At 36.1% G+C, this 121,896-nt stretch overlaps 1 protein-coding gene and 1 pseudogene across 3 annotated transcripts; one reads left to right on the forward strand and one right to left on the reverse strand.

Annotated features, from left to right (window-relative positions):
- Nucleotides 1-48,018: 48,018 nt before the first annotated feature.
- Nucleotides 48,019-121,242, reverse strand: LOC105489092 (zinc finger DHHC-type palmitoyltransferase 21). 3 transcript variants are annotated; one of them, XR_011612590.1, is made up of 12 exons: nucleotides 121,085-121,242; nucleotides 118,244-118,292; nucleotides 112,178-112,307; nucleotides 105,662-105,860; nucleotides 104,350-104,448; nucleotides 98,149-98,260; nucleotides 94,726-94,864; nucleotides 75,257-75,373; nucleotides 59,623-59,709; nucleotides 57,926-58,076; nucleotides 55,001-55,044; nucleotides 54,419-54,461 (listed from the first exon to the last, which is right to left on the reverse strand). XR_011612590.1 is itself a non-coding variant. In XM_011753762.3 (10 exons), the coding sequence occupies exons 4-10, from the start codon at nucleotides 105,813-105,815 to the stop codon at nucleotides 54,329-54,331; spliced, it is 798 nt and encodes a 265-aa protein (XP_011752064.1). In that variant the 5' UTR covers nucleotides 105,816-105,860; nucleotides 112,178-112,307; nucleotides 118,244-118,292; nucleotides 121,085-121,232; the 3' UTR covers nucleotides 48,019-54,328. The 3 variants fall into 3 exon arrangements, 2 of the variants coding, with proteins under 2 accessions (XP_011752064.1, XP_011752065.1); XM_011753762.3 differs by lacking the exons at nucleotides 57,926-58,076; nucleotides 59,623-59,709 and having other exon boundaries at nucleotides 48,019-54,461; nucleotides 121,085-121,232; XM_011753763.3 differs by lacking the exons at nucleotides 54,419-54,461; nucleotides 55,001-55,044; nucleotides 57,926-58,076 and having other exon boundaries at nucleotides 59,537-59,709.
- On the forward strand, nucleotides 106,408-107,045 carry LOC105489091 (large ribosomal subunit protein uL22 pseudogene; annotated as a pseudogene).
- Nucleotides 121,243-121,896: the final 654 nt, after the last annotated feature.

Consider the following 121,896-nt stretch of genomic DNA (forward strand, 5'->3'; position numbering starts at 1 on the left):
AGCTAGTCGATGTCTCGCCTGTGTTTTCACATAATTGTGCTCATAGGACTAGCTCATTGAAATGTGCGTAAGTCAATACATCGATGAGAAAACATTCATGCTATAGCCTTTAACTATACTTGATCTGTATTTTATTTTGTTTAATTGTCTGTCTTTCTTACTAGGCTTTAAGCTCTTTGCAGTCAGCACTAAATCTTAATTTGGTGCTAGACATTCAGAAGATGTTTCCTACATATGCGCGAGATGGGGTAGTGGGGAGTGGAAAGAAAATTACAGCCAATTCAAAAGGCAAAATTTTCTCCCTTTATTTAGTGTCTTTCTATTCTATTTATTTTAAATTTCTCTGTTTATAATCAGCCTGTTCCTAAAAAGTGTTTAAGTCACCTTACAGAAGCATATCCAAATTGAAAAGAAATAAGTGAAGAAATTAGGGTAGATGGAAGCCTGTTTTTTAAAAAAATCACACCAGCACATTATTCAAAATGAGAAAGAGAGAGAGGGAAGGAAGGAGGGCGGAAAGAGGGAGGAAGGCTTTGACGTTTTTAATATAGAAATTTTTCATTTTAAAAATAGAATTGAATCTGTAGATTTTTCACTTGTGATTCCTTCTGCCCATCCATTTGTTGCTTTGGATCTCTGGAGAGTGAGATACAAGCATCATTTGCTTTGTTTATAGTGGAGCTAATGCCAATCATATTCAGTTTATCATTTAAATAAACAGCATTCTAAAACTAGAGAAACCAGTTCATCCAAAAACCAGAAGTTTAACTTCAGCCAATTCTAAAGCTCCAAGTTAGAAATTATTATTTTATTTTATTTTATTTTATTTTATTTTATTTTATTTTGAGACAGAGTTTCGCTCTTGTTGCCCAGGCTGGAGTGCAGTGGCGCGATTTCAGCTCACTGCAACCTCTGCCTTCCTGGTTCAAGCGATTCTCCTGCCTCAGCTTCCCGAGTAGCTCAGATTACAAGTGCCCACCACCACGCCTGGCTAATTTTTGTATTTTTAGTAGAGACAGGCTTTCGCCCTGTTGCCCAGGCTGGTCTTGAACTCCTGACCTCAGGTGATCCACCCACCTTGGCCTTCCAAAGTGTTGGAATTATAGGCATAAGCCACTGTGCCCGGCCTAGAAATTATTTTAAATGAAGTGATGAAAAAATTTCATAATGTGTGTTAGTGATGCTGGGGTCAACCATAAAAATACATGTAATAAAGTTGCTAATTGTTCAGTTTATTTAACTTTTTAAAATCCCATTTCCTTTCCAGGTTTTAGGTTCAGAAATTTTAAATGCAAGACTGACCTGTGACTCTTTTAATCATGAATTTGAATTTAATGGAGTCAAACTCATCATATGTATTTACATATAAATACCTAAATGCTTTACAAGCTTGGGAATCAAACGCCAAAATATTAGCATAAGAATTTGATGTTGGCTGTGGGTTTGTCATACATAAATAGCTCTAATTATTTTGAGATACGTTCCATCAATATCTAGTTTATTGAGAGGTTTCAGCACGAAGGTATGTTGAATTTTATCAAAGGCCTTTTCTGCATCTATTGAGATAATCATGTGGTTTTTCTCATTGGTTTTGTTTATGTGATGGATTACGTTTATTGATTTGCATATGTTGAACCAGCCTTGCATCCCAGGGATGAAGCCCACTTGATCGTGGTGGACAAAACTTCTTGATGTGCTGCTGGATTGAGTTTGCCAGTATTTTATTGAGGATTTTCGCGTCGATGTTCATCAGGGATACTGGCCTGATATTTTCTTTTTCTGTTGTGTCTCTGCCAGGTTTTGGTGTCAGGATAATGCTGGCCTCATAAAATGAGTTAGGGAAGAGTCCCTCTTTCTCTATTGTTTGGAATAGTTTCAGAAGGAATGGTACCAGCTCTTTTCTGTACCTCTGGTAAAATCCGGCTTTGAATCCATCTGGTCCTGGGGTTTTTTTGGTTGGTAGGTTACTAATTACTGCCTCAATTTCAGAACTTGGCATTGGTCTATTCAGGGATTCGACTTCTTCCTGCTTTAGTCTTGGGAGGGTGTATGTGTCCAGGAATTTATCCATTTCTTCTAGATTTTCTAGTTTATTTGCTTAGAGGTGTTTATAGTATTCTCTGATGGTAGTTTGTATTTCTGTGGGATCAGTGGTGATATCCCCTTTTTCATTTTTATTGTGTCTATTTGATTCTTCTCTTCTCTTCTTTGTCTGGTTAGTGGTCTATCAATTTTGTTAATCTTTTCAGAAAACCAGCTCCTAGATTCACTGATTTTTTTTAAGGGATTTTTGTGTCTCTATCTCCATCAGTTCTGCTCTGATCTTAGTTATTTCTTGTCGTCTGCTAGCTTCTGAATTTGTTTGCTGTTGCTTCTCTAGATCTTTTAATTGTGATATTAGGGTGTCGATCTTAAATCTTTCCTGCTTTCTTCTGTGGGCATTTAGTGCTGTAAATTACCCTCTAAACACTGCTTTCGCTGTGTCACAGAGATTCTGGTACTTTGTGTCTTTGTTCTCACTAGTTTCAAAGAACTTATTTCTGCCTTAATTTCATTATTTACCCAGTAGTCATTCAGGAGCAGGTTGTTCAGTTTCCACATAGAGAATAAAATACCTAGGAATACAACTTACAAGGGATGTGAAGGACCTCTTCAAGGAGAACTACAAACTACTGCTCAAGGAAATAAGAGAGGACACAAACAAATGGAAAAAAATTTTATACTTATGCATAGGAAGAATCAATATTGTGAAAATTGCCAAACTGCCCAAAGTAATTTATAGATTCAATGCCATCCCCATCAAGCTACCACTGACTTTCTTCACTGAATTAGAAAAAACTACTTTAAATTTCATATGGAACAAAAAAAGAGCCCATATAGCCAAGACAATTCTAAGCAAAAAGAACAAAGCTGGAGGCATCATGCTACCTCACTTCAAACCATACTACAAGGCTACAGTAACCAAAACATCATGGTACTGGTATCAAAACAGAGATATAGACCAATGGAACAGAACAGAGCCCTCAGAATAACGCCACACATCCACAACCATCTGATCTTTGAAAAACCTGACAAAAACAAGTAATGGAGAAAGGATTCCCTATTTAATAAATGGTGCTGGGAAAACTGGATAGCCATATGCAGAAAACTGAAACTGGACCCCTTCCTTATACCTTATACAAAAATTAACTCAAGATGGATTAAAGACTTAAACGTAAGACCTAAAACCATAAAAACCCTAGAAGAAAACCTAGGTAATACCATTCAGGACATAGGCATGGGCAAAGACTTCATGACTAAAACACCAAAAGCAATCGCAACAAAAGCCCAAATTGACAAATGGGATCTAATTAAACTAAAGAGCTTCTGCACAGCAAAAGAAACTACCATCAGAGTGAACAGGCAACCTACAGAATGGGAAAAAATTTTTGCAATCTATCCATCTGACAAAGGGCTAATATCCAGAATCTACAAGGAACTTAAACAAATTTACAAGAGAAAAACAAACAACCCCATCAAAAAGTAGATGAAAGATATGAACAGACACTTCTCAAAAGAAGACATTTATGCAGGCAACAAACATATGAAAAAAAGTTTATCATCGCTGGTCATTAGAGAAATGCAAATCAAAACCACAATGAGATACAATCTCATGCCAGTTAGAATGGCAATCGTTAAAAAGCCAGAAAACAACAGATGCTGGAGAGGATGTGGAGAAACAGGAACACTTTTACACTGCTGGTGGGAGCGTAAATTAGTTCAACCATTGTGGAAGACAGTGTGGCGATTCCTCAAGGATCTAGAATCAGAAATATCATTTGACCCAGCAATCCCATTACTAGGTAAATGCCCAAAGATTATAAATCATTCTACTATAAAGACAGAGGCACACATATGTTTACTGAAGCACTGTTCACAATAGCAAAGGTTTGGAACCAACCCAAATGCCCATCAATGATAGACTGGATAAAGAAAATGTGGCACATATACATCATGGAATACTATGCAGCCATAAAAAGGATGAATTCATGTCCTTTGCAGGGACATGGATGAAGCTGGAAACCATCATTCTCAGCAAACTAACACAGGAACAGAAAACCTGTTCTCACTCATAAGTGGGAGTTGAACAGTGAGAACACATGGACACAGGGTGGGGAACATCACACACCAGGGCCTGTCAGGGGGTGGGGGGATAGGGGAGGGATAGCATTAGGAGAAATACCTAATGTAGATGATGGGTTGATGGGTGCAGCAAACCACCATCCCGTATATACCTATGTAACAAACCTGCACATTCTGCATATGTATCCCACAACTTAAAGTATAATAATAAAAAAAAAAAAAAGAAAAGAAAGAAAGAAAAAAAAAGATTTTGAAGTGTTCTCAGACAGGAACTGAGAAGAATAAAAATCGAGCAATTCCCCTGGATCACATCTTCCCCGTCTTCCTTTTGCATCCTAGTCCCACAATATTCATGAATATAGTTTTGAAATACAATGAGAACATATAGGATGAAGGAGAAATCACATCTGAGAGAAGGAGAAAAGACTGAAGGAAATACATGGGAGGAAGTACTCCAGCCTCGTTCATATGACCAGCATCCAGTACCATGCATGGCCCACAGCAGACACTCAATGTTTGCTGAATATAAGAAGTTGAACAGCCCTGCTGGGAATGTACAATCAACATTTGATTCAGCGACACCTTATTTTCTTATCTCCTAAGCTTGTATTACCAATCTTATCCTCCTCTGGTTGACAATCTTTCTTTAAAATATGCTTACACATTAAATATGATTATTGGCAAATTTTGCTATTCTGGGAGCCATTCTGACAATAAAAGTTTATATGTTGATTTCACAGCTTTATCCTCTGAATTAATTTTATTTTCCTAATTTCTGATTTTGGGTGTGCACCTCACTTTTGCTCTCCTGTAGTGCCCATGTGAGGAAATGGTATCTGTTTCCTCATATTGCTGTGAGGAATATATCGTATACTATAAACAAAGTACGTGACGTGTAGTAGGCTTTAAATAAATATTTGTCTAAAAGGATGGTAAATCTTAGGCATGTGTGCTGGAAATTTCTCCTCATGTCTGAAATAGGAGATCAATTGCTAAATGATCATAATACTCTTCCTTATTGAGATGAAACACACCCAGATTTCTATTCAGTACGACCACCGCCAATTTAGAAATTCAAACCTTATTTGCCATCCTCATTCCAAACTATGCAACCCATGGCACGATTCTGGGCTATTGCTGAAGTGAGTGGTCATCCCAGTTCCAACCCTGTTTTTAGTGAACATAGGATAATAAATCTAGTAACCAAGCATTAGAGACACAGGGTTTCACGCTGCCGTCCTGGCTGGAGTGCAGAGGCGTAATCATGGCTCACGGCAGCCTCAACCTTCCTAGCTCAACCAGTTTTCCTACCTCAGCCTCCTGAGTAGCTGGGACTACAGGTGCACACCACCACACCCAGCTAATTTTTGGTATTTTCTGTAGAGAAGGGGTTTTGTCATGTTGCCTGGCTGGTCTTGAACTCCTGGACTTAAGTAATCCACCTGCCTTGGCCTCCCAAAGTGCTGGAATTACAGACATGAGCTACCGCTCCTGGCTGTCATCTTACATTGTACTTATATTTATACCCTTTATATACCATGATATAAATTCTTTTCAGATTTCTGGAAGATGAAAGAACTGACACATTGTTGAAGACAGATAAGTAGGCCTTTTCAAGGGTGACACAGCCTCTTTGTTTTAAGGGACTAGAAGAAATGTAATCAGGATACAGTTGGATTCAAGTCCAACAAACCAGTGTGCTTCCCTCAAGAGTGAATCGGTAAATATCAGTCTCCCAGTCAGCCTTCTTGACAAAGTAGAAAATCTTTGTGTCAGTCTCTAGGATGAGGCATGGAGAGTGAATATGTGCTTTAGATAGAAATTGAAATGAAAAAGAATGCAAAGTTGTATTAGACTATGAATACAATTATGTAATGAATGCGCATAGCAAAAAAAGACTGGATGGAAAGACATTAAAATAAAGATTGTGGTCTCTCTTAGGATGAAGTTATAGATACTCTTTTTCTTTTTTGATTTTCTATAATTTTTTTAACAATAACATTAAAAATAATGAGGTAACTGTTTCACAGTCTATACTTTTCTAAATAAAGAGAACACAAGAATAGAGCAAACAGGGCTCTCTCAATTTGTAAGGGACTGAAGTAGAGAGAACAGGCAAGTAAACAATGAGCATTTTCTTCATTTCCTGATTCTTGACTATGTACAGAAAGAGACAAACTCATCTGAAGGCAGCCACATGTCAAAATCATGAAACAATGAGACTTCCATATTCCCCAGGAAGGGAAGGTCTTGCTACCTCCAAAAGAGTTAAAACTAAGCACTGGTTCTCTAACTGTACTATTTTAGCTTCCCTGTCTCTCTGTCTCTCTGTCTCTGTGTGTGTGTGTGTGTGTGTGTGTGTGTGAGCGCACGTGTGTGTGCGCATGTGTATGTGTGTATTTTGAACACAGAGATAAGTATGAATGATCTGGAATCAGAGTCTATTCTTTGCATAATCTGGTTTTATCCAGAGGTACATGATAAAGCTATCACACCTACGAAGAACTGAAAGTTTGTGTATCCTCTTCAAATACTCCAATATTGACTGTTTTGAAAAGACTCATTTTAATCTGGCCAACACTGTAACACGTTACAGAGATCTCAGCTTGCAAGAAAAGTCATAATAATAAGGAAAAGCAAAAGAATGTTGTCCTTTCATTGTAATCTGTTGGAAGAGATGTATACTTTGAAATGAAACATTTAATAAGAGAACTCTGAACACTGTGTCACTATGAGGAAGCCGTCTTGTTTATCTACAAGAGTCCTGTGTAGTCAGGTGCATTACTAGCTATTTCCAGAAACTTGGTGTCTGAATTGGAAATAACGTAAGAATTTTTTTCTCTCAGAAGTTATAGTTTTCTCTCCTCTAATCACTAGTGAAATGTTGTATCAAAGCCAAAATTGTGATCTTAAGTTGCAAGTTCATTTCCATCCTGTGACATTGTGACATTGTATTTGTCTTCTCCTTCTCCTTCTCATTCTCCTTCTTTTTTTTTTTTTTTTTTTTTTTTTTTTTTTTTTTTTTTTTTTTGAGACGGAGTCTCGCTCTGTCGCCCAGGCTAGAGTGCAGTGGCCGGATCTCGGCTCACTGCAAGCTCCGCCTCCCGGGTTCACGCCATTCTCCTGCCTTAGCCTCCCGAGTAGCTGGGACTACAGGCGCCCGCCACCTCGTCCGGCTAGTTTTTTCTTTTTGAGAGGAAGACTTGCTCTGTCACCCAGGCTGGAGAGCAGTGGCTGGATCTCACCTCACTGCAAGCTCCGCCTCCCGGATTCACACAATTCTCCTGCCTCAGCCTCCCTAGTAGCTGGGACTACAGGCGCCCGCCACCACACCTGGCTAATTTTTTTTTTGTGTGTGTGTATTTTTAGTAGAGATGGGGTTTCACCATGTTAGCCAGGATAGTCTCGATCTCCTGACCTCATGATCCACCCACCTAGGCCTCCCAAAGTGCTGGAATTAGAGGCGTGAGCCACCACACCCGGCCTGACATTGTATTTTTCACTCATCTTCTTTAGAAGAACGGCCTTAGAAATCTCCCTCATGTTGATTTTAAAAACTTTCTATTTTCTCCAAATCTTCTGAAAATACAGATTTGCATATTAACACAGCATATATCCCCTTTGACTTGCATGCAGCATGCCATTTGACACTGCAAAATGGGATTGAATTGATCTTGTCTCTTGATGAGAGTTTTACTGACAGATTTGCTGTGAGAGTTCGCTGCCCATTCATTCTGACTGGTCCAGCTCACTGGCTTCTTAATCCTTTGCTTTCTTGATTTCCCTAATGTCAACCCCTTCCTGCTCACAATCACTCCGAAATCAAACTTGCTCTTAAATTTTTTGTTCTGATTTCATCTTCCTTGACTATCTGTCACATTTCTTAATGTTAGTCATTCCTTTTTTTACTTCCTTACCTCCTTTAAGAGCCCCTTATCACCTGCCTGCACTCTAAATATAGAAATGCTCAAAAGTTGTGCCTTGTCTTTTTTCTTTACATGCCTGCTTCCTTGATAGCCTAAGCCACTGTCACCTTCCTCTCACTTCCTCCACTAACTGTATATTTGGTTGCATTGTTTTTTACTCGTGTTGACGTACTTCAATTTTAATAAGTGGCTTCACCTCAAAGTGCCTTATTCCAAAATGAGATCATTATATCCTCACCTAAATTAACCCATAATCCTAAATTTCCTATTTTCATTTGTGACAACATAATTTTTTTAGGGATCTAGGCTCAAACGTAAATGATATTTGATATCTTGTTCTTTCTTGTTCCAAACACCTAGACAGTTGTGAGGTATTGCTAATTCTATATTGCAGTATTATCTGAATTTTCCCGTTCTACATTTTCTATACTGGTTTATATTTTCCTTCTATCCAAAGGATCATTACAATGAGCTCCTCTTAGTCTCAGTGTTGCCTGCCACAAGAACCTTCCTTAAATTGTGGCTTCATGCCGGTGCCTGCTCACATCATTCCTGGGTTTGGGGATTGGCCTGCCCCACTTGCTGCACCTGCACCGGCACACACCACTGCAGGATCCTGAGTAGAGGCCTGTGCTGCCCACTACTGCCAATGTGTGTGCATGTCATCCAGGAGCCTGGGGATCAACCTGTGCCCTGCCCACCTGTGGGCAACATTTGGGGGCTGAGGACATGCTTGCCCGACCCATGGCAACCGCTGCCAGCGGCTGCATGCGTCATCTGGGTTCAGAGAGCAAGCTTGCCCTGCCCACTACCACTGACACCTATGCCTGAGGGCACTGCCCAGGGGCCTGGGGATTGATCTTCCCTGCCCACTACAGCTGATGCCTGCACAAACCATCAGGGGGGTCTGAAGACACCCTCCCAACACATATGTACTGCCACCAGCACATACGTGTGTTGTCTGGGGACCTGGAAATGGACCTGCTCCATCCACCAGTGCCAGCACCCAGGTGCACCATCCAGGGGCCTGAGAATAGGTTCACTCCACCCACTATGACCAGCGCCCAAGTGCACTATCCAGTTTCCTAGAGATTGATCCACCCCCCCTGCCCCACTGGTGCTCATGCATACAATCTGGGGGCTTGAAGACAAGCCTACTCTGCCCACCATCACCAAAAAGGGCACCCAAGGATTAGCCCACCTGGCACCTTTGTCCCTAGCACAGCCTCACCACAGCATCCATAAATAATTGCAGTTGAGACCACTGAGGAACTCATAGGACCACTGATGCTGATTACAGCCAGAGAAATCATACAGAGACTGCAGTGCCCACTCAGAGTCAAAGCCAAAGCACCCAACCAAACCAACACTATATATACATATACATAGTGTTGACTTTTTTCACATATATATATGAAAAAATATTTCCCTACAAAAGACAGTCCATAAAATGGAAAGCAGCTACTGCCACACCAGATGCACAGATTTTATGTAATGACACACACACAAAAATAAAACCATGTAAAAAGCAAGGAAACATAAAACCTCCAAAAGAACTCACTAAGTCTCCATTAACAGATCTGAAAGAAAAGGAAATTTGTGAAACGCCTATAAAATAATTCAAAATAATGATATTAAGGAAGATTGGTGAGACACCAGAGAACACAAGTAAACAATACCAAAAAATCAGAAAAACAATTCATGATCTGAATGAGAAATTACACAAAGAGGCAGATATCATAGAGAAGAACCACACAGAAATCCTGGAACTGAACAATTGAATTAATAAAATAAAAAATATAATTGAGTGCTTCAGCAATAGACTAGATCAAGCAGAAGAAAGACTATCTGAACTTGAAGACAGGTCTTTTGAAGAACATAGTCAGACAGAAAAAAAAATGAGGAAAGCCAACATTGACATATGGGACCCTACAAGGCAAAGAAATACTTGAATCCTGAGAGTTCTAGAAGGAGAAGAGGTGGCCAAAGGCAAAGAAAACATATTTATTAAAATAATAGCTAAAAATTTCTCCAATCTTTCGAGAGATATATTCAGATACAGAAAGCTAAAGAATCCCTAAATAAGTTCAATCCAAAAAGGCCTTCTCCAAAGCACATTATAGTCAAATTGTCAAAAATCAGACAAAGAGAAGATTCTAAAAACAGGAAGAGATAAGCATCAAGTCACATATAAGGAAGTCCTCATCATACTAACAGTAGATTTCTCAGCAGAAACTTTACAGGCCAGAAGAAAATGAGATGATGTTTTCACAGTGTTGAAAGAAAAAAACTGTCAGCCATAAAGTTTCTCAGACAAGCAAACTGAGAATTGCCCTACAATAAATGCTTAAGGGAGTCCTATATCTGGAAGTGAAAGATGATCTCTACCATCACAAAAACATATGAACATATAAAACTCACTGGTAGGGCAGACACACAAATGAGAAATAGAAGGGAGTCAAACTTCACCACTACAGAAAACCACCAAACTGCAATGATAAACATATGAGAGGAAGAAAGGAACAAAGGATATACAAAACACCCAGAAAACAATCAATAAAATGACAGGAATATGTTCTCACCTATGAATAATAGCCTTGAATGAAAACAGATTAAATTCCCTACTTGGAAGATACTGACTGGATAAATGGATTAAAAACATCCCAATTATATGCTGCCTATACGAACACTCACTTCACTTGTAAAGATACATATAGACTGTGAGTGAAAGGACTGATAAAGATATTCCATGCAAATGGAATCCACGAGCCAGCAAAAGTAGCTATACTTATATCAGATAAAACAGGCTTTAAGTCAATACCCATAAAAAGTGAAAAAGAAGTTTATTATATCATGATAATGGTGTCAACTTAATAAAACAATTTTAAATATATATGTACACAAGCCAGAGCACCCAGATATATAAAGCAAGTATTATTAAACCTAAAGGTAGCAATAGATGCTAATATAATAATAGTTGGGAAATTCAACACGTCACTGTCAGCATTGGACTGATAATCTAGATAGAAAATCAACAAAGAAACACTGGATTTAAACTGTGCTTTAGACCAAATGAACCTAACAGATTTTTACAGAACATTTCATCCAATAGTGGTAGGAAACACACTCTTCTCAAAAACACATGGAACATTCTCTAGGTCATGCTTGGGCACAAAACGAGCCTCAAAAAAAATGTTAAAAATCAAACTCATACCAACTGTTTGTTTGTTTGTTTGTTTGTTTGTTTGTTTGAGAAAGAGTCTTGTTCTGTTGCCCAGGCTTGAGCATAGTAGCAAGATCTTGGCTCACAGCAACCTCTGCCTCCCGGGCTCAGATGATTCTCCTGCCTCAGCCTCCTGAGTAGCTGGGATTACAGGCATGCACCACCATGCCCAGCTAATTTTCGTATTTTTAGTAGAGACGGTGTATCACCATGCTGCCCAGGTTGGTCTTGAACTCCTGATCTCAGGTAATCCGCCTGCCTTGGCCTCCCAAAGTGCATACATCAATGAATATGATATAGCACATCAACAGAGTGAATGTCCAAAACCACATGATCGTATCAATAGATACATAAAGTATTTGATAAAATTTAACATAACCTCATAATAAACATTTTTAAAAATTAGGCATAGAAGGAACATACCTCAACGTAATAAAGGACATAGATGGCAAACCAACAGCTAACATCATACTGAATGGGCAGAAACTGACAGCCTTTCCTCCAAGAACTGGAAAAAGACAAGTATGTTTACTTTCACCACTTTTTTTTTTTTTTTTTTTTTTTGAGACAGAGTCTAGCTCTGCCGCCCAGGCTGAAGTGCAGTGGTGTGATCTCAGCTCACTGCAACCTCCAGCTCCTGGGTTCAAGTGATTCTCCTGTCTCAGCCTCCCAAGTAGCTGGGATCACAGGTGCTTGCCACTATGCCCAACTAATTTTTGTGCTTTTAGTAGAGACAGGGTTTCACTGTGTTGGCAAGGCTGGTTTCAAACTCCTGACCTCACGATCCACCCTCCTTAGCCTCCCAAAGTACTGGAATTACAAGCGTGAGACACCACGCCCAGCCTCCCCAGTCTTATTCAATATAGTACTGGAAGTCCTAGCCAGGGCAATCAGGCAAGAGAAAGAAGTAAAAGGCATCCAAACTGGAAAAGAAGTAAACTGCCCCTCTTTGCAGACAACATGATCTTATATAGAGAAAAACATAAAGACTTTACCAAAAAACTCTTAGAACTTATAAATGAATTCAGGAAAGTTACAGAATACAAAATCAGCACATAAAAATCAGTAGCATTTATATAAACCAAACACAAACTGGCTGAAAATGACATGAAGCTATCCCATCTACAATAGTTACTCCCCACCCCCAAAATACCTAGGAATGAATTCAATCAGGGAGGTGAAAAACTTCTACGATGGAAAGTACAAAGCACCGATACAAGAAATTGAAGAGGACAAAAACAATGGAAAGACATCTCATGCTCATGGATTGGAAGAATTGATATTGTTAAAATGACCACATTACCCAAAGCAATGTACAGATTCAGTGCAATCCCTAACAAAATAACAACGACATTCTTCAGAGAAATAGAAAAACACTCCTAAAATTGGCATAGAACCACAAAGACCCCAAATAACCAAAGCAATCCTGAGCAAAAAGAACAAAGCTGGAGGCATCAACTATCTGACTTCAAAATATACTACAAAGGTATAGTAACCAAAACAGCATGGTTTTAGTATAAAAATGAACACAGGCCAATGAAAGAGAATAGAGAATGCAGAAATAAATCCATGCATTTACACTCAACTGATTTTTGACCAAGGCACCAAGAACATACATTGGGGAAATTACAGCTTCTTCAATAAATGGTTCTGGGAACTGCATACTTATATGCAGAAGAATAAAACTAGATCCTCAGCTCTCACCATACATAAAACTCATTAAACTGAACTAAATTAATTAAAGACTTAAATGTAAGACCTAAAACTATAAAACTACTAGAAGAACACATTTGGGAAATGCTTCAGGACACTGGCCTAGGCAAATATTTTATAGCCACTCCTTAAAACCATAGAGAACAAAAACAAAAATATACAAATGGGACTAGGTTGAACTAAACCGCTTCTGCACAGCAAAGGAAACAATCACAGATTGAAGAGTGAAGTTGTCGAATGGGAGAAAATATTTACAAACTATTCATCTGACAAGGAACTAGTACCCAGAATATACAAAGAACTCAAACAACTAAACAGCAAATAACCAAATAATCACATTAAGAAGTGGTCAAAGGATTTGAATAAATATTTCTCAAAAGAAAACATACAAATGGCCAACAGGTATATGAAAAAATGCTCAACATCCTAATCATTAAGGAAATAAAAATCAAAACTGCAGTGAGACATCATCTCACCTCAGAATGGCTGCCATCAAAGAGACAAAAACTAACGAAGACTGATGAGGATGTGGAGAAAAGGGAACTCTTATACACTGTTAGTGGAAATGTAAATTAGTATAGCCGTTATGAAAAACTGTATAGAGGTGTCTCACAAAACTGATCCAGCAATGCCACTCCTATGCAGTTTTTCAAGGAAAATAAGTATATCAAAGAAATACCTGCACTTTCATGTTCACTAGAGCATTATTCACAACATCCATTATATAGAATCAACCTAAGTGTCCATGAATGAATGAATGGATAAAGAAAATATGGTATGTATATACACACAATGGAATACTGGTCAGTCATAAAAAAATTGAAATCCTGTCATTACAGCAAGATGAATGGATCTGGAGATCATTATGTTAAGTAAAATAAGCCAGGCACAGGAAGACAAATATTGTATGTTCTCACTCATATGTGGGAGCTAAAAAAGTTGATCTCATGGAGGTAGAGAGTAGAGTGATGGATACTAGAGGCTGAGAAGAATGAGCAAAGAGGGATGAAGAGAGGTTAAAGGATATAAACATACAGTTAGACGGAAGAAACCAGTTCTAGTGTTAGATAGCACAGGAGGCTGACTATAGATAATAATAATTTATTGCATATTTCAAAATAGCTAGAAGAGTTGAAATGTTCCCATCACAAAAATATGATATACGTTTGAGGTGGTGAATATGCTAATTATCCCGATTTAATAATTACATATTGCAAGCATGTATTAAAACATCACTTGTACCCTGTGAATATGAACAATGATTATGTATCAATTTTTAAAATTGTTGAAAGTGTGGCCTTGACTGTGACACATTCCTTGCTCAAAAACATTCAATGGCTCCCCATTCTCCAACAATGCAGGAGCTAATACTTCAGACTTGCACACATAGCTTTCTAGACTCATGTCCCAACACCCTAGGTACACTGCATATTGAAGTAAAGTAACACTAGCATTTTTTTGTTTCTATATTATCCATGTCTTCTCATTTTGCTAATCCTCTTCCATTCATCTGAAATATCCTTCCTGGTTATATCTATTTCTGGAAATCTTATTCATCCTATTAGGTCCAGTTCACTTTCTTCATAAGCCTTTCTTGACCCCACTGGACCACACACCTACCATTTTTCCTATTTTGTTTTCCTATTCTGCCTTTTAGTATTGCATTTGTGTGCTTTATTGATCAGAAGTGTATCATCAGAAGATGAGAGCTTGATTCCCAGTCTAACTGTCATACTTAGGGCTAGCCCATAACCCCTTTGAGCCTTGGTTTCTTCATTAATTAGATGCATATAATATTTTAGTATAACAGTGATTAAGATTTGGGGATCTGGAGGCAGATAGACTTGGATGTGAGTTTTAACCTTTGCACTGCAATAATGCTTGTAGTGGCCTTGTCTATAAAATGGAGATGTGAAAAGGATCTAGCAGCTACGCTAAGGGTTAAATGAGACAATGTGGAAAACTCTTAGCATAGTGCCTGGCACATGGTAAATGGTTACTAAATATTGCCATCACTAGGACTGTCATTAATTCCTTCATAAGATTGTTATGATAAACATGTGAAGTAGGACAAAAGCACTCCGATAGCATCAAGGTCCCTACAAACACAGGTTATGATCAACTGTGTAAACATCGGCTGGAATACAGGATAGGGCAGCAATTATGGGATCTACATTCAAATCAGAATGCAGAATGTAGACGTGCATGCTGCTATAAACCACAATAGACTATGTAATATATAAAACACCATCATTAGGTCAGACTCTGTTCCATCTTTATCTTTGAATCTTCTGAGATGGTATGACACAGTGGAAAGAGGAGAGCCTGGGGTTTTATAAGTGCCAGAGCAACAAACTCTGAGTCTCAGGGTTTTTATCTGTAAAATACAGCTAACCACATCCATTGCAGATATTAAACAGGGTGATTATGAAATTCTTATTATAGTATTTGGCATAAAACAGCTGCTCCATAAAGGTTAGATTTATTTCCCTTATTTCCTCCTTTCTCCAAAAGTGCCTCATGTCTAGTATATATTTAACAAATTTTTGTTGAAGCTAATTAAACTTAAAAAATGCTAAGAGTACTTGCCTAGAATAAGTGCCATCAGACTGACTCCTGGAGAAACCAAAGTAGTCCCTGAAGATTTTTTTATTTTTAAATAAATTGTATTGATTTGAAAATAAAAACGTTTTACAAAATCTGGGTTGTATAAGAAAGCTTGTGTCTTGAAGGAGAGACATAAATCAAAGCAAGAATTAAAAGGAAACAATATACTGGCATTCCAGGGTAGCTCCAAAGGCTCTTGCTATGAAATGGCCAGATGTAGAGCAAGGGAATTTTCTGTTTTTCTATGTGAATCCAACAAAACAAACCTCAAAGCAAATGTTCTTTCCTCTATAGGCAAATCATAACAATGTATTCACAGAGATTGCTGTATCCTAAGTGTTTCACATGTGATAATTCATCTAATCCCCAAACTGCCCCGTGAGGTAGATACTACCATCCTCATATAAGAGATTATGAAAATAAGGCACAGAGAGTTTAAGTATATTGTCCAGGGTCACACAGCTAATAAGTGGCAGAGCCAGGGTTGGAATCTTAGTTCTAGAGAACTAAGTTGCCTGTATTCAAACAAAGCCTCACAGTAACTGTTACATACAAAGGATATATTTAGTGATATATTTTAGAAAGCACTAACGTAGTGATTACACTAACCATAGCTGAATATCTCAATTGTCTGTGGATTGATATACGGATGCAAATTCCCATTTGCCATCAAGCCCTACTGAATGAAATTCTCCCGGTGAGGTTTGGCTGTGGGTACTTTGAGAAGTTTCAGTGGAAATGATGTAAGGGTGGAGGAGAATGGCCCTAAAGCTTGGCATGCTGAGGCTTGAGTAAGAAGAGTCTGTGGCCACAATACATCTCCGAAGGTGGTTCTGAGAGTCCCATTTCCTGTTGCGGGTTTCCCCTAGAAACATGAAGGCATCTGAAATCTCGACCAACTTACCACATGCCCGCATCCTCTCAAGGTGCAATAGTCAGGCACTCTGCAGCACGTTTAAGGGACTGAAGTCACAGTGCACAGAGAGAAAGGCCACCTTGGGCACTCTTATCATGCCCACATAAATCTTCTACTAGTGATTGTACCAGTCAAAAAGGCCATGCCAGGTCCCTGCGAAATTCACAGAATTCAGAAGCTGACTACAGATACTGTAAGACGTACTTCTACAGAGGGCTGCCACCAAACAATCCCCCACCTTGACTGTCTTTTCAGCTAGATGGCTGTGAGTGCTTTTCTGCTGGTTTGGGTGCTTTTTTCTCCTTAGGGGGTGGGGAGCAAAATTGGAAAGGGTACTCATTTCTATACTGCTGCTTGCTGCTACAAAGAGGCAAAGTTGAGGGTAACTGCCAACAGCTTCCCCTTTCTCTTCTTTTTGTTCACTCCATCTGTCTGGACCAATGCACAAGGAAAAAAGGCAGCCAGAATGGCACTCCAAAGTTACACTCTGATTTAAAGCTGATAAAGGATGTGTTTTCCACAGCTTAAGAGAAAAATATATTATAAAGTGCCTAAGCAATTAAACAAATGGTATTTGTAAACATCTGTCGTCCAGTACTGTTGCCTGTGTTCAAACAAAGCCTCACAGTGTCTTTGGCAAACCAGAGTGAGAAAAGCTGGGTGCCATTTGCTGAATGAACTCTTCCAGATTACAATTCTGTGGCCTGGGGGAATTAATTCAAATCCACCTTGGGAAATTAATTCCCAGAGAGGCAGTTAGTACCTAAGAGAACAACGAAAGAAACGAGGACCTAGAATAAAGTTGGCAGTAATTCAATGAGCATTTTATTAACCTCTACTAAACCATATTTAATTATTTATGGCCAAATCACAGAATCCTGAAGTTAGAGACTCCAAGGAGAAAATGAGACTTCTGGCTGAGAATGACTTCTGTCTCACAGTGCTAGTGCATCTTCTCCAGTTCCTCCAATTGATACCTGTGAAGATGCACCTAAAGATGGAAACTCAGTAGTATCAATGTCCAAAATGCATAATCTGGAGGGAAAAACACCACTAGTACCTAAAAATGCAGACTCCAGGTTTGAATTCTGACTCTCCTACAGAATAGCTGAGTGACCTTAATTTTCTTACCTGTAAAATAGAGATAATAAGGGATGATATTTCATAGTCCTGAGGATTTGAGGAGGTAATGCCTGTAAGGATCTCAGTACCATGCATGGCATTTAATAAGTAGTCAGTAAATGTCAGCTACTAGTAGTATAGTTTCATGGTTGTTATTGTTGTTATTATAAAACAGAATTTTCCCCATTGTCCTGGAATTGCAGCAAATGCATAAACTGATGGCACAAAATGTTCTAGGTTTACGGCAAGGTGCTGGTCTCCGTCTTCCCCAACTCCAACCCCAGCCAACCTATTAAAATAAAGGAAGAACTGGCAAAGATGTGTTGCCTGTGAGTGAATATTCATAAGAGGCGGCTATAACCACCCTTTTCCCATGGGGGAGGATACCTGATACTTCTTCTCCCCAAAGCTAAGGGAGAAAGACACTAAAAGAAATTCTAGCTAAGTTCTGTACGTTCCCCAAACCCGCACTTTTCATTAACCGAGATATTAATGATCATCTTTCCCCTGAAAGCTGGTAAGGCACCAGGCCTGTTGAGTATTTGTTGTATTGTTTGGTCTTGGAGAAATGAGTGACAACGAGATGGTGGAGTTGAGAGACCTGGCTGAGAAGCTGCTTACATTTCCACTGTTTTCATAGAAAGAATAAAATTCCACGAGTTGGGTGGATACCACCTAGGGGTGGCTGAACATTTTTCATTTCACCTATACCTCAATAAAGAGCCCCACCTACCATGCAAAAGCATCCCAGCTACAAGATGTTGCTGGGTAGACTGTCTTTCACTGGAGTCAAAGGAGACGAAAGAGGTCAAGCGGAAGCCTGATCCTTCAAATTAAGGGATCTGCAGAGGGGAGTATCTTTTGTCTCTCCCAGGGTTCTCCAGAGAGACTGTTAAAGAGCCAGTAAGAGAAAACTAACCACACAGAAGATGTCAACAGTCAGCTGGTGCCAGCAAGAGAAGCAGGAACAACCAACAGGGAAGAACCTGGCTGTTGTCCTTTGGCCTCTTCCTTTTTCCTATTTGAACCTCTGCATGAGAAAGCAGCTCTGGAGTCTCAACTCCAGCCTGACTTAGGTGTAGGGGTGAAATAGACCTTTGAATTGTACAAAAGATTAAAATTAGTCTGGGCATGGTGGCTCACATCTGTAATCTCAGTACTTTGGGAGGCCAAGGTGGGTGGATCACCTGAGGTCAGGAGTTCAAGACCAGCCTGGCCAACACGGTGAAACTCCATCTCTATTAATACAAAAATTAGCTGGGCGCAGTGGCAGGTGCCTGTAATCCCAGCTACTTGGGAGGCTGAGGCAGGAGAATCACTTGAACCTGGGAGGCGGATGTTGCAGTGAGCTGAGATTGTGTCACTGCACTCCAGCCTGGGTGACAAGAGCGAAACTCTGCCTCAAGAAACAAAACAAAGTAAAACAAAACAAAAAACAAATTAGAATAAAACACGAGTAAGGCTTAACTGTCAGAATAAATGTTTTGATAAACAAAAGTGACTGAAAAACATTACAGATCTGAGCAAAATGTCATTAAGGGAGTCATCATCCGGTAGCACAAATGGAAGTTAACAGGGCACAATTATTTACAAAAAAAGCTTTATATCTTGGCTCCAATGGGTTGAGATTCCTCAATAAAGTATAGATGATGATGGTGGTGGTAATGATGATGATAATTAGTTATAAGGCTGACGGAACAAGATCTTTTAAAAAGTATCTACAGAGGCTTCAATTCACAATTGACTCTGGCTTTATTTCATGCAACAGAAGAGGCCTGAGAAAAAGCATAAAGGATTCCGTATGTTTCCACAATGAGCCCACTGACTCAGATGATCAAGCCGATATCAATGAGGAAAATGGGGTAGTATCCCTCGTGACCCATGAGAAACTGCTCTATCAAATGAATTTATCCTACAGTAGTCCTCCTCATCATCATCTTGCAACTAAGCAGGTAATACAATGAAAATACAAAAAAAAATTCTGGCTCATAAATCAGAGAAGCAGCTGTGATGCTATATGACATCTGCAGCACACATTCATAAAGCACTGGGGTAGGGGTCAATGAATAAGCCTCAACAGAAATGCTCTCTAGTCACTGTACTTCTCCATGCTCTCTCTTGGCTCAAACTGCCAGAGATACACATAGTGAAGAAAAGGAGAGGCAACTGCAACTGCACTACTGTTTGAAAAGTAATGGAGGCTCCTGTAACAATGAAATAATTGGACAAAATGTACGAAACAACCATTCTCACACATTGGCTGGCAGGTGGTATAGTACTACTATGATCACTGAAAAAAGGAAAATAAATGAGGTGACTCCTGAAATTCCCTTGGATTTCTGTTTGCAGTCACTTTGTAGACCATTGTATAAGAGGTGAATCCAAGCAGAGTAGTAGTTTCACTGAACTGAAGAGATGGAGGCTGGAGTTTTCAGGGCACATAACCACGAAGGAAGGTATCCTGCAGAGCAAAACTTTCAGAAATCTTCGTGAGATCTCTGAGACTGTTGTTGGATACAGAGCCACACTTGAGTAGGATGAGACTGCAAGGCTGAACAAAAAAAATTACTGGGAAATTGGGAGCTGAACAATTTTCAGAGCTCACACAGGGTTGGAGACATTCAAATTGAACACATGCCTTAGTTCTAGGATAAAACTAAAACTAAATTTTATTATACTTGAAGTAGCATAGCCTTTTCAACAAAAGTTAAAAACAAGTCTCGGAATGATCAAGCTGACTTGCAAGTAATTCAACTATCAAAACAAAGTCCAATACTTTTAAAGGAAAGCACAAAAGGAGTCACTCCAAAATGCTAAATTAAAACAATCCAGCATCCAACCAAACCTTACTAAATATGGGGAGAAGCAAGGATATGTGACCATGATGAAGAAGAAAGTTAGTCAATAAAAACAGATGCAAAAATGACAGATGATGGAATTAACAGACAAGGAGCTTAAAACACAGCTGTTATAACCATGTTTAAGTATTTAAAGAAAAACATGTATATAATTAAAAGAGAAATGAATGATATAAAGAAAAACTAAATATGACTTCTGGAGATGAAAAGTACAATATCTAAAATGAAAATTTCATGGTTTGCAGCAGGGTTAGCAGCAGATTAGACACCGCAGAGGAAAAGATAGTGAACACGAAACATAGAAACAGAAACTATTCAAACAAAAGGACAGGCAGAAAAAAAGCCCTGAAAAATATGAACTGAGTCTTAGTAACCTAAGGGACAATACTAAGTGATATTACATGTGTCTAGAAGTAAGGAATTGGACAAAATATTTGAAGTTATCATGATCAAAGTTTTCCAAATCTGATGAAAATAATAGACTTACAAATTTAAACTCAAGTAGATAATCACAATGAAAACCACACCAAGACACATCATATTTAAACTACTAAAGACCAGAGATAATGGGACTATTTTTAAAATGGAGAAAAATGACATATTGAATAAAAGAAAAAAAATTTCACAGACTTCTCACCAGAAAATATAAATACCAGAAAATAATAGAATGGAAGGGGCTGAATGTGGGGAGGGGACAAACTCCACCAACCTCAAATTCTATATTCAACAAAAATATGCTTCAGAAATGAGGGTGAAAGAAAAATTTTTCAGACAAACAGATGCTGAGCAAATTTATCATCAGCAAGCCTGAATCACAAGAAATGTAAAAGGAAATTCTCAGACAGAAGGATAAAGATGCTACATGAAAACTAGGATCTACAAAAGGAACGAAGAGCACCAGAAATGATAAACATATGGGGAAATTTGAAAGATATTTTTCCTACTTTTAAATTTTTTAAAAAGATAACTGACTGGCAAAAGAAAAGTAATAATAATGTTTCAGGAAGTTTAGAACACATATCTCGGAAAAATACATGACAACAATATGCAACAGGACAAAGGGGGAAGTAGAAGCAAAATGTTGTGTGTTTTTACATTCTACTTGAAGTAGCATAGTAGTATCTAAAGGTAGTCTGTGATATGGCATATTGTAATTCTAAGAGAAACCATTAAAAATTAAAAGAGGTATAGCTAGTAAACCCATAGTGGGAATAAAATGGGATAAAGGAAAACAGAGTTACTCCAAAAAAGGCAGGAAAAGGGAACAAAGAACAGATAGAATGCTATAATTTGAATATTTCTGTCCCTTCCAAAATTCATGTTGATATATAATCCCTAACATAATGGTATTAAGAGGTGTGACCTTTAGGAGATCATTAGGTCATGAGGGACCTGCCCTCATGAATGGATTAGTACCTTATTAGAGGATTGAGGGAGTAAATGTGGTCCCTTTTAGCACTTTTGTCCCTTTTGCCATGTGGGGGCACAGTGTTTGCCCCTTCTGCCATTGAGAATGCAACAAGAAGGTCATCAAACACTGAATCTGCCGGAGCCTTGATCTTGGACTTTCCAGCCTTCTGAACTATAAATACATTTCTGTTCTTTATATATTCTCCAGTCTGAGGTATTTTGTGATAGCAGCAGACATGAGACAAAGAGTAAACAAATAGCAAGATGACAGATTTAAACACAACTATAATGAAGTTATATGAAATGTAAATGGCTTAAGTCAGCAGTTCTAAAACTGTGGTCCATAATCCCTTCATACAAATTGACATATAACATCAATCTTTACTAGCAATCATTGTATTGTCCATCATGAAAACTGCAAGAAAAAAATCCAATTTCACTTACAAAAATACTTCATGAAACAGTAAAAGTTATTGATATTAAATTATAACCTTTCAGTATATCTCTTATAGTTATAAAATATTCTTCTATCTCTAGTAATATTTCTTAGCTTAAAATCTATTTTGCCTGATATCAAGGTAGCTATTCTAGCTCTTATGATTACTGCTTGCATGATTATCTGTTATTTAATTTTCTTATTTTCAACCTATTTATGTCTGAATCTAAATTTTATCTTACAGACGGATAGTTGGATCTTGCTTTTTATACAGTCTGAAAATGTTTGCCTTTTTATTGAGGTTTTTACTCCATTTACATTAAAGTATCATCGGTACAATTGATGTCTGCATGCCATTTTACAATTACTCTTCTGTGTCTTATATTTTTTCTCTGTTCCTTTCTTCCTGCCTTTTTTATTAAACATCTATTTTTAATATACCATTTTAATTCCTCTATTGACTTTAAGCATATTTTATTGGCTTATTTTCTTAGTAGTTAGTATGACAATTAGAATGTCCATTGTAACTCATTACAATCTATTCTGGATTTACACTTATTTAATTCAGTAAAATACAGTAACTTTGTTTCAATATAATTCCATTTCCTTCCTTCCTCTTTCTCTTTATATATATATATATATATATATATATATATATATATATATATATATATATATATTTACTGCTTCATGAAGGATTTTCTTAAGTGATATTGACTTGTACATGTATTTTCTGTTATAAACCCAACAGTACAGTATACACTCAGGACCATATAGCAATTATAAATCTATACACACCTAACAATAACACTCTAAAATACATAAAGCAAAACCTGAAAGAATTAAAAGAAGAAATATCAATTCAACAATATTTAAAGATTTCAATATCCTATTCTCAATAACTGACAGAAAATCTAAACAGAAAAGCAGTAAGGATATAAGACTTCAACAAACACATTAACCAACCGCCTTAACTGACATTTCGGACTACTGTAACCTACTACTATCAGAATACATGTTCTTCTCAAGCACATATGAAAAATTGTTCAAGATATATCATATGCTAATCCATAAAATAAATCCTAATAAATTAAAATAACTGAACTCATACAAAGTGTGTTTTCCAGTCACAACGGAATTAAATTAGAAATCAATAGCAGAAACAAATTTGAGAAATCTCCACATTTGGAAATTAGACAACATAGTTCTAAACAATCCATGATCAAACAACAGATCAAATGGGAAATAAAGATAGTTTTAATTGAATTAAGAAGAACACAGCATATCAAAATTTATGTGATACAGCTAAAGTAGTGCAGGGAGGGCAATTTATAGCTTTTAAAATCTATATTACAAAAAATAAACGTTTCAACCCAGTAACTTACACTTCCATCTCAAAAAGTAAACCCAAAGCAAGTAGAAAAAAAGAAATAGGGAGGAAATTAGAAATTATAGTACAAAGGAAATGGAAAATGATGCGGTGGCTCAAGCCTGTAATCCCAGCACTTTGGGAGGCCGAGGCGGGTGGATCACGAGGTCAGGAGATCGAGACCATCCTGGCTAACATGGTGAAACCCCTCTCTACTAAAAATACAAAAAACTAGCCGGGCGCGGTGGCGGGCGCCTGTAGTCCCAGCTACTCGGAGGCTGAGGCAGGAGAATGGCGTAAACCCGGGAGGCGGAGCTTGCAGTGAGCCGAGATCCGGCCACTGCACTCCAGCCTGGGTGACATAGCGAGACTCCGTCTCAAAAAAAAAAAAAAAGAAAAAGAAAACAAGACAAAAGTATGTATTTTAAACAGATTAACAAAATTGACAAATCTTTAAAGTACACTAACGAAACAAAACAAAAGAAGAAGATAAGTTACCAAAAGTAGGAATGAAAGAGAGGATATCACTACTGACACTATAAAAATTGAAAGGATTTTAAGGGACTACTATGAACAACTTTACATCAACATATTAGATAACGTGGATAAAACAGACAAATTCCTAGGAAAAAAAAAACATCAATTTCCAAAACAGGCCTAACAAGAAATACAACATCTGAATAGATCTTCCCTACCCTGTGCTGGCCAGATGTCACACGCTACGCAGTGGTGGTGAGTGGGACAATGACAGTGGACTGGGCTGGGCAGGCAACCTCATGACACATGACACAATGTTTGCTCAAGGACTGAAGAGGAAATGCGTTGACTACAAGGAAGACAAGGAACAAGCCCTGATCAGCTTTAAGACTGTCCCTTCCTATAATCTGCAATGACAGTCACTTCTGGACATGTCCCTAGTTAAGCTACAGCTCTGCCACGTGCTGGTCCAGCCCAACCTCTGCCACTGGGTCCTCATAACCAACACTGTCCTGCAGATTCAAGAGAGACGACCCAGGATGGAAAATGGTGGATGGTGGTGCCCCAGGATGAGGGGCAGGTGCTTCTAGACTACCTGGTCTCTGCAGAGATCCTGAGTCACTAAGTGGGAAGAGGTCCCTGAGCCACTAACTGGGAGCAGGAAGGGATGTACCCTGTTCCTGGCTTCGGAGACAGCTCAGGAAACAAGGCCTAGTTTCTGAACTCTCCCTGGTCACCTCAGCACAGTAATCAAGGAACCCACAGAGCAGCATCTAAGAAATGGACAGCCCCTCAAGCAAATAGAGGAAGCTTTCAAAAGTTGCTAGATAAGATATTTGAATATCTGGAGAATTAAAACCCCAGTTCCATGGAAAAGCTTTTTTCAGATGTAGATAGTTCCTACTATGACCTGGATATGGTGCAATGGGTATGGTGAGCAGCATCGATTAGGATCAAAGAATCATAAAATTCATATGAAAATATAAAGGACCTAGAATAAGTAGAATAATTTTGAAAGAAAAGAACAAAGGTGGACGATTTATACTACCTGAACTCAAAACTTAATATAAAGCTACAGAGTGGAATTGCTATAAGGATAAGAACAACGGAACATAATTCAAATGCTAGAAATAAGCATTAAATTTATGATTAATTGATTATCAATAAATTTGCCAAAACAATTCAATGGGAAAATACAGTCTTTTCAGTCAATGGTACTGACACAACCGGATTATCTATATGTAACAAAACAAAGAAAACTTAGACCCTCACTTCACAGTATACATAAAAATTAACTCAAAATGGATCACAGCCGGGCGCGGTGGCTCATGCCTGTAATCCCAGCACTTTGGGAGGCCGAGGCGGGCGGATCACAAGGTCAGGAGATCGAGACCACGGTGAAACCCCGTTTCTACTAAAAATACAAAAAATTAGCCGGGCGTGGTGGCGGGCACCTGTAGTCCCAGCTACTCAGGAGGCTGAGGCAGGAGAATGGCGTGAACCTGGGAGGCGGAGCTTGCAGTGAGCCGAGATTGCGCCACTGCACTCCAGCCTGGGCGACAGAGCGAGACTCTGTCTCAAAAAAAAAAAAAAAAAAAAAAAATGGATCACAGCAGATAGAAATGTAAAATCTAAAACTATGAAACTTCTAGATAAAAACCTGCATGACCTTGGGTTAAGCAAAGAGCTCTGAGATAATATCAAAAGCATGATCACTTTTAAAAATGATAAATTGGAATTCATCAAAATCAAAAATTTTGTGCTTCAAAGGATATCATTAAGAAAAAGAAAAGACAAGCCACAAACTAAAAAAAAATATTTGCAAATCATATATCTGATAAAGCCCTTGTATCCAGAACATATAATTCTTATAACAATAAGTAAACAACTTAATAAGTGGGCAAATATTTTGAATAGACAGTTTATCAGAGAAGATATCCAAATGGTCAATAAACATACACATAAAAATATGTTCAACATCACTAGCCATTTGAGAATGTCAAATTAAAACCGCAATGAAATGCCACTACATATTAACTAGGATGGCTATAATAAAGATAATAAGTTATTAGTGCAGATGTGGCAAACTGAAACCCTCATACATTTCTAGTAGGCAGGCAAAATGTGACACACACTTTTAAAACTAATTAATAGTTTATTAAAAAGTTAAATATAAATTTACCATTCAATGCAGCTTTCCACTCTTACGTGTCTACCCCAGATAAATAAAACATATGTCCACACACTTTTATGTAAATTCAAAGCAGTATTACTCATAATAGCCAAAAACTGAAAGTAATCCACATGTTCATCAACTGACGAATAGATAAGCAAAATGTGGCATATTCCTAAGATGGAGTTCTGTTCAACAATAAAAAGGCATACATTACTGACACATGGTACAATATAGATGAACCTCAAAAACATTACATTAAGTGAAAAGAGACATAAAAGACTATACAATGTATGATTCTATTTATAGTAACTGCCTAGAAAAATCAAATCTATAAAAGCATATTAGTGGTTGCCAGGGTACAAGGGGTCCTGGCAAGGTGATGGAAATTTTCTAAAACTGAATTTTGGTGAAGGTTGTACAACTATATATTTACTAAGAAATATTCAATTGTGCACAATATAATAGGTGAATTTTAAGGCATGTAAGTAACAAACAAGAAGAAAATACAAACACATCTGACAAAGGAATGGTATCCAGAATATATAACAAACTGTTTTGACTCAGTAAGAAGACAACCCAATTAAAAATGGTCAAAAGATATGAAAGGACATCTCCATTGGCTGCAAATGTCATGAGGGAAAAAAAAGAAAAGACATCTCCAAAAAACGAAAATACAAGATTAGTCAATACACACATAAAAGATGTTCAACATCATTAGCCATCAGGCAAATGTTAATTAAAATCACAACCAGATAGACTAGAGCAGCTAAAACTTAAAAAAACCCATAATACCAAGTAGTGGAAAAGACATGAAGCAACTGGAACACTCATACATCGCTGGTGGGAGTGTAAAATGCATGATCATGGAAAATTTGGCAGTTTCTTATTAAATCAAATATAAACCTACCATTCAACCCAACAATTCTACTCTAAGGCATTTATCCAAGGGAAATGAAACATGTCTTTACGAAGACTTGTATGTGAACGTTCACACAGTTTTATCTAGAGTACAAAAAAATGGAAAGCAACCCAAATGTTTATAGTAAATGAATAGATAACAAATTGAAGATTGTTAATACAATGGAATTTGGCTCAGAAACAAAAAGGAACAGCAGAATGAGTATGACCCCCCAGTGTCTCTTCACCTCATCCTTCCATAGCGGTGTTAGCCACAGCATCACTCTTCAGTGGCAACATGAGGCTGCACCCCAGGCAAGCTGCTAGGTTGTTGGTATGAAAAGGTGGGGCTGAGTGCCCTGAAGGAGTGTGTGTAAGATGGGGACAGCTACCTGGGAACGGGTGGTGTCCCTAGATAACCTTCCACATACCTACATGCTGCTTGCGTGTGTTGTTGGCCACCTCTCCAAGAGCAGAGCAGTGAGAGTAACCACTGGTCCTGTGGGAAGAGCAGTGGGGAATGAGACCTGGTACCATATCCTGGTCCTCCCTGCAGAGAAAAGAAGAAATCTAGCAAGAGCTTGACTAACAAATGCCTGGACTCAGATAGGAAGACTTCCTTTGTCTATTGCTTCATTCCTGGAAATTGCACTGGAACTGTCTGATTAAGAAAAAGCAAAGAATTCTGAAAGAAATAAAAATAACAGAGAAGAAATATCCCAGAATTCCTAATAGAATAAATTACTGGCTGGTGGCTAGAGGTACCTGGCACTTACCTCCTCCAGAAAGGACCAAAACAGTGAGTAGATCACACATTGAATACAGTGTCTTAGAGAGAACACTGGAATTCAGCAGGACAGTGTCAGAGAATGTCTGAGGCACGGAGGGAGAGAGAATTGAAGCAGTCAGCCTGGTTGGGATAGGCTCGTAGCCAGGAGAAACTTTCCAGTGCAGGGAAAAGGTAAGTGAGAGATCCCTCAGTTCACTTTTCCACTGCAAACTGCTGCAATGTTAGCCTGGGGAGAGCCCCTCAGCCCTCGCAGACCCTGAGACTAGTATAGGGAAATGCCTGAAGTCCATGCAACAGCATTGTTCCAGAGAGGGAGCTTGTTTGGATGGGTCCCACACACCCCCTGAGACCCAAGCAACTATAGCATGGTGCCATTTGAGAGCTCAGCTCCCACCAGACTACATTCTTCCCTGGGACCCAACACCCTCTGTATCTCCACATCCCTGGAGCCCTGCTGCCATTCCGCCACATCCACCAAGAGGGCTGCAGCAGAACAATGCTGGCTGGACTCAGCAGTGTGGCTGGGCACCCAGCACTCTAGCCCAACCAGTGTCTTACATCTCAGGGAATGGACAGTGCAGTGCACCAGGGAGGCTGTTCTGGGACAAAGGGAGCTGAAGCACACACTCCTCAGAGTCTGAGAGTGGCCTGCCTTGGGCCACTGCCACCAACAGCAACCCAGCCCCTTCCCTAGCAGCAGAGTCACCACACACCTGCATGTGCTTTCAGGAGACCTAGGGACCAGCTTACCCCAGTGCCACACAGGGGCCTGAGCCCAGGTCTGCCCCAGCCCCCACTGCTGGCACCTGCACATACCATCTGGGGGTCTGAGGTCAGGTCTGTCCCACCCACTGCCACTGCTGCCTCCATCCAAGTGCACTATCCAGGAGCCTGAGAATTGATCTGCCCTACCTGCCAGCACTGGCAGCCACACACAGCAACACGGGCCCTGACAACGGGCCTGCTCTGCCCACCACCACCAGCACCTGTGCCTACCTTCTGGGGGCCTAAAGACAGACCCACCCTGCCTACCAACACCCAGACATGTCATCTGGGTACCTGAGAATTAACTCACTCTACCCACTACCATCAACATGCCCTCCCCCTCCACACAACTTAGGGGGCAGAGAACTTGCCTGCCCAGCTCACTGCCACCACAACTGGTACCCACACATGCTGCTTGGGGGACTGAGGGTTGGCCCACCACCACTACTGGCATCATCAAAGCCATACATACTGACCAAAGGCCCAAGGGCCCACCAATCTCTCCGACCCACTGCCTCCAAAACCAGCCCTGAGCAAGCTGCCTGGAGGCTCAAGGATTAGTCCACCTAGACCTACTACTACTACAGTGCCCATGTATGCTGCCCAAATAGCCAAGGGCCAACATACCTAGCCAACTGCCTCTACCACTGGTGACTGAGTACTAGGCCACCTAGTGTGCTCATCTCCAGCAAAGCCTCACCACACCCTTCACTAACAACTACAGCCTAAGCCACTGTGAACTCACAGTAGTCTGATGCTGATTACACCCATAGAAATAATACAACGACTACACCACTGTGCCCACTCAGAATCAAAACCAAATCACCCTACCCAACCAACACTATAGATACATCTATAGGAAAAAGTCTTTCCCTATGAAAGCCAATCCATAAAAAACGAAGCAGCAACTGTTATATGAGATGTGTGGATATCAATGTAAGGACACAAGAAACATGAAAAAGCAAGGAAATGTGACACTTCCAAAAGAACACAATTATTCTCCATCAAAAGATTCCAACAAGAAAAAAAATCTATGAAATTCCTGGAAAAAAATGCAGAATAATGATATTAAAGAAGCTCAGTGAAATATAAGAGAACACAAACAATACAAAAATTAGAAAAGCAATTCATGACCTGAATAAGAAATGTATTTTTTATTTTATTGTTTATTTAATTAATGTATTTATTTATTTTTAAGACAGGGTCTCACTCTGTCACCCCAGCTGGAGTGCAGTGTGGCACAATCATACCTCACACTGCAGGTTCAATCTCTCCCAGCACAGGTGATCCTCCCACCCCAGTCTCCCACATAGCTGGGACCACAAGCATGTGCCATCCCATGCCTGGCTAAGTTTTTGTTGTTTTTGTAGAGACAGGGTTTCACCATGTCACCCAGGCTGGTCTTGAACTCCTGAGCTCAAGCGATCCTCCCACCTTGGCCTCCCAAAGTGCTAGGATTACAGATGTGAGTCACCTCACCCATCCCCGAGTGTGAAATTTAACAAAGAGATAAACATAAAAAAAGAATCTCATTCTCTCTTGTTGCCACTATGTAAGGAGTGCCTTTATGGGGCTGGCAAGATGGCGGAATAGGAACAGCTCTGGTCTGCAGCTCCCAGTGAGATCAATGCAGAAGGCGGGTGATTTCTGCATTTCCAACAGAGGCACCCAGCTCATCTCATTGGGACTGGTTAGACAGTTGGTGCAGCCCACAGAGGGTGAACCAAAGCAGGGTGGGGCATCACCTCACCCAGGAAGCACAAGGGGTTGGGGAAATCCCTTCCCTAGCCAAGGGAAGCCATGAGGGACCATGCCACAAAGGACAGTGCTATCCAGCCCAGATACTATGCTTTTTTCATGTTCTTCACAACTCACAGACCAGGAGATCCCCTCGGGTGCCTACACCACTAGGGCCCTGGATTTCAAGCACAAAACTGGGTGGCTATTTGGGCAGACTGCAGACCGAGCCAGCTGCAGGAGGTTTTTTGGTTTTTTGTTTTTGTTTTTTTCATACCCCAGTGGCACCTGGAATGCCAACAAGACAGAACTGTTCACTCTCCTGGAAAGGGGGCTGAAGCCAGGAAGCCAAGTGGTCTAGCTCAACGGATCCCACCCACACAGAGCCGAGCAAGCTAAGATCCACTGGTTTGAAATTCTTGCCGCCAGCACAGCAGTCCAAAGTCAACCTGCGATGCTCAAGTTTGGTTGGGGGGGAGGGGCATCCTCCATTACCGAGGCTTGAGTAGGCTGTTTGCCCCTCACAGTGCAAACAAAGCCACTGGCAAATGTGAACTGGGCAGAGACCACTGCAGTGCTGCAAAAGCACTGTAGCCAGACTGCCTCTCTAGATTCCTCCTCTCTGGGCGGGGTATCTCTGAAAGAAAGGCCCCAGTCAAGGGCTTATAGATAAAACTCTCATCTCCCTGGGACAGAGCACCTGGGGGAAGGGGCAGCTGTGGGTGCAGCTTTAGCTGACTTAAATGTTCCTGCCTGCTGGCTCTGAAGAGAGCAGTAGATCTCTGAGCACAGCGCTCGAGCTCTGCTAAGGGACAGACTGCCTCAAGTGGCTCCCTGACGCCTGTGTCTCCTGACCAGGAGACACCTCCCAGCAGGGGTTGACAGACACCTTATACAGAAGAGCTCCAGCTGGCATCTGGTGGTTGCCCCTCTGAAATGAAGCTTCCAGAGGAAGGAAGAGGCAGCAATCTTTGCTGTTCTACAGCCTCCACTGGTGATACCCAGGCAAATAGGGTCTGGAGTGGAACTCCAGCAAACTCCAGCAGACCTGCAACAGGGGCCTGACTGTTAGAAGGAAAACTAACTAACAGAAAGGAATAGCATCAACATCAACAAAAAGGACATCAACACAAAAACCCCATCCAAAGGTCACCAACATCAAAGACCAAAGGTAGACAAGTCCATGAAGATGAGGAAAAATCAGCACAAAAAGGCTGAAAATTCCAAAAACAAGAATGCCTCTTCTCCAAAGGATCACAACTCCTTGCCAGCAAGGGAATAAAACTGGACGGAGAATGAGTTTGACAAATTGACAGAAGTAGGCTTCAGAAGGTGAGTAATAATAAACTCCTCCAAGCTAAAGGAGCATGTTCTAACCCAATGCAAGGAAGCTAAGAACCTCAAAAAAAGGTTAGATGAATTGCTAACTAGAATAACCAGTTTAGAGAAGAACATAAATGACCTGATGAAGCTGAAAAAAAACAGCACAAGAACTTTGTGAAGCATACACAAGTATCAATAGCTGAATTGATCAAGCAGAAGAAAAGATACCAGAGATTGAAGATCAACTTAATGAAATAAAATGTGAAGACAAGACTAGAGAAAAAAGAATGAAAAGGAATGAACAAAGCCTCCAAGAAATATGGGTACTATGTGAAAAGACCAAACCTACATTTTTGATTGGGGTGCCTGAAAGTGGTGGGGAGAATGGAACCATGTTGGAAAACACTCTTCAGAATATTATCCAGGTGAACTTCCCCAACCTTAGCAAGATAGGCCAACACTCAAATTCAGAAAGTACAGAGAATACCACAAAGATATTCCTTGAGAAGAGCAACCTCAAGACACACAATCATCAGATTCTCCAAGGTTGAAATGAATGAAAAAATGTTAAGGGCAGCCATAGAGAAAGGTCAGGTTACCCACAAAGGGAAACCCATCAGAGTAACAGCGGATCTCTCTACAGAAACCCTACAAGCCAGAAGATAGTGGGGGCCAATATTCAACATTCTTAAAGAAAAGAATTTTCAACTCAGAATTTCATATCCAGCCAAATAAAGCTTCATAAGCAAAGGAGAAATAAAATCCTTTACAGACAAGCAAATGCTGAGGGATTTTGTAACCACCAGGCCTGCCTTACAAGAGCTCCTGAAGAGAGCACTAAATATGGAAAGAAAAAACCAGTACCAGCCACTGCAAAAACATACCAAATTGTAAAGACTATCGACTCTATGAAGAAACTGCATCAATTAACGGGCAGAATAACCAGCTAGCATCATAATGACAGGATCAACTTTACACATAACAATATTAACCTTAAATGTAAATGGGCTAAATGCCCCAATTAAAAGACACAAACTGGCAAATTGGATAAGAGTCAAGGCCCATAGGTGTGCTGTATTCAGGAGACCCATCTCACACGCAAAGACAAACATAGGCTAAAAATAAAGGGATGGAGGAATATTTACCAAGCAAATGAAAAGCAAAAAAAAAAAAAAAAAAAAAAAAAAAAAGCAGGGATTGCAACCCTAGTCTCTGATAAAACAGACTTTAAACCAACAAAGATCAAAGAGAAAAAAAGGGCATTACATAATGGTAAAGGGATTAATGCAACAACAAGAGCTAACTATCCTTAATATATATGCACCCAAAACAGGAGCATACAGATTCATAAAGGAAGTTCTTAGAGACCCACAAAGAGACTTACACTCCCACACAATAATTGTGGGAGACTTTTAACATCCCACTGTCAATATTAGACAGAATGAGACAGATAATTCACAAGGATATTCAGGACTTGAACTCAGCTCTGGACCAAGCAGAACTAGTAGACATCTACAGAACTCTCCACTCCAAATAAACAGAATATACATTCTTCTCAGCACCACATCACACTTATTCTAAAATTGACCACATAATTGGAAATAAAACACTCCTCAGCAAATGCAAAAGAATGGAAATCATAACAAACCATCTCTCAGACCAGAGTGCAATCAAATTAGAACTCAGGATTAAGAAACTCCCTCAAAACTATACAACTACATGGAAACTGAAAACCAGCGCCTGAATGACCACTGGGTAAATAATGAAATTAATGCAGAAATAAATAAATTATTTGAAACCAATGAGAACAAAGACACAACATACCAGAATCTCTAGGACACAGCTAACGCAGTATTTACAGGGAAGTTTATAGCACTAAATGGCCACAAAAGGAAGCAGGAAAGATAAAAAAATCAACACTCTAACATCACAATTCAAAGAACTAGAGAAGCAAGAGCAAACAAATACAAAAGCTAGCAGAAGACAAGAAATAGGTAAGATCAGAGCAGAACTGAAGGATATAGGCATGAAAAACTCTTCAAAAAATACATGAATCCAGGAGCTGGTTTTTTGAAAAAATTAACAAAATAGACTGCTAGCCAGAATGACACAGAATAAAAGAGAGCAGAATCAAATAGATGCAATAAAAAATGACTAAAGGGATATCACCACTGTTGCCACAGAAATACAAACTACCATCAGAGAATACTATAAACACCTCTACACAAATAAACAAGAAAATCTAGAAGAAATGGATATTCCTGGACACATACACCCTCCCAAGACTAAACCAGGAAGAAGTTGAATCCCTGAATAGACTAATAACAAGTTCTGCAATTGACGCAGTAATTAATAGCCTACCAACCCCAAAATTCCCAGGACCAGACGGATTCACAGCCGAATTCTACCAGAGATAAAAAAAGGAGTTGGTATCATTCTTTCTGAAACTATTCCAAACAATAGAAAAAGAGGGACTCCTCCCTAACTCATTTTATGAGGCCAGTATCATCCTGATACCAAAACCTGGCTCAGATACAACAAAAAAAGAAAATTTCAGGACAATATCCTAGATGAACATCGATATGAAAATTCTCATAAAATACTGGCAAACTGAATCCAGCAGCACATCAAAAAGTTTGTCCACCATGATCAAGTCGGCTTCATATCTGAGATGCAAGGCTGTTTCAACATATGCAAAACAATAAACGTAATCCATCATATAAATAGAACAAATGACAAAAAACACATATCTCAATAGATGCAGAAAAGGCCTTAGATAAAATTCAACACCCCTTCATGCTAAAAACTCTCAATAAACTAGGTATTGATGGAACGTATCTCGAAATAATAAGAGCTATTTATGACAAAACCACAGCCAATATCATGCTGAATGGGCAAAAGCTGGAAGCATTCCCTTCAAAAACTGGCACAAGACAAGGATGCCCTCTCTTACCACTCCTATTCAACATAGTATTGGAAGTTCTAGCCAGGGCAATCAGGCAAGAGAAAGAAACAAAGGTATTCAAATAGGAAGAGAGGAAGTCACATTGTTTCTGTTTGCAGATGACATGACTGTATATTTAGAAAACCCCATCGAGTCAGCCCAACATCTCCTTAAGCTGATAAGCAACTTCAGCAAAATCTCAGGATACAAAATCAATGGGCAAAAATCAAAAGTATTCCTATACACCAATAACAGACAAACAGAGAGCCAAATCATGAGTGAACTCCTGTTCACAATTGCTACAAAAAGAATTTAATACCTAGGAATACAACTTACAAGGAATGTGAAGGAACTCTTCAAGGAGAACTACAAACCTCTGCTCAAGGAAATAAGAGGACACAAACGAAAAAACAATCCATGCTCATGGATAGGAAGAATCAATATGGAGAAAATGGCCATATTGCCCAAAGTAATTTATAGATTCAACGCTATCCCCATCAAGTTACCATTGGCTTCACAGAACTAGAAAATACTACTTTAAATTTCATATGGAACAACAACAACAACAAAAAGCTGGTACAGCCAAGAGAATCCTAAGCAAAAAAACAAAAAACAAACAAAAAAACAAAGCTGGAGGGATCACGCTACCTGACTTCAAACTATACTACAAGGATACAGTAACCAAAACAGCACAGTACTTATACCAAAACAGAGATATAGACCAATGGAACAGAACAGAGCCCTCAGAATAACGCCACACATCCACAACCATCTGATCTTTGAAAAACCTGACAAAAACAAGTAACGGGGAAAGATACCCTATTTAATAAATGGTGTTGGGAAAACTGCATGGCCATATGCAGAAAACTGAAACTGGACCCCTTCCTTACACCTTATACAAAAAATTAACTCAAGATGGATTAAAGACTTAAATGTAAGACCCAAAACCATAAAAACCCTAGAAGAACACGTAGGCGATACCATTCAGGACATAGGCATGGGCAAAGACTTCATGACTAAAACACCAAAAGCAATGGCAACAAAAGCCAAAATTGACAAATGGGATCTAATTAAACTAAAGAGCTTCTGCACAGAAAAAGAAACTACCATCAGAGTTAAAAGGCAACCTACAGAATGGGAGAAAATTTTTGCAATCTACTCATATGACAAAGGGCTAATATCCAGAATCTACAAGGAACTTAAACAAATTTACAAGAAAAAAACAACCCCATCAAAAAGTGCTCGAAGGATATTAACAGACACTTCTCAAAAGAAGACATTTATGCAGCCAACAGACACATGAAAAAAAGCTCATCATCACTGGTCATTAGAGAAATGCAAATCAAAACCACAATGAGATACCATCTCATGCCAGTTAGAATGGCAGTCATTAAAAAGTAAGGAAACAAGAGATGCTGAAGAGGATGTGGAGAAACAGGAACACCTTTACACTGTTGGTGGGAGTGTAAATTAGTTCAACAATTGTGGAAGACAGTGTGGCAATTCCTCAAGGATCTAGAACCAGAATTACCATTTAACCCAGCAATCCCCTTAATGGGTATATACCCAAAGGATTATAAATCATTCTACTATAAAGACACATGTGCATGTATGTTTACTGCAGTACTGTTCATAATAGCAAAAAACTATGATTTTTGCCCATCAGTTGCCCATCAATGATAGACTGGATAAAGAAAATGTGGCACATATACATCATGGAATACTATGCAGCCATTAAAACGGATGAGTTCATGTCCTTTGCAGGGACATGGATGAAGCTGGAAACCATCATTCTCAGTAAACTAACACAGGAACAGAAAACCAAATACTGCATGTTCTCACTCATAAGTGGGAGTTGAACAATGAGAACATACGGACACAGGGAGGGGAACATCACACACCAGAGCCTGTCAGAAGGTTGGGGATCTAGGGGAGGGATAGCATTAGGAGAAATACCTAACGTAGATGATGGGTTGATGGATGCAGCAAACCACCATGGTAAGTGTATACTTATGTAACAAACCTGCACATTCTGTGCATGTATCCCAGAACTTAAAGTATAATAATAAAAACATAAAATAACTTAACAGAAATCTCAGAACTGAAGAATTCAATGAATGAAATAAAAAATTCAATAGAGAGCTTCAACAATAGACTAGATCAAGCAGAAGAAAGAATTTCTCAACTTGAAGGCAGGTCATTTGAAAAAATTCAGTCAAATTTAAAAAATGAAGAAAGCCTATGATGACATATGGGACCTCATAAAGTGACAAAGTATTCCAATCTTGGGAGTTCCATGAGAGGAGATGGCCAAAAGCACAGTAAACCTATTTAATGAAATAATAGCTAAAAACTTCCCAAGTCTTGCCAGAGATACAGGCATCCAGATAGACGAAGTGCAGTGATGCCCAAGTATATTAAACCTGAACAGGTCTTTTCCAATGCACACACAATATAGTCAAACTGTCAAAAGCCAAAGACAAAGGAAATAAATCTAAAAGCAACAAGAGAAGAGCATCAGGTCACATATAAGGAAATCCCCATCAGACTAACAGATTTGTCAGTAGAAAACTTATACGTCAGAGAAAATGGGATGACATTTTTAAAGTGCTGAAACGAAAAGAAACATACTCACAACATGAATGAATCTCAAAAATATTATGCTGAGCAAAAGCCAGTGAAAAACAAAGGACAAAAGCTGGGCACAGTGAATTGCACCTATAATCCCAGCCACTCGGGAGTCTGAGGCAGAAGGATTGCTTGAGCCCAGGTGTTCGAGTTTGCAGTGAAGTTATGATCATGCTACTGCATTCCAGCAGCCTGGACAACAGAAAGAGAGAGATACTTTGTCTCCAAGAAAAAAAAAAAAAAAAAGAGAATTTCATTCATGTGAAATTCTGTAAAAAGCAAATCTAACTTACAGTCACAGAAAACAGATCCGTGTTTCCTGGAGGCGTGGGAGTTAAGGAGGGGGAGCTGTAAAGTGGCCTGAGAAAACTTTTGGGGTGATTGAATATTCCATATTTTGAATATGTTGATAGCTACATGAATATACATATTTCTAAAAACTCACTGAAATGTACTTAAAATGAATACATTTTGTTGTGTTTAAACTATCCCTCAATAAAGTGATTTTAAAATAGAAGACAGAAAATAATCCATTAAACTCCAAATTATATTTTTAAAAGTATGACGATAGAAAATAAAAACATAGGCTGGGCACGGTGGCTCACGCCTGTAATCCTAGCACTTTGGGAGGCTGAGGCAGGTGGATCATGATGTCAGGAGATCGAGACCACCCTGACTAACATGGTGAAACCCCGTCTCTACTAAAAAATAAAAAAAAATTTAAAAATTTAAAAATTAGCCGGGCATGATGGTGGGTGTCTGTAGTCCCAGCTACTCAAGAGGCTGAGGCAGGAGAATGGCGTGAACCCAGGAGGCAGAGCTTGCAGTGAGCTGAGTTCATGCCACTGCACTCCAGCCTGAGCGACAGAGCAAGACTCCGTCTCAAAAAAAAAAAAAAAAAAAGAAAGAAAAGAAAGAAAAGAAAAACATAAATTCTTATTTCAAATAGGAGGAGTTACTAACAGATACCATTTCTTACATGAACATTACAATTAGAAATACATAGGTAAATGCTTCTGAAATTTTTAACATAACCACTAGAAGAATTAAATGCAAGCTATACTTCAAGGACACAAATGATACGGCAAATCAGATGTGAAAAAATGTGCTAAACAAAAAATGGTTGTGGTATTTTTCCCCAGTGTGGTTTTTACTTCTATGAAGACCCAGTAACAGTTAAGCACATCTGTAACATGAAAGATTTGGATTCAACCACTTTTACTTAAATTCAACCAAAGCTCATTAATTTACCCTCATGTGATTATATAAATTATTGAGCTAATCTTGATTTGCTAGATAAATAAAATATGAAAATAAGATCTCAACAGGCAATACTTATTAATTTTTATAAGGACTTTACAAATTTATATTCCATCTGTGAAAGATTTAAAAAAAGGGAATCACTGCTCTTTATTAAGAAACAAATACAATCAAGTGGACCCTGAACTTTAGAGGGGTCGAACTCTATTCTTTAATGTGGTTTATCTCTGGCTACCTCATAAGAGCATATTTTTTATTCATATTTACAGTCTTAGATGTTGACTCATCCCTTCATTTACCTTTTTAAGAAAATATATCCTTCATGAATTATTGAGTTATTAGTCATGTTTTTATTCACTTTTTCTCTTGATATTTACAAAGACTTTTCCCAGAAAATTACATTAGATTCCTGGCAAATTATTGGACTGACAAACGATGCAGGAAGATGCAAAAATGTGTATCAATAACAAATTGGAAAAATTCATTATATATAATGATATCAAGGGTTAGTGAGGATGTGGGGGAAGATGAAACGATATGTATGTTGGTGGGAGTGTAAATTGGTTTGACTACTTTAAAGAGCAATTTGGGAAAGCTTTTACAGTTGAAGATGCACATACCTTACCATTCCACTATTTCACTTCTCTTTGAACAAGTTAATAATAAGGGAAATAATCCACTTAGTGAATAATATATAAACTACAGCTTATTCAAATAATTGTTCTGTGGGATTTATGATGAATGACACAGATCTACATGAATAAAGACGTTTTGTTTTAAAAATGTGATGCTGATTAAAATTTACATAAATGTAAAATTTTTAAATAGTATCATTTATGGGTGCTACATCCATCATAAAAGTACAAAAACGTCCATGAAAATAATTCACACTGACTTTAGGATGGTGGCTACCTCCAGGGAGGAAAACTGCAGGAGGTAGTTTTGGGGATTTAGATGTATCTGTAACATTCCATGTTTTTAGAAAACAAAGTGAGAAACCAAACAAAAAAGCAAAACATTAGCATGTAATTAATCTTGGTATTTTTAATTACACAAATTTAGTATTATACTCCTCAGCTATTATTTTTCATAATTCACATTACTTTTTATTGTGGCAAAAAGTACATGAGATCAGGCCGGGCGCGGTGGCTCAAGCCTGTAATCCCAGCACTTTGGGAGGCCGAGACGGGCGGATCACAAGGTCAGGAGATCGAGACCATCCTGGCTAACATGGTGAAACCCCGTCTCTACTAAAAATACAAAAAACTAGCCGGGCGAGGTGGCGGGCGCCTGTAGTCCCAGCTACTCCGGAGGCTGAGGCAGGAGAATGGCGTAACCCGGGAGGCGGAGCTTGCAGTGAGCTGAGACCCGGCCACTGCACTCCAGCCTGGGCGACAGAGCGAGACTCCGTCTCAAAAAAAAAAAAAAAAAAGTACATGAGATCAATCCTCTTAGTAAATTTTTAAATATATAGTACGGTACTGTTAACATTTTAAGTATAGTACAGTACTATAAGCATAATGTTATACAACAGAGCTCTAGAACTTTTTAAACTTGCATGATGGAAATTCTATACCTTTTGAACAACAGTTTCCCAATTCCCCCTCCCCACAGCAGCCACCATTCTACTGTTTCTACAAGCTTGACTACGTTAGATTCTTCATATTGGTGAAATCATGCAATATTTGTCCTTCTGTGGCTGGCTTATTTTACTTAGCAAAATGTTGTCAAAGTTCAAGTTACAGCATCTAACAGTATTTCCTTCCTTTTCTATGGCTGAATAACATTCCATTATATGTATATACCAAATTTTCTGAATACATTCAATCATCATTGGACATTTAGGTTGTTTCCATCTCTTGGCTATTATGAATAATGCATCAATGAAATGCAGAGTGCAAATATCTCTTCCAGATCCTGGTTTCATTTTCTTTTTTTGAAAAATATCCAGAAGTGGGAATCCTGGATCACATAACATTTCTAATTCTTCTAAGGAACTTCCATACCGCTTTTCAAAACAGCTGCACCATTTTACACCCCTAGTAACAGTACACAAGGGTTCCAATTTCTCCACATCCTCATCAACATTTTTTTCAAATGGCCATTCTAAGTTTTGAGATGTTACCTTGTTACAGTTTTGCATTTCTCTATTAGTGATGTTGAGCATCCCTTCACGTACCTGTTGGTCATTTGTGTGTCTTCTTTGGAGAAATATCTATTAAAGTCCTTGGCCCATTATTTAATCAGTCTTTATACGGATTTTTTCCTTGCTATTGAGTTGTAGGAGCTCCTTTTGTATTTTGATTAACCTCTTAGCAAATATGTGGTTTGAAAATAACTCCTCCCATTTTATAGGCTGCCTTTTGATTCTATCAACTCTCCTTAGCTGTGCAGAAACTTTTAAAGTTGATGCAGTCCCACTTGTCTATATTTGCTTTTGTTGCTTGTGTTTTTGGTGTTATCTCCAAGGCAGTCAACAATGTTATGAAGCTTTTCCCCCTATGTTTTCTTTTAGGAGTGTTATACTGTCAGATCTTATGTGTTGTTAATATTTTGTCCATCTGAAATAATTTAGTTTCTCACTATACACTATTACAGAAACAAAAGTTTCCAAAAATGTACAAAACATTGAAGTTCATAAAAATAAAGCTACACTGGAGTTTATGAAAATAAACTCCAAATGGATTCAAGAGCATAATATTTTAAAAAAACAAAAATATCAAAGTTTTTTGGGAAAATGAAGGAAAATACATAATCTTGATTTAGGAAAGACCTTTCTAAACAAGGTAATAAAACCCAGAAGTCATAATAAAAAGTATTAAATTTCAAGGTAGTTTAATTCTTCCATACAACGTAATGATTGGGCAACATCTCCCATCCTATATACTTTTCCTGAAAAGTGACTCTGACACTCTTCCCATAAAATGGAGTTATGTTCTCTCCCACTGACTCTGGGTAAGCTTGTGACTACAGTAGGTTTGTGACTTCTGAAGCTAGGTGATAAAAGGTGATATAATTTCTCTCTGGTTGTCTTGGGCCACTGTCTTCTAGAACCCAGACACCACGCTGTAAGGAGGCCCAGTTATATGGAGAGGTCCATGTAGGTGTTCTGGAAAATAGTCCAAGCCGAGCTCCCAGCTGACAGCCAGCATCAACCATCAGGAATGTGAGTAAACGAGGCTTCTGTGGATTGCAGTTGCCAGCCATAGAATCTTCCAAGATCTTTCAGTCTTCCAGCTAAGACCTCAGACACCATGGAAGACAGAAAAGCTGCTGTGCCCGTTCTGAATGCCTGACCCACAGAAACTGTGACCATAAAAAAATGGTTGGTTGTTTTATGTCACTAAGTTTGGGATTGTTATACAGCAAAAGTAACTGGAACAATCACCATAAACAAAAACAAGTGACTGGGCTAAATTTTAGAAATGTATTAAATAGATCAAAAAATAATACCCAGGAAATACATTAATAAAAAGTTACTAACATTCGACAAGGAAAGGTAATCTAGTCAAAAACCATAAACAAGGAATACACAAGAGAAAAAATTGGATGTTCACTTCTATTACTTTGCTACAAATTTTACAGATTAATAGTATTCGTGTGAGAATGTGTGTAAAGAATTTTGGAAGACATTTTGGTACTTCTTAACAAAATTAAAAATATATACATCCTCTGACTTGTCAATTTGACTTCTAGACTTTACCTATAGAAACACTAGCAAATGGGCACAAAGATTTCTGCACAAGACTGTCCTCCATAGCACTGCTACTAATAGAAAAAAAAAATCTTTATGATGTCCACCATAGAGGGATGGTTAAATAATAGTTTATTGATATGAACTGTAAAGAAAAGAAGAGGTTGGGCACGGTGGCTCATGCCTATCATCAAGCACTTTGTGAGGCCAAGGTGGGCAGATTGCTTGAGCTCAGGAGTTGCAGACCAGCCTGAGCAACAAGGCAAAATCCCGACTCTACAAAAAATGTAAAAATTAGCTGGGTGTGGGAGGATGGCTTGAGCCAGGAGGTGGAAGCTGCAGTGAGCTGAGATTGTGCCACTGCACTCCAGCCTGGGTGACAGAGGCAGACCCTGTCTCAAAAAAAAAGTTACTATATGTTAATAGGGATAACCATATATCATTATATGATAGGAATATCATATAACGCGTATGATCATGTGAAGAAAGGGGAGTGGAATGATGCACACCCAATTATGGCCAGTAGCTACTTTTGGGGAGGAGGGTGGGAGTGGAGATTTTGGTAACAGGAATTTTTTTCCATTTTGTTCTAGATGGTGATAAGTGCTATGGAGGGGGCGGGGGGAAAAATAGGGACAAGAGATCAGGGCTGTTGTGGGAGGGTTATGTAAATTTTAAAAACTGATCAAACTACTTTTCATGTTTACATAAAGTATGAAAACATGTATCAGAATGCTACATACCATGTTTAAAACAGTGTTCACTTCTGAGGAGGAAAAAGAAGATTCTACAAGGCTTTGAATACCAAAAAGTAAGGATCACTGAAGACCCTCTTAGAAGGTTCCTCCAAATTATTGGAGACTTCCAAATGTAAAAAAATGCACATGAAAAGTAAATGACAAAAATTAGAGCACTTCACAGCACAGTACCGTGCACTGACTGGATCAACATTTTCCACATTGTGGGTACTTTTCCATGATGAGAATATCAGAAATGCTTTTGAACACTGAAAAACTCTCTAAAAGCCAGACATCAAGTTACAAGTGCAGACCATCCAAAAAACCTTGATACTGGTTACTCCTAAACACCATTTAAAATATGAACCTGTTTAACATAATGAGGATATCTGGTCTACACCTACAAAGCTTATACAAGTTATAAAACAAATTTCATTAACTTGTTGGTCCTGACTTCAGCTAGGATTACCCATCCATAGTTTCAATATGGAACTATAAAACCTCCATCTCGAATTAGGTACTAAAACATTTAGTTATGGCCAGTAGCTACTTGTGGGGAGGACAGAACATGTCTAATTTTTTAAAGTTGTAAATTTCAATACTAAGAAAGATAAAAATCACCCAAACCATGCTACAATGAAACTTACTACTAAAGACACACTCAAATACATATCTACAGTAATATCTGAGTGCTTGGAATTGTATATTCCAAGTTCCTCATTTCCTCAATAGTCTGGCTTTTTAAAAAAATGCAAAACACATTGCTATTTTTATTGTGTTTGATCTTTAAACAGAGATGCTTTCTTGTTTGGAGAAGGGGCCTAATTTGAAAATACTAGTCATCCAGAGGACATACAAAGAATGTGCTTTGACTGATACAAATATTTTTTTTAAGTTAGCTTAGATGTATTTTTTTTTTTTCAAGCTAACATATCCTCTATCCTTCCTCAGTACTGTTTGCTCAGCTGGATGTCCACAGGGTCCAATTTTCCTTCCAATTGCCCTTGCACGCTAATATAATTGCTGCTCATATGGGTAATTGGTCAGCCTAGAGCAGCATTTGTATGCATTTGTTCATCTACAGTATCTGGCAACTTCTCAAATGATTTTGCATTCTTATAATAGTATCACATATTTTTAGTTTTTGCCTCTTTATAACAAGGCTAAGTAGATGTGAATCTGTAAAGGATACATATTTTAAGTGTTCAAAAGGTGGAATATACAGATACAAATTCAAATTATTTTTATGCAGTGGACGTTTCTTCTCACTTATCAGAGTAAATCAATCTAGTCTCAAAAGTATGTTGCTCTGCTCTGCCTTCCCCAATTGCATTCCTCCCCAAACAGAGCCAAATTAACTAGATTAAACCACACTTTAGCTTAAAAAAAGTGACAAGCCAGTTTCACTTAACACTGATGAAACAGTAAAAACCATTAATTTTACTAAAGCTTGTTCTTGAGCACACTTTAAATATTCTGTCTGACAAAATGGAAGTACACATAAAGCACTTCAGGTGAATTCCAGAGTTTAATAGTATATTACTAAAGAAAAGCACTTATGTGACTGTTTTGAGTTGCAAGCTGAACCAGTCACTTTTTTTCATGGAACACCATTTTATACTTGAAGGAATGACTGACAAACCGCAGTTTTTCAGAGTTGGGTATTTGGCAAGCATCTTCTCAAAAATAAGTGAAGGTAACCTGTCACTTCAAGGACAACTACTGACAGTATGTGGTTGCCAATGACAAAATTCAAACTTTCATGTGAAAATCAGAATTCTGAAAAATGTAATCTGTCTCCATAAACTTAACTGCTTCCCAATACTTACTTTTCTGACAAGGTCAGTGGTAATATTAATCAATTTAATTTTATTTTGTATGGCTAAAAGCAATACTTCTGACAAGACCAGTGGTAATATTAATGAATTTAATTTTGTATGGCTAAAAGAACTTTCCAAAGTGAAAAAGAGACCAGTGGATTTTAAGAATATGAAAAGTTCCTTGGTATTGTTTCAGACTCCACATTGCAACTAACTAAACTTTAAGAAACCATCACTTGAGTATTTGTGTAGTACCAGAGAATATCCAGTTACTTGAAAAGATTATAAGAATACTCCTCCTTTTTCCAACTACGTTACCTGCACAAGATCAGACTTCTCCAGATACTTCTAACAAAATAACAATTCGATTGGTCTAATGCAGAAGCAGTATGAGACCCAACTTTCTTCTATGAAGGCAGATATGAGAGCTTTGCAGAAACATAAAATCATGGGTCTCTAAATAAAAACGTTATTTATGTTAACACGCAATGAGTTTATGTTTAAATGAATTAGCAACTATTTAAATTTTTTCCCATTTTGTTTCAAATTCTCATAGATCCTGATCAGTTTTATTTTCTATTACAATAAATACTGATAAACATAACTTACATAAGCAAAAATTATTTGGGGCCTGCAGTAATTTTTATGAATGTAATGGAGTCTTGAGACCAAAAAGTTTGAGAACAGTTGTAACTTATCACTAAGAAAACATTATTATAAATGCTAGCTAGAATCAAAACAAAGGAAATTGCAAAAGAAACAAGATTAAAGATTTATAATCCTTAAGTTTGTCAGAAGGCAGACTTTCTGACAAATCTGCTTTGACTTACCAATAGAGCAAAATTTATAGTTTTATTTGGCAAATCTATCAAATAATTTATCTACTAATCTAGGATATTTTTCAAAATTACTTTTCTGGTAATAAAAATTTTTTAAAGAATTTTAAAAATAAAGTTAAACCTCTTTCAATCTCAGGGCAGTTTCTACTAACTCACTGTTTGTAAGACCTACTGATTGATTTGTCTTTTCAGAGCTGATGATTTTTTTTGGCCAACTCATGTTTACTGGCTTTGTGACTTCTTACAAGAAAAGTAATTAGTTTAGGCTTAAGAACATTTGTCAACAAAAAACTAAGTACTCTTAGAATGTAACTTCTTAAGAGCAAAGTCTTTAATTCAATATTGCCAGATCTAAAACAGTGCCTAGATGTAAACTTAAACTTTCTGCATTTTATTGTATGTACATTATTCCCCTCAAGAAAAAATACTTCTATAAAATAGTGTCTGCCACAATAAATGTTAAATAAATTGGGTGACTGAATCCAGCCATCTGGGTCATCTCTAAGATAAATATGCCTAACTAGAAATATTGCGTTTGTCAATTTCAACCCTAGTATGTACACCTAGTTCTTTTTGAACAGTTAATGAATTTTGTGATTATGGTAGAACAATATCCTAAGACTAGTAATCATGAATAATTATCCACATTGTATAAAATGTTTTAAAGTGACCTATTACATTGGTAGTGCTGAAATCTAGAATTTGGGTTAATTTTCATAAGTAAAAAAGGTAAGAAGAGAAAAACAGTCCTAGGTTTTTAAAAAATATTTATTTAAAAATAAGATTTAAAAAAATACAGTACATAATACATTTTGAGAAGTAAAAATTCCACAATTTAAATTAAAAACAATCTGCAAAGAAAATAGAAATATTACGTGAATAAAACTAAATCACTACAATAAATTAAAAACAACAACATTGTTCTTAAGGTAGATACATGGTTTGATTTTCATATTAAGAACCAGTGTAGACTTTTCATCTAAACAAATACATATCAGCTGCATGGTTCCCACTTGTCATTTTCACCCATTTTACTCCCTCAATCTATTCTTATATCCCTCAACCACTATTTTCCCAATTACCATCAGCACAAGAAATGTTGGTGAAGATTTTCTTTAAATTCTCTTAGGGGAAAGACAAGGTAAAAATAAAAGACAATGCAAGGAAAAGAGCACTCAGATCTATACATATTATGCACTGAATAATAAAATGCTTGACAAATTTAAAAACAGGATCTTCCGATGGCACTTGGAACATACTACTATCAAAATAAAAGCATTTTAGGGATATAATACTAGACAGAACTTGGGGTTCACACACAATTTTAGGAGCCTCAAAAATAACACAGATTTTGGCTATTCATTAAACTTGCCAGCCAGATCACACACAAAAAACACTAATTCCAGGGACACAAAGTGAGCTCATACAGCATGATCCATGTGTGCTCTGTTCTTCCAAGAGCCTATCTTTGTCTAATTTTTTTTCTTTAAAATGTTCATCTCTGGGAGACAGTGAATAGTGGTGAATTCTCTACTACTCAGTAACTTGAAAAAGTACTGCATTCAGCCACCCGCATTTAAACCATGCATAAACAAGCCAAATTACTCAGAATCAATATAGTGGCAACATAACCTATGGAATATTGTTGGCAGATTAGAGAGAGACAATGTTGCTTCATCTCATTAGGCTTTCAAACAAATTTTGCTTTCACCTCTAATGATTACGTTCACCTAGATATCTACATATCGTTCAAATGATCTGAAGCCACATTTCACATAAACTTCAGACTTGATTCTTTTTTTCCATTCAGAATTCACTGCAAAACCATATACTGTATCTACATTCAAGGAGAGGTTGATTTTAGCTAACAATAATACAAAATATTTTCGAATGTGATTGTCTGCTTTTCCAATACACACACTGTCACCTTCTTGACAGAATGATTAACCATTTTAGCTGCAGTTGTAAGGACACTGAGTGTTTTGAGAGTTTTAAAGGGAAAAATTTGGAACCAAAATAGTATACACAGCAGTATTACATTTGGACAATTACATTTGAAAGGTGTTTTAAATTAAGAGTACACTTAAAGGGTGTTTTTCTTCATTTTTGTAAAACGAACTACTAAGCAAAATTAGTTTTAAAAATAATCTTACCCTAACTTTCTATGTAAAGTGAGCAATCATATCCAGACTTTTTTTTTTCATTAAGTTCAATTTTCTGTTATCAGTCTTGCTTAAATCAAGGTACATATGCATTTCCTCTTGGGAAAGCATCTCTCTCTCTCTGTCTCTCCGTCTCTCTCTCTATATATCTACACACACAGATGTCCACATACATATATATGTACACATACATATATTTTAAAGGTGGTCTTTTATCTTTGTTTGCAAAGTAGACAAATGGCAATATTATTCTTTAAAGCCACTAAAGATTACACACACACACACATACACGCTGAATTCTTGATTTGTAATGAGAATGAACCCTTAACTCTTCATTTTAGTATTTTGTTTCAGTGTTCATTAAAGTGCCCAATAAGCTATATAGTTCATTTATATAAATTAAATATTAGAGTTCTTACTTTTTTATTCATTGTTGCAGAAATAAAACAACTCGTGAAAAGTGCTTCAATTATCTTTTGTAATTTCAGCCTATCAAACTACCTTTTAAAGTAGCCAAGCTATATTAAAATACAAAATTAAAATCCACACATGCCTAACTAAAAAATAGTCCAAGTGAGAAACATTTAAAATCCATTAAATTGCCACAGCAGCATGCAAAAAATAAGATCTGTTAATCAAACTGTTCTTAGTAACATTAAATTCTACTTTATAAACACACAATGATGTGAGAAGAAAACTCAGTCAACCCAAAAGAAAATTAACTCTTTGGTACAGGAATTAAAAATGTCACTCAATGCTAAAGTGAATAGCACCAGGATGTTTTATAGTTGTTGAGGTTATAAAACACTAACTTCAGGCACCAGTAGGTTAAAATATCATCCAATGCATACTGGCAAGAATATATAGCTTGCAATACGCAGATAAGCCTTCCCTTTAGTTAACAGCCTGCAAAATAAACCCTGTGTTTAGTCAAACAGGCAGGCGAAGCCACAAAAAAGCCCACAACTTTTGTTAAGCTATTTTGTCCACATCTTTGTTTATATATAAAGCTATCAATACCAAAAAAACCAGTGTTGAACTGTTATAAGCACGACATTACATGTTACAGATATTCAAAATACCAATACAAATGGAGACCTTCAGGGTATCAAGAACTCCAAAATATCCCAAATGTTAAAGTGAAAGCCACCCTTATATATTGTTTATTTTTCCTCTGGTGACAAAATTTTCTATATACTCAGTATCTTTTCTTTGCAATAAAGATTTCCAGAAAAGGTACCAGTTTTTTCAAACTTTGGGCAAACTATTCATTTCTCCTCTGCATTAAATAGCTGTGTTTTCCACATTATTTTTAACACTTCACGTTACCATACTCTACACAATTATAATATTTAAAACTAAAATATTTATTAAAGGCATCTGACCAACTGAAGAGAAACATCAATATAAATTCCTTAAGTTAAATAATTCAAACTAAATGTTTATATGCACTAACAACTCCTCCAATAAAAATGGTATAAATAAGAGATAAGGCTACATGATTATAGCAAAGAGATTTTCTGATGTCAGAAACTGGCTCCAGTCAACTCTGTTGCTGAGATGCTGATTATTCATGCCCCATCTAGCCTTCTCTCCATCTTAGTAAGTTTTTGGATACTCACTACTCATTTGTACCTATTCTCTAGGATGGACAAGGCAAAAAGAACATAATAATAGTAAAAAACTGTAATGATAATGGAAAATACCAGTAATATCAATGACTTTTAAAATACCATTGTTATTTCTGTTTCAAATTAGCAGGCAGTATTGCAACATCGAAAAACTGACAAAGATGTATTAAGTTTTGTTGTTAAAAACTGCACAATGATAATAAATCAGAGAAAAGCCACTTTCCTGAAGTTAAACCATCATTACCTCAAAAGCAGCAGAAATGCTAAATACCGATTAATACACAGAATTACAACATTGGTTCAAAACAGTTCAAGCAAGTTGGTTCTAATACTTTCTCACATTGTACTGTGGAATATTCTAGAATTCAACTGAGAATGACTAAATATAGAGCATAATGAAATTTGTGATTTATAGATAAATTCAGAGGATGATTTCTAGAGTAAAAGTTAACAAACTTGGGCATTAAATAACACATTCATTAATTATACAGTTAATACTAGCAAGTAGAACACATTAAATGTACATGGCTTATTTGCTACACTTATCAATACTTATGTTTTTTTAAAGCAGTAGTAGAGTTGTGTGAAAATCTAATATTTGTATCTATTAGCAAACTACTCAATGTTTATATGTGTGAATTTTATCAAATAAATTCTAGATATATCTATGTATATTAGAGGTCATGTCAGAAACTTATTTAATAAAGTAACTATAGGTTATTAAACTCGATAAACTTGAGCTAATCTACTGACACAGGAAGCGCAAGAGAAGCAGAGACTAAAGTCCAGAGAGAGACTAGCAGCTCTGTTAATTAATATTAATGGCATATTAAACCAGAGCTTGATACATCGTGATTTTATAGCAATACATGTGAAAACACTTAAACTGCCCCAAGAACTAACACACAGAAAATTGTGTGGCCATAATCTAAATCAATTCACACTTCCTGGTTTGAAATGTTGTCCTAACTTAAGTCTTTATGATTAGCATTCAGAATTAATACACCCTTTGGAGCAAAACATATCACCAACTAGTTACTTGTATGGAAGTGACCTGAACGTCTAACAAAGAATAGTTATCATTAGCCATCATACTTAGAGAAAAATGCCTCTATGCATTGGCAAAAATACAATGATGTTAATTCTGACAGACGTTTTAACTCAGCTGTTACAGTGAGCACTATGTATTATGTTCTCTTTCATTATTAAAAATAAACTATGCTTTTTTCCGAAAAAGAGTTAATATGTTAACTACAATTTAAAATAGCTATTTCTAATGTTAAGCACAAACATTTTTAATACAACTCTTAAGCAAAATAGTATTTTTATTATAAAGAAACATCAGCTAACTTGATATTTTTAACCTATAAGTCTGGGTTACAAAGTACCAATTGCTCTATAACTGAATGCCTACTGCTTGAGGGGTCCTGAACTCAGTTCATCTTTGCCTACAATCTTAAGCCTACATGAAGCCCATAAACATTTTTGTTTGAAGAAAACAACAGTGACAAATGTGATTGTTAAGGAGGTGTAACTTACAGTATCTAGGTAAAAACCTTTCATTTCCAGAAGGCCGACAAATGACTTTACTGATGTAAAAACATCCTTTAACATACATTTTGCTTAAAATCAAATAGGACGTTTATAAAGAAATACTTCAGTCCAACATACATATTACATCAGTAATCTTACTGCTCACGATTATTTTCTAATGCCCAACACCTTTAGTTGTTTTCATAGTTATCCAGAATACATAATAAATTGGCTACTAAAACTATAGATATAACTCTGGGAAAGGTAAAAAAAAAAAAAAAAAAAAAAAAAAAGAACAAAGAAAAGAAAAGGAAAAGTATACAAAGAATCATTAATCTCTTAGTTAAGGCATAAGTCAGTAAAAAAAATCATTTCAAAACTGAGTAAAATAAACTAAATGTAGTTTTTTAGATATTCATTAAAACACAGTAAATGCTTGGTTGTCTTTGTAGCTACAATACATTTCTATGTTTTGTAATAAATTGGTCATTTTAAAGTAACAGCTTTTCCAATTCTAAGGAATTACTCTGCCAAAGTAGGTTTAAAATAAAATACATAAAATAGCTTAGTTTATCCTAATCTAATATAAATTTGTGATTGACAGCAAGAATATAATGGGAACGAACACAAACGAAGCAAAGCAGTCATCACATTCTACGAACTAGAAATAACATCATAAAAACATGTTCATTTTCATAAAATTTTACATTTTTGTACATATACTCCTAAGTTTATACTTTTGATATGTTCAGAATGTGGCTATACTATTTACTTATGGGGCAGTAAATCTTTAGAGCCAGTATAATTACATCAATTAGCCAAAAGAGGGCGCAGAAGGAACACCAGTAGATATGCTTAGGAAACTGACAGTTGGTTTTTCTCTAGTGTAGTCTAACAAGAATTAACAATACCCACAGGAGGGTTAGGTATGCTAACTGGGGAATACTGAAAGTCACAGTGTAAGTATATATAGACATACTTTAATATACATTCTTATGTAAATATACTGATAGATAGCATTTCTGCCATTCAAATAAAATAAGCGTACGCTTTTCTAGTGTATTAGTGTGTAGTCCAATAATTTAAGGGAACTGACTACAGAGTGATCAGGACCAGGAAAGGTAAAGAGGAAGAAGGAAAAGAATATGTCCTGGAAGTGGTAAATCTAGGAAAAATAAGAACACAAATCATCACAGTGGGAAAGAGACCCCGCCCAATACCTTTCAGTGTACCTACTGCTACTACAGGAAGTATAAATCAGCTACAAAGTTCTTTAGGGGATCTTCACTTGGTTCTGCTGTTTTCTCAAGGTCCTTATTTGAAAGGAATGTATACAATATAAGGCATTCAACTGATATCTACCTACATTATCTATATATTACTTCCTTATAAAAGTTCTGTCACCAGGCCAAATGGTGGCCAAATAGCTTGCACAAATTCCAACCCATTTGCCTGACATTAACATTCTAATTTTGTGTTTCACTAAGCTTTATAAATATATTTCTTCTATTTAATTTACTACGTCTCTTTTCAGTACCAATAAATACGTTCATCTGCCACTTCGGAGTTTGTAAGTAATAAAGTATTCCAATTAGAACATGAAAAACTTGATATTGACATCTCTGAGAAGTACTTACTCTATTATTTCAGAATATGCTACAAGATATTTACAATTTCTGAAAGAACTAACCACAGTATAGCCAACTGGCTAACAATGGTAACCTTCTGTTTAATTATTTCCCAGGTATTGTTCCTTACTTTCAAAATTAACTAAAAGGAAAATATTAGCATGGTTCATGAACAGTAGACTTTTTCAATCTTCTCTTCAAGGGAAAGACTGTGAGTACATAAATTTTTTAAAAAGATATATGCGTTTTGCAGTATTCTAATGGAAAAAAATTAAAAGCTGAGTTTTCAAAGCATACTAAATGTCTTTTCATACAAATGTTCTATGCCTTGCGAGAGAACATCACTATTAGTAATTTACATTTGTATAAGGTTAATGATAAACACAGATCATTGTATTTTCTTATTTTAGGGTCACTTTCTAACACTAGCTACTAGTAAAAGGTCTCTCAATGCAAATTAGAGCCGGCCAATTAAAATTTAATTTGAATTTAGGGATTATTAAAGGTAAACAAAGTTAGTGACTTTTTTCAGTAGTAGCTTCCTATAAATAAAATTTCTATATGAGTTGGCCAATATATATAAACCTTCAATGTGAAATTTTACATCTACTAGTACATAAATAAAAGTAAAAAGTATAATCTTTTCAAAAGCACAATATTCCTCTTTATACTGTACATTACATATTATCTAGTTATACCAGTATTTTAAAAACATATGCATTCTAATATAACTGCACTAGAAAAGGTAATTGTGAAGTTATTGCAAATTCTCTCCCCTTTTTGCTCATTAAAATCTTAGGGTAAAATAGGAATACATGCCCACCGGTCAGGAGTTCTCCTGGGAGCAAATATTTCAATCACAATCAATAATTACAACAGTAATGGTGAAAACTGAAAAATTATTGTGAAAAAGTTTTTAACATTTCCTTTATAGTAAGGTAGGTAGTTGGTGTTTTACTTCAGTGGTCCTTTAATGTTGGTTTTGGTGAAGAAAAAAGAAGAAAATATAAGAAAGCCACTCCTAAGAAACCAATGCCCGTTTTTTGTTGCTGCTGTTCACTCCTATTGCTGCTGCATTTTTAAAAATGTTGCAGCACATTTAAAAGGAAAGGTTATTTTAAATTGGATTTGAAAAAGAAAATTTACCTATAAGAAGGTGTATCAACTTTTGTAAAACCTGAATAATTAAACTTAGATTTGGTTACTGTTTAAAAGTGAAAATTTTAAAAAAACATCTGAAATTTACCACAAATTAGAATCTGTAACACTGTCAGTACTAAAAGAAATTATGTACAATTATTTCATCCTAATCACTGCCTTTTGAGTTTAATGACAAAAGCATTTAAATAAATCCCTGTGGAAAGCTAATTTGAAAGTAAACATGCTTTAAAACTTAAATATAGATCTTGTATTAGTCCCACAACAGGATCAAGATCACTATTAACATAAAGCCTGGGGCACATTATGATGCCTAAGATTGGTGGGTGGATTTTAATTGACTTGAAGACTGTCATAGTTCTATTATCATAAAACCTGTAACGCATTTCCAGCATGGAGGACCCATCTGTGCCCACCATCCATCTGTTTAGACATGATTGGCAAAGTGGTAGGGAACTCGCAGTGGTTGCCTCTGCCTGAAAGGAATGAACCACAGGATCTTCCAACGAGTGCCAAAAACTTCTGAGAAGGTCTGCTGCCATGGCTTTCGGGGCCTCGATCTACAGAAGACAGCATTATTAGTGAAAGACAGCACTCCCATGGTGCACTTCAGTCAGCTAAAACAATACAGGTTGGCTGGGGATCCATTACTGGACTCTGATGAATTGTGTCCCAGCATCATAAATACAGCTTTTCTTTCATTATGGCATGCAGCTGAGTTTTAACTCTGGATAGCAGATATTGTATCTGTGTCGTCAATCAACCGAGCACAACTTTTGAAGCAGAGGAAAATCTCAGGATTAACAGAATGTGTGTCAACAACACAGTAGCAAATCTCTTTTGATGTACTTTCAGGACAAATAATTTAACTTACTTTAGTTAGACAAGGCGCGAGAATGATCAGCATTTTAGTGTGAAAACTATCATGGCTGGAAAACCCCTACTGTAAGACTGGGGTAGGCTTGTCTAGCACAGGCCTCAGACAAGGCACCAAAAAAAGCCATCATTATATTATCTTTTACTACATGCACATATTTCTCAAATATGTCCAGTTCTTTCCATTTTTAAATAATACTATATACTTCAGTTTTATACTTACATATCTTCACAACAGTTTGACATCTTTTCAATAGATGTTGTATCCTATTAAAAATAAAAAATTACATTCAGATGTAACAAAGTCATTAAGTCTTTATTCTGTATCCATTCTATGATGTTTTTAATCTTATTCCAAGAATATTCTTAAGATTTAAACAGTTTATATATGAGTATTATGAATTTTAAATGATCTTTCATACATTGCTGGAATCCCCTTGGAAAAACAAAATCAACATTATATTACGCAAAAAAAAGCCTATTTAAATACAAAAACCTCACAAAAATTGTGAGAGTATCACTTCATTAAAATATAACCTTTTATTACACTTGCTTTCTTGATGATTCCTCTGAAAGTCTACAATCTACTTTCAATTTAACTGTTAGTGAATATGCATTAAAAAATAAATAGTAAAATGACATATGAAATAAACTAATGAACAGAAAACTGCCTAAGAGAGTGCTACTGGTTCTAGGTTTCTGTAAACAACAACAAAATTCAACAAGGCAATCTATGAATTTGCCATATTACAACATCTATTATTCTGAAAACTAAACTGACCAGACTTCTTTTTTAGCAGAAAAATAACCTTTTTCATAATATAATTTCCTAATTGTATGCTTTCTATGAGGCTGTAACATAAATATGTAAAAAAAACCAAAAACCAAAAAACAAAAAACATTTCAACAAACAGAAGATCGCTTCTAGAAATGCTGGTTTAATTTGTGTTATCAGAAGACTTATCATTAGACTGGTAAATTGTTACAAGTAATAGCCAATAATCAAAATACAAATTACACAATCTTATTTTTAGGTATTTATTTGTATTTTAAATATACTTTGAAACAGTGCAAAAGAGTACATTCATTCAAATACACCAAAAGCTGGAGAAGTTTTCCTCTTTTTATCCCTTACTTTACCTAACACTTTGTTTACACATAGGTAGATTTATTAAGCAGTACGATTCATGCGAACACTTGTGGCTACAAGTAAAATCCCAAGAACTTATTTGGCTGTAAAACTTTTCCAGTGATGCTAATAAACAGCACTTTCACTCAAAAACAACTCTTTAGAGATGTTAAATAAATAGTTCATAATATTAAATTCTCATTATGAATAGTTGCATAACTACAGTTAGCCTATATAAGAGAAAACTGATCTACTTTTAAGATAACTAATAACCAATAACAGAGTTTCATTTACAGATTTTCCAGGAATTTTTTAAAAGTTATAGATTAGCTACATATTCTGTATTCATTAGTTTTCCTATGAAGCTTTGTAATTCAAGGTATCCAGTGACAATTCTATTAATAATTAACCTTTCTCAGCTCTGTTGTAATTTCCTCAAAATGTCTTACTTTATGAAAACACAGTCTACAAACATATGAGAAAATTGATGAGGGTCTCAGAGGAAATTTGGGCTTCAGGTTCCACATTTGTAAAGGAAGTAAGTGAAGTCATTTTAACTGTTTCTTAGAGTTTTGATAGTGACACATTGTTCCAAAGCAATTAAAACAGCTTGTGCAAAAGTACAAAGAAAAAGATGAGATAGAAGTCAAAGAGAAAGATGAAATAGAATAGCTATTAGGAAACGTATATGAATGGCCTAAGATCGCAGATGTGGACAACACTTAAAAACTATACAGTATTCCATGGTGTATAAGGCAAATGCAAGGTCAGACTACTCTCACCAGCTAAGATTAAGGGCAATTTTTACTGTGCAGAAATTACAACTTGCTTATAATCCTAAGGGATTTATTGGTGGCATTAAAAAAATCTACTTTAAAGATTTCAGATTTAGATTTCATACAGAAAAAGCTTTTATTTTCAAGTGTTTTTGATACCTTTCTTGAATCTGTTTTGGGAAATAACTAGAATACTATCTATCAAATCATCATAAGCATGGTTATTCGGTTATTCTTTCAAACAATGTGATGTTTACCATTACTTTATGAGTAGGATTTGTGAGGTTAGCCAAAATAGGCTATTTTTTTCCTCTAGAAATGGCAAATGCTCATCTCTCTGTAATTCTGCTATCCAGAATACTGTTATAAGTACAATTTGTGTTTTGGTAACCAAACATATCATCAAGTTTTTGCACTGGTGCTTACATATAACATACCCAGAGCAATACAAATTAGGTTATCACATTCACTAGCAGGACAGAAACAGCAAACTAGAAGAGGACAGGAGTTACTACTATCAAGAATACGAAAAACCACAAGTTATCCTCAAGTGTCAAATTAAGTTTAATATACTTTTGGAATAAAAAAACACTAAAATAATTAAAATATTTTGATGCAGATAACTTCATTCGATACTAAAGACTCAACACAGTGCTCATCATGAAAGGACCAATAAGATAACTATTATCCTCAAGGAGTTTAAATACAAAGTATAAGTTCTTAGTTATATGTAAAACTCAGCTATCCAAAGAAATTCATTTGTCCAGGAATGATAACAAACAAGTTTTTACTATGTGTTGTCTATAAGAACACTTTTATTTATAAATATTTACACCTTGATTACAGTCTAATGATCAAAATATCTAAGACTTTCCTCAGTCTACATGACCAAGATATATGAGAATGATGTACTATTTTAAAAGCTGGACGTCCTTAAAAATAATGAACTAGAAACAGCAAGACATACAGAAATATAGGCCCTACCTATTTTATCTAATATTTTATCTTCTGATGGGTGGTCTTACCTAAGAAATTATTTTTCAGGCCTAGTCTAAAAAGTTATGCTGACTATTGAAACTGCATCCTAAGTAGTAAAATTATACCTGGATTGGGTGGGGGGGAAGTTCCTAAGAGAAAGGGAGAAAGTGGTATCTCTTGGCTTGATGTTAGGAAAATGAGAGGTTGCAAGGGGGGCGGGATAAAGAGCAAGAATTTATCACCAGAGGTTTCCTGGTTAACAGACCTGAGAACCCAGTCCTCTTGGCATAGAGCGCTTGATGATACAATCCATCCAACTAACTCATCCTGTTTTGAGTTCATTCTCACCAAGCAACACTTTGCCACATATGTTGTCATACAGGAGAAAGAATGTGCTGAAGAGTCCTTTGGCACACCTGACAATCGCACATAAAGGAATAAACAATCTGTTATATGACTATCTCTTTTGAGTCTGGAAGTAAGAGCCATTGCCTCTGGACCTGTTTAACCCTGCAAACAATTTCAAAATGGAGTTTCTAGATCTGCCAAACTGCAGACCTGAGGAAAGTAAAACAATTATTTTTGTTAGACTCCTTGAAAACAGTTCAATCTAACCTCAGTTATCCCCTGCATTTTTTATTATTATAGATCTCGTTGATGCTTCTAAGTCTGCTACACATAGTCACCTAATGACTCTACGGTGATTTAATCTAGAGCTTAAAACACTGTTCTATACACAAAATCAACTCAAAATGGATCAAAAACTTCAATTAAGACCTGATCCTATGAAACTACTGGAAGAAAACATGGAGGAAATGCTTTATGACATTGCCTGGATAAAGATTTTTTAGGTAAGAAATAAAAAACAAAGGCAACAAAAACAAAATAGAGAAATGAGATTACAACAAACAAAAAAGCTCTGCGCAGCAAAGGAAACAACACAGTGAATGGCTGGGTGCGGTGGCTCACGCCTGTAATTACAGGACTTTGGGAGGCCGAGGCAGGTGGATTGCTTGAGGCCAGGAGTTCAAGACCAGCACAGCCAATATAGTGAGGCCCTGTCTCTACAAAAACAAAAGAAAGACCTTTAAAAAAATAGAAGGTATGGCATGGTGGCATGTGCCTGTAGTCCTCGCTACTCAGGGGACTTAGGTGGGAAGTTTGCTTGAGCCCAGAAGTTCAAGGCTGCAGTGAGCTATGATCATGCCACTGCACTCCAGCTTAGGTGATAGAGTGAAATCCCATCTCTTAAAAAAAAAAATACATTGAAGAAACAACCTAAAGAATGGAAGAAAATCTCTGCAACTATACATCTGACAAGGGGGTAATACACAGAATACATAAGGAACACAAACAACTCAACAGAAAAATAAAAGAGAGAGAAAAGAAAAAAAATCTGATTCTAAAATAGAGAAAAGATTATACAAATGACCAACAGGTATATGAGGAAATGTTCAACACCACTGGTCATCAGAGAAACGTAAATTAAAAACCATAATGGGAAATCATGTCATCCCAGCTAGAATTATCCCAGGGTATTATCAAAAAATACAAAAGGTAAATGTTGGCAAGGATGTGGAGAAAAGGGAACCCTTACACAGCCTGGGGAAGAAACCTTACTCCTGTTGGGGAAAATGTAAATCCATACAGCCATTATAAAAAAACAGTATGGAGGCACCTCAAAAAGTTAAAAATAAAACTTCTGTATGATCCAGCAATCACAGCACTGGGTACACAGTCAGCCCTCCATATTTGTTGGTTCTGTAGCTGTGATTCAATCAACCATGGATCAAAAACATTTTAAGAAAAACTATTTTTAAAAATTAAAAAAAATACAGATAAAAATAATATAGTTTAACAACTATTTACATAGTATTTACTCTGTATTGGGTATTATAAATAATCTAGAGGTGATTTATAGTATAAGGGAAGATGTCCATAGTTTATAAGCAAATACTATACCATTTTACAAAAGGAACAGGAGCATCAGTGGATTCCGATATCCCTGCAGGGTCCAGAAATCAATCCCCTATGGAGAGTGAGGGACAACTGTATATTCAAAGGAATAAAATCAGTATGTCAAACTTCCATGCTTATTGCAGCACTCTTCACAATAGCCAAGATATGGAATCAACCTGTGTCTAACAGCAGATGAATAAAGTAAATATGGTATATATACATACTGGAATGCTAATCAGTCATAAAAAAGAATGAAGTATGATCATTTGCGATCACATGGATAAACGAAATAAGCCAGTTACAGAAAGACAAATACTGACTGTTCTCACTCATATGTAGAATCTTTAAAAAGTTGATCTCATAGAATTATGAACAGAACAGTAGTTAGCAGAGACTGGGGAGGGTAGAAAGAAGGGAAGGATGGGGAAGAGGATGGTCAATGAGTACAAAGTTACAATTAGAAAGGAGTAATAAATTGTGGTGTTCTATTGCACAGCAGTGTGATTACAGTCAACGAGAAGGTACTGTTTATCTCAGAACAGCTTGAATATAGGATTTCGGATGTTCTCACCAAAAATAAATCATAAATGTTTGAAGTGATGGATAAGTTCATTACTGATTTGATCATTACATTATGTATAAAAATATTGAAACATCACATTGTACCCCGTAAATATGTACAATTATTATATATCAATTAAAAATTAAAAAATTGAAAACAGTACTCAGGCAAGTGTTTCACAATTCGAGATTTGCCTGTTTTATCTATTACTAATTTATATTAATTCTAAGAAAGACTTTCATTTCACTTCTTAGCACCTCTGATTAGTTATGAACAGTAGCTCATTTAACTTTAAATTTTTCCATAGCACTTAATTAGCAGCACATATTGTACAAAATCGTCAACTTAATATAAATTTGTGGCACTAAACTAACTGGACATGAAGAAATAGCATGATTCCTTATTTTTAGTTTTGTTTTCAATCAAAAGAGGAAAATGTTCTGTTAATCTCAGCTCTCTCTGTCTTCCTTTTAAGTCAGAACTGCTTTCCTCACTTCAAATGAATGGTTCTTTAAGCACCCATTTCCAACAAAAGACCAGCTATGTCTTTTATTAGGGATCTGAAGTTCACATAAACATCTAATCAATCATAGAACAAAAGTGAGAAGGCAACAGATCTTATATTTATAGACACTGAAAATCTCTTTCCAAAATAATCCCCCCACTTCTCTTAATCACGCCACTTTCTGACTATACAACCTAAAGAAAATTGCTAAAACTCCATACCTCCATTTCCAAATAATAACCCTTACCTCATAGGTTTTTGTGGGGATTAAATGAGTTAATAATGTCAAAACTCCTTAAACTCCTCAATAAATGGCAGTCTTAGATTTTAGTGATATTGCCTACTACCTACTTTCTGAGACAGCTTGGAAATAAATACCTCAATTACCTCAAAATGTAACTTTTCAACATTATGTTTAAACACACAAACAAGTGGTTTTATAATGAAAAATAAAACAATAGAGACTACAAGAGACTACACATATAAAATCCTATGCCCTCTAGGAGCTTGTAATCCAGTTGAAAAAACAAGTCCTAAACACGTAAACCATGATGCATTTATTCATTTATTCATCTATCAAAAATTTACTAAGTATCTATTATGACACAGTCCTTAGCATCATGGAACTTACAATCTAGTAAAAGTAGTCAAGTATACAAGAAATAATTATATAGGAATATAGAGAGAAAGCCAGCGAGGATGATTATACACAATAATGTTTTCTATAAATAAGTCTTGCACTAATTAGAATATTTGGAACAGCTGAAAAACTATGTTTATAATCAAAACTCAAATTTAACTACTCTTACACTTTTAACACCAAAATTATACTTTGATAAGACTTTTGGTTATTAGTAGAAATAAGATGGGTACTTAATATGCCCCTTTCGCTGAGATTCAGGGAATAACGTATCAATAAAATGTACATAAATTATTGTGCTGAAATACCATAAGCAAACCATAAATATAAGATTCACTGCTTTCTGCAATCCTATGTTTTAATGTCAGATTGAATATTTGTGTGGATTTAAATCATGAAATATAAAATGAATGTCTAGGAAAAATGGTTAGTAAAAGGAAAACCCATAAATGTTTAGTTTTCTTACCAACATTTTTTAAGCATCTATTTAATCACTCAAGCAATTAGTAGTGATTTAAGAACATACAAATTATAGAAAAAGATTTGTTTTTAATTACTTTTATCAAAAATACTTCAAAGCAGTTTACTACACTGAGCAAAGAGAAATTATGCAATATAAATATGCTTTTACATAGGAACATGTGTATGGTAAAGAGTAATCCAATTCCACACATCACAATTATCAAAATAATTTTGATAATTCTTTTTTAGAAACAGTATTTCATGTAAGTATGAAATGTAACTTGGTATTTAAACAAATGCCCTTGGCAAGGGGGAACCTACTTTTTAATAAACTTATCATATACAAAATTCTAAAAAATATTACACCCAATTTTACTGTATGACATTAAAAGCATATTTAAAAAGAAGGGACATTTTAAATTTTAATTAACTTTCTGGATTTTAAAAAAGCTATAAAATCTTTCATATAATATTACTATTACTATATTAGAAATACATTTATTTTGTTTTTATCAAGCAAAAATTCAGAGGAAAACAAAAATGGTATACAGAGCTTCCTTTATAGAAGTATAAGTGAGCTGGGGTCAATATAATTAGCACTGATGTTCATGTCTGCAATGCTGACCTGGAGTTGGGCAGATCAAACATAATTGTTATAAAGAGTTTACTGAATGCTGTTAATTCAAAACAACTTGGCAGAATACTAGGCAAAATTTATAGGGATTAATAATTTCAGGACTACATTTCTGTGTATAGATTAAAAGGCAAGTAAATCAACTAATTGATTAGTAAAATGATGTTTAGTAGTCTCCTTTAAACTGATTTAACATTTTGAACATAAGATACTTTTCATTGAGTAAGATAACCACCTTAAAATGGTCACCCCTGCATTTATGATTTCTCCTGTAGTTACCTAAGTAAATATTAACTTTATGAGTTAAATACAAGCCAGTATTTTGGGGAGAAAATATTTTCTTCTTAATTTGAAAAGCTTTGATTTAAGCTATCTTCAGCAATTCAAATAGACTCCAACAATAGTACCTGTGAAACCAAATGCAAAAATCACTATATTTTTGTTTGAGAATTTACTCTTTTTCAAAATTGCAACTAAATACATCTGTCTCACCCTACCCCCAACCTCACCACAACTGAGAAAATCTCCAGAGACATCATCAAAAGCTTACACTATTATATAAACTTCACAGAGCCCAGAAAACAAAAATGCTTGTATATAAAATTTAGATAAACTGTCAGAGCAGTGTCATGGTACACAATAGCTCACTGTCAGAACCTCACCAGAATGTGCTGTACCAGCTGTTACAGCACTTCTTGATTAACTCTCTCCAAGCCCAGTAACTGAAAACATGACGAATACAATCATCCAGCACTATCAGTATTGGCGCTCATCAGAATGGACATTATTGTTGGCTATGTGTGAACTACTGCTCAATAATTCAGACAACATCAATTACATTAATAACATCACTATCCATTTCATTCAGAAACAGAAAAAAAAAAAAACAGGCTAAACAGTCTGAAGTCTAAAAAATAATTTGACTAACCTGTTTCCCTTAGAAGTAGATTGATTTGAAAACATTTTTATTTCAATATAAATTGTAGTAAAAATGTACAAACATGTAAATTTGAATCCTGTTTAAAATTAAATCGAAAAATAATCACAGGTAATCCTTTTGAATTGGGCTTCAGATTAGTCTATTTAACAGAAACATCTGGTTGTGTTTTATCTTTTAACCTTGAAAATGAGATTAGAAATCCAGTATTTTTAAGTTAAAGTAATTTCTAATTATTTTATCTGGGTCACAGATAATCTACTCTTGCTAGGTCTAAAATGACATCAGATTATCACTGCTATGATTATCCTGTTACCTTCCACTATCAATAGGAAGATGAGATTTTTCTTCCTATACATGAAAGAAATGATTTATTTATTCCAAGAAAAAATGAATAATGGTAAAAAATTACTGAAAACTGATATGCCGCTTCCCTGAAATCTCAAGCTAAACCTCAAAGAGACAGCACTTATTTTGCTTGTTTGACATCTAATAGGTCTACATTCAAGCTATGCAATAAAATAGTGTATGTAATGAAATGATATCCATATCAGTAGTTTCCCAAAATGCCTCTAGGATCTGTAGGGTTCAAGAGTAGGGGAAGAAGTAAGACTGCAATGGAAGGATTAAGTTTACTGTGATTCTTTCTCCCACTTCTTTCTTATGCTACCTAACAAATTCATCACTTAACACTGTAAAGAGAGATCCATGGATTCAAATTATGACAAAAACATGTGCAGATGTAAAATTTCTTGTAATCTTAATTTTATCACAAAACAGCAAACTTATTTTATAAAGTAAGCATAATCTATATTTTAACTTAATTAAAATATTGAATTGTATTAAAGTGCTAGTAATTCATTAGATTTAAAATTAAACACTGAATGCATTAGACTTTTAAATAATCAAGCCTCAAAGAATCTTAAATCAATGTGAGGAGGAGTGTATTCTGGAAATCCTTTTTAATTTTTTTTAAACACTAAAAGGATAATGCTTGAGGTTCACTATGAAATCCCAGCCAAAGAGATTTAAAAATTTATTGTAATTCTAAAAAGTACTTGTATTCAAGAGAAAGTAAAGTGACTAAGGGTTAGGATAACAAATACAATATATCCTCTCTCTTGCTTTCTTTCTTAATCATTCTTTTTTGAATGTTTCACAGAGATATAATTGCTATAAACAACAGCACTGTCTGGTACAGTGCTCCGAGAGGGTACTACATATATGCAGAAAGAGATGAAACTTTTGGAGTAAGCATTATTTAACAAATGTGGTTTCTACTCAGTTTTAGAAATATCACATCATAACCGAATCTCTCTACCCGAATAAAATATGATGTTGCTCAACACTACAGAAAAAAAAAAATACCCTTGCAATTTGAGAATTAACATGTTGATAGAAGACAACAGAGTCAGAATCAAACCTGATATATAAAAACCATAAATAACTTACAAAAACACCTCGAAGATATTGCAAGTTTGGTTCTAAACAATGAAGCCAGTATTGCAATAAAGCCAGTAACAAAAATTTTTCGGTTTCTCACTGCATATAAAAGTTATGTTTATGCTATGCTCTATTAGGTGTACAACAGCATTATGTCTAAAACACAACGTACATACCTGCCTTAAATTAAAAATACTTTATTGCTAAAAAATGCTAATGATCATTTGAATCTTCAGGGAGATGTAATATTTTTGCTGATGGGGGTCTTGCCTCCAAGTTGATAGCTTCTGATTGGCCAGGGTGGTGGCTGCTGAAGGCTGGGGTGGCTGTCACAATCAAAACAATAAACCGGTGGCTCACACCTGTAATCCCAGCACTTTGGGAGGCCGAGGCAGGCAGATCACAAGGTCAAGCGATCGAGATCATCCTGGCCAACATGGTGAAACCCCATCTGCACTAAAAATACAAAAATTAGCTGGTGTGGTGGTGCACACCTGTAGTCCCAGCTACTTGGGACTAAACCCGAGAGACAGAGGTTGCAGTGAGCTGAGATCATGCCACTGCACTCCAGCCTAGTGACAGAGTGAGACTCTGTCCCAAAACAAGCAAAAAACCAATAAAATCTGCTGCATAGGCTGACTCTTCCTTCCATGAAAGATTTCTCTGTAGCATGTGATGCTATTTGATAGCACTTTACCCAGAGTAGGACTTTGTTCAAAAATTTGGAGTCAATCCTCTCAAATACTGCCACTGCTTTACCAACTAAGTCTGTATATTCCTCTAAATCCTTTGTTGTCATTTCAATAATGTCCACAGTATCTTCACTAGGAGTAAACTCCATCTCAAAACATCACTTTTCAGGCTCATCCATAAGAAGCAACTTCTCATTCATTCAACACTGATCATGAGATTGTAGCAATTTGGTCACATCTTCCACTTCTTATTTCTCTTGTTATTTCTAGCACATCTTTAGTTACCCCCTCCACTGAAGTCTTGAACCCTTCAAAGTTAACCATGAAGTTTAGAATCAACTTCTTCCAAACTCCTGTTCATATTGCTATTTTGTTCCCCTCCCATGAATCACAAATGTTCTTAATGGCATCTAAAATGGTAAATCTTTTCCAGGTTTTCAATATACCTTCTCCAGATCCATCACATGAATCACTATCTATAGCAGCTATAGCCCATCAAACATGTTTGTTAAATGGTAAGACTTAAAAGTTGAAATTACTACTCCTGATCCATGGCATGCAGAACAGATGTAGTAGGCATGAAAACAACATTAATCTCCTTGTATATCTTCATCAGAGCTCTTGAGTGACTTGATGCATTGTCAATGAGCAGTAATATTATGAAAGGAACTCTTTTTCTGAGCAGTAGGTCTCAATAGTGGGCTTAAAATATTCAGCAAACCATGCTGTAAACAGATGTGGCTGTCACTTAGGCTTTGTTTTTCTATTTCTAGGGCAAAGGCAGAGTAGATGTAGCATAATTCTTAAGAGTCTAGGATTTTGGGGATGACAAATGAGCACTGACTTCAACTTACAGTCACCAGCTGCATTTAACCCTAACAAGAGAGTCAGCCTGTCCTGTCCTTTGAAGCCTTGAAGCCAGGCATTGACTTTTCCTCTGTAGCTACAAAAGTTCTACATGGCATCTTCCTCCAATAGAAGGCTGTTTTGTGTACACTGAACATCTGTTGTTTTGTGTAGCCACCTTCATTAATCATCTTAGATCGTTTGGATAATTTGTTGCAACCTCTACATCAGCACTTGCCACTTCACTTTGCATTTTTTATGTTATGGAAATGCCTTCTTTCCTTAAGCCTTAAGAACAAACTTCTGCTAGCTTCCAACTTTTCTTCTGCAGTTTCCTCACCTCTCCCAGCCTTCATAAAATTGAAGAGTGAGGGCCTTGCTCTGGATGAGGCTTGGTTTAATGGAATGTTGTGACTTGTGTGATCTTCTACCCAAACCACCAAAACTTTCTCCACATCAACAATAAAGTTGCTTCAGTTTCTTATCATTTGTACGTTCTCTGAAGTAGCATTTTAAATTTCCTTTGAAAACTTTTCCTTTGCATTCATAACTTGGCAATTTGGCACAAGGGGTCTAGTTTTTGGCCTATCTCAGCTTTTAACACGTCTTTCTCATTAGTTTTAATCATTTGTAGCTTTTGATTTGAAGTGAGGGGCATGCAACTCTTCTTTTCACTTAAATACTTAGAGGCCACCATAGGGTTATTATTTGGCCTAATTTCAATATTATTGTATCTTAGGGAATAGCAAGGCCCAAAGAAAAGAGATAGAGGAATGGCCAGTGAATGCAGCAGTCAGAACACACACAACATTTACCAATTAAGTTTGCCATTTATATGGGCGCAGTTTGTGGTGCCCCAAAATAATTACAATAGTAACATCAACAATCGCCAATCACAGATCATCATAACAGATATAATAACCATGAACATGTTTGAAATATTATGAGAATTACCAAACTATGGCACAGAAACAACAGGTAAACACACACTGCTGGGAATACTGTACTGAAAGACACACACAATGCACCGTTGCCGCAAACCCTCAACTAGTTTAAAAAAAAAAAACACACAAAACACTATTTACAAAGCACAATACAACAAGTATGCCTGTATAGCATATATACTGTGGATAAGAAATTAAGTGTTTATCAGAATATATTCAGTAAAAATGTATGAAAAATGTATCAAAACTACTGTCAAACAACAGTAAGAAAGTGTGCTACTGGCATAAAGGTATCTCTATGTCATAAAGATAGACATATAAATAAAATAGAGTTAAGAGTCCAGAAAATATCCAATTAATTTTCAACAAAGGTGTCAAGACTATTCAATGGTGGAAAGAATCATCTTTGCAAGAAATGGTGCTAGGACAACTAGATATCTACATGTAAAAGAATGAAGATGGACCCCTACTTCACACGATCTACAAAAATTAACTTAGAATGAATCGTAGTACTAAATGTAAAAGCTAAAATAATAAAATCCTTAGAATAAAATACAGGAGGGAATTTTGTTGACCTTGGATTAGGCAATGGTATCTTAGATAAGACACAAAAAGCACATACTACCAAAGAAAAAAAATAGATAAATTGAAACAATAAAAAGTACAAACTTTTGTGCTTCAAAAGACACTGATAATAAAGTGAAAATGTAATTAAGAGAATGTGAGAATATTTGCAAATCACATATTTGTAAATAATATATCTGAAAAGGGACTTATATCTAGAACATATAAACAGCTTTTCTAACTCAACAGTAAAACGGCAACCCAATTAAAACATGATCAAAGGATTTCTCCAAAGATACATAAATGGACAATAAGCATGTGAAAAGGTACTCAATCTCATTAGTTAATCAGGGAAATGCAAATTAAAACCATGATGAGGTACTACTTCAAAACCACTAGGATGGTAACCATTTTTTAAAAGACAGGTAATAACAATTGTCACCAAGGCTGTAGAGGAATCAGAACCCTCAAATACTGCTAGTGGGAATGTAAAATCATGCAGCAACTTTAGAAAATAGTGGCAGTTCTTTAAAAATTAAATGTAGCTTCCATTAGACTCAGCAATTCCACTTCTACATACCCCAGAGGAATGAAAATGTATGTCCACACAAAAACCTGTAGGTGGGCTTCAAGATAGCTGACTAGAAACAACTGGTACTCACCTCCTCCACAAAGAAGAACCAAAATAGGGAGTAGATAATCACACATAAAATATATCATCTAAGAGAACACTGGAATTCAACAGAGAAGTGACTGGAAACACCATCCTAAAGCAAGGACTGAGAGGAAAGCAAGGCGGCCTGGTTAGCCAAAACTGGCTGGAGGCATGCAGAGGCTCCCCAGTGCAGGAAAAGGGTAAGTCAGTGACCCCCAATGGCCAACATTCCCACTGCAGACTCCTGCATCCTAGCGAGAGGAAAGCCCCTAGACCCTCTCAAGTCTCAAGACTAACGGGAGCTGCCTGGAGAATACATGAAGGCACCACCCCAGAGAGGAAGATCATGCTGGGTCCCACACAGCCTTTGAGCCCTAAGCAGTTCCAGGAAGGCACCATATGAAGAGTCCAGCCCCCACCAGACTGTATCCTGCCAGTGAGCCCAACAGCCCCTGCATCTCCACATTTCTGGAGCCCCACTGATATTCCCTGCCCACAGCCACTGCTGCCATTGGCTGCCACCACCAAGGTTGAAGCACAAAACCATTGGCAAAGACCCTGCTGACTCCAGCAGCAAATCCAGCATGCATTTTCACATGCCCCAAGGACAAACCCCCCGCCCACAGCAGCTGTTGTGGGCTGGCACTGCCAAGCTGACGTGCAAGCAAAGTGGGCAATCCCCAGCCCACTGCATACAGCTGCAACCACTGAAAGCAACCCCGTCCTCCCCAGTAGCACGGCTGCAATGGATGCCACCCCCACCCAAACATTTTGCCTTGGGCCTGGAGATCACCCCACCAATGCCTACCATAGCCAGTGGGTGAATGTACCACCAGGGGACCTGAGGCTAGGTCTCCCCAACCCCAAACTCCAGTAGCTGAGGCTAGGTCTGCCCATATCCAAACTCCAGTACCTGAGCACACTGTCCAGGAGCCTGGGAACCATCTACAGCCCAGTCTACCATTGTCAGCACCTGAACACTTTTCTCTGGGGCCACAGGTCAGGCTCACCCAGCTTGCTACCACCACCATAGCTGGCACCCACACATGCCACCTGTGGGTCTGAGAGCTGGCCCACCCAGCCCATCGCTGATACTGTCAACACCTATGCAAACCACTTGGGAGCCAGAGGTTTGTTCTGCCAATACTACTGCCATCACCCACGACATGCCCATTTACCAGGACCCAAGAACCTGTCCACCTGCCTGGTGCATTGCTGCCACTATCCGCACCTGAACAAGCCACCTGGAGGCCTAAGAATTGGTCTGTGTGGACCTGCTAACAGCAGTGCCAAAGCCACCCTGGTGCCCATGGACAGGCCCACTTGCTGCTGCCACCACTAAGGACCAAGGACAAGCCCACCTGACAACCCAGTCCCTAGCAAAATTTCACCACAACATCCACTAACAAACACACCCTAAGCCACTGAGGAAATCACAGATACCACTGATGCTGTTTACAGCCAAACAAATCATACAGCAACTATAATACTGCACATTCCCAGAATCAAAACCAAAGGGGCCCCAACCAACCAACACAACAGATACATCTCCAGGAAAAAGTCCTCTCCTACAAAAGCAAAAAAATTAGAACAAACATCTGTTGTTTCTTCTACATCACATATCGTAGATACCAACATAAGGACCCGAGAAACATAAAAAAGCAAGGAAATATGGCACTCCAAAGAAATACAATAATTCTCCAGTAAAACATTACAATCAAAAAGATATATGAAATCCCAGAAAAATAATTCAAAATAATATTAAAGAAGCTAATTGAGATAAAGAGAATACAGCAAATATGAAGCAATTAGAAAAATAATTCCAGATCTGAATGAGGAATTTACTAAACAAATACAAATAAAAAAGAACCAAACAAACTGAAGAATTCACTAAATGAAATATAAAATATATTTCAAAGTTTCAATAATAGACTAGATCAAGGACAAGGAAGAATTTCATTACTTGAAGACAGGTTATTTTCAAATAACCCAGTCTGACAAAAATAAAGAAAAAAGCATTTAAAAAATGAACAAAACCTATGTGACAGATTGAACACCATAAAGTGACCAAATACTTTAATGTGTAATCTCCCAGAAGACAAAGAGAAAACAAAAAACCTAGAAAACCTACTTAAGGATATAACAGCTGAAAACTTCTCAAGTCTGGCAAGTGATCTAGACACCTAAGTACAGGAAGCTCAGGGATCCCCAAACAGATACAATGTAAAAAGATCTTCTCTGGCACACCATAATCAAACTATCAAAAGTCAAAGACAAAGAGAATTGTAAAAACAGCAAGAAAAAAGCATCAAGTCCCATACAAGGGAATCTCCATCAGACTAACAGTGGATTTCTCCACAGAAACTTTATAGGCCAGGAGAAAATGGGATAATACATTCAAAGTGCAGAAAGAAAAACACTTTCAGACAAAAATACTATTTCCAGCAAAATTATCCTTCATAAATAAAGGAAAAAGGCAGGAGATAACAAGCAAAAGCTGAGGGACTTTATCACCACTAGACTGGTCCTATAAGAAATGCTTAAGAGAGTCCTACACTTGGAAACAAAAGGATGACAGCTACCATCATAAAAACACATGAAAGTATAAAACCCACTCTTGGGAGGTTGAGGCACAAGAATTGCTTGAACCCGGGAGGTACAAGTTGCAGTGAGCCGAGATCACAACACTGCACTCTAGCCTAGGCAACAGAGCAAGACTCTGTCTCAATTTTTTTTATAAAAAATTAATTTAAAACCCACTGGTAGAGCAAACACACAAATAAGGAAGAGGAAGAACTCTAATGTTACCATTACAGAAAACCACCAAACCACAATGATAAACAATAAAAGAGAAAGAAAGGTACAAAGAATATACGAAACATCAGAAATCAATTAATAAAATGACAGGAGTAAGCCCTCACATATCAATAATACTCTTTAACGTAAATGGATTAAACTCCACATTTAAGACATATAGACTTTCTGAATGGACTAAACAAACAAACATGACACAATGATATGCTGCCTACAGCACACTCATCTCACCTACAAAGACACATATAGACTGAAAGTAAAAAGACAGAAAACGATATTCCAAGCACACGGAAACCAAAAGTAAGCTGGAATAGCTAGCTATACTTATATCAGATATACAGACTTTAAGTTAAAAATAGTAAAAAGTTACAAAGCAGGCCATTATATGATAGTGAGATCAATTCAGCAAGAAGATATAACAACTCTAAATACATATGCACCCAACACCAGAGCACCCAGATATATAAACCAAGTATTAGATTTAGAGGGAAAGATAAGACTCTAATACAATAATAGTTGAGGACTTGGACACAGGATTCTCAGCATGAGACAGATCTAGTAAAATTGTTAACAAAGAAACATCGGATTTAAACTGCTCTCTAGACCAACTGGACCTAACAGATATTTACAAAACATTTCATCCAACAGCTACAGGATACACATTGTTCTCATCAGCAAATGGAACATTTCCAAGATAGACCATAGGTTAGGACACAAAACAAGTCTCAAGAAACATGAAAAAAATCTAAATTGTATCAAGTATCTTCTCAGACCACAGTGGAATAAAACTAAAAATCAATAACTAGAGGAACTTCGGAAACTATACAAATACATGGAATTTAAGCAACAACCACTGGGCCAAGAAAGAAACTAAGTAGGAAATCACTTTCTTGAAACAAATAAAAATGAAAATGAAACATATCAAAACCTATGGACTAAAACAAAAGCAGTGCTAGGAGGGAAGTTTACAGTAATAAATGCCTATATCAAAACAGTAGAAAGATTTCAAGTAAACACAGTCTAATGATGCACCTCAAGGAACCAGAAAAGCAAGAACGAACGAAACCCAAAATTAGTAGAAGGAAAGAAATAATGAAGACCAGATCAGATGTAAAAGAAAGAGACTAAAAAAATAAGCAAAGAGGCAACAAGACAAAAAGTTGGTATTTTGAAAAGATAAACAAGTGAATAAATCACTTTCAAGACTAAGAAGAGAGAAGACCCAAGTAAATAAAATCAGAAAAAAAGGAGACATTACAGCTGATACCACTGAAATACAAAGATTATCAAAAATTATTAAGAACAAATATATACCAACAAACTGAAAAACCTAGAGTAAATGATAAATTCCTAGACACATAAAACCTACCGAGATTGAATTGGGTAGAAATAGAAAATTTGAACAAACCAATAAAAAGTAATAATATCAAAGTAGTAATAAAGTCTCCCAACAAAGAAAAGTCCAGGACCCAGACAACTTCACAAATTCCACCAAATGTTAAATTAAGTAGAACTAACACCAATTCTCCTCAAACTATTTCAAAAAATTGAAGAGGAAGGAACTGGAACTCTCAACAAACTAAGCACAGAAGAAACATACTACAACATAATAAAGGCCATCTATGGCCTTTTGTGTTGATGATATTATCTTATATCAAGAAAAACCTAAAGGCTCTACCAAAAAACTCTTCAATCTGATAAATTCAGTAAAGTCACAGGATACAAAATCAGCATACAAGAATCAGTAAATCAGTAGTGTTTCTATACACCAATAATGAACTAGCTGAGAAAGAAATTTAAAAAAATCCCATTTACAATAGCTCCAACAACAACGCTGTAAGAAATTTAACCAAGGAGGTGAAAGAGCTCTATAAGGAAAATTGCAAAGAACTAAAGAAAGAAATCAAAGGAGGAGGCAAAGGAAAGCTATCCCATGATGATGGATCAGAAGAATTATTACTGTTAAATGACCATACTGCCCAAAGCAATCTACAGATTTGATGTAATCACTATCAAAATACCAACATAATTTTGCACATAATTAGAGAAATAATCCTAAACTTTGTATGAAGTCAAAAAAGTGCCCGAATAGTCAAAGTAACCCTAAGCAAAAAGGACAGTGCTGGAGGCATCACATTACCTGACTTCAAAATATATTATCAGGCTATAGTAACCAAAACAGCATAGTATTGGTATAAAAGCAGATACATAGACACATAGACCAAGGGAACAGAATAGAGAATCCAGAAATAAATTCACATATTTACAGTCAGCTGATTTTTGACAAAGGCATCAAGAATATACATTGAGAAAAGAAAAATCTTTTGAATAAATGGGAAGTGCTGGGAAAATTGGATCTCCATATGCCTAAGAATGAAGAATGAAACTGGACCCCACCTCTCACCATATACAGAAACCAACTCAAGATGTATTAAAGACTTAAACATCAAACCTACAACTGTGAAACTACCAGAAGAAAACCTAGGAAAAATATTTCGGGACATTGGTCTAGATGAAAATTTTATGGCTAAGATCTCAAAAAGTGCAGGCAACAAATACAGACAAATGGGACTCTATTAAATTAAAAAGCTCTAGAGTAAACAATCAACAGAGTGAAGAGACAACCTGTAGAATGACAGAAAACACTTGAACTATCTGCTTGACAAGGGACAGTATCCAGAATATACCAGGAACTCAACTCAACAATAAAAAACGGTACCGTTAAAAAGTGGGGAAAGGACACGAAGACACGTATCTCAAAAGAAGATATACAAATAGCCAACAGGCATATGAAAAGTACTCACTATCATTAATCAACAGGGAAATGCAAGTCAAAACCACAATAAGGTATCATCTTACCTAAGTTAGAACAGCCTTTATTGAAAGGACAAAAAGTAACAGATGCTGGCAAACATGCAGAGAAAAGGGAACTCTTGTACACTGTTGGTGGGAATGTAAATTAGTATAATCACTAAGGAAAATAATACTGAGAATTCTCAAAAAAAACTAAAAATAGAACTACCATAAGATCCAGCAATCCATTATTGGGTATTCATCCAAAGGAAAAAACATCAGTATATCAAAGGGATACCTGCACTTGCATGTTTATCACAGCACTATTCATGAGAGCAAGGATACGAAATCAACTTATGTGTCTATCAACAGATGAATGAATTTTAAAAATTTGGTATATATACACAGTGGAATAATACTAATCAGCCATAAAAAGAATGAAATTCTGTTGCAGCAACATGGATGGAACTGGAGGTCATTGTGTTAAGTGAAACAAACCAGGCACAGAAAGACAAACACCATACTTTCTCACTCATATGTGGTAGCCAAAGGAGTTGATCTCATGGAGGTCAAGAATTGAATGAGAGATTCAACAGGCTGGAAAGGGTGCGTGGGTGGAGCAGGGAATGAAGAGAGTGTGGTTAATGGTTATAAACATACAGTTAGAAGAAATAAGTTATAATGCTCAGTAGCACAGGAGGGTGACTACAGTCAGCAACAATGTATATTTTAAAGTAACTAGCAGAGAGGACTTGAAATGTTCCTAACATATAGAAATGATAAATACTCAAGTTGATGGAGACCCCAAATACTCTGATTTGATCATTATACATTACATGCATGTAACAAATACTCATATGTACCCCATAAATACGTAAGATACTGTGTATCAATAAAAAACTACAAACATGATGTCTATGCTCACATAAAAACACTGTATTTGTTAGCTTTCAAAAACAGGATACAGAATTGTATGTACTTTGTACTTGATTATAACTACTTTAAAATTACATAGGCATATGACAGTACTAAAAAGCATTGTTAATTTTCTCCTTTAATTTCTAAACTTTCTATAACTTTTTAGAATTACATTCATAATTAGGTAATATATTCATAAATGTTACTTTACATTAAAAATATACTTACTGTGATGATGCCAATTAGTTGAGTGTAAAAGAGTCCAGTTATTCCGACTAACATAGTAATGCCCATAAAGGCAGCTAGTCTCATTATGGCCAATTCGTGTCTAACAACAAAGAGGTCCTATAAAGAAAAAGAAAGTCTTAAAAACAATTCAGAGTTGCTTATATTGCTTACAGTTGCAATAATAATCAAGAATTGAGCCATAACACATCTTACTTATTATCTTAATAGAACTCCTCTCCCTCTTTTATACTTGTTCTAAAGTGGCACATATACACCATGGAATACTATGCAGCCATAAAAAAAGGATGAGTTTGTGTCCTTTGTAGGGACATGGATGCAGCTGGAAACCATCATTCTTAGCAATCTATCACAAGAACAGAAAACCAAACACCGCATGTTCTCACTCATAGGTGGGAACTGAACAATGAGATCACTTGGACTCAGGAAGGGGAACATCACACACCGGGGCCTATCATGGGGAGGGGGCAGGGGGGAGGGATTGCATTGGGAGTTGTACCTGATGTAAATGACGAGTTGATGGGTGCAGCACACCAACATGGCACAAGTATACATATGTAACAAACCTGCACGTTATGCACATGTACCCTACAACTTAAAGTATAATAATAATAAATAAATTTAAAAATAAATAAATAAAAATAAATAAATAAATAAATGTATAAATATTTAAAAATTTCAAAAATAGGTATTTTAATTTACAATAATAGCAAGCTGGAAAATATAGGAGTTTACTACTCTACTGCATCAAAACTCCTCAATCTTAGGTGCCAGTTAGCCTCGTTTTTTGAATCTATTTTGGGCAAAAAACAAAAAAGAAAGAAAAGAAAAAGAAACCCAAAACAAACCAAAACACAGATGGTTATACAATCTTTGGTTTACAAAAGGAATTTTATTATTTTTCTGCTAAAAAGTTTGAATACACAGCATAATTCATATTAAAGTTCAAGTGACCAAGATATCTAGAAATCATTAACACGGTCAAAATGAAGGGAAATCATATATAATAGGATCATTTAAGAACAGCTCTCTTCAAGCCTACTTCATTCACTCTTCCATCCAGTCACCCAACCACCATTGCCAAGCACTGTGTTATGTAATAGAAATGTATAAATGATAAAAATATGGTCCATGCCCTCAAGAAGTACAGTTTATTTAGAAACAGAGCCCAACTTTGGAAAATTCCAAAACAATGTGATATATTCTATAACAGGGATGCATGCAGAGTACGGTAGAAACACAAAGGAATGCCTAGATAGGAGGGAGGAATTGAAATGCTGCGATTTAAAGGCAGGCCTTCTGGCTCAGAGATTGAAAATGAGTGTTCTAAAAGTAAACCAAAGATACTGTGGTAGGAAGACAGAAAAACAAGAAACCTTTCATTTAGCCTCACTGTTACCAACCAACCAGACCAGAGGAAGGAGAGAGAGTTAAAGACTTCTCCTGGAAATCTGCTGTTGCTAAGCTGTGGAATAAAACAACCACAGAAAATAAAAGCACCAAGTGGATGGGAAGGACACCCAAACACAACCACCCACATGCTTTCTTTTATACTGATTCATGTTAGGGATTAAGGTATCCTAATAGCAACTTCAAAAATAGGAAGGCCACCAGAGATAGTATGCTTGCTTGAAACAAAAGAACTGATACTTTTCTGTGTGTATTATATTGAGTCACCACCAGACTTAGGCAAAAATCAGGTTCCACATCCACATTACTTATTCATTAGCCTGGAAAAACTTAAGAATTCAGTAAGACACTTAAAACATTATGTAGCAGGTAAATATTAGGCAATCATTTTAAAACTTCAGTAAAAAGAACCCAATATAGAATCCCTATGAAACATATAAAACCAGAATGATGGGCCTGTGGATGATATAAAAAATTAAATTCTGCATTAATGCTATTTAAAAACACAAATTTGTTCTAACATAATTGATACATTAAACAAGTTTGACCACAGCAATCATTCTTATGCATAATTTTATCTGTGAAAAAATCCTAGGTGAACACAAAAAATTGTACCAAGATGAACTAAAATATGTAGGAATACACAAAACACACTCACCCATCAAACATCTACCAGCCACCTCAGTTTATCTTCCATGCTATGAGCCACACCCACCTGCATCTAGTATTACAACTTTCCCTCCAATTTCACAGACCCTCCTTTCATCACTTCACAATAATTCACATTCTGCAACCCTCCTGATGCTCACTTCCATAAGAAAACTTCAGGTCTTCTTCAAGGTAAAGTGCCATGTTTATCACAGTATTTATGTATTTCTGAATCATTTAACATTTATAAAAGAGTGCTGTTGTTTTTATTAGGTTCCTATCCTTTTAAGTGTCGCAGACAAAGTTTCGGAGTGGTAAGCCCTGTGGTTTTAATGCATGGTTTTACACAGTGAAGTGATTTTTAGGAACGCACATATTGCATTATAGCAGAGCTTACTGTACTAAAATTACCATCTATGACCAAATAAAATCCATCCACTCTTCTCCCAGTGAAAAGATTTTAAAATAATTTTTGGCCAACTACAATTTATAAATGTCAAGGATGGAGATGAGACTAAAAGATCCACTTATAATATTACATTTATTCATTTGGTTATACATTTATATTTAAAGTATTTATGTAAAATACAGTAGTAAAAAAACTTTAATCTAGAAATTGCTTTTTATCACTTTTACATTTTCAAAAAAACAACTGTATTCCAAGTTCACACATGCATAATTAACATCATCAGCACTAAATCCATATTTTGAGTCACTTAACACTGTTCTCTAGAGTACATCTTTACTTCTTAGATTTTTTTAGATGTAACACTTTTTGAATCCAAAAATTGGCTTAAAAATTTTTATCCAAATCACAGGAACCCATTTGCTATCCCAGATCTTTACTACATAATCAGTGTTATGGACTCAATTGTGTGCCCCAAAATTCATATGTTGAAGCCCTAACCCCTGTACCTTAGAATGTGACTGTAGTTGGAGACAAGGCCTTTAAAGCAGTGACTAATATAAAATGAGGCCCTTAGGGTGGGCACTAATCTAATCCGACTGGTGTCCTTATAAGAGGAGGAAATTTGGACACACTGAGAGACACCATAGATGTTCCCAGAGGAAAGACCATGTGAGGACAGAGAGAAGGTGGTTATCTGCAAACCAAAGACAGAGGCGCCAGGAGAAAACAAACCTGCTGACATCCTGATCTTGGAGTCGTAGCTTCCAGAATGTGAGAAAATGAATTTCTGTTGTGTAAGCCACCCAGTTTGTTTTATTTTCTTAAGGCAGGCCTAGCAAACTAATATAATCAATAAATGTATTTCTTTATTGTTTACATTTCTTCCATTTTGTTAAGAAATGTGCTCATATACAGACAAATTCAAAAAACATGTGTCCAGTTTAAAGAACAGTAACACTGGGCCAGGCACGGTGGCTCATACCTGTAATCCCAGCACTTTGGGAGGCCAAGGCAGGTGCATCACCTGAGGTCAGGAGTTCAAGACTAGCCTGGCCAACATGGCAAAACCCCATTTCTACTAAAAAAAAAAAAAAAAAAAATACAAAAATTAGCAGGGCATGGTGGTGCATGCCTGTAATTCCAGCTACTAGAGGGGCTGAGGCAGGAGGATCACGTGAACCTGGGAAGTGGAGGTTGCAGTAAGCCGAGATCATGCCACTGCACTCCAGCCTAGGCAGCAAGAGTGAGACTCTGTCTCAAAAAGAAGAAGAAGAGTAACAGTATCCTCTCAAGAATTAGAACATCTGAAACCAAGTAGAGCCTCCTGTGTATTCCTTCCCCATTGCTGGCTCTCCCTCTCCCCTCCCCTCCCCTACCCTAAAGGTAGAGGTTACTAACTCCTTCTTCATACATTTTGGATATTGCTGTGTTTCAGTTCCATATTGCAAATATCTTCTGCTCTGAAACTATCCTATTCACCCTCTTGATGGCATCTTTTCATAAACTCAAGTCTTCATTTTAAGTAGTCCAATGTATCAATCTTTTCCTTTAGTAATTTTTATATCCTATTTAATAAATCTTTCCTGATGCTAAAATAAAAATGGCATTCTCCTATATTATCTTGTAAAGCCTTTTAAAAGCTTTGTAAGTTTTGCCTTTCACATTAGGTCACTAATTCACATAGCATTATTAATTAATTTTTTTGTGCACAATGAAAGATAAGAATCTGAATTTACTTTTCGAATATGAATATTCAACTGTTCCAGAATGACTAAAAAGCTATCATTTCTTCAGTGACCTGAGATGAAGTATCCATACATACATGGGCTCTCTACTCTGTTCCCTTGGTTTGTTTATCCCCGTAACAGTGACAAATGTCTTAGTTATTACGGCTTTGTAATAAGTCTCAATATCTGGTAGGCCATGTCATCCCATCTTATTCTTTTGCAAGAATGTCTTGATTATTCCAGATGATTTGTATTTGCATAAAAATTTTAAAGTTAGATTTTCAAGTTACAACACATACTCAGGCATATATTCACATATGATATATTCTCTCCATTATCTTTCGCCAAGTTTCTCCTAAAGGCCTTGCACTTTGTCAGATTTAATTCAGTAATTTCCCAGTTTTTGATCTTATTATAAATGGCATTTGCTATTAATTTCATTGTCTAAAGGTTTGTTTGTGAGCATATAAAAATAGATTTTTTAAAATATTGTTTCATAGTCACATTTTTTATACTTTCTTAAAAACCCAAAAAAACTATAGATAAATCATTTACACAATTACATCATCTATGCGTAATGACAGTTATATTTCATTTAGCAGTTGTACCTTTTCTTTCTTTCTCTTATCTTACTGCATTGACTAAATTTCTAGTACTATGTTTAATAATAATAATGGTGATAGTGGGCATCAATGCCTTGTCCCCAACCTGGAGGGAAGAAGTTAACATCTCATCTTAGCATGCTATAGTTGGTTGATTTTGTGGGTTTTTTTAAGGGGTTGGGGGAGAAAGACCATTTATCTAATCACAAAACTTCTCCTAGTTCTAGTTTACTAAGAGTGTGTAACCTGAATGAATCCTGAATTTTATCTTTGTCTTCATACACTGAGATGCTCACTTGAATTTTTTTTCTAATCTGTTAATGTGATAAAATATACTGACTGATTTTCTAGTGCAAAAAACAACCTTTCATTCCTAGGATAAGCTCAACTTGCCCAGGTTATATATAACCACATTACATACTATATACATAGTATGTACATACATACTATGTACTCTACTGGTGGGATTTTTTATATATACTTTTTTACTTTGCTTTAGTCTGTAGAAATTGCTAAGCTGTTTCTTTATTTCATAGGAAAAAACAAACACAAAGAATACCATGACACTCATATAAACAGAGAAAGGTAGGAAAGTCAGTTCTACTGCCCGTATTCGCGACAGGGTAAGTTTTGCTCCCAAGTGGGAGAAAACTGGTTCTTAGAGGGAGAAAAACAGTCTTAGCTATCACTATGGTTTGTGGCCCTACACAAGTCAATCTTATCTGACAAAATCTTGTTTCTTAGTATTTAACTTCACTGGGGTGGTAAGAAGAGAAAATTTCCGCAGGAGGAAAATGGGAATGAAAAAAAAAAGGTTAAAAACGACTGTTCTACTAGATAATAACATTTCTTATAAAACTATAGTTATAATGACAGTGTGGTATTGTCTCTCCAGACTAGAAACAGAAACACAAACACACACACACACACACACAAAAATCATGATTATGAGGAAGATGGCACTACAGAGTGGAGGGGAAAGAATTATCTTTTCAATAAATGGTGATAAATCAACTGACTATTCATCTGTGAAAAAACTGAAACCATGACTTCCATCTCATGAGAATCACAAAATTCAATTCTAGGTGGAAATATGAAAGACAGAAAAATATAGTACCTAGATGATAATAAGGGAGAATTACATTGGTTTTAGAAAGGATAGAAAAATATTTTATAAATTGAACCCAAAAAACACTACTCAAAAATGAAACGGTTGATAAGGTGGAGTACATTAAAATTTAAAACCTCTGTTTACCAAAAAACACCATTAAGAGAGTGAAAAGATAAACCAAAGAGTGGAAGATGTTTACAACACATACCAAAAAAGGACTAAACACCCTACAATTACCAACAAAAAGTCAAATGGGAGAAATACTTAAATAGGCACACTTTGCCAAATAGGCCAGCCATATCATCAGTAAATATATGAAAAGAGGTTGAGTATCATTAGTCATCAGAGAAGTGTAAATTAAAACAATGAAGTACTGTTCATACATACCAAATGGCTAACATTAAGAAGATTTAAATGAGTATTAGTAAGGATATGAGGGAATCAGAATTTATATACTCTACTGGTAGGAGTTTAAATCGGTACAACTATTTTGGAAAACTGTTTAACACTATCTAAAAGAACATACCACTTAACCTTTGAACACCAGCACTTCTAGCTCTACATCCAAGTGAAACACATGCACATGTACAGCGGGAGGAATAAACAAGGCTGCTTACAATAGCATTATTTAAAATCTCCCAAAACTAGAAACAAAGTAAATATCCACCCACAGAACGAATAAATGGCTTTATATTAAAAATGAAATATTATGAGGATTCACAACAATGAAAATAAACTGTATCTAAGTAACAAAAAGGATAAATCTTCCAAATGTTGCCCAAAAGAAACATCCGGATGATTCACTTCACTGTTTTTATTTTTATGCACGCCTTCATATGTGTATCACATTTTACAATATAAAAGGTACAAAAAGTTGTGACAGTGAAATATAGAATATAAAAATACTTTTAATTTTAGAAAACCAAACTCTTAAAATACATATAAAACATAAAAGTTAGTTATAAATGGCCTATAAAAAGAGAGACCAAAATTTGTGAAATAAGACACAGAAAAGGATGTGAGAGACAGGAAAAAAGGAGAGAAAGAGTCAGACCAGCTCTCTGATCTCATCTACTACTTTCTTCCTGGCTCACCTTCAACTACACTGACCTCCTTGCTATTTCTCAGACATAGCTAGACAACTTCCAAATCAGGACTGCTGCATTTGTTCTTCCCAGAAAACTCCCCAGACAACCACATGCATACTCCCCTCACTTTCTTCAGGTTTCTACTTAAATATTGCCTTATCAGAGACCTTCTCCTCGACCAAATTACAGAAAATCCCACTATTCCCTATTTCCTTGCTGTATTTTTTTCATAGTATTTATCTCCATTTGACATATATGTATTTCTTTATTGTTTTGTCTCTCTTAGCAGTACGCAAATTTCTCGAAGATGGGGACTTTTGCCTGTCTTGTTCAATGATGAGTTTCTGGAACGTAGAATCAGCTCCAACTCAACAAATATTTATTAAATGAATGAATGAAAACAAAGAAAGTTGGACAAAGAACTGTCTCTTCCCTCAACATGTGAAGAGACAGAGAACAGTATCTACAAGGATTGTTTCACATGTATAATAGCAGCGATAAACACAGAAAAAGAAACACACAGGCAACATGTACATAAACATAGTTATGTTTATGTTTACACATAAACCAGCAGAGGAGAAGAGGGTCACTCTCATGAAATATTAACAATATTCCTATACTCCTATCTGGTAATCTTTTAGAACTGTATCATTAAAAAATTTTTAAATGTTACAAAACTAGCAGTAGGGGGGCACCACCTCTTAATGCAAGCTAAATGAAAAGAAGAGTCAGATTTGGCTATTTATGATCTAGCAAACAATTAAATACTTGATCTGTGAATTCCTTCAGCTCATTTCTTCCTATAATCTTATCTTCTATTCTAATCTCAATTCTAATTCTAAGGCTATATACTGTATCTTATCATTTCTAAGAACTGCAACTCATAACATAATTATAATTTCAAGTATGTCACCTTATGAATACCACATGCTTTCTTTTGAGCTAATTCCCTGTAGACTATCAGTGCTAACAAACTCTTAACCCCAATGGGAGCTCCAATTCTTTGGCCCAACCACCGTATCATTGACTTTCCCCAACACATTCAACTCCCTACTTGTTTATATTCCACAGTCCATCAAGATAAATTCTCCTTTAATTTACCACCAACTTTCTTGACCCTCTCTCACCACCATTCTACTCCTGTTTCACTGGCTGCAGTCTTAGTCACCTTTCTTGTACCTTTGATCTTTCTAACTTCAAAAACTGAAGAGTGCCTAGAGTTTGGTCTTCAGAACTCTTTTCTTTTCTATTTGTAATAACTGCTAGGAAATCTCCAGTCAGTTTCCATGTCTTTAAATACCATCTTTATGCTGAAAGCTCCCAAATTTATTTATCTAGCTCAGACCACCCCATTGAAATCCAGATTTTTGTATCTAGCTGCTTAATTAACATCTGTCCCTGGAAGTCAAATAGGCAGAGTAAACATGTGTAAAACCAAACTCTTTAACTTCTCCCCAAAACCTATTCTTCCTTCAGGCTCCCTCTCTCAGTAATCGGTATCTCCATTCTTCCAGTTGTTTGGGCTGTGAAGTCTTGGAAATATCCTTGACGTTTCACATTCTATCTCATAGCCCACATTCAAATTATCACCAAATTCTGTTAGCCCTTCAATCTATAATAGACCACTTGTAAGCGCTTCTACCAATACCATAATCATTTCGTGTTTGGACTGTATTTTAGCAGTCTGGTAGCTGGTCTTCTTGCTATTATCCTTGTCCCTCAGTTTATTTTTCATAGCAATCAGGTTGTTGTTTTTTTTTTTCTAAAATGTAAATGAGATTCTGTAGTGGCTCAAAACCTTCCAACAGCTTACAAAGTCCCAACCACTATCTTAATAAAGCATCCAGTCCAATCACAGCCCTTACTACTCTCAACTCATCATCTCCTATTGCTCTGTCCCTAACTCACTCCACTCAAGATATGCTGGTCTCCTTACTGCTCCTTGAGAATGTCAACAGGGACTTGCTTGAGTTCCAGGTCTCTGCTCAAGTGTCCCTATGAGAAAGGTCTTCCTTGACTATATCCACCCCTGTACCCTGCTTTATTATACTTCATAATACTTATATTGTTTACCATACATTTGTTTATTGACTGTCTTCTCTAATCGGAACGTAAGCTCCTTAAACACAGTAACTTTGTTTCAGAGCTTAGACGACGGGGAATAATATGTACATTCAATAATATGTACTGAATGACTGAATAAACGTTCCTCATAATTTTTTAAAATTAAAAACTGTGTTTTACAAATAAAATGTTATATATAAAATGACAATTTTCCTATGAGTCTGAAGCAATTTTTATTTATAAACCACAGCTTATACTTACTTTTCTGTGTTTTTATGAGACTACTCTGAAAAGTAAAAATATGTGTTTTCTTTGTAATCTTCCTCCTACCGAAGAGTTTCTCAACCTCAGCACTACTGGCACTAGGCTGGATAATACTTTGTTGCAGGGGGCTCTCCTGTGCATTGCAGGACATTTAGCAGAATCCCTGGCCTTCGCCCACTAGATGCCAGTAGCACTCCCCTAGTGACAACCAAAAATGTCTCCAGACATTACCAAATGTTTTGTGTGGGAGAAAGTCAACCTCCTCCCCACTGAGAACCACTGTACCCACTGGTAAAGGATTTTGTTTTTCTCTGTTGTTCAAGAATAGAAACACCTAGAGACAATATAGATCATAAAATTAAAAAATAAAAATAACAGAAACAGCTTAGATCACATCTGAGATATTTAAAGCATACAGATTTGAATTTTCAAAATAACAAAATAACCAACTTCACATGCTGAGGGTAGGTTCATAAGGCTAATACTGTGACATTAAAATAAGTAATCTTAATTTAATCCTAAAATAAAATCCTATGATATCTGTATGGTTATGAGCACTTTTTGGAATGAGCCTTAGCTTAAGTTTATTATATTCCAAAACATAGGAAAAGAAGTTACACGCTTATTCTACACAAAACCCCTCTACTCCCCAACTCAGTGCTCAGGTAAAATGTACTTTTTTCAGTCTTATTACATCCTAATGGCAATTAATATCTAAAGTGAAACAAATAATTATTTATACCTCCCTAATGGCTATCACTGATTGTTCAGAATTATCCACTAAATTTTGGTAGTCATATGTATGCAACTACCTTACAGAGCATATTTCACTAGCATCTGACTGTCAGGTTAATAGCTGAGGGTGAAATATTCCAGAAAAATTATTTTGTCTGCCTGACCATATTTTAGCAGTAAAAATTCTAGAAAAGTTTGGGCAATCCAATAAGAGAACAGAGTAACATACTTCCTTACTGCATTCACCAATTAATGCAGTGCTACAGTGTTTGGTAAAAGTAAAAGTAAGACAATAAAATTGCTGCCAGGTTTTAACCATTTAAATTCACAGTAACTGTAACAGTCTTACAGAGAAAAAAAAACTGATAAATTTTCTATGTTAAATGCTATTAATATTTATAGCTTACTATAGAAACATGTTTAACAAGGACATACACTCAGTCAACCTGGTATTGTAGGACAGGATTAAGATTTATTATAAAGTTTCTGTGTTCCATCTCTCACTAAAAGCATAGAGATATACTGACAGAATTGGCAATTGTTAGACTAATAAATAGATTATTCTTATTTCTTTAGAAATATAAACTGTATATCTGACATTATTCTTTTCAAGCAAAAAACATAAAAAATGTTACTGAGGAATAATATCTCTACTAGCATCTCAGGAAACAAGAACAAAAAAGCCAAATTACTTTTATATTAGCATTAAAAATAATTTTCGTCTCATATCAATTTTAATTCCACAATATTCTTGGCTATTCTTGACTCTTGGCTATTCTTTCCAAAAATCTAAAAAGCTAAATGTGTATTTCAGCAATTTTTTTCCATCCTTCAGTGAACAAAATAAATGACCTCCTAGATATTAAGAAAATAAAAGTTATTATTAAGCCTATAATATTTTTTCAAATAGCAGAAGTACTCAGACTACTTTAAAACTGATTATAGGAAAAGATTAAAATAAATTATGAAAAGATTTACCAATATTCAAAGCTACCTGCAGCCAAGTCTTCTGACTATTTCTATTTTTTGTTAGCCAAAAGGCTAGGCAAATAATTCTGTGGCACAGTTCTGACATCAAATCCCTAGCAACGCTATTAGATATCAGCCAATTGGAATAATAATAATGTATCCTCCTAGCAGAAGAGTTGGCTAGGCTGCTAAACATTATTTATTTTCCTCTTCTGAATTTTGGCAGCATTTCCTTTATTGAAATTCTCTCTCCTCTCTTCCCCTTCTGTCACCCACTGCTCTCATAGCCTTAAATGCAGTTAGTATGCTTTTCCCCTTCAAATAAAAGTAAGTATACAATAATTAGAAATTATCAGAACCACTTCATCTAAAAAGAAGCTAAAACACATAATTTTAGAATTAAAGTGGTATGCCATCAAAGATTAGCTGTATAAACTCTGATACTAATAGCCACAAATTATTTTTTTTAAGCTTATACTATTTCTCATGTAGAGAAATAGTAAACATTGCCTGCATCTGATTTCCAGCAGGTACACATTTAAAAACTAGTCTTAACCCACTATGATGCCTTTATAAGATATAACAGACTGCCTCAATGAAAAATGAAAACAGCAAAATATTAATCTACCAATCAGGAGGTTCATTGAGCTTTCTCTGAAGAGCACATATTATGATGTTTAGTATTTTTAAATATATTTGATATTTTTAATCCTACAATAATATTGCTAAAAAATTTCTTGAGGGAAAAATGCAAAAAGCAGTATTGAATGGGAGCTTGAATAAGATATAGTAATAGCAAGAACATGACTTAGGGACATGGGCCCAAATCACACCTCTGCCAAGTGGCGATTTTGTGACTGGACAAGGTATTGAATTTCTCTGAATTTCAGTTACCGTACCTGTAAGATGATAACCATACTATTTATCCCTTCAGAAATATTTCAAATGAGTAGACATTTTCCGCTAATCCAAGTAATATACAAATCCAGAATAATATAAAAAAGAAAACACGTTACCAATAAAATATTCATGGATAAATATACAATAAATTTAAGGTATACTCTTTAAATACAGTGGTACTTTCCTTCATATTTAATTTAAAACCATAAATTTCTAGTATTGGTTTTGGTAAATAACCAGTATCCAATAAAATGAAATACATTATTAGAATTTGACCCAATACACCAAATGACTAGGCATCTGTTTATAAGCATTTAAAGTAACTATGTGAAATAGTCAAATATGGACCTTGGTAAAAAATGAAAGTTCATTTTCTTCAATATCCATCTATTTTATTCACTTAAATGCCAAATCATTACCCAATCTACAGGTTTTAGAACCTAGACAATGATTTTCATCCCAATAAATATTTAAAGTGAAACATTACTTTCGAGAGGGCTTTTAAGTAAAATTCAACGTTATTCTGGAATGATAAATGCAAATGATGCAAACTAATTTAATGTCTAACACCTGAAAAACTTCTCCAAACATCTCAAAATTTATAATCTTTATTGATTTTGTGATTCTAACAAAAAAGTTTAATTTATCTCCATTCATTTAGAAAACAAAATTATTACTCAAGTTTCTGCAGTTTTTCTAGATATACATTTTTTAAACTATTTGAGAATTTCGGGATTTTTTTAGTTACTATTTCTGAGGAAGACAGTAAATACTAATTCTTTTTAGGTTCATAGGTCTTTTTTTAGTGTAAGACTCAGAATATAAATCAGTATCTATAGCTTAAAAAATAAATCCTAAATTTGGGCATTGATTCATGATAAACTATAAATTCCTTATCTCCTGCACATCTTAGTCCTTACTTCCCTCAACAAAGGATAATTCAAGTATTTCCTCAAAACTTCACATGGTAAAAACATATAAATCTTTGAATGTCCATAATAAAAGAATATTTTAAAAGATTAAGAAGAAATCTAAAAAGCATTAAGTTACTATAAAAAACAATGGGGCACTTGCAAGGAAATTAAAATAATCCAGCTCAGAAAGAGCTCTCCTGAAAACAGAAGGCGAAGAGAAGAGAGAAATGGAAGAAAATTAGGCTCCCAATCTGTTCATTTCCCAGAATTTGTGAACAACCTGCTTTCTCTCAACTGTCTTTACCATGAGCATGAGCATAACCCACAACGTACCAGTTTTCTACTGAATACAGGTTAAGTGCTAGTACAGCAATGGTCAAAGTGCAACTCATTTTTTGTCGTTGTTGCTGTTAAAGGAATAAACATTTTCACCTTAAAAAAACAAGAAAAGAAAAACAAGAAAGTTAACACTTTCTTTTCCAACCCAGGCAATTCCATTCAGCTTTGGAATTTAAAGATGGGCTAGAAAAGATACTATGCTGCCACCTATCTACCTAAAATGGTAGAAAGAAAATGCAGACTACAGCTTTCGCTTCAGTCTGGATGACAGAAGAACACAGGGTCAAGGTCCATGGCATGCTTTAACTGCATCATTACTCCCACAAAAAATATGTATAATAATCATTAACGTAATATCCAAAGATAGGTAGGGACTTTGGAGGATCTTATTCCATATCCTGAATAACAGAAAGAGTAATAAGATGAATGAATGAAATTCCTGATACTATCTTTATTCACACATAGTTTTATACACATACACATAATCAAGAGCTTGATACAGATTTTTGTTTTAGAGAAAAATGAAAGAAACCCAGGAAAGGGCTTGCAGAAACACTGATGGGACAGTATTTTTTGAAGAATATTCCACCATAAAACATTATTTTTTTCAATGTCAGTGGTAATAATGGTGACTTTTGTTCTGAAATTATTGGTAAATTTTTTCTACCTTTATGAAAAACACAGTAAATATAATTTACAAAAGAACTGCTGAAGTAAGAACATTATTTTATTATTTAGCTTTAAATAAGTTTGTTATACAGCTGGAATTTTACAATGGATTTGCCCTTAAAACCAATTATTCCAGTTAAAGTCTCAAGGCTTTTGTTGTTTTTTTGGCCCAGCAATGACTTCCTTCATCTCCCCATTTGGTTAATCTCTACCTCACCTATAAAGTCCACCATGAGTCTCATTCCCTACACTATAGCAGTTCTCAAACCTTATAGCCACAGAAGTTTTGCGCTGCACAACTCTACAGGATACTATTTACATAGACTATGATGTGAGTGTTACCTCCTGGAGTTATGCAATTAGGCAGCAATGATTAAAATCACCTGGGAAGAAATTTTTTTAAACAAAATGTTATTGCCATTGACACCTATGAGGAAATAGTTTGTATGGGACCAACCCTCACACCAAAAACACTATTAAAAACCAGATAAAATCCAATTAATTAATAAATACACAGCTGTTTGAAGACATTGGCAAGTAGCCAAAGTCTCCAGAACTTATAGGGCCAAAATCTCAGAGAAAGTAGACAGGCATTAAAAGGTGATCCATATATTCTGCACTGTTTTTTTGTTTTTTTTTTTTTTTTTTTGAGATGGAGTCTCACTCTGTCACCCAGGCTGGAGTGCAGTGGCCAGATCTCAGCTCACTGCAAGCTCCGCCTCCCGGGTTTACGCCATTCTCCTGCCTCAGCCTCCCGAGTGGCTGGGACTACAGGTGCCCGCCACCACGCCTGGCTAGTTTTTTGTAGTTTTTTAGTAGAGACTGGGTTTCACCGTGTTAGCCAGGATGGTCTCGATCTACTGACCTCATGATCCGCCCATCTTGGCCTCCCAAAGTGCTGGGATTACAGGCTTGAGCCACCGCGTCCAGCCTCTGCACTGCTTTTTATCTGAAAGTACTTGTCAATTCACACTCAGTACTGAATGAAAAGCCAAGTAGAACTGGAGACTCAGAACATCCTGCAAAATCTCCAAGGCCAGGAAAACAGTAACTGTAGGGCACAATCCACAATAAACACCTCAGTTTTTCAGCTGAGACCCCGAAGGACTATACTATTGGAATAAAGGCAAATTGAAACTAGTCTTTCACAAAGACAAATCCAGCAATCAAGATTCCTTACAAAGTACCAATAAACACAATAAACAGCATCTTCCCAAGAACTGCCATGTTGAGACCAATGTTCTGTTATTTAGCATTAGAAATTCTTGTTATACAAACCCGATTGGATAAAAATGAGCCTTCTCTTATATCCTATCAAAAAAAAAAAAAAAAAAGAGTAAAGCAAATCTGAGGAAGGAACACATCAACCACATTTTCTACAATTTGTCATGCAAAATGCTCAGTATTCTGACTTCGGCATGTCAGAGGGCAGGACCAAATATCTGGAAATTGAGAGAAAAAAGAGTCAACAGAAACGAACCCACAAGGGGATCTCAAAATTAAAGTAATCAAACACAGACATTACAATAACTGTGATTAACATGTTCAAAAAAAATAGATGACAAAATAGATGATTTCACCACAGAAATTATCAATGAAAGAAAGTATCAAATGGAAATTCTAAAAGTGAAAAATAACTGAATTAAGACTCTTTAGAAGGATTTAAGGGTAGATTAGACACGGCAGAAGAGATGATTAGTAAACCAGAGGATAAATTAATAAGAAATATCCAGAATGAAGCACAGAGAGGGGAATAAAAAAGGAAAGTGAAGAAATAAATTTAGAACATATGCAGCACAATGAGACCTCATGTACATGTAAGTAGAATCCCAGAACTGCAGGAGAAAAAATTGAGCAGAGGTACTATTTGAAGTGATAAAGGCCAAGAAATTTCCAAAACTTAAGAATGACATCAGGCCACAGATTCAAAGTTACATAAACTCTCCAAAAGAAAAAAATGCAAAGAAAACAATACCAAAGCACATCACAGAATCACAGAATAACTGCTAAAATACAAAGACCAAAAGAAATCATAAAAGCAGCCAAAGAAAAACACATTTCATTGGAGTAACAGTAAGACCAACAACTGACTTTACAACAGAAATGATGGAAACCATAAGACAATGGAATAACATCTTTTAAAAACTAAACAAAAGTAACCACCAACCTGCAATTCTGTGCCAAACAATAAATCCTTCAAAAATGAAGGAGAAATAAAAACATCCTCAGGGAACCAACACTGAGAGAATTTGTTCCAACAGACTTGCAATAAAAGCAGAAAAAATAAGCCTAGAGGAGGCTCAGACATAAGGAGTACTAGAAAAAGCACCAATACGTAGATAACTCAAAACAAATACTGACTATAGGTAACATATAACTTATATAAGAATATAACACATAATGTATATGTAATAATGATAAAGTCCTGTTACCATGTGATTTTTTTCTGTATCTACTTTCCACCCCAAAATACGAAAAATGATGATGACAGAGGGTGTTCCAAGGCCACTGCTTTCATTAGGTGCACAATGATAAAGTACTAACTTATATTATACTTCAAAAAAATCAGAATAATGTTTTCATTTTTGGGAAAACTATAAAAAGAGTAAAAGAGAAAGCCACTAGAAATAGAAAACTGGAATTTTTTTTTAATTAGAAATTCCAAAACAGGCAAGAAAAGGAGAAAATGGGAACATAGAAGAGATAAAGTCAAATAGTAAATAAATAGGAAGATGACAAAATACCAGTTATACTAAGTAAAAATTTACTAAATATTTCATATTAAAAGACAATTTTTTAATGATGAAATATCTGCTGTCTATAAGACATATGAGACATAGTAACCAAGAAAGGTTGAAAGTATTAAAGACAGAAAAAGATATACCATGAAAACATTAACTAAAAGACAACTGATATAGTTAAACTAGTAACAGAAAAAAAATTTGAAGGTAAGAATCATTATTAATAAAGAAGCATGTTTTATAATGATACAAGAGTCAATCCACCAAAAAGATGTAATGAAGTTTGTATGTATCTGTAATATAGCTTCAAATTCTCAACTTCTAAATCAATGAAATGACTCGAAGTCATTTCAATGTATATTGAGTAACTACTGAACATTCATTTGCTTCAGATCATTGGAATATTTAGAGCTACATAGATTATAAAATACTTTCTTCAAGTTTAGTTATAATTCTGGTCCTAGAATTTAGCTTTACTCTATTAAACTTAAGTAGGTTAGAACAGTGCTAATAAACATTCAATTTTATGTATTTAAATTCATCTGTCTTTTCTTACAATGGGAAATATTGTGGTAAAGCTCTTCTCTCCATATACCTAACTTGATAATATATATGAATTACTTCGTTCATTGAGATAATATATCATAAACAAAACTAAAAATTACTTGATTCCTCAAAAGGAAGCAAAATGACCCTGGAAATTTCATAAAATAATCTCTGAGTTTTCATTTCATTACTGCTAATATGGTGGTAATTATACAAGTACCCCACTTGATACAACAAGGGAACTGTAAGACTTAAGCTAAGAGAACGATTTCTGCTCAGCACTACTAGACATAAATAACTCTGTCAGATCCCTAGAATTATTTATAATGTAGTGCTTCATTCCTAAAGTAGCTTTCTAACAACCAACATAATGATTTGATTTTCATTTGGTAAAATGCTAACATATTATGATTTTTATTTAAAAAAACACCTGCTTGCATCTACAATTAATTGCTCTAAGGAAAATCTGGTTTGACTTTTCAAAACCCACTTTTCACACTCATTTTTTATATACTTTCTTCTTCCTGATATATTTAATCTTTTAACAAACATTTGCTATGCTGCTGACCTTTTTCCAACATTATGCATGTAAACATATACATATATGTAGCATATTCAAATATAACCTATAATCCATTTCTCCATTTTAAAAAAAGGTGACTGCCTAATTGCCATTAATTTCTCCAGTTTCTACCTTTCAGTCAGAGAAGAAAATTCGTTTGTAATTTCAAACACCTTACTCCTTCATTTGATTACTGGAATTTCCTTAGTTGGTCATCAATCTTCCAGTAATAAATGCTTACTGTAAAACGGTCTCTAAAATTTTCACGAAAATTAATAGACCAAGAAAACTGTTTCCTCCCTCTGAGAGTTTTCACTAAAATCAAATGTAACATAAATTGAATGTCTATCACATACCAGCTAAGTTTACATATACTATTTCATTTAATCTCATTATTATTCACATTACAATGAGTGTAGAAGAAAATCACCACTCAGAGAGGTTAAACAATGCGTCAAAACTCACTCATGTAATAAGAAAACACAGGCTTTAACCCTAGGTATGTCTGTTTATAAAGACAAGATCTTTCCACTACCAGAGGCTGGCCAAGTTACTGTAAAGAGCCAGACAGTTAATATTTTAGGCTTTACAGACCATACAGTTTCTGCCACAACTATTCAATTCTGCTGTTACAAAACAAAAGCAGCCATAGACAATATATAAACAAAAGAAAGTAGTTGTTTTCCAGTAAAACTTTTTTAACAAAAACAGGCAGAGGGCTGAACTTAAACAAGGCCCAGAGATTGCCAATACTGCACTATACTACAATGCATTCATTACCTCTTAGCTGCTCTTTGTTTTTCATTAACACCACTAAATTCTACTTCTCTGTTACTTAAAAAAATTACTACCTTAATCCTACTGAGGAATTTCATTTTAATGCTTTTCTTATTAGGCTCAACTATTTGAAACAGATCACTCTGGGGAATATGTACATTCTTTTACATGATCTAACTTTAATGCCAATTGTATCAGAAATTTATCTACAAATAAGATGAAACATTTCTAAAACTATCGTACTAGCATGCATTATATTCTCAGTGGATAACTTTTTAAAGCATCTTGCAAATTCATGTTATCATTGCTGATGAAAGTCAGGGAGAAAAAAAGTTCTTTTTCTCAAGAACATAACTATTTGAGAACCTTTAAAAACTACATTCTGGGAGTTGAACAATGAGGACACTTGGACACAGGAAGAGGAACATCATACACCGGGCGGGGCCTGATGTGGGGTGCGCGGAGGCAGGAGGGATAGCATTAGGAGATATACCTAATGTAAATGACGAGTTAATGGGGGCAGTACACCAACATGGCACATGTATACATATGTAACAAATCTGCATGTTGTGCACATGTACCCTAGAACATAAAGTATAATAAAAAATAATAAAAATCTTGATGACATTATGCTAAAAAAAATACATTCTACATTTTTATTCCTGAAAAGAAACGAACATTTCATCTTTGTTTTTCTATTATAGATATTTTTAAACCAAGACACATATATTGAAGATTCAATGTGTTGCTTTCTAAAGAAAGCCACTCAACACTAATAAATAACCATAAATGAATTTCATGAAAAGGAAATGTCAGAATAGGGCCCACCTTCTCAATCCCAATATAGTTCAAAATTCACCAATTTGGGAGTTTATTTTCGTTGTTTTGTTCCCAATCTTTTGTACTTAAAGGAACCACATGTTAATAATTGTATGCTACAACTGCTCTAATGTTAGTGGATAGAAACATTTCTTACCAAATTACGCTTTTTTAGTGGAAGAAAATAGTAATAGTGGCAGAAAGAAAACATCAGTGCGTAGCAAGTAAGAAGTTCAGTGTAGAAACACAACTGCAGAAAGAGCCAATGATTATCTTCACCAACACAATTGTTAATCCTAAAGAAAAAAAATGAAAAAGAAACAATATTTTAAGTTCACCTCAGGATCAACAAGACTAAAATAAAAACAAATAATATCACATATGCTTGACTTCATGGAGATATGCTAAGGCCACTCGAAGGTAAAAACAAACTATACAAGGAAAAGTATAAATATACCATCTTACATTTGTAAAGCACTTCACAAAGGAAGTCCACATATATGATCCCCTTCAACTCATAACAACTCAGCGAGACAGGAAGAGCAGACGGTAGCTTCCTGTGTCACTGATAAGGAACCAGGGAACAAAGGAGTTAAGCCAGAGGATGTACAGTTAGAAGACATAGGGGCCAAGAGAGCAAGAACCCTGCTTCCCTGTATATTGCTCTTCCTTTACAGTATTCTAGCTGTGGAAAGCAATCTGAATGCCCTGAAGTAAAACAGCTGAAACATACCACTCCGACATGACTAATAAGCATTCACAACTTTTTTTGATTTTAAAAATCTATCCCTGGTTGCTGAAAATAAAAATGTATTCAAAACTATTTACAGATACATAGAGCAATACTTCCACCAATACAACAGTGAACCCTAACTAGGAAAGAGGATTAATGTTACAATAAAAAATTTTCAAGGCTAATTTAAGCTGAATATTTTATTGTTCCAAATTTATTGTATCCAAATTGTCAAAGTATCCTAAAATTCCAGCAAAAAACCCTAGTTCAAAACTACAAATGACTTTGCACAAATGTCTTCATTTCAAAATAGTATTATGCTGTCAATGAAAAAGAAATGATGTAACAGGTTTCGGTCCTAACTTAAATCGCTCTTTTTAACTTGTCATTAAACCATTTTTTAAAGTCAAATATAGAACTGAACTGAAAAACCCTAGAGAGGTATTTCTTAGACTTAAGAGTGCATGTTTTGTAAACAAGAAAATCTACTGTGCTTTGTTATTTGCAAGCAGGATTATAAAAGAAGTGTGCTTATACACACTCAAAAATGCTCTTCAACAGCTGCTGAATGAAAGATGGCTTATCCTTGTTCTATCCTTCCTGTCCCCAGGAAGTTTAAGAAACAATGTCTATGATCACAGCTTTCCTAACCAGAACAGCTTTAAGAAGCACTAAGGTACTCAATCTATATGAGTTCTTTTTGCAACATTTGAACTACTTAGAAAGAATGATCAAGCCCGGCGCAGTGACTCACGCCTGTAATCCCAGATTTTTGGGAGGCTGATGGGGGCAGATCACCTGAGGTCAGGAGTTCGAGACCAGCCTGGCCAACATGGTGAAACCCCATCATTGCTAAAAATACGAAAACCAGCCGAGCATAATGGCATGCGCCTGTAATCCCAGCTACTCAGGAGGCTGAGGCAGGAAATCACTTGAGGCCAGGAGGCGGCGGTTGCAGAGAGGTGGAGGTTGAGATCGTGCCACTACACTCCAGCCTGGGCAACAGAGTAAGGCTCCATCTCAAACAAAAACAAACAAACAAACAAACAAAACGATCAAAGCCAGAAATATAGAAAACCTTGAGGCGTTGTGAGAATTGACCTCCAAACCTAAAACTGTGCTAGGCAGCTAAATAGTACAATTTCTGAAAACATCAAAAATTTTCCTTGCTTCCAATTTACACTATATATTTCCCCTGTTCTCTGAACATTTCAGCAGTGCTCTATCGGGAAATTTAATCACAAAAATTCCTGAATCTCTTTAGGTCCCTTGTCTACCCTCCTTTCTGATCCTCCGAATCCTTTGTACTTCCCCCTCACTGCTAACAACTTCTGAAAAGTTGACTAAAACTATGGAAGCAAGAGGCCTAGAAAGAGAAATCACCCCAAGGTTAGAATTAAGGTTAAATAGCACCTTATTTGGTCACCAATAAGTGAGTCTTTCCTAGTTGATTTTTTTTTTTATCTTAAACTATTGCATTCATTTGAAAAAAAGGCATCAATATCCACTTGTATCATGAACATTTGTATTTTAGTTAGTTAGAAACACTACAATAAGAAGTGCTTAAAAACTGAGTTTTCTGTATGATTAGCAATTATCTGAATACATGTTTCACCTAGCTTTCTAAAAATCTATTACTATTGTGACAGCAAACAGATCACTGAGCTTTAGAAGATTACTTGGGAATTAATCTGTTTAAATTCAAGGCACAGTTCTGAATATCAACTATATGTCATATACTATTCTATCTTGTTGACAGATTGAGAAATTTTTTAAATTTTTATGTAGTAACAAAGTGTTTTTATCGAAAATGCTCTTATTTTTTCCTGTTTCAGGAAATTATCTTCTATTTAAATAATCAGTCTATGCAAAACAACAAATTTCCACTGAAAGTTTGCTGATTATCTGTGCTATCAAAATAAGTTATCAAAAATAAGGAAAACTCTAAACTGACTAACATTAGAAAAAGCTAAACTCTACTTGAATCAATTTTAAATAAATGCAATTACAAATTAAGAGGCTCACTATGTACATTTGCATAAATGCATGTCTGTGTATACAAACATAAATACTACATATATGTATACAGATACATTTGTCAAACTCTACACTATACCAGTTTAAATATTTATACAGAGAGCCAATGCTAAGAAAACAGAATTAAATACAATATCTTGTTCACAGATTTTTGTGACAGCTTTAAAATGAGATACAATACAGAATTCACACAGCATTTGTTTTCAGAGAGTCTATTTCTCAACTGAACATTTTCTTTAAATATTACAAGAGAGCCCCCTATTGACCAAAACTGTTGGCAGTTCTGCAGAATCATCTAATTATCACTCACATACTTCAACACGTACATAATGGTAGTAGCTATATCCAACACATAATGCTTAAAAAGCTTTAAGGGGTAAGGAAGAGGTTATCAGGGTGTCTGAAATATTATTAATTAAACAAATAAAAAGGGAATACAAACATTCGGATATATATGGTTTACTACAATTAGAAATAGCTACCATTTAAGTACATCCTACATGTCAGATATTTTATTACATGTTTTATATACATTGCCTCATTTAATACAACCACCTTTATCCTTTTGTATATTAGGTTGCATATTATTAGTTTTTTTGCTCAAATCTCTCCTTGTTAGAAAACATAGGATTTCTGTGGAAAAATGACTTTGGGAGTTGACCAATCATATAATCTAAATAACGATATCCTTATTAAGATATTGTAAAACTATATAACTTTAACGTAACTTTTGTTTAAAGCTGCTAAGTTGTAAGATTTACATTTTATTACCCACCCCCCTATTCTTTACTAGAAGTGAATCACTCTTACCATGGACAGTGATGATCCATTCTCCTCACACAGTGGCCACAGCGGCTACAGTGATGGGAACGCTTTGGTCTCATCAGATTACACTTGTTACATAATTCCCAGAACTCCCTTTCTAGAGAAGGAAATTAAAATCCATTTAATGAAGGCAAGTGGGTAATGCTGAAATTTAGCAACAGTTGTTTAGAAGATTTTATAGGAAGACTTCAACATATAATTCTAAGAGATTTTTCTTCTTCTAAGCCTTTGGTGTAAACGTGTTTGCCATAAATGTTGTGGTTCTATTCTATATATGTCTTATTTTGTGTGTTTCTAATTTAAAAGACTATAAAAATAAGACACTATTGTTATAGTCAAAGTAAGAGACAGAAAACAATGTATTTGGATTCTGGGTATACTGTGAGAATATAAGTAAAATCCAATGACAAAACCCTAAAGCCTAACCAAATTATTATACTAAAACAATTTTATTTAAACAAATTGATTTCTAGAAATTTTATTTTTTGAAGGCTCTAAAGAAGAAATGATGCTGACCCTGGTTTCAGTTGATTAGTAAGTTGAAATCAATCCTATAAACTCATTTGAAAAACAGAGATGGCATTCCCCTCCACACACTTTCCCTAAATCATTTAATTTTTAAAAACATCAATAGATTCATTTAAGAGTGTACGTGACAGGTTAGAGAAGGAGGTCATATGGGTTTGGGAGGTGTCAGAATAGTTTCAGTAGTTAAAAATGTTGTAAGATGACTATTATTTTTAATGAAAATAAAGCACTTCTTCACAAAACACTGAACTACCATCAAGTAGCAATTTCCTCTCATCTGTAGTGAAATAGCACACGATTAAGTTCTGTGCAAAAAACACGAAGTTTGCATAAGAGAAAAGGCTTTTGTTTTCATTAAAAATTGTCCTAATCAGATCCATGAAAACTATGAAAGAGTCATCTTCCTAGAAAAGACAATTGCCTTTTTATACAAAAATGTATCTTTTAAATATGTTGGAATGGAATTTTACTTTTACAAAATTCTTTTAATTTTCATCATTCGTGTTTATACTATTCCATAACCTCATTAAAAGTACGGGCACAGTAAGATTAGCCTAATTCCTATATTCAGATTGAATATTACTATATGAAGAGTGGGACCCTAGCACATAGTAGGTAGTCACTAAATGCTTGCTGATGTATGAAAAGTCTAAAATCAAAACATGAAAGATTCAAAATAAAAGTGAAAGATAATAGTAGACAGTATTCAATTTTTGAAAAAGATTCTCTATTTGAATTCCATTATTTTAGTTGAACGGTCAGGAGCAACATCAACATGCTGGACTTTTATACAGTAAAGCGTTGGGAAAACATTCCCACTACAGATATCTCTGAAGAAACAAAGTATGAATAAAACCTATATCAAATTAATTGTTCCAATGATAAGAAAGTTGAGAAATTATCTCTTATATTTGAAATCTCATTTTAAAAGAAAATCCTTTTTCATTTCTTAGTTATTTTAATGAAAATAAATCATGCAAGAGCAACAATATTAAAGCTTAACTGACATAGTTAAACTAGTATTATTTACCTCTAAGTGAACTAAAAACTCATTTAATATATAGCATATTACAATGTCACAAGCATATCGTATCCCACTCCCCTGCTTAGCTCAATGCTCCCAAACATCCCAATGTTAAAACTTTGAATTCACACATTGCGAGGAATATAGACAGGAAGGAGGCTCTCTCCACAATGAGCCAATTTTCATTAAAAGGCAATATAAAAATTTTGTTTTTATCAGCCCCTTAAAACATAAACACGGTGTATTCATTATTGGTAATTTCTGAGAAATCAGCATATAATTCTTCACTTTATATCTAAAATGTATTCTCAGAAAAGAGGAGAGCACATGGCTATAGTTAGAGAAAGCCTATAATTCTTAATCTAGACCACAGATACAAACTACAGTCTGCAGGCAAATCCAGTCTACCACCTGTTTCTGTATGACCTATGAGCTAAGAATAATTTTTACAATTTTAAACTACTGAAAATAACAATTTGTGACATGTAAAAATCATATAAAATTCTAATTTCTGTGTCCATAAAGTTTGATGTACCCATCATTTACATATTGTCTATGGCTGCTTTTGTGTTTCAATGGCAGAGCTGAGGAGTTGTGAAAGAGACTGTACGGCCCATAAAGCTGAAAATGTTTACTACAGGCCTTTATAGTAAAAAATAATTTATTTGCTAATCTATGGTCTGGACCATAAATTGATTTAAAGAAAGAACTTGAGTCATTCCTTTGATAACATGAAGATACCACGTAAGTATCTCAAATGAGAAATACCTGTAAAAACTCACAGTTTCACATATCTATATGAGCACATACATCTCTATATACTTAGGGAAGAAAGGAGAAATCACTATTGTACAAAATCTAGAAATTTAATGGATCATCTAGAAGGTGCTTCTGCCTTGTGTAGCAAGAAAAAAATCCATCCATCTTAACATACCCTACATATCTCCAAAGCCTTTCTTAGTCATTTTCCTTTCCTTTCTTTACTCATGTCCACATAGGATATTGGTGACTGATACATTCTGATGTCTGATGATTTTTGTACTAGCCATGTAGTAATATTTTTTAAAAGCCTATGAGAAAAAGAATTCAACTGAAAATTTATGATAGCTTTAGAAAAACTAAAAGCTAACAGATACATTTTTAAGGGAGAGAAAAATCAAAATATAAAACAAAATCAAAAAAAAGGCAAACTCCATAAATGACTGAGGCTGTTTAATGTGAATAAATACATCATTTTGTTTAACCTGGAGATTTATTAATGCTGTAAATGCTTGAATGAATATAATACAATGCTTGGTTTGTTTAACCCTCAGAAAGGAAGAAATCACCCTCGACTTGAGTCTTTTAAGAGACTCACCTTTTAAGGGACCCTCACTCAATTAATACATTTAAAATCAATAAGTAAAGCTTTGAGGAGAAAAACATTACTTGAAATAACCTAAATCAACACAAAGTTTGGGTCCTAACAGAGATTCCCTGACAAGAATCAGTTGTCAATGTAGGAAATAAATGTCAATAAGTCTCTCACAGATCACCTTTAAAAAGCAATATAAGAGGGAGGATAAAACCAAAACTGTGAGTGAATACATGACCCTGATCACTGAATACAAGCATCCTTACAGCTTGGGGTAAATTTTTCAGAGACTGCATCAAAACATGACGCATTTTTTTTTAACTTGAAAGAATTTCCTCTGTAATGATATGTCAAAAAAAAAATGGCTCTAGTAATGACAAAACCACATGTCGAACATGCAAGTGAAAAACTTGATTAAAATGTTCTAAAGTTGATTGCGGTGATGGTTACGCAACTGTGGGTATACTAAAACCCATAGAATTGTACACTCTAACTGGATAAATTATATGGCATGTAAATTATATTCAGTAAAACATTTTTAAACATAGTTAAGAACTTGAATAAAATTTCATAAAATATGAAAGTGATAAAAACATTTTTAACTGAAGGTGTTCATTTTATATTTTATTTCAAATACACATGTGAACAACTCAAGTAATATAAACAAACGTAACAATTTCATTTGACTGTTTCATCTACATGCTCAAAAGTTTATAAAGTCAAATTCTGGGAATCTTTTCATGAGAAAATGGAACATTTCCTTATATTCAAATTGCCTCATATTTAGTAAGTCACATATATACTAAAGTCATTGTGTTTCAAAAAAGCAGAAAGGCATGTAAAATATTTCAGAGTAATTCAATAAAAAAAATAGTTAAAATCACCAAAGTATTAGGGCTTTAAGTTCCCTTTTCTGAAGAATTCAGTTATATGAAATTGCTCAACCTTTAAACATTCCTGAATAAATGTCACTCTTCTATAGTTTCAACTCTCTAGGCATTCAATATTATTTTTCACTGTTAAAATTTTGTAATGTTTTTTACTAAATTAAAATAATATTTACAAAAGAATCAGGTAACCAGCATCAAAAAGTAAATGATGACTTAAGTTTTCCCCAGATTTGTAACAAAGGTGAATAAAAAGCTAAAATTATCAATCTGTATATAGATCCATGGTAATAAGATGACAGAGACAAGGTTCTGGGTCTCTGGGCTGGATCTCACACCAACAACCAGCTGTTTAATCCAGGAAGGACAATCTATGCTCCTGACCACCCAGCCTACCTACCTCATACAATTACCATGAGGATCATACGATAATGCGATACTTTTAGAAAAAGACTATGGAGAAACATTAATATATGACAAGTAAGTGTATTTTTGTCAATGGAGTGAATGGGAAGATTTTTGAATTCAGGGAAGAAAAATAGGCCACATGCCAACTGAGACAAGATGTAAAGCAGACATCCAAACAGTCAGCAAGATGCCAGGGTGTCCTACATCACTACAGTCTAGACATTAAAGATAACAGAGTTGTTACATTTAGACTCAATTAGTCAATTAGGCCTAAAGATACAAATTTTGGGGCATATACAACATTCTTAACTTTTAAATTAGTTTCCAGTGTCTTTTTTTAATCACAAAATTTCTAATAAAAATTAGGATTCCCTGTATTCTGAGAATTTTAAGATCTAACAATCTAATTGCATGACAATTTTACTGTAGCTGAGTAGAGACAACTACTTTCAGATAAGGTATGAAATACTTGCTATATGGCCCCTCTCATTGATTTGCAGTGTCTGGAACATCTAGGCATTTGAGTCTTTCACCACTGCAAACTAAGGAGTTCATCAGAAACAGGTCTTCAAGTTAGAAAATACCTGTTTCTTTGATTTTCATGGGCCACTGGATTTTCAAGCTGAAGTAGATAACACATGTATACAATATTTTAGAGAGTTTTTAGCTAAGCCAGGTGGGAAGAAAAGTGATTCTATACAAATTGCAGAGTGCCACCCTCCCTGCTCCTGTCCCACTGCAAAACACATATACATACACAAACTTCTAATGACAGTCCTACTGCCTCTATACATTAATAAAAACTTAATATTTAATGTAGTATACAAAAACTTTTACAGTTATATAAACATCAGTGTAATATTCCCATTGAATCTCTGAATTTTCAAGGCCAACTAAGCCTCCAAATGATGGGTGTCGAAAAACAATAATCAGAATTTAAGGGAGACTTTATAAGTAACTTGTCACTTAATCTAATTTCCTAAGAAATTACTGCATTGGTTTGCAAACTGTGCCACACACTGGAAGCACCTAGGATCTTTCAAAAATACTGATACCTGGTTCCTATGCCCCAGACATTCTGATTAAACTAAATGGGGTGTGACCTGGACATTGAGATTTTTTGAAGTTCCCCAGGTGGATTCTAATGTGCAGCAAGTTGGAAACTACTAAATTACTATAAAAAGTATTTTGCTTTGCAATGTACTACACAGGCATATAAATTTCTTACTAGAAGAAAGTTCAGAGAGTTCTCAAAGCTTATATAGCATACAATCAAAGAGTGAGCCTCAGGAATGAAAATAAATAAGGCTATACAATATATACCCAGTATGTAATAAAACAAGCAATACATTTTTAATTCATTTTTGAGATCTGAATGGCTATTATGCAATAGAGTAATCAAAAATCACCTTCGACTGAAACTAGAATAAATGCTTGCCATTTTTCACTGAATTGTTAGAACTTGGAAAAATAGACAATAGTATTCTTAATACTACAAGTATTTATTCTAAGCAATATTGTATTTATAACATAACGTAAGTGGCACCATCAAGAAAACTCCTTTATAAAATTAAAATATAACTTCTCAGATAATTATGTATCATTCAACAACTATGTACTGAGCATCTTAAATGATAGAGACTCTTCTGGATATGAGGGATACAGCAGTGAGTAAATGAAGACAACAAAAACAAAAAATCTATACTCTCACAGAGCTTATGGAGATCTAGAATGGGAGGTGGAAGACAAACAAACAAGTAAACTGAAAAGGAAGCCAAGAGATGGGGTGTGGTGAAATTGCAGGGGTGCCGGGGGAGCAGGGTTGCAATTTTAAGTAGAGAAGTTTGGAAAAGACACATACAAGCAAAGACTTCAAAGTGGTGTTGGATGACATACATAACCAATACATATTAAAGGCAATAAAATATGTAAATAAAGACAGTAATTCTGGCATCAGCAAAACTGATAAATCCAGAGTACCATACCTCCATGTGGGATCTTGGGGTTCTCAGGGAGTCTTCCTGGATCAGTTATTGAGGCCCTCACTAAGGCAACCAGACAGAATATGGCAATGCCATAGAATACTTTAAAATAAATAAATTAAAGAAATTAGTTACTTATCCTTCAAAACATTTTATCAACAATCATAATTAAAGTTTAAAATGTATATTTTAATAAACACCATCAGCAGAAAAATTTTCAAAAGATTAAAAAATAAATAATTTAACTCACCAAATAATACTGTCAGGAGGACTATCTTAAATAGTACTAATTTTAATTATTATTTTACATGATAATAACTCAAACTTCTTATAAATCAGATCCCTTAACAGGGACTTCCTATTAATAATGGCATAAATGAATAGGCTCACTTTTAATTACTACATGTTCTATATTAGAAAGGATCAAAATACCAACAAGTAAACTTTTTTATTAACTGGGTATCTTCAATGTTACTCTGAATTAGTGAAGTTCAACTGTCCCTTTTGATGGATCTTAAAACAATTAATTTGAGAACTAAGACTTTGAAACGTTTTCATTTTTAAATTAATAACCAGAAAACAAAAATAGTAAGGGAAAATAGATTTGGCCACCATAATTCTACATTTTTAAATTAGTAAGAATAGAGGAATTCTGTTGGGGGGATTAAAAAAAACACTGTACATGTAAAAGGAACAGTCTGAGTGCTCAATCCAGGACTGACTGCATACTACTGTTCAGTTTTGTCATATATATAACATTTCCCATGGTTCGTGTGAGGTCAGAATGAGGTAATGGGCATGAAAACTGTAAATGCCATGTACATGCAAAATATATAATTTCAATTTATTTTAATCATAAGCAAGCCATCACTAATTGACTAATAACTATCCAGAAGTTCAAAGTGTTATTATAATCAACCTCGTAACCAATACTTTTCTTACGAAATTCTTTCTTCTCAGTAACATATATTATCTCTATTCTTAAAACGACTACATTTGTAATTAGGTACAAAACAGCAATATTGAAAATACAGATAGACATGCAAGTTATCACTACTGTGTCAGTTTTCTATTTTTAACAAAATGGTCTTTACGTACTTTGCAGTTAAAAATGGAGATATCACTTTTATCTAACTGCAAATCTATAAAGGCCATTATTTCTGCAAGTTCATAAATAAGTAAATAACTGAATATTGACAGCACTGCTAAAATACTAAATATATTAAAAGGAAAGTTAACATAGTGACACTACACTCCAAAAATGTTTACAGTGAGAAAAATAATTATACAAGAAAATAAAGATCAAGAAACTTACTTATTATTAATATGCCTGGAATATGTCCTTCTTCATAGTGAGGAAAGAGGACAATTTTGGGAATTAAAACAAAATTGTATAACCAAACAAAGACAATCAAACCCATGCAGCACCAACCATGTGGGTCAACAACAAAGTGAATCCGGAGACCCATTTTGCAGTCTTATAACTGCCTGCTAACCCACAAGGAAGGATGATCCTAAGGAGAAGGAACAAAGAAAACAATTACTTACATAGAAAAATTTGACTAAAAACTGTATTTCTGGCAAAACTTCTATAAAATAACAGTGAGTTTTCTTTGCATATTTAATATTTTCTTTCTATAGTTGACATATTTATTGATACTTCTTTGTATATATATTTTTACAATAAATACTTGGGAAAACAAACAGAAGTTTCAGGATATTCAAATTTTACCAAGCTTCAAATAATTTCAATGTTTCATTATGAATTACTATCACAGCTATAAACTGGAATCATCTACTGAATTTAAAACACAAGTTTGTCCTTAACCCAGTCCTTACCACAATGAGTTGAACTTCCCGTGTAAACCCAAAAGAAATGAATACACATGTCCACCAAAAGATTACGTACAAAAATTTTTAGTAGCTTTAATCAGAAGACTGATGGTCACACAAGTCAAAATGGTGGTTATCTTGTGGTGACCGGGTGTACGTTAACTGAAAAGGAACATGAGAGAACCTTTGAGGGGTTTGAAAATGTTCCATATCTTGCTTCCTCTTTCCCTAAGCGGCCTGAGGTAATCTGTGAAAATGGTTCGCTATTCACTTGACCCAGAGAACCCCACGAAATCATGCAAATCAAGAGGTTCCAATCTTCGTGTTCACTTTAAGAACACTCATGAAACTGCCCAGGCCATCAAGGGTATGCATATTCGAAAAGCCACGAAGTATCTGAAAGATGTCACTTTACAGAAACAGTGCGTACCATTCCGACGTTACAATGGTGGAGTTGGCAGGTATGCCCAGGCCAAACAGTGGGGCTGGACACAAGGTCGGTGGCCCAAGAAGAGTGCTGAATTTTTGCTGCACATGCTTAAAAATGCAGAGAGTAATGCTGAACTTAAGGGTTTAGATGTAGATTCTCTGGTCACCGAGCATATCCAAGTGAACAAAGCACCTAAGATGCGCCGACGAACCTACAGAGCTCATGGTCGCATTAACCCATACATGAGCTCTCCCTGCCACATTGAGATGATCCTTACTGAAAAGGAACAGATTGTTCCTAAACCAGAAGAGGAAGTTGCCCAGAAGAAAAAGATATCCCAGAAGAAACTGAAGAAACAAAAACTTATGGCACGGGAGTAAATTCAGCATTAAAATAAATGTAATTAAAAGGAAAAAAAAAAAAAAGAAAAAGAAAATGTTCCATATCTTGACCTGGGTGGTACTTTATGGGTATATACATATGTAAACATTCCCTGAGCTGTATACTTCAGAACTGTGCACTTTAGTTTAATTTTAAACTACAATAAAACATTTTTTAAGGATTTTGAAAAATGACAAAAAGTGAAAATTACAAATTGCCAAAAATACTAAAATTCATAGAATGAAGCCCAGCAAATCTCATCATGATCAATTCAAGAAGACTCCTGTTTAAATGAGGCTTTTCTTAGTTGAGTGTTAACAATATGCTAACAGATCTCTCAATGAGACACTTAAGGAGTTAAGATACTTCTATATATATATATATATGGTACCAAAAAAGTGACTTAAAATACATCCATACTTTGGTAGATAAAACTTCCAAGGCTGAAATAATAAATTGTTGCATAAAGTCTAGAGGGCACCTTTTACATAAAATGTAATGGTATAATAATAAACTAGGACAATGGTTCTCTAGCCTGTAAGAAAACCAAAAACACCTGGGGATCTTTTTAAAAATACATATCCCCAGACCCCATTCTACATTTACTGAATCATAATTCTTCATAAAGCTCAAAAAGCAATAAAATGTTGTAAAATGCTCTGCAAGAGTCTGATAACAGCTGACTGGTGTCTACGAACCACTGACCCATGAGCTTCACAAACACTTCAGTGTTACCACAATGAGTTGAACTTACTTAGTTCAACAAATATTCACTGAGCCTCCACTACACACCTATTACTTGCTAAACACTGCAGATACAATGATGAAGACATGGTCTTTGCTTAAAACAGTCTAATGGGAAAAAGAATCAGAAAAAAGGCTCAATATGGTAAGTTCCAGATTTGCGGACAAAATGTTAATAGGGGCACAGAAGATGGGACTAGATAAACTAAGTCTTCCTATAAGAGATGAAACCTGAATTCAGTCTTAGAAGGTTAGTAAAAGTTATCTAAGCAATGAAAAGTGACAACAATACTGCAAACAGAAGGAATAGCAGGAGCAAGAGTAGAAACTGTGGGAGGTATTACAACCTGCCATCACAAATCATAAAGCTTTCTGTGGAGAGTGAGTGCTAAGAAATACGGGCCTATATCATGAAGGCCATAAAGATGCCATGTTAGAATGCTAAGACTGAATTCTTTGGCAATAGAAAGCTATTGAAGCAGGGGATTAACATGATGAAATGTGTACTGTGAATAAATTACTGAAGCTCTGGTGTGAATGATAAAATTAAAGACAGAGATCCATTAGGCTAAGACAAGGCAAAAGCCAAAATTAGGTTTGCAGAAAGGAGCAATTGTTAGAATCAAACCAGTCTGACTTTCTGGTTGATTAGATATTAGGTGTTACAGGGGAAAGTGTCAAGGGTGACTCCCAGATTTTCAGCCTATATCCCAGTCCACTTCATTCTAAGAACAATTCATAATCAATTGAAAAGCCTCAGGGTACCATCCCTTAGAGGCCTTGCCAATGTTCTTCAAGCTATAAAGCTACTGAAACAAAGAAAAAGACACTAAGGAATACTTAATTTTAAAAGAATACCCCCGTTTTCTCATCCCCAGATCCTGCAAATATTGGAGCAGCAGAAAAAAAAAAAAAAAAAAAAAGAACCCAAATGCAATACCACTCAATGGTTTACATCAGATATATTCTAACTTGTGTATGAATTCTAAAACAGAAATAGTGCCTAGGCCACTAAACTAATAAAAGTTTCATTTACTTATCTTTTAATTTAAAAATCAAAAGACAGATTGGTATCATTAAAACGAAGAAAGTCAGGAAAAAGCATGCTATTTAATTTGCTAAGAATCATTTTAATAAAGGAATCTCAAATACAAATGGTAAGCTATCTACACAGTCAAAAAGAGAAACATTCAAGACAATGTTAATTTTTTAGCCTTGCCAACTATCAAGTGCTAAAAGAAATGACAAGTGCTCTTTCAACATGTTCAATATTATTATTAACGTTTCAGTTCTATTCAAGACTAAAAACAGAACATGAATTTCATTAAGTATATATGAGAGTAACTTCATTACTTATTTCTAAATTTATTAACTTTAGAAACAGAAAAGTACATGAGCCAGCAAAACAAGTGGCAAAATTATCAAATATTCATTTTTGAACTCCATTTTTATTCTCCTCCACTAGAGAACAACAAATTTTTCTTTATCACTAGAAGAGATCTCTCACAACAAAAAAAAAAATTACAAAGTGAAAAGTATAGTTTAAAATGTATCCATTTTTCCTGGATGTAAACACACATAGATGACAATCTCTAAAAGAGCAAGTATCCCTAAGGAAAAGTGAGCACAGGATAGAAAAATATAACAACAAACAAATAAGATGTTGAATATATTTTTTAAAATACCTGACTGGTAAAACTTAGCTCCACATAATCCTCTCAATTGGGTTGCAGAACACAAAACAGTGATCTTCCAAGTGCTCCAAATCAGATGACAAACCACAAATGCGTAACTGGAAGAGGTGCAAGATCATCTCTCCACTCAATTAATATCTACCAGGCATGGCTTATGGCTGAAGAGGAACTATTACACATCCTGAGCAATGACCAAACTGAACACAATGCTGTTACTTGGTCTTAAGGACAGCATTCATAAAATACTTTCATTAGCAGGAGATTCCAACATACTAATTTGTATATTAAATGGTGAGCTCATAACTCAAAACTCTAATTAAGTAACTAGTGGATATACTGGTACTTCAACTTTTTTTAAGATTGCTATCTGGTAACTATAGTCGACTACAGGGACTAAATGATGTAAATTACTACAGCACAAACTTTAAAAACAATTATAACTTCACTCTAATAAACCAGACTGAGTAAATATTTATAATGTTCAACTTATTCCAGTGGAATACTACCATTTTTTGCCTTTTCAGGCAACTTTATTTCACCACATATTCTCCTCAAGAAGAATACTCAAGTCACTATGAAAATGACAAAACTATTAATGGACAGAAAACTATAACATCAAGACGCAGATTTTAGAAAATCATACAGATTAGCCAAAATAATTACCAAGAAATATATCCAAACACATATGTCTACGCTTACAGTTTTATATGACTCTTCACCTCAGCCTAAGGGGTCTTGTTACCACTGTTCGACGATATTCCATTAGTCATTCCTCCTATCTGAAACATCCCTACCATTCTGCTTACTCCATCCAAATTCAACTCAGACTTCAAGGCCAATTTGAATCTCATTCTCCATTTGAAATTTTTCCTGGCACTTCAGTTCACAATGATTTATCTTTTTCTTCTAAATTTCATTGAAAGGAAAAGTATTAGAGTAGCAAGTGGTTTTATATTCCTGGAAGAAGGAAGGCCTTCACAATGAAGACCCATCAGCCATGTCTGACCAGGTAAAAATGAACACATCTGAAGCCCAAAACACATGGAAAGCAAAGTTAAAAGACAAAGCATTCCTGGAAAAAATACAACACATGACTGACAAGAGACATACAATGTAAATATAAAAAGAAGCAATTCACAAAGGGAAAGAAATCCAATGGCTAATCATTACTGATTAGGAAAATGTGAAATAAATAACAAGGTACATTTTTCATGTATTGTACTGAAAAACTTTTAGAAAGATGATATCCAATGTTAAGAGGGCACAGAAAAAAAGGACACTCTCATACATTACTGGTGGGCATGTAAACTGATACAATCATCTTGGGAGGGCAATTTGGCAGTATGTATCAAAAAGTAAAACCCTTTTACCCAGCAGTTTTATTTTTACTATTACCTACAAAAGTACTCCTGAGACTCCTCGTATATATACATATACGAGGATGTACAAGGATATAGCACTTTCCGTAATCACGAAAGCATGGCACAATCTAAATGTCCATGTAGAGAAAAGGGAATGATCAAATAAATTCTAATACACCCATAGTGTAAACTATTTCCAAGCTATTGCAATTTTTTTTTAAGGCAGAAAAGAAGGCAGATTTAGATCTGCCTATAACTACCCACTACATACTGCTGAGTGAATAAAACAAGTGACATAGACAAAATCCGTTAGGAGTGGAGAGGGAAGAGACTTTAACTGACTTTCTGGAAAGAGACAGGGATAGAGACAGACCAGAAACAGGCATGAGGGAACTCTCTGTGGTGCTAATAAGTATGTTTCTATTGATAATGGAGTCTGAGTTACAAAGATGTATGAATTTGTCAAAACTCAGCAAATGTACACTTAAGATTGTTGCATGTCAGGTATGTAAATTTACCTTTAAGAAACTGTAAACCAATACTGAGCCCTAATTAACAATATGTATACTGAATTATGTAGAGGGAAAGCATACCGATGTCTGCAATTTACTTTGAAATGAATCCCCCAAATTAATAACAAAGTGGATAAAAGATACATGAACATGCTGAAATTTGTTAAAATGTTAGTTAGGAATCTAAGTGATAGGTATTCAGATGTTACACAATAAAATTCAATGCTTCTGTTGGAAATTTTTCAAAATTAAGTGCTGGGGGAAGCAAATTATAGAACAGTTTATATAACATTTTTGTTAGAAAAAATATGTGTGTATGTGCATAAGTAATTTCTGCACAAGGGCAGGAAAAAAAGACTGCAAGAAAACCGACCAACCAAACTGCTCTCAATGGGCTGAGAAAGGAGTAGTGAGAAGGAAGGCTTTCAAATATTTATATGTTCTTCTAAGTTTATCAACAGCCATGTACTTCTAAATTCTTTTCAATTAACTTAAAAATAAAGATAACCTAAGAGATACTAAACTTACAAACAAAATGTTTAATTTAGGCCTCTTTGTCACTATATATTATCCTTATAATAAATGCTTTTAAAATTATTTTTAAAAATGAAGCACGGAAGGATTTGCTGTAAAGCCATATAACACTTACGATAAGATGTTTCCCAAACTTATTCTTTACAGATTATTTTTCTCTACGGAAAAAGTCTTATTTAAGAAAACAGATTTGGTTAAAACTTAGTATAAAAACTTTTAAATAAACATAAAGTAACTACATTTGCTAACTGACAATTAAGTGCATCTAAGCATAAGACTCCAAGGATACTATGGCACATAATTCAAAAATATATTACCAAGTAAAATCAAAAGCAAACTTACCACTTGCAAATTCACTGAGGTGTGCTGTAATTTTTCTGGCACCAGCATTTAGAGATTTTCTTTTGATTCATTTTTTTTAATTATATCCCACCAAATGGATCTCTCTTCAAGAACAGTTTTCCATGAGGACCTATTAATGGTTTAAGAAACAATGATTTCTCACAAAGATAAAAACGATAAGCAACTAAATATTGTGTCAAAATGCCAATTACAAATGTCTTAAATTTAGAAATAAGAACAAAAAAATTCAACTCCATTTGATTCTGTGCTTTCATATCCCACCCATCCCCTCAGAATTTGCATTTGGTTACCATTATACATGAGAGTCTCTCTTTTAAAATCACCCACTTCCCATAAAATCAAATAAGCATTGTATGTTCAGTATTTGGGCTCCATTACACACTTCCTTGGCCACAAGTCACAAAATAACAATAGATTCTGCTAGAAGTACATAATCACAATTCATAAACAAAGATAAACAGCTTAAAATGGAAGTTTTAATTTAAAATGTTTTAAGACAGTTAATCCTCCTGTAATGAAACCATTAAGAGAGTCAAACATAAGTCAGTTTCTACAATTCAGGCTTAAAAATATATACTGTAAAGTGCTATATATAACATATACTGATGCACTATTTTACTAACTCAATCAACATTTAACTACTATACATACTACACTTTAACACAGGGTATAGATGAAAAAGAAAGACTCTATCTTCAATGGAGGCAGACTAGCAAACAGACAAGACCAGTAAGACAAGTTAAGAAAGAGGGCAAGGGGACAAGACTGCTACCTCATATGTTAAGGATATTGGTTCATAGGTCATATTACAAAATTTATTTCTTACGGTACATAGCCATCAGGAAAAGATTCCTGAAGACAACAAACCCTGTGAGTTTGCTAGATGAAGAATGGAGACTCTTCAGACCAAGAGAACAGAAAAAGCAAAGGCATAAAAGCAGGCAAAGGAAATCTGAGTAAACTGAAATAACAAGAATCACTGCATATAGAATGGGGTAAGACGTTCATCCTTTTGACCACAACCAACTCTAATAAATTTTATAACATTACTAGTACACACAGATATATATGAATAACTAAAAAAGTTTAATGAAGTGATAGTTACCCTTACTACATATGACACACGCTGATGTTGCTATTCTTTTTTTTTTTTTTTTTTTTTTTTTTAGAGTGGGTCTGACTATGTTACCCACGCTGGAGTGCAGTGGCTATTCCCAGGTGCGATCATAGCACACTGGGCTCAAGCAATCCTCCTGCCTCAGCCTCCTGGGCCGCTGGCACTACAGTTGGGTACCACTGCAACCTATTTATTTTACTTTAATAAAAATGTATAATACTGGTCATAGCCTACTAAACCGATTTCATGACCCACAGGTAGATCCTCAGATTGAAAAACACTGTTAAACCATGCCAGTGAGTTTGGATTTCACCTTGAACACAGTGGAAAACCACTCAGGGATTTGAGGCAGTAAAACGCCATGATCAAATTTGCATTCTCGGAAGAACAGACACAATCTGAGGGCTGAATTTTGGTGGACTGATAAAGCACTGAGATTGACTACATGCAACTGTTAACCCGGCAAGAAATGATAAGGGCACATGGGGTAAGCACCCCAAAAATGGTAACTGATAAGGGGAATAGTGTGTGTGTGTGTGTGTGTGTGTGTGTGTGTGTGTGTGTGTAAGTGGGTGGGGTAGTGACACTTAAGACAGGAGGTATATTGAAAAAGGGCAGATCTGGCAGAACTTAAATAAATAAAACTGATAGGGCTTAGAGATCAATTGGGAGCAAAGGGCAGACTAGGATGGCTCCCAAGTTTCACATTAGGATCTAGGTGAAGGGTGGAACCATTCTCCAAGACAGGAAACAAAGGACAAGTTACAAGTGTGTTAAGTGTGCTGGTTACCACAGCAATAGCAAACTATTAAATACTGAGAATGTAAAAAACACACCAAAATTATTACCATTACATTTCTTTTGCCTTTATATATTTGTGGGGGGCAGGGAACTTGTATTTCCTCCCAAGGTCAACTTCTCTATGGTCCATAATTGTTAGATTGTCAAATGAACTTTGTTTCTACTCTTAACTTTTTAAGATAATTTAAAGTGGGCTCCTTGGCTGCACCTTTGCTTTTCAGAGACTAAACACAGAATTACAAAGTTAAAGGCTGGGTACAGTGGCTCATGCCTGTAATCCCAGCACTTCGGGAGGCTGAGGTGGGAGGATCATTTGAGGTCAGGAGTTCAAGATCAGTCTGGCAAACATGGCAAAACCCTGTCTTCACCAAAAATACAAAAATAAGCTGGGCATGGTGGTGTGTGCCTGTAATCACAACTACTTACGACGTTAAGGCACGAGAATCGCTTGAACCCAAGAGGCAGAGGTTGCAGGGAGCAGAGATTGCACCACTGCACTCCAGCCTGGGCAACAGGGCGAGACTTCATCTCAAAAAAATAAAAAAGTTAAAGAGCTGCTACCCCAATGGCAAATAAATGAACTCTTTCAGGAAAAAACTCAAACAGAATTAAATGTGGTACAACAAAACGTTTTTGAAACATGGCCAAAAACAATAATGCTGCTAAGTCTATGACTTGAGAGTGGCTTCCTAATGTTTCAGCAAAACAGTAGTTTCTGTCAGTAACGTTAGTAGGTTATAGCACACGTCAATCACCCATGAGTCAAATCCCAGTCACTCACTGGCTTAAAATCAAGAAAAATCCTACTTTACATTTATAGTCATCAGAGCTACACTGCAGACTCTGAAATGAGATTCGTATTTCAGTACTAGATAAACACCACCACCGCTAGAAATCAAATCTCATCTATGTGGTAATAAAAGTAATGCTGGGCCAGGCACAGTGGTTCATGCCTGTAACCCCAGCACTTTAGGAGGCCAAGGTGGGCAGATCATCCGAGGTCAGGAGTTTGAGACTGGCCTGGCCAACATGGTGAAACTCTGTCTCTACCAAAAATACAAAAACTAGCCAGGCATAGTGGCGCCCGCCTGTAATCCCAGCTACTCGGGAGCCTGAGGCATGAGAATCACTAGAAGCTTGAACCCAGGAGGCGGAAGCTGCCGTGAGCAGAGATCATCGTGCCACTGCATTCCAGTCTGGGTGCAAGAGCAAGGCCCTGTCTCAAAAACAAAACAAACAAACAACAAACAAAAGTAAAGTTGGGCCTAAACATCCAAAAAATTGGAATAACAAAACAATTCCAAAGTTTCAAAACTATATGTCATTAAATATTTTTGATATTGCTACGCCTGAAAGAATACAATCAACAATTTACAAGCTAAGTTTTCAAACACACCAAATTTTTTTTTCCACAGTGCCAAGAGAAAATGCTTATTAGATGAATATATGAAATTTTAAACTTATTAATTACAGGCAACAATGAATTTAGAAAGCACAGTTACAGCTAAAAACATATTTATAAAACTTTTTGACTTCTGATATCATTCTACTCTGAAAACTGGTCAAGTGTAGGCAGTTAAATATTCTCTGTAAAAATCACGCTCTCCCTGGCAATTAGGAATTCAATTTTTTAAATATCACATAGATATTCAGTTGATTATCAACAGATTAAAAAATTAATCTTCTACAGATGTTAAAAGAGAAATTATGACACAGTCTCTTATTCACTTTCCAAGCTTCAGTTTATTTTCAAGCTTCAGTTTGACCATCTGTAAAATGGAGATAAAAATGTCAACTTACACAGTTGCTGTCACGCTTAAAAGAGAAATTGCCTGGCAAAGCAGCACCTCCAAAATGCTAACTTTCCAGGGGAGTGAAGGAGAGAGGAGAGGAAGGGAAAGTGAAAGATAAGTTTTACTTCTAGTTTTACAAACTCTAGAAAGAAACAATGTTTCTGGGTCCCCATCATTAAAAGTAATGAAACGGTTTAACAATACCCCAGGGCCTGCTCTTGCCTGTAATCATAACACTTGGGAGGTGAGTTGGGTAGGATTGCTTGAGCTAAGGAGATCCAGAGCAGCCTGGGCAACATAGCCAGACCTAGTCTCTAGTTAAAAAACAAACAGCAGTGGCTCATGCCTGTAATCCCAGCACTTTGGGAGGCCGAGGCGGGTGGATCACCTGAGGTCAGGAGTTCAAGACCAACCTGGCCAACACGTGAAACCCCATCTCTACTAAAAATACAAAAATCAGCCAGATGTGATGGTAGGTACCTGTAATTCCAGCTGCTCGGTAGGCTGAGACTTGAACCCAGGAGGCAGAGCTTGCAGCGAACTGAGATTGCCCCACTGCATTCCAGCCTGGGAGACAGAGCAAGACTCTGTCTCAAAAACAACAACAACAACAAAAAACGAACAAACAGAAAACCAGCCGGGTGTGGGGGCACTCGTCTGTAGTCCCAGCTTATTGGGAGGCTGAAGTGGGAGGATCGCTTAAGCCAGGGAGATGGAGACCAAGGTTGCAGTGAGCTCTGACTACACTGCACTCCAGCCTGGGCAACAGTGAGACTCTGTCTCAAACAAAAAACAAAACAAGCACAAGAACAACAAAATATGCCCCGTTATCTACTTTTCTAAAGTCTGAAGCTGTATTTCTACATGTTGGCTGGGGGGGTGGTTCTTTAAGCAGAAAACCAAAAATAGAGATTTGATCTAAAATAGAATGACTGAACTAGGCCGGGCACGGTGGCTCACGCCTGTAATCCCAGCACTTTAGAAGGTCAAGGTGGGCAGATCACGAGGTCAGGAGATCGAGACTATCCTGGCTAACACGGTGAAACTCTGTCTCTACTAAAAATACAAAAATTAGCCAGGTGTGGTAGTGGGCGCCTGTAGTCCCAGCTACTCAGGAGGCTGAGGCAGAAGAATGGCGTGAACCTGGGAGGAGGAGCTTGCAGTGAGCCGAGATTGCCCCACTGCACTACGGCCTGGGCAGCAGAGCAAGACCCCATCTAAAAAAAAAAATAGAATGACTGAATTAAAGCCCCTAAAGTAAATCACTTTCAAGTAAAAGCAGGACTGGTGAGCAAAGAAATAAAGTGTGAAAGAAAATCAGTATTTGATTTCAGAAGCTAATAAAGAAAGTACAATGCAAGCAGGGATTCTGAATCAATTGCTGAGTTTTCCAGGAAGACTGTAAAAATGTGGGTGGACAAAGTGTCAAAGCATAACATACGTGCATGCACCATCAATAGTTTCAAGACTACTCTGTAGACTAAGTTTTTAAATTACATTCTGGGCAAAACTGAGCATAAGCTGTTGCTCTTCTCATAAATTTGCTTTTGTGTTTACCAGTCTCATGAGTAAAAAGTAAATACAAATGACTGTATTAGTAGTACTACACTGAAGTATTATTAATACTGTTAACACTATCCTGTACTAGCAGTACTAGTACTAGTAGTATTAGTACTGCTAATACAGGCATTTACCTTTATTTTTCCCTACTTGCATTAACTTGCTTTAACTTTAGAGAAAGTAGGTAACTGGGGCACTGTTTTTTATGTGTGTTTGTCTGAGACAGGGTCTCACTATGTTGTCGAGACTGGAGTGCTGCAATCAGAGCTCACTGCAGCCTCGGTCTCCATTCTCCCCAGCTCAAGCTCGCTTCATTAGAATCTTCTAACAAAAAGTAAAAATAGCTTGGGAGGTGTGGGGCAATATGAATTAAAGACCACCAAATGTTGTTTCAGTCAGTACAAAATGTCTCTGTGGGAGTTTTCATTTAGGGAGATAGGAGTGGGAAAAGGGACTGAAAGGGCAAGATTAATTGCAGGATAGGGACGGGGATGAAAAACAGATAACTTTTGTTCCAAAATCAGCATAAGGAAAAACCGTCAGATACAGTAAAAGTCAGAAATGAAGAGGCCCAGGCTTTTCCTGGATATGAATCAAGTATGTTCTTCCAAGAAGGAAGGGGAAGCCTGCTACTTACCTTTTAGTACCCACTGCACCAAGAGAGATTGGGTGGGGTGGGGGGTAGGAGACTAAATTAGATTTCCTTCACACCAGGCTTTACCAAAGCAGGCATGATTTAAGAACACTAACACCATAAGAAAAATCTCTCCTCACCTGCTTGCTGAAGCTGAAAATCCTGCAGTAAGTGAAAAAGTTCTTCATTCTGTAATTACAGATAAAAAGCTTAAAATCAGAAGCCTGGTTGATATCACACTTGAGCATTTTACATTAGAATTTTAAAAAATTCATCAGTGAATGGTAAAATACCTATTTTACCCAACCTGCCCTTTTGTAGAAGGAGCAACACATAGGTTAAGAGAATCTCTGAAATGGAGAAGAAGGTGAATCTACCCTGAGAGAAACAGCACAGAGGAAAAAGCAGCTTGAAAGGCAGAAGGCAAACTTCAAAAATGTCACAATTTTACCCAGGTTAGATCTAAAGAGCGAAACAAACAAACTACCATCATACTAAGGTATTTTTGTTCAGGGAGCTATCAATGAGCAGTGATGATTCACATGTCTAAGAAAATGTGCTTTTTAAACTAGCCTGACTTATCAAGAATTCTTAACAAATCACTTTCAACAATAAAAACTGTTTTAACAATTTCACCTGTATTTTAAACTTTAATAAAAGTTATTTAAGCACTGATTATTCTACTAGATGCTAAATTGCCTATTATAACTAATGTATGTGAAAAGTTGAATCTGAGCCCTAATGTTTTACTAAAACAACATAAAAGGTTACATTCCTTAAAATAAAATAAAACTGAATTTAGGGAACAAGCTCTTGGCAATAAAAACAGCCTTTCCTTTGCCTTCCCCATTTTGCCTGGTAGTACTGATACTGCCACTGTGTCACCGCCTATGCTAAAAAAGTTTTCATTGAGTCACATTCAATTACAATTCCAGAAAAACAGCTCCATGGAGACATTACTCAACTTCTCAAGCAGTTTCTTCACTAAACCACTATACAATAAGACTAGCAGGAGGACAAACAGTTTGCTCCTTTATTGACCTTCTCACTCTTTTCCTCTCCATCCAAAGAGGTTTTTGGGAAAATGGCTTACGGATGGCAGCAGCTTGCATTTGTTACTATTCACTATAACAAGTCCCTGGATTGTAACTGCAGAGGCCATTTAAGTCATGGTCTTTTTCAAGCTGTATGTGGGTCACATTTTATAAAACTATTATTTTATTCATGTGCTTTTCCATAGGTTCTGAATCGGTCATTACGAATTAAAGAAATGAGGCAGTAGGCAAATAAGAAGTACAAATGTTATGATTCATTGATTCTTATCTCAGAACTTCCTGTTAAGCTGATTATGTGTCTGCATTTTTAAACGCTTAGATTTATCTTATTAAACAAAGCACCTCATAGGCAAAAGTGACACAGTCCTCATTATTTTCTTTAAATGATGTTCTATTTCATTTATTCCAACTACAGCTTCCCAAGTATGTTAACAGAAATCTCAACAGTGTGAAAGGATCTAACAGAATTGTTTCCATCGAAAATGATGAATTCTGGAAGAGTACTACACCAAAACAATTATGGAACTATACATTTTAACTTGTATTTAGATATAATTTTACTAATACGTCATACATGTTTTTAATGTACCTTCAACACGTTAAAGGGTCTTATATTATTTAAAAACATAACATTTTCCAAGTAAGCATGGAAAAGCTAAAATAAGCCTTAAAGAATTTATGATGATATACAGAAAATAACATGGGTCATTCCCCTACCCATGACCCCACAGCTGGATAGTGACAGAAATGGGACTAGAATCTAGTTTTTCTTTTCATGACACCAAATCTCATTTGGTTTTCTTTCCAATTGATTTCTCATCTCAATTCTTCAAACATCTTTTTGCTTTTAAGAGATGGCACAACTAAGGAAAAATAGAGCATCTCTCTGAAATTTTATCTTTAAGTAACATCTAAAGAGTTGGAAGAATTTAATATTACACCAAAAGCCTTTTAATCCAGGAATGGCACATACTAAGTAGTCATCAAATGGTGACTGTTATTAATATCATTCTTACCACAAGGAAGGCAGTGAATTTTTAAAAGTGCACATATTAGCACAGTAGGCTGAGGACCTATTTAACACATCTTTTTAAATTGCACTTAATTATCGTTGGTCGTCTTTGGACTGTAACTTTACAATATAATTTATGACCCGCCCACAATGACCTTGATTTTTTTTTCTCTTGTACTTTCAGGGAATGCTATATTGCAATATTTTAAAGTAATAATTGGTCATGTCCTCTCAGCCTGATAATACAGACAACCACCCTGACTCTCAAGGGATCTTAAAATGTGACCCACATATAGCTTGAAAAAGACCATAACTTAAATGGACTCTGCAGTTACAATCCAGCGACCTACTATAGTGAACAGTAACAAGTGCAAACTGCTGCCATCCGTAAGCCAGTTTCCCGAAAACCTCTTTGGATCGAGAGAAGAGGAGTGAGAAGGTCAATAAAGGAGCAAACTGTTTGTCCTCCCTGCAGCTTCACACCAGAAGTCTGGAATGAATGAATAGCTCTGGAATAGCACAGAGAAACCAGGGATCCCAGTGTAGGTCTCCAGACGGGGGTGCGGAGACAGAAACTGTAGTTTACAAGCGAGAAACTCAGGATATAGATTTTTTAAAAATAAATAAATAACTAGCCAACACCATCTCGACTACAGCAGGAACCCCCCACCGCCAGTTTGAGGGACGGGCACTTAGCAGGTGGCTGCATCTCTAGCAGAAGACGCTCTGAGAAAGGCCAGGCCTGGGGCGGGGAGGCACCGAGAAGCCCCGGGGTTCCAAGCAGAGCAGGTGCAGGGGGCGTGCAGGGACAGGTGAGGGCGGCCCGGCGCGGAGGAGCCGCGGGCGGGCCCGGCGCGGCGCAGCGGGGGCCGGGGGTGGGGGCGGCCGCTTCGCCCCCGCGCCTGCACACTCACCGTCGCGGCTGGCTAGCCTCTCGCCGCCGCAGCTCTCACGGCCGCCAACAGCTCTTTCCCCTCCTCCTGTCGCGCCACCTCCGCCTCCTCCGGCGCCGCCGCCCAGGCCGGGCCGCTCTTCCCTTCCGCTTCCGGGAGCCTGAGAGCCTGGACCGGCCGAGTGGGTGTCCGCATGCCCGCGCGCCCGCGTGGGGAGGGACGACTGCAGCCGTCGCCGTCTCGCTTCGCTCCCGGGAGCCGCGATGGGAGCCGCTGAGGGCCGAAACTCCTGCAATCGCGCCGCGGCCCCAGAACCGCGGGCCCAGTCCGACCGCACTCTCCTGAGCGCTTGCACCTGGCGCGCCTGGGCACCTCTGCCCCTCCCCAGCCCTGCTTGAGCCGTCCTTCTCATTGTCCCCATATCCTCACTGCTCACCTCTCCCGAGAGACAGGACGGGGACTTTAGCTTAGAAGATTGCATGTATCCTGCCTTCTTCGGGGGATGTGGCCAGCAGGCCTCTCTCGCCGCAGGCGTTCTGGATGTCCCATGGTACCTTGCTTCAAAGCGCGGTCTGCAGCATCAGCATCCTCTGGGAACTCACAATCTTAGAAATGCACAATTTCAGGCCTGCTGAATCAGTACCTGCACTTCAGCAAGGTCACCAGGTGACTCCTAAGAGGTGCACCGTAAAGATGGAAAAGCATTGCACTGTATTACATGGTCTCGTCCGCTTCAGACCCTCTATTGGGTTGCCTCAGACATCCCAGGATATTTCCTGTTCCTGTCCTCAACCTACATCCACACCCAAACAATCTTTTCTTATATTTTGGGA

This window comes from Macaca nemestrina, chromosome 14 (genome assembly GCF_043159975.1).
Source record: "Macaca nemestrina isolate mMacNem1 chromosome 14, mMacNem.hap1, whole genome shotgun sequence".
NCBI lineage: Eukaryota > Metazoa > Chordata > Mammalia > Primates > Cercopithecidae > Macaca > Macaca nemestrina.

Coding starts and splice junctions, on each gene's coding strand:
- LOC105489092 (XM_011753762.3), bottom strand. CDS start 105,815: ATGGGTCTCCGGATTCACTTTGTTGTTGACCCACATGGTTGGTGCTGC. Junction 98,261..104,349: donor CCCCAAGATCCCACATGGAG/GTATGGTACTCT, acceptor TTCCTTCTCTAG/AAAGGGAGTTCTGGGAATTA. Junction 94,865..98,148: donor ATGGATCATCACTGTCCATG/GTAAGAGTGATT, acceptor TTTTTTCTTTAG/GATTAACAATTGTGTTGGTG.